The 142,506-nt window shown below is 45.4% G+C and overlaps 4 protein-coding genes and 1 long non-coding RNA gene across 16 annotated transcripts; 1 reads left to right on the top strand and 4 right to left on the bottom strand.

Moving 5' to 3' along the window:
* Nucleotides 1–13,081: 13,081 nt before the first annotated feature.
* On the bottom strand, nt 13,082–24,343 carry NME5 (NME/NM23 family member 5). Of its 4 annotated transcripts, none has more exons than XM_075164676.1 (6): nt 23,090–24,343; nt 20,136–20,302; nt 17,934–18,139; nt 17,460–17,560; nt 16,302–16,420; nt 13,082–13,284 (listed from the first exon to the last, which is right to left on the bottom strand). In XM_075164676.1, the coding sequence occupies exons 2-6, from the start codon at nt 20,262–20,264 to the stop codon at nt 13,198–13,200; spliced, it is 642 nt and encodes a 213-aa protein (XP_075020777.1). In that variant the 5' UTR covers nt 20,265–20,302; nt 23,090–24,343; the 3' UTR covers nt 13,082–13,197. The 4 variants fall into 4 exon arrangements, with proteins under 4 accessions (XP_075020777.1, XP_075020778.1, XP_075020779.1 ...); XM_075164677.1 differs by lacking the exon at nt 23,090–24,343 and adding an exon at nt 21,067–21,476; XM_075164678.1 differs by lacking the exon at nt 23,090–24,343 and adding an exon at nt 21,071–21,316.
* A 6,204-nt stretch (nt 24,344–30,547) lies between these two features.
* On the top strand, nt 30,548–61,629 carry HNRNPAB (heterogeneous nuclear ribonucleoprotein A/B). Of its 8 annotated transcripts, XR_012676044.1 has the most exons (10): nt 30,559–30,737; nt 30,864–31,164; nt 34,288–34,456; nt 34,541–34,699; nt 35,143–35,274; nt 37,093–37,201; nt 37,295–37,447; nt 37,526–37,610; nt 53,960–56,753; nt 57,061–57,502. XR_012676044.1 is itself a non-coding variant. In XM_075164670.1 (9 exons), exons 2-8 carry the CDS (start codon nt 30,902–30,904, stop codon nt 37,594–37,596), a joined length of 1,056 nt encoding a protein of 351 aa, XP_075020771.1. In that variant the 5' UTR covers nt 30,559–30,737; nt 30,864–30,901; the 3' UTR covers nt 37,597–37,610; nt 61,187–61,629. The 8 variants fall into 8 exon arrangements, 7 of the variants coding, with proteins under 7 accessions (XP_075020773.1, XP_075020771.1, XP_075020769.1 ...); XM_075164670.1 differs by lacking the exons at nt 53,960–56,753; nt 57,061–57,502 and adding an exon at nt 61,187–61,629; XM_075164668.1 differs by lacking the exon at nt 53,960–56,753 and having other exon boundaries at nt 56,794–57,502.
* On the bottom strand, nt 34,295–37,094 carry LOC142088870 (uncharacterized). Its single transcript, XR_012676051.1, has 2 exons — nt 36,275–37,094; nt 34,295–35,338 (listed from the first exon to the last, which is right to left on the bottom strand). It is a non-coding gene; the product is annotated as an uncharacterized LOC142088870 (long non-coding RNA).
* LOC142088865 (5-phosphohydroxy-L-lysine phospho-lyase-like) lies at nt 39,014–49,996 on the bottom strand. Of its 2 annotated transcripts, none has more exons than XM_075164667.1 (13): nt 49,809–49,996; nt 47,401–47,519; nt 46,420–46,579; nt 45,705–45,779; nt 44,807–44,894; nt 44,596–44,712; nt 44,289–44,371; nt 43,763–43,988; nt 43,313–43,467; nt 42,716–42,805; nt 42,366–42,496; nt 41,869–41,925; nt 39,014–40,423 (listed from the first exon to the last, which is right to left on the bottom strand). In XM_075164667.1, the coding sequence occupies exons 2-12, from the start codon at nt 47,453–47,455 to the stop codon at nt 41,873–41,875; spliced, it is 1,233 nt and encodes a 410-aa protein (XP_075020768.1). In that variant the 5' UTR covers nt 47,456–47,519; nt 49,809–49,996; the 3' UTR covers nt 39,014–40,423; nt 41,869–41,872. The 2 variants fall into 2 exon arrangements, with proteins under 2 accessions (XP_075020768.1, XP_075020766.1); XM_075164665.1 differs by lacking the exon at nt 49,809–49,996 and adding an exon at nt 49,371–49,462.
* On the bottom strand, nt 60,580–102,316 carry COL23A1 (collagen type XXIII alpha 1 chain). The gene is made up of 24 exons (XM_075164856.1): nt 102,297–102,316; nt 85,906–85,932; nt 83,938–83,964; nt 83,225–83,251; nt 77,227–77,343; nt 76,737–76,772; nt 76,201–76,227; nt 75,748–75,774; nt 74,606–74,650; nt 73,948–74,010; nt 72,524–72,568; nt 71,950–72,027; nt 70,393–70,446; nt 69,558–69,602; nt 68,973–69,062; nt 68,531–68,602; nt 67,763–67,804; nt 66,841–66,867; nt 66,333–66,404; nt 66,187–66,240; nt 65,888–65,914; nt 65,350–65,403; nt 64,588–64,674; nt 60,580–60,624 (listed from the first exon to the last, which is right to left on the bottom strand). Exons 6-24 carry the CDS (start codon nt 76,737–76,739, stop codon nt 60,580–60,582), a joined length of 957 nt encoding a protein of 318 aa, XP_075020957.1. The 5' UTR covers nt 76,740–76,772; nt 77,227–77,343; nt 83,225–83,251; nt 83,938–83,964; nt 85,906–85,932; nt 102,297–102,316.
* Between the last annotated feature and the right edge of the window lie 40,190 nt (nt 102,317–142,506).

Consider the following 142,506-nt stretch of genomic DNA (forward strand, 5'->3'; position numbering starts at 1 on the left):
AGAGAGGGAGGTCTGGAGTAGTATTTCAGCTTTTCTTTTCTTTCTTTCTCTAGTCTTTCTTCAGTGTCCTATGCAACATTAATCGAAGCCACTTGTGGGCATGTCCAGGAGAGAATAGCTCGTCAGGGGACATAGGACCACAGAAGCCTGGACAGTATAAGGCCCTTAATTTCCTCCTCTGATGCTTTCAATAGCTCATGGGATGCCATAAAAGATGATAATGACGAGGTCAGTGGAAAGACTGTAAAACAGTGGGGAGAGGCACAAGCGTTACCTCACTGGGCTCAAACTCGGGCCATGCACGGACCGAGTTTGCTGGTTGCAAGCCCTTCTGCTTGGGACAGCGGCTGCGCTCCACGTCCCACCACGCAGCCTGGCTGCCAGTGCTCAAAACTGCGCCGTGATGAGTTACGTGGTCTGAAACGTTGGGCTGTGAGGGCAGTGGGGCTCTTGTCATTGATTTAGATCAAGCCTGACAGTTTGGCCAGGCACAGATAGGGATGAGGGCAATGGTTCTCATGTTTCTTCCCAATTCCACAGACTTCTCTAACTCACACCATAGCTCCTGGCCTGACTCTTCTAAGGGTTCATCCATCAAGAATACAGCCGACAGCTTTAAACACAGTAATTTCGATTTCTCTCCCTTTTGCCCAGTGCCTTGAAGCTAAACCTGCTCTGACCCAGATCTCCATCCCCACTCCTGCCAGGCAGAGACTTCTGCTGGCCAGCTGCCATCAGCTACGATAGGGACAAGGCAGCTCCTCCCTATCGCTAAGTGGATTTCGAAGGCAATAAGCAAGGGAATAATTGAATTAACTCAGTCCCGAATACCTCCTGAGGTGCCGAGCATTCCCAGCGTTGCAGCAGCACCGCAGGTGTCTGGGGAGCAGGTAATTCCGGGCGGTGGCAGGCTGCAAACGTGGCTCCGGGGGACATCTCTGCTGGCGCGGGAGCACCGGCGGCAGCCGATCCTGGACAGGAGCGCCGGGAAGAGACTCTCGGGATGGCTTTGCTCGAGCCAGCTCAGGTCCAGGAGTAAATCAGCTGCATTTATACTTTGATGTGCTTAAGTTAATAAGCCTTATCCCACGGCAAACACAGTTGCACTTCCCAGCTTGGACTACTTTACCCTCTGTGTCTTGTCTCATGGGCTTTCCCCCGGCGGGGTGCGGGGCTATCATCTCAGGTAGCAGTCTCAGCTTCTGTTTTACCGAACAGTTACTATTTAAATCCCTTGTCAAACATCTATGGGCTTTTGACAGCAGCACATTCATTTTTTTCCCCATCTACTACAGGCTGCAAGACTTGAATCTGGATTTGAGACAGCCCACGATTTGGCAGCGATCAGGTCACAGCTCCAGCCCCAAGGTCTGCATGGGGAGCCTGGGCCAGGATTAGTGGCAGGGCAGAGGACATCCCCACTGCAGAGTTTTATCTCGCCGATCGCCAGAGAGGTCACAAATCACCGTCCCGTCCCTTTCAAGCAGTTGGGAGCACTAAATTGTACCTCTTGTATCCAGACAGCATCCCATCTCCCAGGGCCAGGTACATTGATAAGGAGATAGTGTAAATGGTCAAACAGGATGGAGCCCAAAATTCACAATTTCCTGTGCTTTAACCTAGCAAGTGCCGTGTCGGTGGGGGAGTCTTATTTAGATCATTTTAGATTATGTCCCTTTCCGAAGGGGGCTGTTGTGGCCAAGGATTTGCCACCGTTCTGCTTCAGTGAAGAGGATCTCAGATTTCACGTGAAACTGAGTACGGGGTGTTTTGTATGTTTTCAGCACAAATTTAGTTACAACCATGATCAAATAAATATTTGGGAAGAGTAACAAATACCGCTATGAAGAGAGCCGAGAGTGGCAATCAGCTCCTTCCAACTCCTTTGAGTTTTAAAGCCCAGATGGTCTTTGGGGCACTTCTATTCTCTCTGTTCTGTGAAGGTGTAATTAATTTCCACATCACCGTGATTTGTTCAGTATTGTATTAACCACCCTGCCTCGTAACCAAGCTAACCACTCTGCAACTCACTCCCTTGAAATTCGGCTGTAAGCGGACGCTGACCTCACCTCAGGGAACTATCTTCTGGAGACTTTTTCTAGCACTAAAAACGCAGTTACCTCTTGGTCAGCTATTAAATCCACATGAGAAAATAAACTCATCTGTCATCCTGTGCATGCAGTTCAGCTTCCTTTTAAGGAGACATAATGCATTACAGCATCCCGTTAAAGCAATTCATGTGTCTTGCTCTATTTTCCCAGGCCATTTCTTCCTTGGAGATCACCAGCTTTTAGGAAAATGTATCAGCTAAGGAGCCATGGAATAGCAGACCCCAGGACACTTCTTTTTCATGGCCACATGGCGATGGGGAAAAAAAAATTAAGGCCCAAAGCCTGGAAAAATGAAACCAGAAAGCAGCTGAGACAAGAGGTTGGTGCTTACAGGGTGCGAGGAGACTCGCCGCAGAGACGTGCCCTGCCGGAGCGATGCTCGGCAGCCGTTTGTCACCGGGGTCGCAGATGTCTGGGAAGCGAAGGGGCAAGAGCCACGGTGGCAGGTCCGCTCCCCGGGTTTAGCCCAGCATTGTCCTCTGCTCTGTCGAGTGAAGGTCCGTCGATCATCGGTCGGTGGCTAGCTAACGATCGAGGGGCTTCTCCGCAAGCACTCGGCTGCTAGAGACAGGCAGCGAGCGACGGGACATGAAATCTCCAGCTCGCCCATCTCACCAGTGCGTAGCTGGTTCTGCGATGGACCAAAGACATATCCTTATTTCCTGAGATACCAGGGAAGACACACACGCTCGTCTGCTTGCTGAAAGACAGCTAAATAAAACAAGCTAGAAAAGGACTAATAGTGGTAAAACCCAACAAAAATCCTTAAAAAAAGGTTTGCTAGTCTTCCTTCTTATCCCAACCGTGTCCCTACCGCCACGGACACAGAGGCCGTCAGCCCGTTCCTCAGAGGGCTGGCTGCTGATCCACCCACCAGCCCTCGAGGGAGAAACGCTCTGGAGATTTCATCTGGGTTGGAAATAGTCCCCACTTCCTAATGACAGCCCCGCGATAAGACAGCACTTTATGGTCCCAGCTGCTCTGCTATGCTGTGTTTTCCATTGCGAGTCACGCTGTGACAAATTACAAAGTGTTCTTTCGCTGAAATGGCTTCAGGAGTATTTATATTTAAGAAAAACTCCAGGTTGCCCAGATAAGGTAGCTGATGATGTGCAGTTTTTACATTTCAAGTTTTTTAATGTATTTTTTTCTAAACATCCAGCATTTCTTGACACTCATGAATAGTTTTTTAAAAGCCTCTTCGTAATAGAGGTAACTGTTTCCAGCAGAAAGCAATTTCTGACTAACTTCACCACAGGCCCGCAGCGCATGACTTGCAGATGGTACCCCTGCAGATATGCAAACAGCTGGGGAAAAAGGTGAGTAATGCAGTTGCTTGGCAAAGAATCGCAGCAGCCTGTATTCTCACTTAGAAAATTTAGAACGCACTTGCTGTGATGCAAGAAGAGATCACAGCGGGCCAAAGGCCTGGAGTCACCCGACGTTGGCTTCTCGCTCCTCTGCCCCACCAGCAATAAGGCTGTGGGAACACCGAGAGGTCACCTGGAAACACCTCCGGGCTGTGGGTAGGTTGGGCAGCCTCCTCAACTATAATTTTGTCCTTTTTAGGATGCCAGAAGAATCTGACGTCCTCAGATCTGGCCTCAATCTCCTGTTATCTCAAAACATCCCACGCAACGTGTTTGACTCTCTAGCTGATGGTCCGGAGGAGCAGACAATCTGCTTCCCAGGCTCTGTCACACGGGATGGTGGAAAAAACCAGATGTAATTTTGGCAGTGATATATGTTTTCATATTACTTTGCTGCTATATTTATTTCCATTGATTTTTTTTTTAAGTACTTGTTCAGGATCCTACACATAGCTAGTATACTTAAAAACAGTCCTTCCACATTAATCATGTAGGCGGAACACAATTTTTTGTGCTGATACTTGCACTAGAGAGCCCTTTTTTCTAGGGAGTTGTGCACTCCGTGACGCAGGACACCTGGACCAAGCCCGCTGGTGTGCCGGAGCAAGATAATCAAAGCAATATCATCACACCGGGCTCAGACACCTCAGGGAAGGTTGTACAAGAGAAGGTTGTAAGAAAGGGAGCAAATTTATGCTTCCTGCAATGGCAAAGACGAATGTATCGATTGGGCCTGAAGGGACATAAGAAAAAAAAGACGACTTTTCTGCAGGGCAAACCATTAGAATTAAGAGGTCTAAGCCAGAAGCAGAGCCTACGGGTAAGCGATGACTCAATTTAATTCATAAACCAAGTTTAACTACTTTAGCAGAAAACAACCCCAAACCAACAACAACAAAAAAACCAGCCCAGGCCTGGAATCAGTTTTGAAGTGTTTCAGCCAAGGAAAAACGCCCTATCCAGTGGGCAGTCAAGTAAACTAACAGTGTGGCCGGCAAATCAGATAGCTGTCAGAAGTCGGGAAAAGTCAAGCCAGGAATAAAACATGCCATCAGCTGTTCACATGGGCACAGCCCCCTTTACGTGGGGGGCACCACACGTCCTCCAAAGTGAAGGTCTAGATACCCTCTCAGGAAATTGCCTCTGTACTTTCCATCATTTGAGAAAGCAATAGCTCTTTGAAACTAGAGAGTGATGCCAAAAAGTCTTGATTTCCAAAGGAAATCCAGGTATACCAGCACCGATGGCAAGGACAGGACAGCCCAGCCTACGTGGAGACCAAGACTACCCCAAGGCAGCCTCTCTCCACTGCAGCCTTGCTTAAAAGACTCCCCATCTCTTCTCTCATCTCCAAGAGCCTTACTAATTTAGCTGAATGGGTTAATTGTGACTCATCTTATTATTTCTTCCAAAGAAAAGATCCAGAAGGTTACCACATTCCCCTTAGGTGTCTGCACCCCCTGCCGTGGCCTGAACTTAAGACACCAGAGGAGCTGCAATATTAGCTGCACTGGAATGTTTTGGTTTTCCCTTGCAAAACAGACCCATCTCTCCAAGTGTGAACGTGCTTCAGTTACCAAAACATACTTGAGAGAGGGGAAAAAAAAGGAAATTCCCGTTTTTTTGTATTTAAAGAATTCCCATTTTTGTTGAAAGCGAACAGAAAAGGGCATGCCTCAACATGTTCCCCTTGCACTATACACCAAGGTAGGAAGAAACTTTTGGAAGACCATTTTTTCTCTAAAGATTAAACAAATGCAGATTAATCAGCAATCTGTCATCTCCAGGCCGGTGTGCAAATCCCACAACCTCTGTGAGCAGAAACAATTTGGTGTTACACATGTGTGCACATAAAAGACACATTTTATTTCTGGAAAACCCACTTGGCACCAGGCACCGCTATTTCACACGCGCAGGTGGGTTGGCACATACGAACGGTGACTTCTGGAAATTCTTTTGTGTTTAAACTTTCTCAACCGTAAGGAAGAAAACCTGTAGCAGAACAGCCGATTAATACTAGGTGACAATGAAACAATTGGTTTTCATTGGAACTGGACAGATAAATAAAGATCCAATTTCTTGTCAGTACAAGGGAGCGAAATGCAAAAGCTGCCAGTTCATACTGTCAGGACGTCATACCCCAGCTGACATAACAGCACTCACCCCACTAGAATTACGCCAGATACAGTGCCTAAGGCCCAGCATCATCTTCTGCAGTAAATCTACAAAAACACACAAGAAACTGTTCATTTCATTTTAAAAATATACTTTACCTTACACCTTTTCCCTCACGTCAGCTGATGAAGGTCACATCAACTGTTTGTACCCAGAAAACAGCAGAGGGGAAAAAATAGCTAGAAAATGCAATTGTCCATCAGTCTTGGTGCTCCCTGTCCAGGTCCGTCCTGTAAACACACACCTGTGACTGTCACTGAGTGAGTTCAGTAAGAATATTAATATTTGCAAGGTGAAGGCATAGCGAAATATTTTATTTCAGCATTGCAGGAACAGAGGAAGACACAGGCAGCCGAAGCTGAGTTTGCAGAGAAGAGGAACACGGCTGTCCTCATCTGGCCTCTTCTCTACCTGCTCTCTTTGTTTCGCAGCTCCAAAAGATGGTGTAAGCAAACACACTGTGTGGTTTCTTCTTGGGTCTTTGCCTTCAGTGGCTGTAGACAGCAACACAGAACAGAAAAAACAGTCGGAGATGCCGCTAGAGCAGAGAGACACGGATCCTCCTGGTCACAAACTCATCTGTATCGCTGGAGCTGAATTACTCCAGCCTCGGAGCTGTGCTCCAAACCTGCTAATTCAACACAGGCAGACACGACATCAGAACCATGCCGGCTCTGCTCATTTTCGCTTCCACAGATGAAGCATGACTTCTCCCAGCTCTCCAGCTTCCCTCTCGCACAGCTGTGTCATATAAAAGTTTTCTATGACTATTTTCAGTTGAAATGGTTTTTTGGCTTCAATTCATTCCCACTAAACTGAATTTACATGCAGTTGTTACTGCAATGCCTTAGCAAGAGACATGCTAAAATACCACCTTTTCCTTTAATATAAGACATTCTTATAAGATGTTAGACCAACAGATTTTTAAGGTTATACTGCAATACATGTTATTTTTAAAAATAAGCCTTGGTTGGACTGAAAGCAAACTGGCCACTAATTTCTGACGGCTGATTTAGGAAGTCCAGAAGTCATTAACAGACTTGTAACAGGCATTACTTCAGTGATAGCAACTTCCGTCATTAAAACATCGTATCACACAGAGAGAAATTCTCTACACGTATTCAGGTAACAGTCACTGCTTCCAAAGAAACATTTCAAAACACGATGTGCCAAATGATCCAAGCCCCAAACAACTGGCAAACCTTGAGAACACAGGTGTTAAACCCCCCATTCCTACATACAAGTAGGTACTTAAACAGCATTTCCCAGCAGTGCATATGTAGTAACCCTCTGCCTGTGCAATTACCCGTATTTCCACTCCAAAGTCTAGTGCAGGCAATAGATGCACGAGCGCCAACGCTGTAAGAAATGGACTGTTCAACCTAGCAGTCCACGAGGTATTGGATGATCACGTGAATATTTGCCAACGTTCAGATGGGAAAATTGAGATGTTAGGCACACGGAAGACTGACGGACAAGCCTGAATTCAGTGTTCGGTAGCCTTGATTTGTATTCTGTTCCAAAAAAAGACAGTGAAGAGACTTCCTCCAATTTACTCAGAGGACATTAGATTGGGCTACAGATCCAGTACACAGTGCCGAATCTCCTTAACTACAAGCAGACGTTTTTTATTGAGGAGATATACTGATATACTGCTCAGCCAATATGACACAAAGCTGGAACTAAAGAGAGATGGGTTTTATTCTTGATCCTGCTGCTGCTCCAAAGGATGACCTGAGGAGAGTCATTTCACTTCTCTGTCCCTGACCTTCACACTTGTACCATTTGCGTACTGCTAGTTCCCTTGTACAGCACAGCCTCATCTACTGAGGAGAGATGTATAAAGAAGCTAGGTATTGTTACTAAAACTATGTTTACAGATTACTTAAAATTGTTCATTCCAGGAATCCCAGGAACATTTTGCAGAGAGAATGAGCAACTGGTAAAGAAACACATCATGGCTGCTTTGTAGTGTGGTGGCATTCTTTGCCACATGTAGCGATGAATTAATAGCAATTATAACACTAAGTTTGGAGAATGCCTCGACACTGAGTCAGCCCTCAGGTGAGGCAATGCTTTATTGCAGTTCATTAAAAAAAAGCAATAAACGGCTTAGGAACCATCACCGATCCTAACTACATGAAGCTAATAATCAGTATGATAAACTATCATTTACATGAATAGGAAATTGAACGGACATTTCATTTCCTACGCCTTTGTTGCTCCCATTCAGTTGCACTGACGGTGCTATTCAGGGAAGCCAGCATGGTGCCTGTTTACAAGAGAACTTTGCAAAACAAAGACAGTCACGGTCAAAACTTTGCTGGTCAATTCAGTATATTTACATGGAAGACCTCTCAAGAAAAAAAAAGTATTCTGAAGTAGCCTCATGGGATAGTTTAGTTGGAAGTGGTAAGTAGCAGGGAATGATCTCATGGCTATCTAGAGGTGTGGTGGCCACAGAAAGAAGTATCTGGTTTTCAAACAGAGGCTCGATCAAACTTTCCTTGTCCAGGCAAAAATACCATTGCACAACTCCCTTAGCAAAATGGCAAATGACAAAGTGTTCTGCATGCAGAAAACAGTATAGTCCAAGTCTGGCTCCAGAGAAACCTGGCACAAACTCTTAGCTTTCAATAGGAGCGGAGAATGTGCCGTGCCAGCTTCTGATAATACATTTCAGACGTATGTAAAACGTACCAGCTGAGCAGCTCCCAGAAATGATCCGATTTTCCTTCTTTCTTTTAACTAAGAGAATGGAATTGCTCCAGATTTACAATGAAGCAAACTGAAAGCACAGTTGGAACCACTGTTTTTAAAACGACCTTGCTATGCCATAACTTTTCATGGTTCAGTTGCTAAATTACACAGTATAAAAATAAGTAAGTGCAATTGAGAGACTGTGTTAATCTCAGAAGTTTAAACATCACCCTGTAATGACTGCTTTATATTGGCCCATAGTAAAGTACTTTATGGGGCATGCAGGAGACTTATCCACACGCGTACGTTAAATACTCCTGGGAATTTTCTCACATAGAGAGATGAGGCCTGACACAAAACTAAATACGACAAAACATTGCCGTCATTCACACTGCAACAGGAATGCCACCCAGTAAGAAAAAACTTTACAACACCTAAAAGAGATAAGAACCGATAGCCAGCATAGCAATAAGATGTTGCTTTTGGAAGTGCAGAATTTCCTAACCTGACAACCAGTGCAGATTCTGGAAACGTAACAAAAAACAACTGTCTCCTTGCAAGGAAATGAGAGCTTAGGCATTGACTATAAATAGATTATAAAGAAGCATGGGTGGTTTTGCAGTTTACTAAAGCCAAGAGTATTTAGAGCCAAATTAGGTTCTTGCACATAAAAATTCCCTGGAATTTAGGGTGAGTTCATATGTGATTGCTCGCCCAGGCAGTCTGGGGCTGGCAGACTGCACCCAACCACCTTTCGCAATTCTCTCTAGTAATACAGAAGACCCATTCAGGCTGACTCAGAGATGCCAGGTGAGAAGACTTGTAAATAAAGTAAATATGATGATAAAAAGTTGCATATACAGTACCAGTGTCGTCTTTTTTTTTTTTAAATAGTCATGCTTGAGAATAGTACCGCAGCTAAGCAAGAGTGAGTCAGTCAGGTGTTCTCAGGGGACAAATATGGTGCCGTACAAGACAAATGTAAGCATACCCAGCACGCCACGACATTAAGTACTTTGTATGAAAGCATCACCTCCCTCAGCTGTAAAACACTCACAAGCAGTAAACTGAAGAGAATTCTTAATCCTTCAGTGTTATCATTATTAGAGTATCATTCACCCACTTGTCTGCAAGCTGCCTTCTTCTCCCACCAACTGCTTCATCTTACAACAATGCCTCATTTCTGGCTCGAAGACCAACAATAGGCTCTCCCCTGAGCTTATGGCAGCGTCTCCATGATCACTTGGCAGGAGGCAGCACAGCAATAATTTGACAGGCATCCTCCCAAGGAGGCTCAACACATCAGTCATGCTGCTGACACACTCCACACCCAGAGGAGCTCATCCAGACGACGGAAGACTTCTAGGTATGGGCAGCTGCTCCTGATGGAGCATAGCTGGTTTTTCTGTTTCACTAGCAGCAGAAAAAGAAAGTACCTCTTTCCTGTGATGGTCCGTGCGACATTGCCATGCTGGTTTGAGCTAAGTCTGTTTGAGTAAAGCAAAGCAGCAGGTAATCTGTAGAGAGGACTGAAGTCCTATTTCTAGCCCAAGAATAAATCTACTGACTGGCATCTAAAAGGAAATAGCACTGCAAACACAATTGTAAGTTACCTTTTTATGATGTGTAAAGAGTCTCTCTTTCCAAAAAAATAAAATAATTACTCTTCAGGTTTTTTTTTAAAAGGAAATTGAAAATCCACAGTATTTTCAGAGGATGCACTGTTGTTAGGTAGTGCCAAAACCGACCAAAATTTACTGTCCAGAATAACACAAATTATCTTGATCTAACTGCTCCGACTTAACGAATTAAAATTAGCTAAGACCCTTGTGTCTTTAAATAGAATCTGTCATTCTAATATGGCACTGAAAAAAGTAAGAGTTTGAGTCACTCCTTCCCTTCATATAGTGCCATGAAACAAACATCCACCAGTGTATCACCAATGTACCGATTTTGCTTAGAAAACTGTTGTTTAAAGGACGGTCAAGATTAATAGCTTGGATGAAGACAGACAAATCCTTTCCTCTTTTCCTAGGTGAGAAAGACAAGGGCTTGCAAATCTCCATGTAACACTTTTTTTTGCTTAAAGTTGCTGAATTAAAGTCCTAAGCTCTGAACAGTGACTCATTTCTGAAGCTCGGCATGCTGGAATGCTCTGACTTATGTAGGCAATGGGGAACTGGCTTTCAGCCTGAGGTTTCTGCCATCTTTAAAGTATGTTCAAGGTTCCTGGCAGTTTAACTGCTCTTAAAGATAATAAATCCCTTATGAGACAGGAAGGCTGAACAATCATATACTTCAGACTAGCTCAATCTGTATAGTTCCAAGAATAACTTCCAGTGCAGGTGATAGCAAGCATATGATAAGCAAAGTTCCAGGAGAGAGTCTGTTGAAAAAAACAGAATTATGGGAAACAGACTGAACTGCTGGTTTTATGGACATAGGTCTATTCCAGCACTGAGGCAGTAAAACTAAAATGAACTCCCTCAAAGTTAAAAATACCCAATAAAACTCAATAGGCAAGGTAATTATTTTGGCTCGACAGAGGGAGAAGACGGGTCACTTGTTCCCACAGAGAGTAGCTTACCTTGCTGACACCAAACAGTAAGACATCTTTCAGTTCATCTGTTTTTTCCAAAGCTACGTTTTCTGTGACACGGATTTATAACACTGGCCAAGCCTATACCACTCGGGGCCAAATAAAAACCTGAAGACCAAAAGAAATGTAAGCAGCACGTCCTCCAACAGCCTCTCCTGTGGTGTCACAGCTCCCCCAGGGGACCAGGCTGCTTGTCCATTTTACATTCCCAGGACTGACCTGCCCACATCCTACTTATTAACGCAGGTTCCTCAAGATCTCAGCTTGCCCTAGGCGTACAGATACACTGAGTCAGGATGGCACCCAAGGGATGAAGGTATCTCCTCTCTTTCCACCTTCCCTTAGAAAAATGGAAGTGACACCAGTCAGCAATTGAAGGTGTTAGCTCTAATACTAGAGAGTAAATCCATGACAGACACACACTTGAATGACTGAAACTTCATACTGCATGGGTTATAAAGGCAACATTTGCAAGATCAGCTGCGTTTGCCCTTTCTCCTGGCAAGGACCCACATACTCTCTATGGAAGTTATGATCTTCCATAGGCACAACATCACACAGGTCTGTCACAAAAGCAAAACTGAGAACTCCAGCAGTAACATAGAGGAGATATTTATTGTCAAACAGTATCACATCAAGATGAGTTAGCAAATGCCATAGGTAACTAACAAAATACAGGAGAATATCTTGTGAATTCACTGGATTTTAGTTTCTGCTGTCTCCAAAAAATAAATCTTTTGGTTTGGCTGACAGGAAACCACAAAGCACAACTGTCCTGTAATTGGAGCAATCAGACACATATGGGGACAATAATTATAGGCAAAATAAATTAGTTGTAAACAGATCTGTTTACTGTATCTCTAACCACCTCTTTTTTTTATTTTCTTCATATTTGAGGGTTTGGGCTTGCTTTTTTTTTTCCCTTCTCCTAAAAGTCCCAAGATTTTTAGGTCTCAGTACTGTAGGGACCAGTTTTCTAAATGTTTATTCTCTGGGCTGGCAATAGTGGTTTATTCCACTGAGAAGATAAACAGTTAGCTTAAACAAAGTTTAATGTTACGGACAAATGACTTATGTTTCTGGTAATTGCTCAAGTTGGGGGAACAAGTTTTTTCATGAAACAAATTATGAAATTGCTTGTTTGTTTAGTATTAGTCAAGCATACTAATATTTCAGAGTTGTGAAAATTACATTGTTTTCTCCATCCTGGCCAGTCAAACCAGAAGATACAGAGCTTGAAGTTAACAGTGCAAGTACAGCTCTTTGAAGAAAATTAAAAAGCCCCACACCCCACCAAAAAACAGTTCAGTTACTTTAGAAAAGGTAGTAGTGCGGGATTAAACCATTGCCTCTTGAATAGCATGGCCCCTAACCTATTCTCTTGAAATTCTCAAATAGAACACATTCAAGTTCGAGGGTAAACAACAATACAAGGAAAACAACAGAAATCAGCATACCTTTTAAGAGCAGGAGAATACAGAAAACACCCTTAAGGTGACCTGTTCCAATTAAGCACCTTTCTTTCAAACAAATGTTGGGAGACAGCATTAGTCCTTGACTAAAATACACCTTCTTGTGTCTTCTAATGGAAATCAAAGACTGATTTATAATGACTGTGCCGTTCGCCACTGAGATGGGAAAGGTACATTGAATGTACCTTCAAATAAGTCCTTTAAACTACATTCTGACAAAATACTCAGGCTCAAGTGAATCATCTTCAAGAGTGACCTTAGCTCGGTGATGTAATCAGCAATTAAAATTCTAAAGTTGCTAATATGCCGCCAGTAATTGTTTTCTAAGTTACATCCAAGTACCTCCCTTCATAATGGAATTTATGTCTGCTAAAAAAATGCTGAAACACAACTCAGTTTCACAAAGCACAGGCCAGCTTATGTCCTTTGGGAATCTGCATTGGTGTAAATAATTTTGTTCTCCCCTGACAGCCAAACCAAGATAAATGGGGAAAATAGCAGTTAAGTCACACCTGTTGAGAATTTTGTCTTTTTCTAATCACCTGACACCATAAATTTATCCTGTAATTCTACATTCACTTTGTCAATAGAAAAGCTACTAGAACTACTACATCCTGGTTAAGTGTAAGGTTATTTACCCAATGAAGATGCAGGTAGTTATGACAGTAACATTTACTTCAGATAATAGTGATTACATAGGCAAGGGATACACTGAAAATGACAATATAAATCTGTAACTTGGAATCCTTGAGACGGTTTCCACTGAGCTCTCACCCCTGCTGCTCTTCCTCAGTGATCTGATGTTGTAGCCTAGGTTTATTAGGATTGTGTTCAATCAACCAGTCAGCAAGCCAAGTCTGTGGAACAAAAAAACCCAAACATTTTCAGTTTTCTGTTGTTTTCTCTTAAGTGTATGGGAGAATATTAAAAGCATTATTTGAAACCTCTGATACAGACACTCTCCTTCCGTGGTCTGAAATGAAGACCTTTCAGAAAACATAGACATACAAATAACATGTTTTTTTCTAAATGTTCTTTTAAACCTTCACAGCTTATATCGCTTTTGAACAATTCACACTGACCTTTAGAAGACAACTTTTCCTGGCAATGTCTATCTTTGTGTACGTATAAGAACATTTGAGCCATACTTCAAATAATCCGGTCAACTCTGTTTTGGAATGAGGCTGTACATATGCATGAAACTGCTTAGTGAAATATTACTGCTGACAACACTTACAGATACTTTATCTAGTAATCATTCATTAAAAGTGCCAGTCTTCTGCACTGAAATCACCTTATAGTACCTAAAATTTAAAACCTAAACATGGTTACTTTTTGAAATTCATCTTGTAAGTTTTCCAGCACATTGTACCTAAGGAAGAATGTGGGAGGTAGGAATGCCGTGAGTCCTATCTTCATCTGCCAATGTCTCAGCCTGGCCTTAGGCAAATTAACCCTTTGCCCTCGATTTCTCCACTTGTAAAGAGTAGTTTTTAACACATCCTTATTTACTTCACAAGGCTGTTAACGATTAGTTTCTGGAATGCTAAGTACAACAAACTTCATACTATACTGTGAAGTGAAAGAATTGATAGAATAGTAGTCCAGTAAGGTAAGCAACACTCTCCTTTTATTACCAGGTACAAAAAGATTGGTTTGCAAAGAAAGAGACAACAGAGCACTATGACAATCCTCACAGGTTAGTCAGCAATAGCAGAAGAGCGGTAAGAACTCAAGACAGAAATGGAAAACAAACAAACAATTCCCAAAACACAGAAGCCCCAAAGCACTTAGAAAGACTACTTGGGAAAAATAATTTTTTAAATCATTTGAGCCTGATTAAATTTATCCTGTGTTACTTAGGGAATTGGCTGAGACAACCTCTGTGCTGCTAGCAAGTATTTCTGAGTGGACAGATAGTTTCTGATGCCATCTTCAAAAAGAAAGAAAAAGAAAGGAGGGGGAAAAAAAAAAAAAAAGGAAGAGCCAAATCACCCCAACTTCAGTTCTTCAGTTTCTGGAAGGATACTAGAAAAAAAACCATTCCATCAATCTCCCTGTAAGCCACCTAGCAGATAACAAACTGAACTGAAAAGCAATAGCCCACGTATATTTCTGAAAAAAAGTAGTATCAAATCAACATTATTTTCCTTCTGTTACAAGGTCACAGACATTATGGACAGGGAAGAAGGAGCAAATATCATGTTTTCATTTTAGTAAGGCTATTGACACCGCTTCATATAGCTTTATAGCTTTCTTACAAGCAAGGAAGGAAAGCATGGTCCTGATAAAGTTACTATTAGTTACCACATAACTGGCTAGAAAGTTGTGCTCAGAATGCAGAGATTAATTGGAAGCAAAAATAAACAATTAGTTAGAGAAATGCGACTTATAAGGTAAGAGAAAAAAAAATCAATTTTTAATATAGTGAAGAGATGACTGAAGGGAAAAAAAAAAAAAGATGGTAACGCTCTTCAAATATGCAACAGGTTGCTGAAAAAAAAAAAAAGGAGATATTATTACATTGTCTCCAATGTCCTCTGGGGATGGTAAAAGGGAAAAAAAAAGTAATGGGCTAAAAATTGGAGCACAGGAGATTTAAGCTAACTTTTAGTGAAAGCTTTTCAACTAAGTATAATTAAGCACTGAAACAGATTGCCTAGGGAGACTGTAGATTCTCTGTCATTTGGACTGCTAAAGAACAGGCCAGACAAACACTTGTTAGGAATGGTTAGATACAATTGGTCTGGCCTTTGGGCAAAGGGATGGATGAAAAGACTTCTTCATCTCTGTTTTCTAGATTTCTGTGGTAACAGTGCTAGACACACAGATAAAGTGAACAGGTTATAAAGCTGGAATAATCACAGCACGTTTAATCTGACCCCACGTATACCACACAGCTCATAGAAACACCCCTCAATTATTTTTCAGGCTTTTTTTCTGAAATGTGTCTTTTAGAAAAATGCAATGTTGATTAAAAAAATGATAATGATGTAGAATCCACCACAACTGCCAGTAAGTTGTCACACTGATTAATTACCTGCATTCTTAAAGAAGTACTAGTGTGAATGACTTGAACTTTAAGAATACAAAAAACATTTACCATATTTTTCCAGATGAAAGAAAGCTAATTTTGTTTAGGGACTGAAAAAAAAACCAACAAAAAAACCAACAGGAAATTAAGTCTAGGCTTTCCACCAAGAACTGTAATTTGAATGACATCCATGGTTAAAAGGAATAATATGTGAGAGGGGGGCAAGATGCATCAGCTTGATAACTAGAAAGGGGTCACAAGAAGACAGAAGGATTTTCTATAGGTCAGTTTGACTATTGAAGATAGGTTTCACTCAAAAGAATCATAATTCATTTTCCTGGTGGACTGTGGAGCAACCCAAGTAAATGCTAATCAACGCTGTATAATCAAAATAATAGCTTATCCTAAAGAAGGATTGATACTATTAATTTAAATAAACATAACAATGACAAAATATAGACAGCCTTGCTAAGAACTCTACAGTATTTTACTCAACTGTGTAACTACTACCAGTGTGATTATCATCTAATCTCACTTAGTATCTATTGTATGAGAGCTATTTCATCTCAAACTCACCTCAGAAACAGTAAATAAAGTAAAAACTTATACTTGCCATCATTTCATCAAGGCTGATTTCATTTAGTCCTGGCCCTCATTTCATCTGTTAACAAACCAATCAACTTCTTGAAAGGCAAATGTTATTTGATTAGCTCACTAGCAGGTAGCTAAAACAGCACAGCTCTTTAACAAAAGAGTAGCTTTCCTATATACAGGGACTTTACTAATACAAAGTAAATGTATCACAAAGCATACAACACAATACCGATATACTGTACATACCATTGGATCTGCTGGCTTCTCTTTACACAGCGCAGTGAGCCCAGCTAGTAACGTAGGCTTTACATAAAGGTTCAAGTAATCCCTAGCTCTTTGTCCAGCCGGAATTGGCTCCAAGATTGCTATAAAGAGTAACCACAGGTGTTGGAAAGCAGCTTGTAGAGTGACTAAAAAAGGCATTCTTTCAAAGGTTGTTTATATCTGACCTGCTGTTTTCCGTAATAAGTTAATAATACAGAAAGGTTTTTATAGTTTCTCCCAAAACAAACTGCAAAGAAACTACCTGAACCCCTTTACAATGTCCCTGCAGTCATCTTACTAATTACAGACAATTATGAAAGGGGAAGAAACTGGATCATCTGGGGAAAACCTGTATCCTTGAAGATGCATTGGGGGCATGAAAAAAACAATATATCCCATGCTTAGTACTTCCTTCTTGCAGTGTGAAGCTGGTTTCTGAAGAACCTAAAAATCTCACCTCAAGTCCACCCAGTTGTTAGGGTGAGGAGAAGAGACATGGTTTACAACGGGTAAGGTTTGTAGGGAAGTGCAACATCTTTTACTAAACTAACTCATACAGTTGACAGAAACAGACAACTCCTTCTAGCAGAATTTCCCTTGCATCTTTCTGTCAAAGAGCAAAGTCATCTTTCAACTGTTACATTACAAACAAGAGATCCTCTCCCAGCCTTTCCAGGTTCTATGGCCCATTTCTCTGGCACTTAACTTTGGAATTGCACTATCATGTGAGCATCCAGCTGCTGCTGAACAGGAATTACTCAAGCTGAGCCCAAGAAGAGAGTCAGTCTTCTCAAGCCAATAGGAGTCCCCGGGGCTGACAGTGCCAGAAAGACATGCTGGAGCGTAATAGCTTCCCGTTTCCTCTCACTCACCAGCTTTGTCTCCTCCAATTCCCAGACCACAGAGTTTGAAAAGTAGAAGCAATCCCTGTAACTATAATGGCTCTTCAGATACATTTTGGTATGCCTTTCATAGCAAAAAATATCAGCTTATACATGAAGAGACTCACATTCTCATAAAGCAAACAAACCCAAACTCTTCTAAATCCAATTGTATCTAGAGACTGGACAGAGACAAGTAATAACAGGGAAGGACACTATCCTCCCAAAGATTGGTAATATATTATTTGCACCATTTTACCTTCTGGAAACATGAATCGAATTTCTCTTTCTCCTGAGGAAACGCTGAGACTGCCATGAAGTCCATTCCTCAGATCATCAGTCCCATAGATTGCTCTTAAGCTAAAAACAAGAGAAAAAACTGCTTGGTAGACAACTACAAATCCCTTCCAAGTCTCTATAGTCTGAGAGCATATGAAAGCAATATATATGGACTAATTAACAAGGCATTGGCTTGATTTCGTTTTAAAAAGAAATACATAGCTACCTAAAATTTGTGCTCATGCACTCAGCATTCTCCATAAAATGGGTGAACTTTACATACTAAAAAAACAAAGGTGAAACGCTATGTTACACAAAATTGGAGAGATAACAGGCCACTCCAAATCTGTATCTCTACTGTAAAAGAAAAAAAAAAAAAAGGAGAGAAATTCTGGTCTCAAATAAGAGAAAGACAAAATCCTACTGACTTCACCAAGGCCAATCAGTGAGTTACCTGTTAGGGTGAGTTCTCCTAGCTTTTATGCTGTTTGATGGTCCAAGCAATTCCTTCCAGTATGAGACTGCGCAATGTCTGGCAAGCACCATAGCAACTAAAGGTCCAGAACTCATATAGGCTGTTAAATTAGGAAAAAACACTTTTCCATATTGGTCTGCATAAAAGTTGCTACATTGCTCTGGGCTTAAGTGGAGCTTCCGTTTCTATAAAGTGTAAAAGAAAAAAAGAATGAAAAAAAGCTTGCCAAATTAAGATAGCTTGCTACCTCAGGTCGAATACAGTCCTCTGGCGCAGACATATCTTCAAGTGCAGGAGAACAGACACAGCCTAACATCCCAGCCTAATCTGATTCTCCCAGATCTGATCGTCTTTGAGATAGAGAGTAAAAAAGAGTGAGAGTTTTCCAAGTTAATTAAGCAGACAAACAGGCCATTTGAGGAAGATGTGATTTTAGCCTAAGCAAACTACAGCATTTTAAAACTGCTGGATAACTTAAAGTACAGTCAGGGCACAGCACAGAAAAAGTGAAGAGCATTACAAGGGCAGGATTTAATTACTCAGCTGTTCCAGCATAACGTTCTACTGTTAAACAATTTTCTTTTCAGCCCACACTGTTAATTATGTAACTGTTCTATTTTTCATTCAGTACTCGTGCTTTATGATTCTCACAACAGCCGCCTAGCCTGCAGGTGCCCAGGATTAGGACAAGTTTGGGAAGTTATCAGAAGGCATAGGGCAGTCACAAAAAGAAAAGTAAAGAAATATTTTTTAAAATGCATTCTTTGAGCCCAAACTTATGCAATGGAGTACTACAAATTCAGATTCCTAATAACTTTGGTGCCAAAAGTCATTGGAGACATCAGAAGATGCCATAAACATCTTGTCATTAAAAAAAAAAGAAAAAAGATCGAATTTCTCTCATCTTCTGATGCATTTCGTATAAACAAAACAACCAGAAAGGGAGGAATTTAAAAAAGAACAAATGTGGAAAAGGTGCCTTTACAAAAAAAAAGAGAAATTACTACATTTCCAAGGAAAAAAAAGTCTTAAAATGATATCTAGAAGCGCAGTCGTCGCTCACTCGGTGCCAGAGAGCCAGCTACCACGGCCAAGGCCGCTGCCGCGGGGCCGGCGGGAGGGGGAGAGGGAGAGGGAGGAGGAAGGAGGAGGAGGAGGAGGTGGTGGTGGAGGAGGAGGAGGAGGAGCCGCGGCGGGGAGGCCCGGGCCGCGCCCCGCCGCCGCTGGCAGGCGCGAGGGCACAGCGCCCCCCAGCGGCCGCCCCCCGCCGCCCCGGGCGCAGCGCCGTGCCGACCCGCCGGGTAAGCGGGGAGGGGCCCGGCCGTAGCGCGGTCCGGTATAACCGACAGTGAAACGCCAGAAGGAACGTCCTGCCAGGCACGGAGCAGCACTGCGGGCTCCTCGCCGAAGACCCTGACGTACCCCTCGCCCTCCTGGTTTACTTCCCCGATTCCGGCTTATTGTAATACATTATCTTCAAATGCTCTTACAGAGCGAGTGTATAAAGAGCCCCAGAGAAGAGGGCTGAGAGAATTCATTTCGCATTAGCTCACGGCAAATTTTCCCTTAACGCAACCTCTGCTGAAAATCGCACTCTAGAGGCTTTTCCAGCAGCACAGGGTCTGACGCGGGTGCTCAAGGCAACATTCCCATGGCCTCCGTGTCCAGTCCAAAACGTAGAAGGACAAGCTCAGTAAGGCCTATTTAAATTAAACATTTGTAATACATTTAAATATCCGTAAAGCCCATTTACATTAAAAACAGTGGAAACAAAAAATATGTCAGACTGCAACTGGCCAGCTATCTAATTCAATTAATTCTCTAAGCATCCACGTGGCAAACACGCTGTATGAAATGCTGCGATACCAGAACGATATACTCTCCGAAGAGTTGCTTCAGAGAGTCCACATATCTGCTACATATGTTTGCTAAATCCAGGTTTATTAACAAAGTCTGTGCTTTCCTGTGGTCAGCAGAATAGTCGCTCTGTTCTGTTGATCCCATGCACCAGCAAAATGTATCTCTACAGAATCTGGCAGCAGCAGTTGATGACATATGAAAAATACAAATTGATTTTTGGACACACTAGCTTTTAGTTACTGGCTTGGCTGCTGAAAGTTAAGATAAATATTGTTCTGACTTATAAATTGCAGTTACTTTCTCTGGAACACAGCCTATTACCTGAATGATCAGGAATCCTGATCGGAGAATGAGATCCTCTATTTCTTCTTCTTTATCAACGACATCTGGTTTGATGAGGGCCAGAGTTCTTTCCACAAAAATCTGAGGTTCAGGCATTAACATCTGCATCTTGGCTTCTAAACTGGAATTCACGTGCTCCTTTCGTACTGCAATGACACCAGTTCATGGTATTTGGAGTTTGTCTATCGCGCAGTCACCTGCAGCGACATTTACTGTGTACTCTAGGAACAGAGAGGGGCACCCCAATTTCACAACATCCACCTGAGATTTCCTCTGGATTAGTTAACGCTCTGTAGTTCACGCTCCCATTTTCAGTGCAGTAGCATTTTGTGGAAAATAAGCCAAACATTAAATGTTGTTAGCCAATAGTAAAATGGAAACTATTCTACTTCTAATAACCCATTAATTAACTCAGACAATGTATCAGAGAAAGAGAAGCGTTATCACACACTTTGCCCTGTGCCAGAGCCAGCCAGGCTCACTGTACTCCCACATCCTCCATCCACCAGCCGTGTGTTCCACCAAACCCAAAATCTGTATTCTCATGCACGAAGATTGTGGTGTGGGACCTACTGCTTGGATCTATTCCACCTGTAAGCCGCAGGGTATTTCTCAATTGTTATTTAATTCTTATATTTATGGACTCAAGACGAAGTGCCAGTTTTCTAACTGAGCGGATCAGGCCATTAGCAAGCTATTAGAATACAAAATTGTTCTGTGAACAGAGGAACTAGTGCAGACGGGTTTCCTACAGACTTGTGACCGCTTGTGACCTCCTTCTCCCCCTCTTCCCCCTGCCTCCACGCTCACAGCCCTAGGTCTCTCTCCACCTGCACTGGACAAGGCACAGGTACGCAGCCAACTGGCCAGCTCACTGCTGCAAAAATCACACAGAATTGCGCAGTTATACCTGCCTTCTCGGTTGGGATGATCTTTTCTGCACCTACACCTTGGAGACTCCTTGTTCGCTCTCAAATTTGATTGAACAGGCTGCGGCCTCCGCCAGGGAGGAAAGACGGAGAGCTGAGCACAGGACGGCCGGGGCTGCCTCTGCCTGGGAACCAGCCTGAAAGCACCGCACCCGGAGCGCTCGGAGCAGCCAGCCTGGAGCTGGGACACCCCGTCACAGACACCGGCGGCCCGGGGGGCCCAGGACTCGATGGAGACCCGAGGAAGCGCCTCCCTCCCCTCCACCGACCCCTCCCACCGCCCGGCCCGGAGAAAGGCTCAGCCCCGCCTACCCGGGGGGACCCGCCGCCACGCCACCAGCTCCGCCTGCTCTGCCCGCACAGCGGCTGCGACCGGCCCCCCGCCCTGCCCAGCCCAGCCCCGGCCCGGCCCCGGCCCGACCCAGCCCGCCGCCGCTGGGCCTTTCCCGCCGGCGGCGCCATGCCACCCACCTTCCCGCTCCGCCGCCGTTGCTAGGCGACCGCGGGGCCGGCTCCCCGGGCGGGCGCGGGCGGAGCGGCCACAAGATGGCCTCCGCGCCCCTCGGCTGTGTGCTGAGCCCGGGGGGGGGGGGGATCAAAAATGGCGGCTGGGGAGCGGCGGTGTGCTGGCAGCGAGAGACCGCCGCCCTCGGAACGCGCCTCGCAGCGCGGGACAGCCGCGGTCTCCGGGCGAATAACACATCTGGTGTTTATGGGCACCTCGTGTGATCGGAGAGTAAGGAAGGGAGCAGCGTGATCCGGGGGGGAGCTATCAAAAATCTCATTTCTCCTCGACAGTACAAGCTTTATGTCGGTTTTACCTCACACTCAGGACTGCTGAGGGAGGCATGACCTCACAGCAGACGTTGATAAACTGAGGTAACTGGAAAAAAAATAAGCACACAAGCTCTTAAATACCAATATTTATTGTGCGAGCATGCACAAGGTTTCCTGTTTACATGCCTGATCAACATCAGCAGGATCGGGAGCTTACAGTACGCGGCCATCCGGCATACCAGAAGTACTAACCTGAATCTACAGCTCTCTCATATTGTTTTTCAGCATTTTCGATGGAATTACAGTCTCTATCCAGTGCTACTTCACTTTTATCACAAAAACAAACATGTAATGAGTAAGAAACCATCAGTGTTTTCTGAGTTAAACCATAACAAGGTGAGCCATAAACAGAGCTGGGGAAGCCGCGTTCCCTGGGGGTTTTACCAGACTTTACCACCGTCGTGCCAATACTCTTGCCCCCTGCACACCCCCTGTTTCCCCGGCTCTCTGGGGCCGCTCCCGGAGCAATGACAGTACAGCCATCATCTGTCCGACGTGATCCTCCGTGCCGTAGCCTGGCCGCGACCTGGAAGCCGAAGCGTTGGGTGCTGTGGCCTCAGTCCCCGTCCGCCCTGTTTCCCCCGGGAGGGCTGCGCGTGCTGCGGCCGGCTCTCGGGGCTGAACGCCTGCCAGCTGGCCCGGCGCTATCGGGGTGTGGACCGGCAAACGGCGCCGATAACTACTGAGCTCGCCCTGCAGCCGTGCTCCTCTCATTTGGGCCTCATCCCCTCTCATGACCGATTTCTCAAAAATTGTGGGAGCTGAGGTGCCGTTAAGACCTCTGGCCCGCTGGCAAATGCAACTGAACCTGGCCATTGCACTTGAGTCCTTGAGGTGACACTGACAAAGGGACGGGGAGAAAACACAGATATATAGGCTTCAATTTTTTGATGAAATCAGACTGAAAGTAGATGCAAAGGAGAAAAGAAAAAAAAAAAACACTTTAAGAGCCATAGATGCTGACACTGTATATCCTGGTTAGCAGAGGAAATAGCAAATTTACTGCAAAAGCTGTTTTTAGTGTAAGAAAAATCCACTTTGCCTTAATCTTTTTTGTAATGTAAATAATGTAAACATAGAAACGAGAAGCAAAACTATGCAATTATTTCCCTGCAGCTGGTTTGAAATATGTGTAAAAATGAAAGACTGAAGGTTTTATTCACATACCTTAAAAAATAAAGGTTCCAAGTGCACAAGACTGGGTAATTCAGATACAGGCTTTCCTTCACTGACACAGGCACATGGCGTTTGTTTCTTTAACAGAGATACCTTATCCAATATTTAATTTGAAGACATTGTAAACGTTGCAACTACGCAGAGATAATGGATAAACATGTTTTATTTAAAAAAAAAAAAGCTGATGATAGAAAGAGTTCACCAGTTTTTTAGTTTAGTTGAGAGTTAATTAGGCAAGAGTCATTTCTTTTCAAAGTCAATGAGCACAAATCTAACAGCCCTAGCTTACATTTAGCAGTTCAAAGGCTTTCTCAGCCTGGACAAATACTTCAGAATTATTATTACATAAGAAATGTTGAATTTAATATCCATGTAAAACATTGCTAACATTAATCTTTTGCAATTTGTTTATTGTGTGCATTTTTTTTTTCAGCTAACCAAGTTAAAAAAAAAAGAAGTATCTTTCTGTGCATCCTTATACACTGCCATTTCACTGGGAGCAGGTTCCTGTGCACTTCACTCCCCCCACGGGCCCTTGGTCTGTGTCAGAATTTCGCCTCCTCGCTGTTTCCAGAAGCATTTCTGGAGGGCGGAGATTGTCTAATTTTAGTACCGCAGAGAATCCTCCGCTCTCCAATGAGCGGGCGGCTGCATCTGGAGCTGCAGCCAATTACCCCGGGTTTCCTCCTGCTACGCTTCCCACGATGGTTTAATAATGCAGACTTACAAATTTAAAGTGGCCCCACATGTTAAGAGAAAATAACATTATGTCTTCCCTAACAAAGACATATCTTTTTACAGTAGTAGAATTTCAAAGGTTTCTTCTAAAGCCTTGGAGTCCATAAATCTGCCCTTATAACCCTGTGTTGATATCATTATCTTATGTTTATTATCTTTATAGTGCTTGAAAAAATATATCTGATAACTAAAAGGCTGGTCTGAAGCGTCTTCCCTAACTTCTGTAGTCCAGGAATGTGGTTTTAAGAAAAGAAACAAAAAAAAGTAAAATTGTAATTACAACGTAATGAACTGTTACAGTTCTGAATACTTCTCTGGGCATAGCTTTGCTGCTCTATCTTATCTGTTAAGCGGTTTAACAAGCCTTAGTTGTCTCACTTATTTTTAGCTGGCATGGAATATAACAACACTGAAAGATTGTGGCTGCAGGTGCATTTGCATTCTAGTAACAACAGATAAGTAACTTTTTAAGAAAAAATATTATTTCAGAGTTTTGTACTCCAATACTGCAAGAAGGTGGAGAAACTAGTGTCTTGTAGACTAAGACGACTAAGACTTGGAAAGAAAAACAGAATGATGAAAATAACAGAGTGGAGAAAAGCTAAAGGAATAATACCGACTAGTTGTATTGATTAAAAATGAAGCTTGCACATCTTCTAGCTTTACTTGCATTTTGACGTTAAGCACAGAAAAATGTATTTGCTCTAGTAGTAATTTACTAGCTGTACATTTACCACATATACAACTTTCATCCACCACTGACTTTTTTTTGCTTCTGTCTCTCACGATAAACTGTCACACCTACCCACAGTACCGGCTTACCTTCAGCACTTGCTTCATCCATGCTTGCTTTTGCAGTGCAAAGTGCCTCTGACGGAAATCCTGTGATCAAGCTAACTTCCTCTCTTGCAAGCCTGCTCTCTCCTCCATTTCTGCCTTCTTACAGCTAAATGATTCTACTTCTGCAGCTTATCTGCACGCCTGTAATCCTAGCTAGCTTTTCATTGCTGCTGACTAACCCTTGCCAAGCCTTCCTTGCTGCTTTCCTCTATTCTCACCATTTTCTTTAAAAATAAAATTAACAAAATATTCTCTTGATGCTTCCTCTTTCTACAAGTCTCTAAGTGGCACTAACAAAAATCTTATCTGCACATCTCCTGTAACTCCATCTCTTGCCCTATTAACCTCACGCTATTTTATTTCCTAATCATCCTCACACCCACTCTTTCATTTATTCACAGCTTTAGTCATTCAGTCTGCTCTGACCCCCCAGCACCCACACAGATATGCTTGCCTCTTTCACATTAAAAAAAAAAAGCCTCTTGTCGTCTCACTTTTACAAGTCTTCCAATCACATCTTTTGTCCAGTTCTACCCTAAATCCCCTTCAAACTTGGTTTTGCTTCCTCTCGTCATCTGAAAGCTTCTCAACCCATCTTAAACCAATCTCTTCTTTGGCCTTCAGTCACGTTTAGCATAGCTAGCTAGTGTCCTATCTGAGCTTTTGCAATTATTCTCACCTATTGCTTCTCCAGTCACTGTTTCAGCTTGGCCTGTCAGTACCTTCCCTTGTGTTTCTTTCCCTTTTCCGCAAGAGCAGTGGTGAGTGCTGTTCTTGACTCTCCTCCCTCCTCTTCTAGCTCATAGCTCAACATCCCAATGGGCAAATATAGATGTGATTGCCTCTCATTACTGTCTCCTTTCAAACTTCAGGTGTCTCCATTACCAAAGTCTTGGTAATGAGCGTGTGTTAGACAAACCATCTGCCTGAAAACCAACCACTTTTCTACTGAGTTACTTTACAGCCGACTGTGCAAAGGAGTGGGTGGAACCTTACAGCTAGGAACGTGCAGTTTGGGCTCAGATTGTGAGCTGTGGAGATGTCAATCAAGTCGTGATCTTTGTTATTTATTGACATGGCTGGGAATCTTGCTCAAGCTCTCTTCATCTCACTTACTGTTGACATCCTTTTCTCTGGCCTCAACAAATAAAGCATTCGCTTCCATTCAGAAAGCTCTGCAACACCATTCTTTTAGTTCTTCAGTTTAACTGTGTTAGTTCTCCACATCTTTCCAAAGAGTCTTCTCTATCACACACAAAACTGTTAGCCTTCAATTGCAAGCCCATTCACACCCTCATCTGGTCCTATGTACCTTTTGGTACTGAAAGGATATCTTCTATTTCCTGCCAGCCAGTACAACTGAACTCCACTACTGCACTTTCAAATAAAGACCTTCCTGCTTTATCCCATGGTGAGCTCCCGTTGAACATCTGTAGAGGTTGGCATTGACAACTTATTTTCTGTAACGCTCCTCCTCATCTGTATATAGACATTGTGTATAGATACTGCATATAGATATCAGGCTTTTACCTAACCTTTTGGGGCAGAAACACTTGCACGCCTTCGCTCTTTCATTGTTCTACAAAATGTTTAACATAATACTGGCTTGGATTATCCCTGAGGCCACTGAGCTCAGAGATAAGTATTCAGTGTGATACTATCCACAATGAATAAATGGATATATGAATAAAGCAATAAAAATCTTTTATCTGGCAAATTACAAGAGGCAATCAGTTAAATAAGGCTTTTTTTGAAGTTATATTGTCAATGCTTCCTTAAATGCATCTTCTCTTCAACTTAATACCATGTAGCATAAGGCATCCTTTTTGCCGTTCTTACTTTGAGCACTTACTGTCAGCTATACTATTAAAATCAATGGGATTACTTGCATAGTTATTATTACTAAATGTATTTATTTATACTGTGCATAAAGACTAACTCAGACAGAAGCTTCCTATAGCATTGTATTTTGTATATAGCAGGCAGTCTGTGACCTGAGATGCTTACAATCAATTTAGACAAGACAGACACAGGGTGTGGGAAAGAGATAAATTACATCAACAATTTCAAGATAGTGAATGATATGTTGGTTCTCTTTTTTTTTAGAAGAGGGGAATTAGAAAAATCAACACAATGGAAATAACGAGGAAATAGAGAGGATAAAGAAGAAAGGGAAGGAGGCAATGAAGACAGGTATGGCACAAAACTGGTATTAACAGAGAGCAGGGCAGGGCTTGGAGTAAAGAAGTTTGATGGAACAGCAAAATTAGGTCCAAAATCAGAAAGTCCATACACAAGTAAAATTCAATTGAATTTCAGTCAACACCATGAATAATCATAGTAATTACAGGATTTAAAAAAATGACAAACAGAAAGATTTTTTTTTCTCAGCAGTAAATGTGTCATGTAAGGAGGATTACCACCCGGGAAGGTATGTATGTATTTTTCTTTAATTAACCACAGGCTTTGAGTGGGGAGTGAATTGCAAGACCAAAACCCAAGTCACAACCCCGAGGAATTCTTTAAAATTACCTATGGCATGATGGGGCCTGGTGAGACAAACAATAATCATAACAACCCATATTCTCAAGTTTCTCAGTCTTCGATGTCTAGATATGTAAACAGTGAGTTTGTTAGTCATGCCAGTCACAGTTTTCAAACCAAGCTGCTTAGCCAGTCTACAACCACATTGTTATCCTGCTGTTGGATATGGGACATACAAGGCATCAAACAGCTATTAAAATGGGGCAACCGGGAATCACGGAGAGCCTTGGCAGTTGGGAACTGCTATTTGGAATTGCCAAGATGAGAGATTGAGATGGACCTGACCTAGAGACATGAACAGTTAGAAAAGAGTACAGCTTTAAAGAAAGCACTGTTAAACAGGAAAAGGGTAACACATGCTAAAGTAGCAGTGCAAGGGCTATGAAAGGAAAGACGAGACAGGTTCAGCAAAGCAAGAAAGAGAACTGGAAATAAAAAAAGAGAAAAGAGAGAAAAGGGAAATGTACGTAGACGTCCAAATGAAATGACAATCATTCAAGTCCTTAGCAAGGCTTCATGAAATACAAAGGAGCTGTTTGGGGCAGTGAATCTTGCAATTAAGTAATAAATATATCATCAAAAGCACTCAGGTTACATCCGTCAGCTGAGCCTAAACTTACATGACAGACTCATATAAACTGCTGCTAATTTCAGTTTACTCTCAGGTGCTGGTCTATAAACTTGTAACTTCAGCACAGATGTGTTTCTGCCACAGCTGCATACATAAAAACCTGCAAAAAGAAGGTGGACAGGGCACAAGGATGGTAGCATTTACCACTTCAGTCATCCCAGTTAGATCAACCTGCAAATATCAGTTTGGCCTTAGTCCCTCGCCGTGACTTAAGCAAATGCATAATATTTTCCAATTGAAGCAGGCTAACAGCATTGTATAAATGAATGCAGTCTGCTGACAGACAGTGGTTTAGTTGTTTTTAATCATAAACCATGCCTTCTCGGTACAGACCTAATAGGTTTACAATCTAAGCCAAAGCTGCCTAAAAAGTCAAAAGACGTTTTCTTGCTGGATGTGGGGAAAGTTCCTCTGAGATGGTATAAATTAGGATAAAGAATATCTTACAAAAAATTTCTTTGCTTCTAACATTTTATTTAAAGTTCGATACAAGAAAAATAATTAAAAAATATATTCTCCTAAAGATGAGTATCTTTATCAGATAACATATACAACCTGTCCTGCGGACATTATAATTTTCAAGGGTACTGGTTAGGTACTCTTTGTACTGTCTTTACTAGACCTGACCTCGTGTAACATTGTTTCACAAACTTTAGGCTAAAGAGCTGGTTGTAGAGTTGTCCATAGTGCGCCCTACCCTGTCAGCAGAGTAGGTTGAGATAAACATCTCTAAAGATAAAGTTCTGAGCTATCGTATCTTAGGCTGAAAGTGTGGCAGAATACTCACAAATTAATATCCTTCATGGATAGAGCACCTGGCTGACACATCACATATATTACACTATGCTCGTGTATTCTTGAAATTACTTATGTTGGGCACTTATTTTGAGATTGCTTTAATACTTTTCCATTTGTGAGCAGCAAAAATGTGTGTGTGAAAAGATTTACAAAAGCAAATAGCCACTATGGCTGAGGATTTAAAATCCAGAAATTGTAGGAAAATCAGTTGCAATTCCAGCAACAAATATGAGGCAGTCTTGCTGCACGTGTGCATGGGTATCGAAGCAGAAAGCTCAGCTTGGACCAGTTAAAATGATGCCCATGGTAAGTACCACAAGCACCAAAGCAAAAGACTGGCTTGAAATTCTTGGCTGTAGTGAGGGGCTATTTTTCATACAATCTCACAGTACTAAGCACAATTTCCTTTTGTTTCCTCTTCCCCTTAAGAGGTCTGGCTTATAGCCTGAAGCAATGGAATGTTTTTAATTAAAAAAAAAAAAAGGGCGGATCAGGCCCTTAGTCTGAACATACCATGTTGATTTTATTTCATGTTCATCTTTAACGCTCTGCCTGTTGTACTGCTACAAAGCTTACAAAACCAACCTAATTTTACCAAGTTCCTGCTTCAGCAAATGAATCCTGTAGAAGATAAAAAGTGCTCTAAAAGCAGTTCACTGAAGGACAGCCTGGATCCTAGACTACATTACTTAACAACAAATGTATCACCACCATTTATTTTTATTAACAAGTAGCTATGTGCACTCCTTCTGAATTGTAATAGCAGATGAAAATATGCAAGCTGAGCCAGAGGAGATATTTGACAGAGGGTGGAGCAAGCAAGTAATAATGTATGCATTCGTTACTACAGAAAGTTAGGTAATAATTGTTACTTTTTGCCCACAAGCAAAGGGCTTAAGTTCCCTCCCCCGCCCCCCAGATGTGGCAGTAAGCTTTGGCTGTCTATCCAAAAGCCAAACTCTGTCCCTTTGACATGGGCAAATGGGATATTAGGAATGGTATACTGTACAAGGATTTGAAATATGATTACAAGGAGTAGTTGTCTTCTGCGCTTTTCGCACACAACTTTGTCAACAAGGTTGATATATCCTCGGGCAAAAGGCATTAAGGCCTAGGCACATGCTCAGGGCTCCAGCTCCTGGAGTTATGTAATACCCAAATCTAAGTTTCCATTAAAAACAACAAATTCCGGCCCTCTCGGTTGCAAAACCAGCGGAGCTGGAAACATTAAATAAACCTCAGGTACTGGAGTAACTGACTCAGTGTACATACCGCACCTTAAGTTACGCCAGTGCAGCACCGTAAGTCAATACCGCGCTCAGCTCACAGGCGCGTTTCCACAACTTCACCGTGCGGGACCCGAGGGCCGCGGCTACCACAGCAGGGCCCCGGCGGGCCGGCCTGCCCGGTGCGGCGGCAGGGCTCCTCGCGGCGCCGCCGTCCGGGTCCCGCCGTGACTGAACAACGGAAGGGCGTGAGGAGAGCGCGGGCTCTGACTGCCTCGCCCGGGCCCTGCACCCTCAGGGGCTGGGCTTCCTGCCTCTCACGCTTTCGTGGAGCGCCTGGCGAGGACGGTAACGTTCGCCGGCGCGATGGGGCGGCCGACGGAGCGCGCCCTTCCCCGCCCGCCACAACGCGCCGGACCCGCGGCACGACGGCCGCCCTCCCACCCCCGCAGGCGGGCCGGGGCCGCCCCGCGGCGGGGAGAGCCGCACTCAGGCGCGAGGCCTCCCCGCGCCTTGCCTTGCCTCCCCTCCCAGCCCAATCCAGTCCCGCGGGCCGCCATTCGTCTCAGCTCGCCCGCCCCCCGCGGCAGAACCAACAGGAACCGTCGAACGGCGTGAATGACAGGCGGCGGCGGCCAACGAGGAAGCCCCTTATTGCTGTGTGGCTGAGGCTCCGGCGGTATAAAGGCGGCCACGCGTTAAGGCTCCGGGCCGGAGAGTACGTGTCTCAGGGGGAGGAGAAGGTGGCGGCGGGGCCGGTGCGGAGCAGCCGAGCGCCGCGGGGAGGGGTGTCAGCTCCAGCGCCTGGGGGATTTTAATCCGATTCCGGCCGGCCCGGATTTTATTGGGAGCGGGTTTTAAAGTGAGTATGAGCGGCGGCGGGATGGCGGCGGCGGAAAAGGGGGGAGGGGCGGGACCGGACCGGATCAGACCGGCCCGGCGGGGGGAGCCGCCTCGCTGACCCGCGGGCCGCGCTCGTCTCTTGCAGGCGCCTGTCGTCCCTTTCGCCTCTGCGGACGGGGCAGCATGTCCGAAGCGGAGCAGCAGTTGGCGGCCGCCGCCGGCGCCACCCAGAACGGACACGAAGCCGCCGAGAGCGCCGGAGAGCAGCAGGCCGAAACCGGCGGGGCTCCGGCGGCGGCGGGCGCAGCAGCAGCGGCGGTGGCGGCGACGGCGGGAACGGCGGCGGCAGGAGCCGGCCCGGCGGCGGGAACAGCGGGCGCGGCTGCCAGCCAGAACGGAGCCGAAGGCGACCAGATCAACGCCAGCAAGAACGAGGAGGACGCGGGGTAAGCGCCGCGCCTCCCTCGGCGGGCTGAGGCGGGAGCAGGCCGCGCCCCCCCCACCACCCCCGGGCGCCATGTGCGGCGGCGGAGCGCGGCCGCTAGGCCTCGGCGCGGCCCTTCGGCGGCAGCGGAAGCGAGGCGGGCGGCGGGCGCGCCCCGGGCCCCGCTCCGCCCGGCGGGGGAGGGCGGCGGGCGGCCCCGCTGCGGAGGGATCGGGCGGGCGGTGAGCCGGCGGCCTGCAGCACCAGCGCTTCCTTTGTTCTGGAGCTGCCTTTTGTTGGCGCCATGTGGTGGCTGGGGGAGGGGCGGGAGCGGGTTTGTTGCCTTCTCACGCTGTAAAATGGAAGGGGATTTACCGCGGCTCGCTTCGCATCCCGCGTTTTCCTCATCCTTTCCCTTTTTAACGGAAGGAGCGGATGGAAGGAGTTGTTTTCTGTCGGGGGGTGGGCTGCTTCAAACTTTATGGGGATTGCATGACCGATCGGCACCGGTGTAAATGCGAACATATTTGTGTAACGCATATTAAAAAAAAAAAATCCTGGCTTTGGAAGCTAGTTGGGGTAAGCGAAGTAGTTTTGGAGGGATAAAGGAAAAACAGCGTGATTGAGACGATGTGCAGTGTGTTTAAACCGGTAAGAGCGATTTTGGTGAACTTCTCGGCAGCATTGTCAGAAAACGGCTTATTTCTTGCGAACGATTTCAGGAGGAGTCTCTAGTTTTGCTGTATTTTGGTAGTGGCATCCTTGTGTACAAAAGAGTAATTTCTTTCGTATCATAGTTGGTCTCTTTATGAATGTATACCCTTGACTTGAAAATTACCTGCCTGTTTCTCAAGCGGGCCTTTGTGATTCAAGCTACCCTGTGTATTCAATTGGCACTCCCTTTGTTATCCCTGGGCGCTGAACCAGAGGGTCAGTTCCTTCAGGTTGAACAGAGAGCTGAAGCCTCAATAGCGTAGTAGATAGATTTTGGTTGTAAGGGAAGGATTAAGACTCGCACAAGTTTCCTTTAAGCTAGGGCCTGATGGACCTTTTGCAGACTCTAGAAGGATTGAGAACCAGGCCTTCTAGCTGTGTGTGAATTTTCTTTTTACTTTTCTAGCATTCTGCCCTGAAAAGTGGGTGATACTCTTTCCCTTTCTTGCATAGGAGGTGACAAGTTTCAACCCCAAATCCGTGTGAAATGAAACTTTTAAGAAAAGCAGTTATTTAGAGGGATTGACCTATGTGGAAAATTTAGCGCTGTGCTAAAACCAGAGCTGTCCAAGGCAGAGTTCAGGGTGCTGACATTAGAGTATTTTGGTGAGAGCTGAAACATACTTTGATTTAGCTGCACTAATACACTCAGGAGGAAAAAAAGAGGTTATATGTTAAGAGTGCAGTTGTCCAGTTGGTGTGGCCTCTGAAGGCAAAGCCTAATACTAGGAATTTGATCTTAACTTCAAAGGCTCTATATTGTGTTATTTAAATATACGTAGGTATCAATCATTGAATTACAAAACAAAGGACTGTAAGTTACAAAGTGTATTATCTACTGCTGTGGTAAGAGGTGAATTTAATATGTGGCAATATCTGTGTGTGTACCACAGCCCCAACCCGATGGCATAAAGCAGCCAAAGCAGCCTCCAGACAAATTCCTGTCATCCCCCAACCACGGAATGTCTCTTGATCATTCTGTAGTGTAGTCAATGATGACAGGGTATGCGATGGACAGCACTTTCAGTCTGTACAGATTATAGCAGTCATGCTTGGTCAGTAAGCTGTTGTGATAAGAAAGAATCCATTAAGTTACCTTTCTTTCACCTGTTATTGAAAGGCTTAGTAAACTTGGTAAGGCCTTTTCTGTAAGGCTCTTGTACTGGCTGCAAGCACACAGACTTAACTTGGATCCTGTGTATCATGCTGCACTTCTCAGTTAAGAGTGCACAGCTTGATCTCCTGAAAAAAAACAAGGGTTTAGCCTACAAAGGATATGGTTTCATCCAGTTTAAGGAAAAAAGCAAAAAAAACCCCACGTAGCACATACAGTTTTTTCCTCATGTTGCCTTTTGAACATAAATGGATGCTAGTTCTAGTGAATCAAAGTTACACATAAACACCAAAAGCCAATTTTATTTAAACATAGTCTAGTTTCTAAAGTGCTGCTAGCTTCTAGTGCCAAGTCTAGGTTGCCTCTAAACAGAGTAATGACAACTTAAACTGCTTTAGTCTATAGTTAAATAAAAAGGCCCAAATGCTTTCAAAAGCTTAGTTTGTTACCTTGGAAACTCTGAAAATAGAAAATACAGCCACGTTATTAATGTTTTCATTTGAAGTGAGGCATTTGAAAAGTGCTTTATTGACTGATCTAAGTTTTATTTGTTGGCCTCACTTCTGTATTGCGCTTCACTAGTATTTAGTTATTTGAGATGCTTCAGAGGATATTTTGTGGGGGAAAGTGGTCAGGGAAGTATTGGCCTTTCATGAAAGTAAAGACTAATAGTGGAGATACTCCTGTAGTACTGATGAAGATAGAACTAGATTCAGTAACTAAGCAGGAAGAAGTGCACAACATAGTAGTTAAGGCAGGTGCAAAGTCCCATCTGTTGTATATGACTGTTCTTGGAGGTCATAGATACCTGGTTTAAATTTTGCAGACCCTTCTTAAGACTAAAATTTTTACAGCCATTTGTCCAAATCCTAAAAGAGCTCAAGTATTTTGCTTTTGATGCCTGATTCTATCCTGAATGCTTTCAAAGCAGTAGGAATGATCCTAGGCTCTTTCCAAAAACTGAGTTGGCAGTCTTTGATAATCAATACTGCTTTGCTGCAAATAACAGAATACTGTTGAAAGAACGTAAGTTACTGGAAGGAATATTTTGGGCAACTTCTACTGTTTCTTATAGCCTGTAATAAACTTCAGGGTGCATTGTGCCATTCCTTCAGAAAGAGGCGGGGGGAAGCCCACCCTTTTGCACTCCTATAGTATCACTAGCTTTTGACAAGATGCAGAAGTGTTTAACTTTCAATAATTGGTCCTGTTTCTGACAATGCTGCTGAGGTGTGTACCACTGTGAGCATCTTGCTGCATGTGCTTTTCTGTAGTACTTCCTGAATCTAAACAGCTCTTATCTCTTTGAAATTTCAGGAAGATGTTTGTTGGCGGCCTCAGTTGGGATACAAGCAAAAAAGACTTGAAAGATTACTTCACCAAATTTGGTGAGGTAACCGACTGTACGATAAAGATGGACCCTAACACAGGAAGATCCAGAGGCTTTGGATTTATTCTCTTCAAAGAACCGGGGAGTGTTGAAAAGGTAAATTTAAGCTTCATATTTCAGATTCTTCACTTTTCGGAGAAACTTTTCAGCTTGAGTTAATCCTATCAAACTATCTTTCAGGTTCTGGAACAGAAAGAACACAGGCTAGATGGACGACTAATTGACCCCAAGAAGGCCATGGCAATGAAAAAGGATCCAGTGAAGAAAATATTTGTTGGTGGACTAAACCCAGAAGCCACAGAAGAGAAAATCAGGGAATACTTCGGAGAATTTGGAGAGGTGTGTAATATTATCTTAGTAAACACTGAAACATACAGTCTCCAGTTGCTGTTTAGTTTACTAATAATTTGCAATTTGCAAATTAAATTAACTTCAGATGTGAAATTAACTGCCTTCTGTAACTGATCCAGAGGTTTCCCATCTTGAGAGCAAGGAAGGCACATACTGCACTAGATCACACTGCACTAGATGCTTCTGTTGCTAGTTGGATACCCTTGTCTTTACCTCAAACCATTTTATCTGATCTTAAAATTGTTTTTAAGAGTTGTAAAATTGAAACCTCTGGTCTGAAAACCAATGTTAGTATAGAAAGAATATTGCAACTTTGGTGTTGCATAATATGCATAGATAGGAAACTTACTTGCTGTTTTACTATCCCAAATGCTGTGCACTTAACTGTTCTGCTAAAATACAAGTCTGAAAATAGTATTTCATGTCTTCAGATTGAAGCAATTGAACTTCCAATGGATCCAAAGACCAACAAAAGGAGGGGGTTTGTGTTCATCACTTTCAAGGAAGAGGATCCGGTGAAGAAGGTTTTGGAGAAGAAATTCCACAACGTCAGTGGAAGCAAGGTAGAAACTTTGACTTGTAAATTTTTGTCCAAGTTAGTAAGTGTAATACCACTACATCTATAATCTGAAAAGGATTTTGTTAGACCTTTGATTTCAAGGTACCCAAATTACAATAAGGACAGCTTGCAATTTACCACAGTTTTTTTTTTTTTTACCGTAAGTTCAGTCGCAGAGGCTACCAAGGTTCTTTGCCAATACCTGTGGCTTTAATACTTGCTATGTTCTAGAGGATTTTGTGTATGAAGTACCTAACTGCATTCATTAAATACATGTGGAAAAACTGGCTTATTTATCTATGAGTCTAGCAACATAAGCCATTTCAACAGATACATACCTATTTTCAGCATAGAGCACTTGCATAAATTCAAGGCTTACAGCCACTAACTTTGTAAGCAGCTGGCTGAAACTGGCTCTGTCTGACATCGGGGCAGCTTCTGGTGTCTTCTTTCAGAAGCCCCCCCTGCAGCCCTCCCTGCTACCAAAACCTTGTCATGTAAACCCAATACAGGGATCCAGAGAGTAAACATATGCTTATGGCAACTTGTACCTGGTCAGCTGGTTATGTGAACTACTATAAAAGTGGTGTGAGATGCTCTGAACAGCTGACAGCTCATCTGTGGGAATAGCTAATAGAGGCTCATCTGTCAAGCTAATGAGAAGAGAACTGGAGGCAAATGATGTGTGCTGGCTGGAGGTGACCCTCTTCCCTTGCTCCATGGCCATTGCTGACCATACACTAACTTCAAAGCCCTATTAGATCTGGTCATACTGTCTGATGCTGACCTAGATTGCACTTAGTTTAAGACTGGTCTTGACGCAGCACAGGATAAACTTTGGCAAACCTAATGCACTGGTAGTTGGCAAGACACTGCAGTTAGTGATAAAGTTTGTTTTCAGGAGAAATGAATGCTTATGTGCCAAGGGAGCTGAGAAATCGTATCTGTATCTTGTAACTATGGCTTGTTTTTGTGTCATAGTGATAATAAAAAGAGGAGGTTACCTTATAGCTCCTCTGGTGAAGAATTCCAAGCCAGGCTTGCTCAGGTGCTGCTATCACTGGGAGTTGTTCATTTCACAGCAGCAGTAGCTTTCACCTCGGACTGTGCACAGAGCCAGGAACTAGGAAGCTGGCTGACAGCTCGAACTGCAGCTTGAGAACCTGTCTTAAAAATGTCAATTCTGGTTTGCTTTAGTTGTTCTCAGTATTTGATAAGCGATGACTTCAAGTGTTGGTAGGTGTACTGTACAGTCCAACACAGATGCTCAGTGTATAGAGTGTACGAAGGCTGCCAGGAAGACTCGTTCCGGTGCATTTCTCAGAGCCATGGTCATTCAGTGCAGCTCTGGTGAAGCGGTCCAATAGCAACAGCCTTGTCTTGGAGGTTGTGCCAGGGCAGGGGACAGCCTCGTGGCTCCTACAGGAGTGGTGGCTATGCTGAGGTGGCCTCAGCACCTCCTCCGCGGGGGAGTTGGTAGTAGGGAATAGGCAGCATAAGTACTCTGAAAGCAGTGGCCTGCTTTGAATAGCCAATAATGACTAACCTTCCTCTTCCATGGGGAAGTTGGTGGTAGGGAATAGGCAGTATAAAGTACTCTGAAAGCAGTGGCCTGCTTTGAAAGGCCCACAGTGCCTTACCTTTGCCCAGGCGGCACAATAAATCAGATGCTTCTGGATATGCATTAGTCCTGGTCACATGACGGAGCACAGCCCGTATACCTCCTTTGCCTCTAGAGTAACCTCTGGCTTTCCTAGGTGGTTAGGTTGGGTGCTGCTGCTATGAGACAGTATACACACTCTTCCTTGTTTTTTATTTTCAGTGCGAGATTAAGGTAGCACAGCCAAAAGAAGTATACCAGCAGCAACAGTTCAGTAGTGGTGGAGGAAGAGGTAGCTATGGAGGAAGAGGCAGAGGTGGAAGAGGCGGCGGTAAGTACTACACGCACTACTTTAGTATGGACACATTCTAAATAAGTTGTGTGTACTAAAATGGGATTTTGTGGATGGTTTTCCCTTCTATAGCTCAAAGTCAAAATTGGAATCAAGGTTATGGCAATTACTGGAACCAGGGTTATGGGAATCAAGGATACGGCTATCAGCAAGGTTATGGTGGCTATGGAGGCTATGATTATTCAGGATATGGGTATTATGGATATGGACCAGGCTATGATTACAGTAAGTAAAGAGAACTGTATTGGGTATAAGCAAGCGTAACTAATTAGCAGTTTAATGCATTTGTTTTCTTGTTCATAGGTCAAGGCAGTGCAAATTATGGGAAGACACCAAGACGTGGTGGTCATCAGAATAACTACAAGCCATATTGATCAAACTTATTCAGGTATGCAGTGGCATGGTCTCTTTTGGAAAATGACTGCATAGGTTTTGTATACAATGCTGTAGATGGATATTTCAGTTCTGTACCAAATTTAACTTTACAATAAATTTCTATGGCCTGTTAAATGTGCATCTTACTTGGAAGAGCTCCCTGGAAATGTTTTACATGTTTAATACTTACAGATAACTAGTTGTCTAGACAGTGTGGTGTGTAAATTTCAGCCTTGCTGAAGATATTAATTAATGATTTTATTAATAGGTTAAACTGAAACTGATTTTGAGGGTCTGCTTAAAGCTGCAGCTCTGCATCTAGGGACTGCCTCTTGGAGTTAACTATGGACTCTGCATTACTCCAGTTGTACAGAATGAGATGCATCTTAGGGAACCTAAGTGTCACTTTCCACCTTTTTATTTTGTATTGTTTTTGTGTCATACATTTCCTGTAATGGAAGTGTTAATTTTACTGTACTTTTTGGTACCTTTTTGGAATCTAATGTATTGTAAGGTATTTTACATGTGTTCTGATTCACCATGACATGGATATTGAAGCTATCCTAGCTTTTGAAATAAAAAAGGCGTAATCTAGTGTCTTGTGCCATTCTTCAGCTTATGTATTAGTAAAATGCCAGTATACTGTTCCCAGAAATTAGTTCATGGCAGTACCTCAGTAGATGAAGAGTTGTGATAAAATGTTTGTAACCCTAAAACTAGAAGGCGGTGTTGGTAGTTGTGCTCACTTGCAGTTAAGTGGCAGGTAAAAACTGTCACTTCTGCCTGGAGGTTATGGAAGAGTGGAAAGCCCCAGCTGTTGGGGAGGCTGTGCTGGCATGCTGGTGACAAGTACAGAGGCTCAGTGTAACTGTGTTGGTGTCTGCATTGTAGGGCTCTGCTAGGAGGAGCCAGAGGCGTAGGTTTCAGGTAGGGCTTGGGAGTCTAGACAGCATTGCAGGAGGAAGCTAAGAGGTGTACAAGCAGCTAGCTGCTCTTCCTTCATGTTTCACTGTCTTGAGCCTGAGACTTTTCTACAAGTTCTTTATAGTATGTATACCTGCCTTGAAAGACAGGTTAGACAGACATTAAATTACCAATGCAAAGTGAATTTTTGCAGCCTCTTTGTGTATCAAAAAAGGCTAAAGAACTTCCACTAAAGTTGTGGGAGGAAAAACAAAGCTGCCTCTAAAGAGGCAGCACTTTCTCTAGAAATATGCTCTCCTTTTTTGACTAGTCTACCACTATTTTAAGGCAGTAACTATCATGTGATTTGCCTGTCTTGCTGCAGAATAGTCCCAATCTCAGATTTATAAATAAGTAGCAAGGGCTGCTGCACAAAGTAAACTTCTATTCTTTGTTGCAGTTGTCAGTTTGATTTTTTTTTTTTACTCTCCTTTTAAAGCTAAAATCTGACAGTTTTTTCCTTGTAATGAATTTTATTTGAACAAATGGGAGCCAGAAGTGGAATCAAACCAAGTAACTAAGAGAAGACATAAACAGATGTTACTAGTGACCTTTTCACTTTTTTAACAAGGGATGCAGCTATTCCTGCAGGGACTGTAATATGCTGCTCCCTGCTGGCTGCCCTTGAAAAGAAAAACTTGCTGTAAAGTTAGAAGTCTGTAAGACTTTTCTGGGGTTAAGTGGAAATCCTGAGTATAAAAAAGATGCAGCAGATTTTAAATCTGATAGTTGATAACTTTACAGCTAGAGTATATAATCTAATGCCCAACTTGCAAATTAAAAAATTGCAGACCACTGAAACATGAGTACAGTATTTAAAAGTATTACTGCCTCAAGATTTAAAATTGAAATGCTTTATTGCATCCTTTTCCTCCTTTTCTTATGAAGTAAGGGGTAGCAGAATATTTTTCTAGCAAACAGTTTGCCCTCCAACAGGGAATTTGCATAGTATCAGGACCATACTGCTGCAGTATTTCCGGCTACTGTATTAGCAATAGTTTGTCAGCTGGCTGTTATATTGGTTCTTTTTGGAAGTAGGTTCTGAGGTAATGCTTCCTTGACAGGTGACAGATGCGGCCTTAAGCAGAAATTGAGGATACTGGTACTTAAATGCAGAGCTGGCTTTCCCTTTCTTCTTTGCATGAAAAGTTTGTGATACAAAGAACATGTAATTGCCTGGTGGAAGCAAGGGCTTGTAGGCAAGGTTGTTGCTTATGGCTGTAATGTACTCTTAATTTACTAATCCTACTTGGATATTTCTTGAGGACAGAATATTTTGTAAGAACCGGTTTGGGAGCCATGGCCCTCAGCTGTCTGTTCCTCATGCATTTGTTGTTACGAATTTGGGGCTGAAGTTTTTGACTGTATCTGGTCACTGAGACTGTTTGTTGGATATAGTGCTAATAGGGACCTTGTTATGAAACTGGCTACTGAAACTGGTCAGAGGAGCCTGGGAAGGACTGAGTGTACTGGCAGCTAAAATGGCGTTTGCATAGGTAGCAGCAGATACTAAAAAAAAAAAACCCACCATTGGCTCATCTTAATTTTTTTCAAAAAGTCATAACCTGAAAGAGCATGAATTTAGAAAATGTAGTTTATAGTGGCTACTAGAAATACATTCCTTTATAATCAGTTTTAGATACGCTGTTTTAAATAAAAGCCAATTCCACAGTTCTGCCAGAGTTGAAACAAGCTCTTGTAAAATTTATTGCTCCTAAAGCTTTTACTAGTAACAAGGTAACTGAAAATAACAAAATCAAAGGTAACTTATCTGGTCTAAGGCATGCTAGGATGAAGATTAAATGTGCATTATTATAGTAGAATAATGTTTCTTAGTAGTAGATCTTCAACATTGTTTGAAACCTATGGAAAGAAAATAATGTTATGTTTTTTTGTAAAAGCATCATTAAAAGGAATCTACTTCATTGCCTCATTTTGACTTACATTATATGTAAGTGTCATACTAGTACTGTACTTATTAAGAGGCTTTTTGCATTCTTGGTTTCCTGTAGAAAATAAAGGCATTTTTCTTGCTTAGTTTAGATTGCAGACAAGCACATTAAGTCATTAGGCCTCTAAGTTAAACTGGCACTGTTGAGTAATCTTTCTGTTCTCAAGAATAAGTAGTATGAACAGCTGTATGTTTTTCCATTAACTTGCTAAATAAAATATTAACACATTTTTCTCATGCCTGCTATACTAATATTGCACTGAACTAAAAGCATGTTTCTCCTTAGCTCAGGGCCATAGCACTGTGAATCTAGTATGGTTGAGGCCACCAATGATTACATTGATTACAATGATGATGTTAGGTACATTCCTGTCCAGGTACTGAGAGTTTTACTGGCCACTTGGTTAAAAAACACTTGGTTGTCTTTTAGTCAGAGTAGGTTAAAGAAGGACTAAGTGTACCAAAGGGTGTTGTTACCGAGGTGTTAACTGTAAGTGTATGCTGTGCTCGTGAGTGTGTGGCAAAATGAGTTGCAGCTAGATGTTCTCTGTAAGCAAGCCACAGAGGGACCTCAACAGATACCAAGATTTACAAGGCTTGGAAGACTTAACAGGACTCAGTCTTATTGATGCCCACAAACTTCTGAGTATAGGGGTAAATTGATGCTTAAGCATGAGATAACAGCCATGAACCTGAAATGATACCACGAAGAAGTCAAAAATGCTTAAGAGAATAGAAGGCAGTACTACTTCAAAGTCAGATGTTAAGTAAAACAGGAGCTATAGTAGTAAATATAGTAGTAAAAGTACTGTTTATAGCTCTTCATAAAGCTGTTAGTATAAGTAGAGGTTCCCAAATTGTAGCATGCAGAATGTACAGTGTTCTTGCCCTTAAGGGCAGTTAAGGGGAGATTGCTGAGAAGTAATTATGCAGCTGGAACAGCTTCTGTCTGGAGACTTACGGCACTGAGCAGCTAGCATAAAAACTATGTTTTTGTCTTGATGTGTGTGTCATCTGCATGCAAAGGGTTAAACTTAGTCACTCTTAAAGCTTCCCAGACAAGCATAGCATGCTCTAGTGGTAGGCATTTCTGGGACATGTTGGACCTAGCTCGCAAACGGATGAATGCATACAGTGTTACTAGAAGTGTCAGACTCTGATAGAAGGTAGCTGTGAATGCCAGATGTACACAAGTCTGGCCCGCGCTTCTAAATTGCTAGAAACTCCTGCAAACTAACTTCAGGTAAAAGCATCTCTGAGGAAGCTTGGTCCTGCTCTACTGCCAGTGACAATGCTTGTGAAGTTATGTTTAGGAACCTTGGCCTTTAAATACTAAAGGGTGAATGTAGATAAATACCTGCTCAGGTAGAACAAGTGGATGTTTTCTGTTGGTTCAGACATTCTTTTTCCATATCTGGAGAGAGAATAAGCAACAATTTAGCAAACTTGTGACTTTGAGACAAGTGTTTGCACTAACTCGGTTAATACGGAGCATGCAGAAGTTGTACAAAAAGCTAAGTGGCACAGATTATGGCTTTCAAGAATGAAATTTGGACAGCTTTTACCAGTTGCCCTTGTTCAGATAAGTAAACGCTTCAGCCTCTGCCACAGCGAAGTTATTTTAAAAAAGGCATGTGCATCTGTGGAGTAAATAGTTTTGTTAGAGAACTTTAAACAGAATAATTTATAAGTGAAGACTAAACTTGCATTGACTAAGACTAATTTTCCTATGTGCTCAACATCTACCTTCTTAGCTCTATTTTAGCACTTCTGAAAAGCAGGCTCAGTGGTTCAGCATTGACTTTAAGGCAGTCCAACAGCAACCCTATATAAGGCAGTTTTGATCTGTACTACCTGTTAGTAGTTTGTCAATTGTGTCCACAACAAATTTTGCATCCTCCATACTGAAGCACATTGGAGGCTTGAATTTAAGCACATTTCTTCCTGGCCCATCTGTACTCAGTAGAATATATTCTTCCTTAAGTCTGGAAAGAGCAATAACAACGAATTATGTTTACCTTTGCATGTAGTTCAGAAAAACTTGCAAGTACCAGCATGCAGGCTGTCCAGACAATGCCTTTCTGCACTGACTGGTTTCTTTTTCTGCCAATTGGCTATATTTTAACAACTATTGAGTGGCAAGGTTACTCTGTAATTGTGTGCTTGCCTTGCACATTGAGGAACTACATGATTGTCCCTTGTACCTTGTTACTAGATACTCTGCTTCTGCTGTGGCCGGGGTCCTTTCTGCTTGATCCCTGATTAAGTCCACTCCAATGAATAAACCAGAGCCCCTTTAAAAGAAATAAAAATAGTCAATCTGTGTCAGAGGAAGGAACTGCAAGTGAACTAAAAAATTGAGAAAGGTTTTTGTGAGACCAAACCTTTACTGCATGAGAATTACCTGATGTTTGGCTAGTGATAGAAAAGCTATTGCTGTTCTGAAGAAATGTAGTAATACAGTACAGACTTTTATCTGCTCAGAATGCCAGCACAGGACATAATGCTAAACATATTTTCCTTCCAGCCCATTAATTCTGTTCTTTGTGCACTTGAAGTAAGAGTTCAAACAGGAAAGTGAATTTTCTTTAGCAACTAATAAATCAATAAAGCAGTACTGGCCTACAGTGGCAAAGTGTATCAGACTTGATAAGCTCAAGTTTGTTTTAATCTAATATACAGCAGGCTGTTGATTTTTGCTGAAAACACAGGTTTAATGAATCTCTTGAAACTACATCAGTTGGATTGAGTTGTTTGCACCAAGCAAAAAGCAGCTAAAAATGTAAATAAGGCACTGATACCTGACATCACCAATGATGGGATGTTTGATTTTCTGCTCCTTGAGTAGCTTCATCAAGAAGTTTCCTACTTCTGTGGCATGAGCCTGAAGGTGTTCCTTCTCAATCACATCTAACACAGCTAATCCAATCGCACATGAAACAGGGTTTCCTCCAAACTGAGTTCAGGAAAAGAAGACACGTAGCCAGGGAAAGGGAAGAAAAATGCAATCTTGTCATTGAAAGTGTAGCCTCAGTGATATAAAGAGCATACTGCCATTTATAGCAGATGGAGCCACTAAATAGAAAGTTATATAGATAGATACAAATAATGTATAAAGTTATAAAGAAAGATACAAATAATGTAAACAGTAACTGTGGGTGATAAAGATTAATAAAAATGCTGCATGATTATCTAATTTTAATACTTAGACTCCTGTAGAGAAGGAGAGTTTGATCAACTTTTTTACTTACCGTATTAAAATACTCTACTCCTGTGGCTGCAAATGCTTCTGCGATTTCTTTTGTTGTTGCTACACAGGCAATAGGGTGCCCATTTCCTATTGGTTTCCCCATAGTGACAATATCGGGTATAAAATCTTCTCCTTGAAGCTGGAATGCCCAAAAGTGCTTGCCAACCCTGCCAAAGCCAACTTGAATTTCATCAGCAATAAATACACCTCCTGCCTTGTGCATGTGCCTGTAACATAACAGATTTTATTGTCTCTTAAGAGGAAACAGAACATAATATTTACTGTTTAAGAACATGCAGAAAGTATTACTTTGCAAACTTCCAGGAAACAAACTTGTACAAGCTTATATTCTATATCATGTGTTTAAAACCAGGTCTTCGCCTTAAAAAGTTTACATTCTAACATGAAGGCACAGGCCATTTCCTGCCTATCAAGCTATATGCTACAGCAGGCAGAGAAATTCTCTATCATCTATATTTAGGAAGTATGTTAAATTTAAAAAGTTAAGATAATGAATGACCACTTACTCTGCAACCTTCTGAAAATAGCCTGCTGGTGGAATGATTTGACCACCCACGCTCGGCAGAGATTCGACAAAAAATGCAGCAATCTGAAACATATGTAGCATATAATGTTTTGAAGCCAATACAGAAAGTTGTGGAAATCGTGTTAACAGTTAGGAAGTTCTTTGTTATTAGATGGTTCTTGCATGATTATGTGATCTTTGCGTTTTGACAAATCCATACCATTTAGCTCAGTAATCGTAAACGGCATTGACAGTCAGCCATGCTCATTTCTAAGGCAAGACAAATGGGTAAGGAAACAGCTTTTTACCTTTCTGCCTCTCTTATGTGCTTGTTCAATAATATTTTTCACTTCATTAGCATAGGCTGTTACTGAATCTTCATGGTCTTCTCTATAAAGTCCTCTGTATGTGTCTGGAACAGGAGCCTATGCAAAGGAACAGTATCCTATATTCAGTATATATTAAATAAGACTTCATTAAATTGACAAGTAGTTGATAGTTACAGGCTGAAGTACATACCACGTGGACCCATTCCTTTTGTCCTTCTAGATTTCTGAATTTATATGGGCTTATGTCAATCAAGGATGTCAGATGTCCATGGTAAGCACTTAAAAAACAATTAGCAGAACTAAACAGTAATTTCCTCAGTGTCAAGAGTTCTTTAGGATTAGCATTACTGACAGCTAAAGAGTAGCTAGGCTTTGTCGCTTGATGCGAATACAGTCACACTTAAGCTGAGAGAAGCTCAGTAGTACTTGGATTTTTTTGCACATCTGAATATAGGGCATGCAGAGGGACAGTACTCCTTGTCACTGGTTTGCCAGGGCCCGCAACTAGAATTACAGTAGTGTAAGTGGTGAGCAGTATTATGAGATTGCAGAACAACTGGAAGGGACATGTCTGGCCTGCTTCCGAATATCCTCCAACAATGGAGTTTCCAGTCTCTCTGGGCATCCAATATTTGACCACCTTCATGGTAAAAGAGTTTCTCTATGTCTCATCAGAATTCCTCAGGTTTCAACTTATGTCCATTGTCTTTTTTCCTGTCACCATACATCTTCAGGCCTGGCTTTATCTTTTCTGCTCCTTCCCATTAGACAGTTGTAGTTACAGTAAGATCTCCCTCTAGCTGTCTCTCACAGCTAAACAAATCCAATTTTCCTAACCTCTTATGGCTCCCTACCCATCGTGGCAGGCCACTGCTGGCCTCCCTCCTTAACGTCTGTTGGGTACTGGAGAGCCCAACCTGGACACAGTTCTCGGCTGGTCTCACAAATACTGAACAGAGGGAAAAAATTGCTTCCCTCAACTTCCTGGTTACAATCTTTCTACTACAACAGGTTTTCAGAAATGCTCTGACCACAGACCAAAACTGAGCCTTGTACCCCACAGTAGATAAAATTGCCAATATACTTACTGGTCTAGAACTATAACATCTTCATGTTTTGTATACTGTCGTGCCAATCTTAGGGCAAGATCATTAGCTTCAGATCTACAATAGAAAAAATCGATAAGTTTCCTTGTGGATGTCTTGAGTTTTGAAATTCTGACCTCCCTTGCAATGCTGTTTGCGTCTGCAGAGAACAGACGGAACTTGATGCATGTTACTCGCAGATCCCTTAGTAATCAGCACTCGTTAGGTAGGACTGTTCACCAGAACATCTTAAAAAGCTGGAGTACAGAAACTACTTTGGAAACAGTTCTTTTTTTTTCAGCTATAGTTTGCTTGGGAACACAACCCCTGCCCCACGCAGAAATATGCATTGTTACATTTAATTTTGATAACAGAAGTAATTCCCAGTTCAGAAGACAAGTCAGACCAGAAACTAATACAGTAAATATTTACGTTTATGTTTTGTAGTCCAAGGCCTTATAAACAGAATAAAACGCTTCTTAAATAAAGTGCTACTTTATTTTCCTGATAGAGAGCTTGCTAAACGTGAACTTCAGAGTCACTGAAGTTCTAAAAAGGACCACAGTTTCTTCAAAAACAAAACCCCCAAACCATGTTTTTTGTCAGTATCTAGTCATCCACACCAGATCATGCAGTTGGCTGTTGATAATGAAGTATTTTACTGGTCTGTATATAACTAGTGAAAACAAGAGTATCATTTCCAATATACCTTACTTACCCTGAATTCAAAAAATAAAAGACGCATAACTTCTCAGGTAGCGTTTTTGAAAGTCTCTCTGCATAATCGACCAAGTTGTCATGAAGATAACGAGAATTTGTATTTAACAATTGGTTTTGTTCATGGGCTGCTTTTACTATATCAGGATGACAATGTCCAACTGCAAGAGAGCGTGGAGAGTGATTTGGGAGTTCTTCCATATTACACATGGTGTTAATTAACAAATGCATACTGACTTAACACTTAGATTTCTCTGTTAGTACAGAGCTGTCATCACTGATGATCGTATTTCATCAGTGGGGCATTAACGATACTGTCAGCAGAAGACAATGTCGGTATGCCTTGAAAGCTTTCACTTAAAACTTTCTTTTTTTTGCTCAGAAAGTTTGAAATTGCCTGTTACTGTATTTTATGGTTGGTAGTTGAATACTGGAAATTGATATGCTAAAAGAAATTGATATGTCTAATTTAGTATTTGGATTTAGACATTTGAATAATTTAGGTAGGGGTTTGGGTATGAGCCCTGCTAGGGTGCTAATGACAGCACTGACGGTTTAGAGATTTCAAATACTGTGAGAAAGAAGGAGCTACTTCATAATATACAAATAAGGCATCACACTGAGCAGCGGTCCTGTGACAGCACCCTTAGCAGTAACGTTTACAAATACAACAAACTGTCAAGCCATTTGTTAGTCTTACAGTTAGGTGCTTTACTTGAGCTTTCATGGAAAAAAATCTGTACATTTTAGATAAGTATGTTTCTAGGAAGGCAGAACAGGGAGCAAGTCTGGAAAGCACATTCACACACACAGAAATTCAAATATGAACTGTAATTTCCCGAACTATAGGCTCAAGAGGTTTCTTCCACTTTTCCAATTAAAGAACCCCTCCCCCAACACAATGCAACAGTGGTGAAAAGCACTGATTGTTCCTTGTTCTGCTTAGAAAACATGGTATCAAGTAACGTGACTTTTAACTTACCGTGAGCAACATTGTTTATGCAGTCAAGGTACCGTCTTCCATTCTCATCATACATATACTGGCCTTTTGCCTTTATGATCTTCACTGGATCATTAGAAAAAAACAGCTTGCAAGAAGAGCTATGGCAAGCAGCAGAAAGCAAAATAAATCTTAGTGAATTTTAAAAGTCACATAGTTTGTTCTGCTGGTAGTGTTTTCAGTTCAGTCAGTTAATCAAGAGAAAGACTTCTCCCCAGTTTGCTAGCACAAGCTGTCATCCTACTTCTGGCCCCTAAAACAAAGCCTGGGATGGGGAAAAGAATAGGCCTTGTGCTCTAAATCAAGTCAAGTTTTGTTAGACTTGCAGGGAAAAAAAAAACCCCATGCTCCAGAACTGAAAATCCTTCACTAAGAATCTAACCACAGCACGCAGATAGGATTTCATTAGTTTCATCCAATCTTAACTACAGTTCCTTACTGTCTACGCTGTCTGCCCTTTGTGTTCTTGAAACCCTCTTTGTTGCGATCGGTTTTATTATGTTCTTGCTATTCTCGGTAAGATCACGATTTTCCAGATGGCACGGTGTGGGTGATTGTTACGTCCGTATAGAGCTTCCCTAACGTTAGCTGAAACCTTGAGTGATTTTATGAGGCTGGGTCTACTTAAGTGCATTTGTTTTGTTTCACATTTTAAATAAATTGCCAAACAAGTAAAACTGAAACACATGTCTGCCTAAGTAGGAGTTGCAGAGATTTGACTCTGAAGGGCAATGCCAAACTTTCATGCTTCATTTAGGAAAAGATTACTTACACAAAAAATAAAATAATTTGACCATAAATACAAAATCATTGTCAAACGAACAACAAAAGACAATGATAAAATGAGAAACTGCTTCAGTATCCCTTCCTAACAGGAATCCTATACTTTCTGTGTGAGCTGGCAGTAGAATGGTAAAACAGTTTTTTGGTAAGCTTATCCTGACTGTTCAACAGATGCTAAGAAAGCACTTACGGAGGCTGGGTCTTTGTTCCCAGTGACAGGGCAAATCAGTTACAAAAAGATTAAATACAGAGAGTGGTATTCTTTAGGTTTGTGTAACTGGCACAATTCTAATTCCAGCATTTACTTTCAGCCCAACTTCTGGATTCATAAAACATACAAAGATTAAAGTAGCCTTGTTTTTGAATATACACAAGGTACAATATGAAAGCATTCCCAGAGTTAAATACAACAGTTCCGCTGCCTTTCCTGGTAGCAGTCTACAGAATTTTTTAGGTCCGTTGAAGCAACACAAGGAATCAGAAGTTTGGAACTGAGTCTCGTACTTAATTCTGTCAAACTGGGCAGATGTATGTTGTTAATTCTATCATCAATCACCTTTTTGGTGTAATAAAAAGTTTTCTGGACGACAGGCTATAACACTAGCTCAGCCAGAACTCTGCCTAGCCCGGCGTCCTCTGGCAGTACCTGTGAGCCTGCAGCAGGTCTGCAGGTGGGTTCGGCTCCATGTCGTGCTCTCAGCTAAGCTGACAGAAAATGCTTTCTAAGCAGTTTAAAGTTTAAACAGGCATGCTAGATATCATACAGGTTTTATACTTCAGTTTCGTAACCCCTCTCTGTAAGAAATGGTAATTACTGTTAATTACAGCAGTAAATGGGGCTTTGCGCCCGACCTTCCCCGCGATGTTGCTGGTTTAGACCTCGCATTCTGGCGAGGCAGGAATGCCTCAGCCGCGGCAGCAGTCGCGGTGTCCGAGGGCCGGGCTCGGCGCCGCTGCCGACGTGCCGGGGGACGCGTGCGGCAGGCCGCGCTGGCTGCCCCGGGGGGCGAGAGCAGCCGGCGGGCAGGGCCGGCAGCGGGGCCCCGCGGCGCCCGCTCCCAGCCCGGGGCCGAGGGCCGGGGCGGGCGGGACGCGGCCCTGCAGCCGCGTCAGGCGCCCCGCGGCGGGACGGGCCCGGCCGTGGCGGTCTCCCTCGCCGCAGCACTCACCCGATGAGCTGCCGCCGCAGGGCCAGGGTCTCCTGCCGGGAGCGCTGCGCCGGCCTCATGGCCGCTCTCGCCGCCTCGGAGGGGCGCGGGGAGGTGCCGCCTCCCCCGGAGGGCGGCCCGGGCCGGGGAGGGGCCCGGCCCGCCCCGCCCCGCCGCCGCGGCGCCCCCTGCCGGCCGCGCCGGGCTGCTGGCGCTGCCCGCGGTGGGGGGCAGGGGGTGACCCGCTGCACGCCCAGCGGCGGGGAAGGGGCCGTACCGTGACATTTAGCAGGAGCTGCACAAGGACACAGGCATCGCACGAGTGTCTGCGCTAGCAGCGCTGTAACTGCACCGCCCTTACCGTAGAGCCCAGTCCCTGACCTCCCAGCCGCTCCCAAATGAAGTCCAGAACATAGCTTTAGGCAAGCTGGTTTCACAAGGAGTAGAACAGTAACTCACCAGTGCCTTCGGGCTCCTCCGGCTGCGAGGCTGGACTCTTTTCACTTAGCATCAGGAGCGGTGACTTCATCTCTGAGGTCCCATAGCACAAGTAGGGGAGAGGCTGCATCCGCTGGGGTCCTGCAAGGCTGCTGGCAGTGCATGTGGAAACTGTACCTTGTGGTGTTACACCGCAGCTGGTGGCATACGGCCCCACATCCCACTCGCTTACCAGGCACCTCAGAGGCAATAACATGTTTTTGAGGGCTCTTCAGGATCATTATTACAGCTATACCATAACGCTCTCTTTTGCAATACTTACTCATCGAGGAAGTTTCTTTTGCAGTTGAAAATAATCTGAGGTGGTAGTCTAGGTGTTACAACTGTATTAATTGTTCAGTGCATACTTCACTGTTTAAGCAAAAGTAAAACCGAACCATTTATATTGTTGTACTCTTGTGTTTGGTCGGTGACAGGTAGACCTGACCGACTACTTAAGAGCCAATCCTAGGATAGGCAATAGTTAGGATTAAAAGAGGAAATAATGTCATTCCTCCATTCCTGTTTGACTGGAGTTACTTAAAGAAAAACAGGAAGATAAAGAACCAGAAAGGACGTTCTGGGATGGGTTGAGTCCTCTGCCACTGAAGGTGGTGTATCCCATAACTGAGTTCATAAACTTACCAAGCTTCATTCTAAAAGGTGCCAGATTGTTTTTCGTTCCAAGTACATGTTCACGTTCTTGTGTGTTAAGCTGACAACATCTGTTAAGAAGACTCTAGAAAATGGAGCAGACCCTTTTAAAACTACACACTTGGCAGACTTTGTTGCTGACTAGATATAGCCACCAATAATTATCTCTAGTTGCAGTTACTTGATAAACACAGGAGCAATTTAAATTTTGCGTAATATTGAGAATCCAAAACCAAACTGCTACGCACTTAAAGTTAGATTGAACTTAGGAAGTCAAACTCAGTTGTTGCATAAAAGTCAGGTGTTAAGTCACAAAAGACAGTGGAGGAAAAGTTAATAATGGCTGTTAATCTTTATTTGAACTCTTGTCTGGTTAAGATATTTAGTAGCTATTTATAATAACAACCTGAACATGTACAATTTGGAAAGTTTATTCTTGGTTACAAATGCAGAGTTCATTATACATATTCACACAATTGTAAAAGCAATCTGTACAGAGAGACCATTTTTTAAAATCTAGTCTTCACTTTTATTATAGAAAGCACAAGAAAAAATATTTTTGGCGGTCTCAAGCTAGTGTACTGTCCGTTACAGCTTTAAACTAGAAATACATGATGCAGTACTAATTAATACCATTTTATCACATTAAAACAATGGATAAGAAATACTGTTATTAATGCCTTCATTTTTAAAGTAGTTGTTCCCCAAAGAAATGAGTAAATAGAATACTTTTCATGGCACATACATGATTAAAAATCACAAAGAGTTTGCAAATAGAGATGTTAAGTACATTTTCTGTATTTTTAATATCTATATATATTTCTTTTTAAAGGAGATACATTTTACAGAGCTTTAGTCAGCTTTGTATAAAATACCATGTAAATACATTCAAAACAGAACTAATTTTTGCAAGGTGTCCAAACTGCACACAGATGCGAATAGCCCTTTCTCCTCTGAACAGCCTTACTGGAGTGATGCAACCACTTACATAAATAAGGGACACTTGCATAACATGGTAGAGGATTAAGCCCTATCGGCATAATTTCAAAACAAATACGGACAGATAAAGCACACATTGCATGTATTTTTCTAAACTGTATACAAATAAATGAGATTTTCATTTAGGTACAGTTTCTCAAATTAAGTTGTTTCAGAAATGCTCGTGTACATGCGAGTTTTAAAATATTTCTATGTCCAAAGTAATTTAATGCAACAGAGCAGGTGGCTTTCGGTTTTGACTGTGGTATCTTGTGCTGAACATTCACAATATTGAATATTTTTGATTGTTTTTTAAGATACCAGGAAAAAGAACCCCAAATGGTAGCACAAACAGTTGCTACGTTATGAAATTGTCTATAAAATTGCACTCCGTCTATGAAACTACCCAGCAAACACAACAGGACTCCAACTCTCATTCTGGCTGATGGCAATTTACTACCTCTTCTCCTTAATTTGGAAATTCAGTGGGTAATGTGGGTGCTTTTGCTTTGCAAAACTAGGTCCTGTTTTTTTTATGTAATTGCAGAAAGAAGTTTGATATGCACCTACCTACACTTAATAACATCATGTAAAATGCACTTTTCAAAGTTAAGCATACAACGCAGTGTTTAACAGCATATGAAAAAGCAAGTGCTATTAGTGTCATTTACAGATACTTGGGACATCTCCGTTTTAAGTTTCTGTTCATTAATATCTGCATTATATAAGAAGCCACACACAGACACACAAGTGAGCTGACTGTTCTATGAAACTGCGCAAGTATGAGGCAACTTCTACCAGAACTTCACAAACAGGGATTGATTGTTGTCCTAAGACGTAGGAAAACCGCAACTGTTAATAATGTATTTCTTATTCCACTCTGTTGTCAATAATGCCACTTATGCATTGAAAACTCATGTTTCCCAGCTTTCCTGTGGTTTTCCCCCAGGCTCTCTACAGTGGTATAGAGTCATACAATCTATTAAGTCCTCCTTCCATTCATTTCTAAGTGACAGGTTTTCGGCACTTACTTTAGCTGCAGATTACACAACAGTTAGACTTCCCTTTTGTTGTGCCGTCTAATGGTACACAAGCATATGGAAAAGTTGCAGTAGTTCACCTGGGGATGTGAAAATACTAGAAGTAATTTTTAGCTTACGAATGTAAATGATAATCAAGGAAAACAAAGTTTAGGAAATGGATTTTTTACTCACTGGTTTGCTTCAGTCTGCAACAGATTCCCCAAAGTGGAGCTGTGAAGTATTTCAAACTACTAATTACGGTCAGGCTCACTGCAGTGCCAGGGACAATTAAAAGGCAGGTGACTCCAGTAAATGACAGTGAGACTGGACTAACTAGAGTGACCAGATGTTTTCTTCCCCCCCCCCCCCCCCCTTTTTTTTTTTAAATCACTATTGCAAAAGGGTCCAAGAAATATTCGTACATAAATGCTGTCCTGTAAGGTTGCCAAGGTCACTATACGCCACAGTGATTGCCTTGGCAAGCTAAAGTGACTTAGGCCTCTTAAAATCTATCCAAATACTTCACCTCTCACTTCAAAGTCTTCCTGGTTAAACTGGAAGGCTGGCTGTGCTACACGTCAGCAGATACTTAAAGGTAAAACTTAGGAGCTTCAAATGAAATAAAGTAGTACCAAGGTTTTACTCCACCCTTGGACAGCTACTGAGGGCGCTCCTAGCTACGCTAGTGCAAGTTGGAACCAAACTCACTGCTCTGAATTCAGCCAGATACCTGCAGTATTTGTCTGGGATAAGTGGTTTGGGGACATTCCAATTTTTACATTTTTATCATTTGTGGTTATTAATATTTTCGCATATCTTAAATATAAATCTGTTGTCTGTAAAGAAAATAATTCAAAGCTTCCGTGCGCTAAAATTTAAAAATGGAAACTTGACAGGTAACCTCCTACAGCTAGATTTTATTTGTATAACACTTTAAATTGTCTGGGCAACAATGGGACTAAAAAAAACCCAAAGAAGTGAGAATACGATGGTATTTCCCAAGAAAGAAATACCAGATTTGGAAAAAAGATTAAAGTTTCTATCTATATGCTCCTGCTTTACAAATATCAATTCAAACCATATAGTTATGTAAAAGGTGTGCCCATCCCTATGTGTGCTGTCAATTAAGGGACCGTGTCACTGCATAAAATTTGCATAAAATTTGTCCTAGCATAAAATTAGTTTCTCTCCATTAAAAAAAGATCTCCTCTAGAGGGCAGCATTAAATCAGTATTCAAAGACCAGGAAACCTAAGCTCTAATACTCCTTTATAATGCGTACTAAGTTTACAGGCTAATAAGGCACAGTTATATTGACCAAGGATGGTTATTTACCATTATGATAAAGCTGGAAATTCCTGGCATCTTAACATTTTAATTAAGCTACACATTACAAATGGGTGAGTTCGTTCATTCTGGCTCAAGAGTCCGCTCTATTTGGCTGATTGCAAACCCATGTGCTATGTACAACAATTCACAGATTCATTCCGAGCTGTGGGCTGGCGAGATAGTAAAGACTGCAGCCTGAAACCTTTGCTGGTGTAATCTAGTGCAGCACTGGTGCAGCAGCTGAAATGGGACCCTGAGCTTGCAAGCGGGGGGCAGAGCGGAAAGCAGCCGAACTAAACACGGGCTTTCTGGCATGAGAGCCTTGGTCGTCACAAACGTGCTTCCTGGGTCGTGGGTTACTATAACAATCGTAAAACCACGGGTAATGACCTGTGTCATTCTCCATGGATTACTTTTCATCATTGCATGGGATGTCTTGAACTGCTGAAACCTCAGACATGTTTTGCTGGTTTGCTTAAGGATTTCGAATGCTGAATTTATGAAATTACAGAAGACAAAAGCTCACCTAAATATTTCATCTATTGGTTTCCTAAAAAGAAGACACATCAGAAAGTCTCTTGTCATTAGAAGGAACATTCTTATTTTTAAATACACAGGAGAAAAGTCCATACGGAAATAAATTCATCACCATTATATATACAGCAAGTGTTAGAAGCAGTGTATACAAGAAAGGCGACTCCCCCCATGTCTTGATTTAAAAAAAACCAAAACCCAAACCAAAAAACTAAAATCCCAGTGCACTAAGGCTTGGAAGCAGTTCAGTTTGGAGCCAGGCTGGGTTTTCTCTGCCACCTGTTTCATAACCCAGAGAAATATTCCTGAACTCACTGGCCAAGCCCACAATTCAGCTGCAAAACTAATTAATCTCACCTGCCCCATCAGCCCAGGCCAAATCATCAGGTTCAGGCTCCGGCAAGGGGCCTCTCAAGCTGCCAGCACGCTTTCAGCACTGAACTGGAGTTACAGACATGGGGGTTACTTGGCCATGTTCCCTCGCCCCCAAAATCCATTCCCCCCAGAGCGCTCCCCATGCTTACAGTGGGGCGCAGCATCTCCGCTCCCGGAGCACCAGGGGCCGGGGCCGACACAACCGCAGCCAGCAGCAGCTCTAGCGTCAGTCACGCAATGCATTTGCCATGTCTTCGGGCAAGGCAGCCCTGCCTGCAGAGCTTTGTGGCTGGAAACATTTTTAGGGGTTTCAAGTGAGTTCTTGTGCCCTTAGGACTCACTTTGGGAACTTTGCTTCCAAAATTGATCAGGCTGTAGCCTAATGTGTGTTAGAGAGAGATGTTGGTAGTAACTGGAAAGATGGTCGTTAGCTACAATTTTAAATAGAACAAGCCGTAAGGAAAGCTGCTTGCCCTCTGCTCCACGGCAGCAGGCAGACGTGGTTATCTTAACGTAATGGAAATCACCATGCTTTCATGGTCAGTTAAATTAGACTAAGGAACTTTTTGTTTTGTAAACTAGAAAACAAAGATAAAACATAAATTTGGCGAGGCTTCAGATTTCCCCAAGATCAGTAACTTAAGTGTGTTATCCAAAATGTCTGTTGATGAATCCATGAAGCTAACACGTACTAAATATTTTAGTGATCAAGATAAATCAATTGCTCAGTCTCAGATTGACCTACATTTCATAAGCATTAGCAGCCTCCCTGTCAATCATCTTTATTGCTAATGACATCTAGTGGTAACATTTAGCTGCATTTCTGAATTCCTGTAAAACAATCTTACATTCTCTCAAACCAGAAAAAAAGAGAGCGGTTTCCTAGGGGAAAAAATGCACTACGCTTTGTGAGAGGCTGAGATAATTACTGAGTTTTGAGCGAGACTGCCAGTACTACCTAAAAGTAAAATTCATCTTTATGAGCTATTTGCAAACTCAAAGCATTCAAAAAGACCCACGTAAACATTTTCATATGGAAGGAGAAAATAATCAACTGATCTGGCATGAATTTGCTGAGCAAAGCACATCTTTTTTTAACTCTTCCCAGTAAGATCATGACTGCTCTGAAACAATTTAGCAGTTAACAACCTACTCTTCTAACTATGTGCGTGTGGAAAGCACATAGAAGTCTGAACAGATTTCCTCTTAGACCCTGTGCAGTCGATACAAAAATCAACAGTACCTCTAATACAGTCTGTCGATCTGCATGATACGATCGATAATGAACACTGAGTTCAGAATGTAAAGGCCAAATGCACTGATCTCAGCTGAGGACCGCAGCCCCCCGCCGCAGCCTTGCCCGGGGATCTGTACCTCGCTCTGCTCCTGGGAGCTCTGCTTTCCGCAGGTCTCGGCTGCTTTGGCGACGGAGGGGGTTGGTAGAGTTAGATGTACCACCCGCAGATCCTTGGAGATCTACTCGTTAGTTCCTCGTAGCCGAAGTGGCAATGGGTGCTGTATACAGCAGGGTCCACACCTGCCAGCATTTCCAGTGGAAATGAGGAAGGCAGAAGTCCAGAGAAGCTACTGCTGCCGATCTGTACGTGTGCAGTGAATCAGACGTCCTGGACGTACCAGACCTGCTGCAGGGGCATAGATGGATCTCCTGTGTCTGTGCTGGACTCACCATATTCAGGATGCAGAACAAACCTATGCAGAGAGGGCATTTGCCTGGAAATTTTCGAAGATGGTCACTAAAAGGTTTGGCAGCTGCAGCAGCAGCACTGATGGGTATGGATACCAGCAGCGGTCCTGTGCCAGGAAGATAATTCTAGCCTTCCTCCTTGACTGGCATGGAAATGCCATGAGTGGTTAGGCTGTGCCTCGGGGACGGGGAAGAGCAACCCCGGTTAAGAGATTTAGTCGACTCAAAGTGAGCTCTCTTCCTCCGTTACGAGCAAATGTCTTGGGTTCTGTGGCAGCAGAGGCTCTGTCGGGAGGGGGAAGGCTGCCATGCAGAGCCATTAGAGCAATAGGTAAAGCACTATTCTGGTATTCTGTATCAATGTTTTGCAGGCCTGGCAGTGGTCACAGTTGATGCCTACAAGCACTGGATATTCCACAAGTTGAAGACGGAATACTGACTTGTTTACCTGAAGATAATAGGACTTCGGGGTATTTCCTCAGAGAAAATATAAATTTTAATATAATTTCATAAGCTTTGGAGGTTAGCTTGTCTTGTAGCTTCAGTGATATCAAAACTTCTTCAAGTAGGAGCTAGATAGAAAGCTGTTTAGTTTTTGCCAGCGTATGTAAAACAAGACTTTTCTATCTGCATTGTAGATTGTTTGTGGACACTTCCAGATTCTTGTGCTTTCTGCAGTCATTCTGGGGACTGAACTCTCATTGATACCAGTAGAGGTTCCATGAACAGGACACGTGCAGGATTTGAGTGTAGAAGCCCACGGCGTGGTTTGGAGTAGTGAATTGCTTTTAGTTTGGAGATGACTGGGGGAGATGGGAAGAGCAACTGTACATTAAGGGAACAATTACAGATCTTCTTCCCAGTGACATCAATGAGAGATTTGCCTTCAACCTTCCACAGAAGAAGATTTTTAGCTTTAATTTGGGACAGTAAAGGGGTTTTTCAAAAGCACTAAAAGCCAGTGGGAGCTTGTTCAACTGCTCCTTATGCCTTTAAAAACCCCTACACCAAAAGTGATAGCTAACAACATGAAATGGAAGTAAATAAAATGCATTTTCATTGCTGTTTTGAGTTACATAATTCTTGTTTCTTGATTTGTTAGTTGATCTGAATTTACATGGATTTAATCTATATGGTGACCAAGAAAACGGTCAGTAACTGGTAAAGGTGCAAAGTATAGCCACAAAGCAAGCAATGTGTGTGTGTAGACCCTAAGCAGCTAACGAAGACAGGTAACAAAAGTTCACTGCCTACAGCCATAAGTCTTTTGTGTCCACATCTACCAAGCTAGATGGCCATGTCAGCATTTACCAGCAGATAACAAATGCTCCCAGCTGACTAAAAGGATAAGCTCAAGGACAACTAGGACCCAGTCACGGATAAGGACTCACAGACATCAGTTGAACGTCACCCTCCCTGCGCGGAGCACTGAGCATGTTCCTACTGTTCGTCAGAGTATCGGAGCAAGAACTACCTTAGCGCCAGGGCAGATGGCTGCTGGATGGTCACATCCCTCTCTCAGGTCCTCTCTGGCAGTAGCTGCCATAAGAAATGCAGTGGGACAAGGATCCAACGCAGGGTTCAGATCTACTAAATACACCAAAAATTACTCCCTTCTGTATTCTCTGAGATCAAGGCCACCAAAGAGCCCTTACATCATCTGGTTTGATGTCGTGGTCAGGCTCTTAGTTTCACCTAAGAGTCCTATACAGAGCCTAGCAACTTGGGCTAAAGTATTTCCTCCAGAAATGATCTGTTAAATCAAAAAGGCATTAAAGTGATGGGGATTACGTGACTGGTCTGCTTAGAATTAACCAGTCTAACCATTAAAAATCCATGGCTTACTTGATTTGATTTTGTGTAGCTTCAGCTTCCGCCCATTGGATGGATATTTGTACATCTTTCCCTGTCCAATTTAAGAACTTGTTAATATAAAGCATCTCCTCCCTGTAAAGGAATCCGATTGCCTCTTGATCTTCATTGTAAGCTGAACAGACTTGGCTGTAAGCCATTTTCTTCCTCCCTGAAATAATTTTTTATGGCTTTTTACTGCACAATCTCAATTTTTTCCAACATCTTTGAAAATGTGAACAGTGGAATAGTTTGCAAATTTTTAATTGATCTCACTTAGTGCCATATGCAGATCTCAAAATCATAATCCTCCTTTTATTCATTACCCTGCTCTGCATGGGATGTGCCTGAGATGAGATAATTTAAAGAAAGAGACCGGAAGAGGGGAGAGAAGGAAGAGGACAAGAAGAGTGTGCAGAGTTACAGAGTTTACAATTAAAACCACGTAAACCAAGAAAAATCAAACGCAAACGAACCCTACAAACCAAGACAATTAAAAACTCCAAACTCCCAAGTTTTGGGAACCCCAAAAGCAACTTTATGTGCTCTGTTGTTTAAGAAGAGACTTCAGCAGAGCCCTCCCTGTCCTGCAACTCTCTACACTGAAAGTATTACTAGGTTTTTGTTTTGAAATTCTCCAGTGGAATTTGCGTTCCACAGTAACAAAGCGCTTGCCCATCTTCAGCCACGGACCCCAGAACAGGACCCAGAGGTGCTTCCTCTTGAGAAAAAAAAGCTTTTCTTGATAGTAGCAGAAATAACCACAGGTAGTCAAGGCTGTTCTGTTTAGCCAAAGAATTGCTGTTTCCATCATATCAACAGCAGGTAGCAATGAATGGAGCTTGGCTTTGTTTCCTCTGCAGGTTGCAAGTCCTTCTCGTGTTTGACCAGATGGTATACAGCAGCTGCTTTCATTTCTAGGGCTGCATCCTTTTTTTCTTCTTTGTTTTCAGCCAGTTTTTTTCACCCTTTTAAATGTGCATGTGCAATGCAAATACAGAGCCAAATTAGGATAGGGATTTCTCCCTCCTTCATGCGATAAGGCACACTAGGCAACGCGCTGTCTCAGTACTGTTAGTTCACGCAGCAGCATTAGCAGTGAATACTGTTCATTCCCAGCTACTGTCATCGGTACCTTTATCAAATCCTGATGTTATCATGCGTATCTTACAGGTTTGGGAACTTTACAATATTTTCAAAGTCCATAAATGACAGAATCCAGTATAAAAAAAGGTCAATATATTACTGTTGAAAGTTTTTTTTTTTCCTTTTTTTATACAAAAATTAAAAAGATCAAAATATGTCACATTATTTACATATTGTGCTTCATGCTTAGAGATCACTGAAAAAGAACACACAGACAAACATTTTAATCAGAGAAATGCTCCATTCATTACACTTACTAATCTTATTGTTAATATTATAAGGATTGGCATTCAGGTTTCTTTTAATAGTAACAGTACATCCAAATGACTTACTACAGAATTAAAAACTTTTATATGCTAAGGGCGTGCTCTTATTCTAACCGAGGGTTTGCAACCAGTCAGTAACGTGCTTGCTATTAACTCGAACTGTGTCCACGTACCACGTGTTTGAAACTGGGTTAGCAATTCCGCTCAGCTTCAGTGTCATAGCCTCGCCGGAGAACGAGGTGGCAGCACCCTCCTACGTCTGGAGCAGGTGCTCATCTTAGGGGGGGACGGGCCTCTCCGCGTTCCCCCGGGCTGCCTTTAGCACTTGCAACCCCTGGCTGCTCTGGGTGCCCGAGACAGTGCGAGCTGCCTGACCACGTGCACCCGGATTTACCGATTCGAGCACCGAAGCAGCGTAGTGGTTGTGGGTTATAATTACAGTGGCAGAAAAGGCTTTGTTTGGAAATAAACGTTGCGTAACTCTGCGACAAAGAGGTAACCCGCTGTAAAAGTCTCGGCTAGAGGGTACGGTCCAAGTCGCACCAGCACGTTTTGCCGAGCGGTGCAGTCTTTGCATGAGTGGTTCCTGAACTGCCTGGGCCATAATAGAAGCCTAGCGTGAGCAAGCCTGAAAAAAAGGCATTGCTACCGACAATATTAACGAGCATGACTTTTCACACTTAGCAAGTTTTTGGGGCGGTGTTCCTAGCACCAGTCTGCGGCTGTGGGGAACAAGACACGAAGCTAGATGGAATCCTGCTCTCCCAAGGCCTGGCTTTACGTCTGCCAGGCATATAGCCTGTTGCTTAAAGGAAGTGCAGCGGTACAATCAATCACCATGCAGCAAACAAAATCACTCAGGACCTGCTCAAGGATATACAATTATTATTATTACTATACCTTATGCCAACATCCTGCTACTGGCAGTCCGTCTGGTCCCTGCAAAATTGAATTTACAGATTTAATTTCTGTTGACAGTGACTTAAGTGTCAGACCCAAAAATCTGAAGCTCAATCTTCACAACAATGAAAGGTTTAGTAGCGCTGTTAATTACCATGCAAACCCCATTTATGCAAAAATAAATATGCAGGCAACGTAATCCGTGTGTCACGCACAACACAAAATTGAATACACCCCAGGGTTAAAAAAAAAAATCTACACTTTCTTTTTCCTTTAAACAAAAAAGAAAATGTGAACAAATATAAAAATTTGGAACCACAGTTAATTAACTTTATAATTCACTTTATAAGGTAGTGTTTTTTGCAATCGGACATATATATGGAAAGCATGATATGGAAATGTATTTTTTGTTAATATATGCTTTTCAGTTTGGGGGCAGTGATGTAACTTTTTTTTCCCCCGGATGATATCCTAATTGTGTTAAATTCGATCCTGCAGTACTTAGTTTCTTTAAGAAATCCTGAGTTGCTGAACTGATTGAAATAGGAGGAGTTGTGGACTATGCAAAGGGAGTGAAAATATTTGTCTTTTTCTGATGGAGACACAAGAAACATACAGAAATTGGAAGGCCAGAAGAGCTTGCTTACCAGGAGGAACACACTGAAAAGGAAGGAGCCCCTCAGAAGAGGAATGGACTTTGTATGACCAACTCTTTCAAGATACTTTAGAAGAAATAGCTGACTTAAGCTGCCTTTTCTGATGCTGGATTTTTTTAAGGCTCATGGATCTCTGATCGCATGAATTTCTGCACGTAGAGCTACAGGGAGCACACATGCGCTGACCCTTCCCTCAGAGCTACCTCCAAATTAACCAGGGGTGGGAAGCCACGAGGATGCGTACGCAGCGGGGATAACTGCTCGTGCAAATACAGGTCAAAATGCATTTTTACATTTTTTACTGTAAATGTCAGTCATCACATTTTTTGTATTCTGTATTGATTTTATATGTAAAATAGCCTATGCCCAATAAAACAGATGCAGTGAAGTAAGGTTACCCTCTCCAGCTACTCGTAATGTAACAGGTCAAGTTATTTTCACAAGCTTTCCAATAACGTTAGTTAGAAAACATACACATTTTTCTGCTGACACCAGTAAATATTTTGGTCCGTAACTATTCATAAGAAAAAGAAAAGTGCAACTTGTACACTTGCCAGAGTTGTCTGGGGGTGAAGGGTAAAGGGGACAAGGCGCAGAGCAGTTGTTTGACCTAGAAAGATCCTGACCTGCCGCATCCTAACACTGACGGTCGCGGCGTTGATCTCCTCTCCCTGGGCTTTTTCTCCTTCCCGTGCACTCCGAATACTTACTTTGGCCATCATAAAACTCCACGCCTTTCCACCATATTTCACTTAAGTGATTCCAAAATGTCAGCTTAAAAAGAGCTTTGCAACCTGCGCGAACGGCTCATGCTCATGCTCCTGGACTGAAAGCCGCGCCGAGAACCCAGCCAGCCTCCACCGCACGGTGGGGTGGAGAACGAAGACGACGCTCGCAGCCAACATGCAACTAACCTCACGTACATCAGCAGGAAGACGTGCAAGTGCTTTACTAACTAGTCGCGTAGTAGTTACGTATTGGAGACATCGCCTACTGCGGTTTACAATGCCTTCAATACACGTAGGTCTTGTGTCTTCTATATAGTTAAGATGGGAAATAGTTGGTAAATATAACATCTCTAGGGAGTAAATATGAAGAGCTGAAGCGGGCCTGCTGCTAGTAATTGGTTTCTTTGACACATATGAAAGTAATTTAACTTTTTGAAAGAGAGACAGCTTACTGCCCTTTTGTTTCTCTGAAGACAACTGCAAATCATCTAGCATGCAGCATTTTCTATGGTTAAAAAAATGAAAATAAAACAATGCCTTTTTTAGCTAGTCGTGCAGTGCCCTGCCGGGGAGCGGAGCACGAACCTTCCTGCGTTGCCGCTGGACTTCAACCTGAGCTCTGCGGGGCAGAGCTACGCGCTGACACAGCAAACGCCCTCCTAATGCCCGGAGTGCCGGTGCCCCCTCCAGCCACCGCTCTGCAGAACTGGCCCTTCATCTGCGGAAAGCTGCTCAAAACCCGGGCTCAAAGGGCTGCAGCAGCACGGGCACAAGGGGAACCAAACTGGGCCTCAGGTGCCGAGAGAACTGATTTTTAGCATCCGTTACCGTAAAGGGACAAGCATCCCCTGCGTGACCTCCCATTGCTTCGCTCCTTATCTAAAGTCCTTTTAACTGTGGGAGGAAGGCACAACGCACTGGCGTCCTGCCCCGAGTGCCAAAGTGAAACATCTTGTTCAGCTCTGCTGCCTTCTGTCCTTCCTCTCCCTGGAGGGATTCGCTCCTCGGGACAGGGCTTGGCCACAGCAGAAACACACACAAGCCATGCAAGAAAGAGAGCGAGCTGATACCGTACCAAAGGGCAGGGCACGCTCACCCCGTCCAGGCCTGGTAAACCTGGGTCCCTTTTGCTGCCTGCAATGCTACGATCTCCCTGTTTGAGAAAATAACTGCTTGTTGAGAATGATAAAGGACATGGGAGTTCCTCAGACACCCGTGTTTCAGCAGAGGAGGACGGGTCCAGAACTTTACACCTCCGTTTCTGATGATACGGCAAGTCAGCAGAGTGGTTTTATGGTAAGGAATTCACAGACACGTAGAGTGTCATCTGGGAAAGATCTTCTATACACAAACCAGAGATTCACGTTTGTAACAGCACGGTGAAAAAGATGAGGGTTAAATCATCCAGCATGTTGCGGGAGGAAAGGTGATCATCAGAAACAAAAAAATTAATTGTAGTTCACATTCAATCTCCAAGCAAAATAAAGCATATTGGCCAAAGGAGCTTTTTGCTGGTATAGTGGAGCTATACAACAGCTTTGATTGCCATAGCTGTGCTGGCGGGGTCAGAAAAAGTCACACGTTTAGAAAAGAAATGGGTTTTTTGGAGCATGTTGGAGCAGGTACCTGGCACTACTAGTTAGGTGCAGCTGAACTAGGGGCTAACAGCTACATTTAAGCAGTTTTAGTTCAGTAGTTGATATGAATCACGCTTTCATCCTGCAGCCTCAAAACATTTTAGGGACAGGCTCTCTCTGGTTTTAGTCATTACATGAAAAACAGCAACGAAAAGGAGGTATATTTTACCAGGCCAGATAACTTCTTATAAACCAGTATAGATTCTCTTTTTCTGGGCCGTATCAAAGAAGTGAGAGGTTCTGCAAGTGGACTTAGGAGATCCACCTTCCTCGGGCTCAAACAGCCGGAGGTTTCCTGGAATGCCTCTTTGTGCGGACGCTGCACGGCAGTGGCCCGGCACGTGTCCGAGAAGGGACAGATCTGAGCCGCGAGCTGCTATCTCAGGCGGAGAAACACGGGGAGGTCTCTTCTCCCAGAGGCACTCCTTGGCAGCCTGGGGAGCTCCAGCCCATACACCCCTTGTCTTTGGCAGTGCTAAGGTGCTATCAATTCCGACCCGCTTCCCCAGGCGGAGAGCTACAGCCGGGCTCATCCCTCGCTGGGTTTGCGGAGATGAAGGGATGGAGCTGACCTTGTTTTCAAATCGCCTCCCATCCACTGCATCGACTTACTCCCCAGTTTCAAACGTACTCAAAAAGCCAGGCCGGCAGCTTCACCAGGGCACGCTATCTCCCAAAGAGCGTTACTGAAGCCCATTGTTCCCGACTACAATAAGAAGGTCTTTACACAAAGATTCTTTATTTTTACTGCTGTGGCTTGCTCCCATCTGGCCAGAGAGGAGCCCTTACAGCAAGCAGTGAACTTCCAGCAGTGCAGATAAAACAAACCATTAAGAAAAGTGAGAAAACAATAACCATCTGCTCTGATTTACTGCGAAATAAAGAACTACCAAATCCTCCCTCCCTTTCCCTGGCTGCAAAGCCGCGTCCCCTTTCAGCCCCGGCAACGCATGCTTCGGATGAGTGAAATAAAAGACGTACCACGGGACAAGGCTGATCCAGTCCGGGAGGGCCTGGTTCCCCCTTCTGCCCTTTGGCTCCTTTTCTCCCCGGTATTCCTCGCTCACCCTGTTGATGCACCAGGAACAGATCAGGAGCAGGCGGGGTGACACCTCGGCTTTAGCAGCACTTGCGGAGCCCCACACCTCACTCAGAGAAGGGACGTTTGCACTAGTGTAACCTCAACTGAGTAATTAAATCACTGTGAAAATCTTCAGTTAAAGCTGGGTGGAGATATTTGAATAGATAATTTTATAACAGAATGACTAAATGACCGGTTTCTGCTAGAAACCGGGTTGGTATCTGACAGTAAGAGGGAGCACCAGCTTACAGCCACTGCCCTGCGCTCAGCTGGGCTCCTGCCTCTGGCTGGGCACCCCTTTATTTAAGGATCCCTTAACAAAACCTTTGACTTGGATCCATTTTCAAGGTCTATAAACCAAAACTAGCGATTCTTTGCAACCTGGAGCTGTCAGGCTGCTCCATTTCCCCACAATGGTTGTGCCGGCGGGGGACAGCCTTGCAGAAAGCACTTCCAAGTGGGCAGGAATTAACTGCATGTCCTGCCTTGTACTGGGACCACGCAAATACTTGTGCCATAGAAAAGGCCTTATAGCAACGACCCGAGAGGCTGGAGAGGGACCCGGCACCCAGGGCCAGCATCGCTGCCCGCCGAGAAGAGTGGCCAGTCCTGCCCCCACCCCGCTCGCCCCACGAGCATCTCTACAGCCATAACCCACTCACCTTCTCCCCTCTTTCACTTCTCTCTCCTTTCTCTCCTCTCAGACCTGGGAAACCCTAACATGACAATTTTTAGGTGGGAAAAAAAAGGTTTGTAAGTGCAGTATGTGAACATCCCGGCATCTCAGTTCAACATAAGCAAAATCTCAGCGATCAACCTGCCTCCCATGGTGAAGAACATGATGTTTTTTTCCTCGTTCACTTAGTATCTCAGCAATTTCTTGGGAAAGCTAGTGCTTTACCTACCCCAGTAACATTACATCTATTGGAGATTTTTGTTTCACTGAATCCAATAGAAATATTCTCAATTGGAAAGGGAAACCCCCACGGCACCTCTAGCCGAGCAGCGACGCACAGTGTGGCACAGTCACTGCCGTGCGGTGCAAGTGGTCCCGCAACCGGCCTTTCCTACAGACATGGTTCCACGGGCACCGTGTTCAAGGGAGGGTCGTCTATACAGTGTTAGCTACATACTTTTCCGACAATCTCAAGCAATTTGATGGCCTTTACATACATGTTGTTCATGTTTCTACATACTCACATCCAATCCTGGCTCCCCTGGCTTTCCCTGCAGTTGTAAAAATAAAAATTAAGACATGCCATATAGAGTTTGCTGTAGCAGGCAAACTTATATCCAATTTGGTGAAATATACGGTAGTGACAGCACGGGCTCGCCCAACAGCCCCTGGGGCTCAAGGGAGCTCCTCGCCACGCATCGGGATAGTGCCGGTAAGCCCGGCTCTGCAGTTCTGGCTGGACCCACCGCAGCAGGGATTTTATCAGCCCCTATTTCAGGATTACACCACAACGTCAGCGCTCCTTTCCCACACCGATGATTACCTTCTCTCCTTTGGTACCGGGTAAACCGATGAGCCCTGGAGCACCGGGGAGACCCTTAAGGAAAAAAGAAACAAGGCATTGGGAGAGTAGCTGTAAGGCAGGTTTTCTGTCGACGGCCAGAAATGAGATACGGGAAAACAACTCACAGCGGGTCCAGCGTCGCCGTGGTCCCCCTTCTCGCCGCTGTCGCCTTTTTCTCCCTTTGCACCGTCCAAGCCCTGCATAAATGAAACGGCATCAACCAAGAAGACCTGGCAGCTCTGCCCGGGACAGCCACCCTGCGCATCCACCGCCCCCTCCCACACCTCTGGGATGCTTACACCCGCACTGACATTAACGTTTTCCTCTTGACCAGATCACGTAAGAAATAGTTGAAAATAAAGGTTTAATCCTATGGGTTTGGAAACCCTGACTCGCATGTGCCGCCGGCCCTCAGGACTCCGTGCTGGAGGAGGATTTAAGATCGTAAATATGTTTGGAAGGAAAAATGGCTTGTTTTCCAAAACACCAACTGCTGAACAGCACAACCAAGGGATGTGTTGTCACAAACAGTGACAAAAAAATCAGTCCTCAGAGCTGACAGGCCTTTGTGAGCCTGTAAATAATGCACTGGCAGCCTGGAAACAGTGGGTGACATTTAATTTATTGACTTACTTTAGGCCCCTGGATTCCTGGAGGACCCTGCGGGAAAGACAATGGTGCATTTGAAAAAACAGAATTTAAAAACAAACCCCAAAGTTTGCTTCCCAAACCATTTCTTGCTCAAATTATGGGCTGACAATGGCAAAATATTTCTTTCCAAGACAGGTGGCAGTTCATTTGGTTCTCCGACATCAAATCAGGGGGAAGAGGAACTGAAAAGGACCGCTTTGCGTAACATGCAACAATAAAGCTCTGCAACACGAGCTTTGAGGAGCGAGAGCCCCGCAAGAGCTTTGCTGGGGCAAGTGACAGCAAAAGCTCTGGAGGGTGGCACTCAGCCACCACGGCTCTCGGAGCCCGGGCAGGGCTGGGGACGCTTCCCGGGCTATAAACGCCACCTGGAAAGCCGCCTGGTTTTGAAGTGTGGTCTTTCAAGGTGTGTCTTGGACACAGCAGAGGCATCCTGACCTTCCTGATGCCCTTGACAGCTCCTCAGCCTTTTGGAGCATCGGAGGTACCAAACACCTTAGATATCTGCATCAAAAATGCTCCGTGTTCATCACTGCCCGCACCCTGCCCCACTGCAGCGGATGGCAAAAAACTTACCGACTTGGGCAAATTTGTGGGAATACAGGCATTGTCACGGGGGAAACAGGTTTTCCCATCCCACAAGGTTTTATCTTTTCCCCATCCCAAGGAACAACTTGATGATTTGCAAAATGTGCCACAAACGCTGATGTACGTTCCTAAATCAGGTGTTTCCATCTCTCCAAAGACAGCACCCAACGCTGTAGCTCTTCCCTGATTTTTTTCCCAGATTCACAGCAGCCCACAATAATTAAACAGAGCAAACCACCCTCGTCCTTAACTAACCACAAGTGATAACAAATCTGCAGCAATGCTCAATTGCACGAACCACTTTCCAGAGTCCTACCATAGGGCCAGGTAATCCGGGGGGTCCGGGCTCGGGTATGATCTGCAGAAGGGAATTAAACGGCACGTTAATGGGCACAGAGAGAAGACAGTTCGGGAATGGAAACCTCACATGGCCCAGAATCATGATTTAATGCCCTCTAATTTAATGGCTTTAATCAAAATATCTGCTAATCAAAGAGTTGCTTGTAGGATTTATAAATAAATGAATCTTAATAAGCACATGGATCAAGCTGGCCTCTGAAATGAGAGGCGTGACCCACGCTACTCAGTGTATTTGCCAGTCGCAAAATGGATGTATTGGAAAACGATGCAATTTTCTGCATGGACCGCAGATTAAAAAAAAAAAAAACAAACAAACAAACCAGAACAAAATTAGGGCTCTCGTGTCATTAATAAAAAAATATCAAAACCCACCACTTCTTCTTTTAAGCAAAAGGCATGAATAAGGAAAAAAGGATGCAGAAATCCTATAAAACTGCAAGGAGCCCACTATGTTTTTAGAACAAAATATGATTATAATAGCAGCATCCAATATCTCAACCATCAATGCAAAATCTAAAGTAACTTTGTCGTGCTGGGTGTGCAAAATGTTCTTCCCTAACGAACAAACCCCATTTAGATGCATCTGAAAGTTCTTGTAGGAAACTATCGGGTCTTGCTCCCCTCCGTTACGCTGATGGATACAGAACCGGCAGCTCCAGCCTGCACACCCCGATGTCGCCTGACCCCGCGTCGCGGAAGAGGCTTTACGGTGCCAGGATCTTACATGATTGTTCTGCAAACACGGTGACCCGGTGTCTCCTTTTTCTCCTTTGTCTCCTTTTGGCCCTTCTGCTCCCTAAAAGATAAAAGTAACGCTGATGTGGTGCATCTTCCAGGAAAGCAAAAACAAGAGAGAAAAATACAAGTGTCTTCTTCTAAACTCCAGCCTGGGCTCAAGCAAAGCTCTTGTTCATCCCCGCAGGACTGCTTGAAAAAAGGAGATTTTCTCCTCCTTGCTACCGGCTTAGACCACCTTCTGAATAAGCCCTTATCATCATCATTAGCAAAGAAAACTCAAAGCTCCCGCATCCTCCAGCTCCGCAGTAACGTGGTGTGGACAGGACATTGCTTAGATCAGCAAACCTGGCCATATACCAAGCATCTGCAGAGATCAATGCATTAAAGAACCAAGCAGCAGATGTACAGGGACAGAAAGAGGGACGTACCGGTGGACCCGATAAGCCCATTTCTCCTGTCTCTCCTTTCTGGCCCGTGATCCCTGCGCTGCCCTGGTCACCCTTCGCCCCTTTGGGACCCTGGAAATTTACAGAAAACAACTTGGTTAGGAGAAAACTGTTAAAAGCCCCCCACCAGCCCTTTCTGCCTTGCTGTTTTTTCTCTCCACATCGCAGCACAAGCTCACGAAAACATGTTTTAATGTTAAAACTTACACACGCCAATGTTGCAGGCACAGCAGAATTTGGCTGGGCCATAGCAGGGATTGCAGCCATTTAGGGTTGGGAAGGTTTACAACAGAATTTGAGAGAGTGTCTGATGAACCACTCGTAAAAGGAGCCCCTTTAGCTCGGCAGATGTGGCCACCAGCAGCATCTGCATGCTCACGGCTGAGCGTGGGGCTGTAAGCAATGGGCAATTAACTCAAAGAGATGCAGCTGAACATTATGGGGCAGAGCTTGCTCCTGGCAGAACGAGATTTGCTTTTCACAGCAGCAGCTCTCACGGACACACAGTAAACTCCCTTTTGACTCGGCTCCTGCAAGGTCTCGCTCGATCAGCCATGCCCCACGCACCTTTTCACCGTCCAGTCCAGGCGGACCCGGCAAGCCCAGCTCTCCCTGAAGCGACACAAAGAAAGGGGAGCCCAAGGTAAGTTAAATCAAGAAATCATCTCGGGAAAGCATTTTGCAAGGAGACGAGCTATTCATGTGCATCAACCGTTGTGGTTATGGGTTTGGCATTGCCAGGCTCAGGAGCAGCAGCAAGGAGGCTTCAGTGATGTGCCAGCATTACTGGCTCATCCGAATTTGGGTGACACGGAAACCTCGAGAGGCACCGAAATCCTGCCCCATCCCGTTCTTTCAAGAGATGCTTTCCTGCAAGTTAAATTCTTCTTTTAAAGAAACTACAGCTGACTGTGGGTTACTGGCTATTGCTTGTGAAGCGGGAGGACAGTGCGGTCCTGCTTGGACACGGTGCCGGGGCAGCAAAAAGCGCATTGGGAGGGCGGGATGGAGGGTGGCTTGACACGGCTTTTGGGACCGCCGGCCCCTCCTCACAACTGCTTCTCCCATTTACTCCTGCCTCCCGCCGCGTGCAATGAGGACATCTCGGGGGGGCTGGGATTTCACCCGTCAGGTGTCGGACTGGGACTGGATTCATTTCTAGGGCAGCGTCCTCTGGAAGAGGCTGGAGACCAAAGAAAGGCCAACAAAACTTTGGCTTTTGTGCAAAAACCTCCTTTCTCAGCCCGAGGAAGTGTTAAATAGCATTTCCTTACCACGCGTAGTCTCAAGCCAGCATCGCCTGCCTTATTTTGGCTTGGGAGACACTTGCTACATGGAGAGCCACTCACAACCACGTCGCTCGCTAGGAAACACCCATCTGCATGGCAGAGGTCGGGCTTACCTTGGGACCTGGAGCGCCTTGGGGGCCCGGTGGCCCTGGGGGACCCGGCGAACCCTGAAACACAGCAAACAAACCAGGCACGAGCATGACCAATATGAATATGGCACACTATCCTCGTGCTGCTGGGGATGAGCTGGAGCAGCTCCCAGCCGCCAACAGGCACTCGTGTGACCGGGGTTGCCCAAACACCACGATGAGCTCGGCTGACACAAAGTGACCCGAGGGCCCCTCCGGCACAGGTTTTTTGTTCATGCAAAAAACCCCACAACCGGAGCTAGCCGGGCGTACAGGTGCAGGTGTACAATAAGAGGCAAAATGCTTTTAGCCAGAGAGGTGGCCCCAAATCTGGCGGTCTCTTTTTGCATTCTCCCCGCTCCAGCCAGCCTGGCTGGGGAGAAGCATCCTGCTGAAAGCAGCGACAACCGGCCGGGGAGGTGCAATTAAAGAGGGGAAACGAAGGAGTTTGTGTGAGCACTAGCAGCAGGAAAACCTTGCACACTTAAGGAAGCTGTTTTTCCTGGGCACTGCTGGGTGCAGAGACCATGAACCACCTTGAGATGAACAAGCATTTTGGAACTTGCAAATTACCTCAAACAGGAAAACTCATGGTCTCGCTCAGCTGAAAAACAAAACCGTATCACATCCCCAAGCACCTTCTTCCATGACTGCATACTCAAATACTGTTACATTTAACCACACTGGAAGCCGTGTAAAGCCACCCCTTTCCAAAGCTCTGTCCACAAGACAGGTCAGTGTGCAAACGCCGAAAACATCCAATAAGCAGGAAACCAGCAAAGTTAGCGAGGTTCAAGGACATGCCCCACGCAGCACAGGGGAGAGGGTCTGGGCCCAGCAGATGAAGTCTCCAGACATTGCATGGAGCCTCTCCAACCACCGCACTCCACAAACTCCACTCACAAAGCTGCATGCCGTGCAGACATCTGGCAAACGGTAATTACCATCACTTTGTGTATCCCTGCAGCCTGTCATAAAACAATTAGGATGGTTCTCAAATATGTCTGTAATTAAGTATTTATTCTATTCAGCTTCTTTCACCTTAATGAAAATGGCAGGGTGCTGCTTGGTCGGGCAGGTTAGGGCTTGGGCACCGTTTCCCTTCCTCCCGCATCCCAACCGCTGCTTGCAGAGAAAACCGCTCCAGAGGATGCGCAGTGAAAACCGCAGCTCCCATGCCGTGGGAATAGCACCCCGCAGCTGGCAGCGGTTAAGCTGTAATTTGGCTGCTCGCACCCGTTGCGTCAGGTGTTTATATGTCACAGGCTGCGTCGGGTTGCTTTTACCTGCAGAATATGAACTTGTATCCCACAGCCGGATCCCATGAGCCTGGTACCCAGCCTGAGTTCACAGCCTCGAGTTTTGCCAGCGTTTTTGCTGGTACGTCCTAAATATCCTCAACCCCGAGATGCAATAAGCTCTTCCCTCCTGGCCAGCTCTGTCCTGAGACTGAGACCTCGGGACAGAGAAGTAGAGAGCAGCAGTTTTTCGGTCCTTCCCCATTAACCCGCAGGAATCGGCATGGCCTTGGTCGGGGCTTACCTTGAGCGCATCCAGGATTCGGCCGTCGTAGTCGATCACTACAGTGTCGCCCTGTTCCCCTTTCAGGCCGGGGGGACCCTGCAACCGGGGAGGAATCCTAGTTAGTTTTTGCAGCATCTGAGAAGCAGGTGGTATGAAAGCAAAGACCTGACACCCAGGTGTTTGGGGATTATCACCTTACAAACACCATTGATGTAATCAGTCCCTGGTCTGACAGCTGTAACTGTCATCCAACCAAACCTCAGAAGGGCGTAGATTTGTGTAACGGAGAAGTGCACAGAAATCCTCACTTGATTACCCCTATCCACAGCTTCCCTCTTGCAAAAAACGGGTCACAGGATGGTCACGTTGATAAGAAAATTGGACTTGACCGCATTTCCCAGAGCTATCTCCCGTGGCAGCGTTCGGTGCCTACATGGTGATTTGCTTAAATGTGCACCACTATTTTCTAGCACTGAACTGAAGCTGAAGAGATTCAACCACATCCTAAGCAGAAGGAGGTGGTGGGGAACAGCTCAGGTTGAGGCAAATACGTGACTCCAAACTGAAAAAGCAAAACCCTGAACATCCATACCCGGGGTCCGATGGAGCCAATTCCTCCCTTCTCACCAGGTTCACCCTGAAAATAAAAAATCACATTTTTGGTTCAAAGAGACCACAGAAAATATAGGATATTTGTCTTAAAAATACTGTAACTACATGAGATGCCAAGATGTGTTTTAGATTAAGAAAAAGTATGGCACCAACAAGGAACTGCTGCTCCTAGCAAAAAAGATAGATTTGACTTCAGAGCAAATATATTTTGCAAAAAATAATATTGGTGTGAGCTAGTTGACAGTAAGAAAACTTCTCATCGCAGAGCGAGCCGAGTGGCCACTCGGGCTGAGCTCCCCGTAACGGCAATGTGCCGTGCCGCTCCCCGGCTCCGCTGCCTGCTCCGAGCGTGCCAAGCTCCGGCTCTTTGTGCTGAAGTTTCACATGGCTCTCTTTGCTTTAGGCTGAATTTTGCGTGTGGAAAGTTTCAGCCGACACGTTTAAACCATTTTTGAGGGTGAGTTTAAGGAAAAGGGCTGTGCCAAATTTTTTTTTTCTTTTTTTTTTTTCTTTTTTTTTCCCCTTCCGTTTTTTTTTTTCTTTTTCCCCCCCCTTCCTTTTTTTTTTTCTTTTTTTTTGCCCCTTTTTTTTTTGAAAGTTGGGAAGTTTTGGAAAGCGTAGCACTCCCACAGCAGTGACTGAAATTCAGTTCAGGGTTCAAAAAAAATGTACCTTTTGCCAGACCCATGGAAATCCATTTGCTGGCAAATTAAAGCCCTCCAAAAAGTAAAAAATAGTATAAATGCAAAGACTCTTCATAGGAAAACTCAATTCAGCAGATCCCAGGGGGAGCAAACCAGCACTGCTACTATGGTTTTAGAAAAAAAAACGGCTAAGGGTCACCTGAGCCCACGTTTCCCCATCATATAGGGTTTCTTGCCCAACAAGGAGCCACGCTGTTTGATACAGAAAACACAACTGGATACAGATCCTACTAAATAAGAAGCAGCTGAGCGGGGAAATAACAGCCCACAAACGCTGTCCGGGTCTCATCATCACCACTTAACATATCAAGACTGTCTTATTGCATTTCTTGGCAGTTATGAAGGTCAGCAGAACAGGACGGCACGCAAGTGCTCTGGGCTTTGAAGCGATACCGCAGCCATCAATACACCGGATCAAAACGTGATCAGAGGTTTAGCTCTCTTGGGGAAAAAGAGGCAATTCAATGAAAAACATGCAAGGAGACAATTTTAAAAACTCTTGTCCTGATCTCTGCTTGAATCCAGCTTTCATTAAATCACCAGGAAAAGGTAAAATACTCCTTAACATCCCCCCGTTTTGTTTCAGTTTGGGCATTTTATGAGCCTTTTAGAAGGCAAAGGCCTGGAGCCCCTACTCAGCGGAAACCCTCTGCCTCAGCAGCGCTGTGCCCGGCTTCCCGGCTAACGGACTTTGCTTTACCTTGGGTCCTGGCACGCCATCTGTGCCGTTCTCTCCCTTGGGACCCGCGCTTCCTTTTTCTCCCTGAAAACAAGACAATTTCGACAAACGCTATTCGGGTAGGATGGAGAACAGACTTCTTCAGGTTATGATTTTCTTGCTTTATCTTTACTTTTGCACACATGAGTGAGCAAAGCTCTGCTTTTAGCCTGAAATACGTCACATTGCCTAGGTGCAAAAGGGGAGTTCTTGAGCTAAAAATGAAGCTTTCAGGCTTAACAGTTTGGCTGGGGGTGGTATGTTCAGCCCCAAAACCGCAGCATCTGGAGAAGGCTCCCGTGGACAGCCCGCTGCACCCTGACCTGGGCAGTGCAAACCCGCGACCCGAACCCCAGCTCCAGGCCACCCCCAGCAACACTCCCCAATTTACTTCTGCAAGAGGAGCCCCTGAACGGCAATTCTCTGCCATAGTCAACAAGTTGCGTTTGCAAACTTCTTCTGGGCAGAGCTACCGTGGCAGAGGGGAGGGTTATGCTTCTCTTTCTCTTTTTTTGTTCTTTTCCCATGTCAGGGGAGAAATGTGCTTCTCAGCCTGGCCCAACTGATACTGTGCCAAGAAACCAGATAGCAAAAGACACTGCCAAGCACATACATTAGATGGATACAGAGCAGAAGATACCTTAGGGCCCATAAGTCCTGGTTCCCCAGGGATCCCATCATCACCCTGATGAAATAAAATATAAAAAGTGAAACACAAAGAGCTTGTACGCACTTAGCGTTAGGATCCAACACGTCATTTGACCCCACTGAGCGTTGCACAGACCCGAGACCCACTCAGGTTTGCAGGAGGCTGGGGGAAAGCTGCAGCAAGGAGCCCAGGAGGCTCCAGCATGGTCCCACCCAGCTCTGCCTCTGCCTCCCCTGCTCCCGGGGCAGGATATGGGCATCTCCCAGAATTTGCTCACAGCAGGCCCTTGGGAAGGTGCTCTCCCACCTTTAATAGAAATGAGATATTTAATCCTTTTAGGCTTTTTGGGTCCCCTCCTGCAAGCAGCCACCCATCCTCACGGACTTCACCACACGTCATCAGTACGCCCATCTGCCGGGAGGAGATTTTCTTGTTTCACTTGTCATGCTTCATTGTTCTGGAGTAAAAGCACTTCGTAGGTGCTGAAGATGTCAATTTTACTGGCCAGTTATGAAATTTTTAAGCCAAATTCTGCCTGAAAAACACCCATGGCCACGTCTGTTTTGGGGCAAAGCAGTAAGAGGGAAAGGCTGGGCCCTGTCAGCGCTTTGGCTTCAGCTGAGGGCAGCGATTTATCCACTACTTGATGGCACCACGAGAAGAAAACGTGGAGAGCTCGGACACATGAATCTGCCCGACCCAAGCAGCGTGCCGGTCCTTAAGAGAGCTGGCAATCCCCAGGAGACCGAGGTGCTGTGCGGCGATGCCCACCCCAGGAACCTCAAACCCATCATGGGGGCCCGTGGGCAGACAACAGCCTCCGGGTGCTTCTTGGTTCAGCTTGAATTATTGGAGCGAAAGGGCTCAAGACCTACTGCTTTGTTTGGCATTTGCGATTTTATTCTTTGTCTACTGGGCAGATGTGATTGCAGCTTCTGGCTTGCTTGTGGTAATGAAAACCAGGCTGCAGGCAGAGCCATGCCCGTGCTTTGGGGTCGCATGTGCGAGAAACCCCGGGGAACCCAGAAAGGGCTCGGTACGGATACCACGGCCACGGCTTCTCCATCAGTCTCTGGCAATGGTTTCCCTAGTCGAGCACCAAGCAAAGCAAAGCAAAAGAATCACTGTTTTACCTTTTTCCCTTGGATGCCGGGCTCACCCTTCAACAGCATCATGCACAGAGAAGAAAGAAGTTTAAGGACACAACAGAAAATAAGATCAATTGTACAGATACTCAAAATTAATTGTAAAGTTAAAATACTCAGCTTGTGTTGATCTTCTTTATCCCCCCCGCAATGCAACGAGTACAGTCCCACAGCACACCAGCTTCCAGCCCCCTGTGGCTCCCTCCACCCCTGTTTAACATGGGCAGTGGTTGTGCTTTTTGTGTAGGTGACACATTCAGACAGACATTTGCAGCTCCAAGTCAATGGCTAATTTGATACCTTAGAAATTCTGTATCTGACCAACACAGATGAGTACAAGGCCAGTGCGAAATATGTATGTTCATCTCCACCCCCCTTATGTAGCAATATTTCAAGAATTTGTGTTAAAATTGGATAGGTAAGAAATTACTTATTACCCACCTTTGGTCCTGGAGGTCCCCTGGCACCCTGTTGAATGTAAGAGTAGCTGGTATACTTGTTTGACAATAGAGTGTAACAGGATAAAAAACATTTCTAAGAGTACTTTAATTCCCATGAAGAACAATGACGCAGATGCCAACTTCTCATCTTCCCTTACAAATTCTCTGTGCTCCCAGTAAATAATAAATATTCTTTTACGGCTTGTGTATTTTATGCATAATAAGCACCTTTTTATCCAACCCAGACCTTAGTGAATTGGAGTTACAATGCCAGCATGCTTCAGAGGGACGGAAGTAGGGATACAGGAGCAGCACATCCCTCCAGAGGAGCCGAGGGGACAAAGACTGGCCTCTGTTCTCCAGGGCCCAGGCAGCCCTGGACAAACATCCATGTTAGGGCATCTATAATCTCCCATGGGCTTTTTTTGGCCTCTGTAAGCAACGACACAAAACCACTTGCTGCAGAGAGCTGAAGGGCAATGTAAAGCGAGGGGGGCAAGGGCCACGCACGCACGGATGCTTCTGGGCAGTACTAACCATGAGGCCGTCCTCTCCCGGCTCGCCTTTGAAACCCTGCAAAAATAAAAAGGCCAACATTGAAACTATTATCCCTCATTCTCCAAAACGTTCAGCGATAATTAGGGCATTCAGTAGCATTGCCTTGCAGCCTATTTTTTTATTAAATGAATTGCCAGTGATCTGGAGATTTGCAACAGGTCATCTGAAGGCTACAGATCAGGGAAGAGATCTCCTCCGGGCTCTTCGAGTTACAACCAGCACCCGCAAATATGTGCTTCCGGTCTAACTCTTTGCTCCAAAACTGAAGATGGAAGGTCCCCTCCTGCTCCCTGCCCCATGCCCCAAAGCTCTGCTGTACGAGCGGCCATCAGAGCCCAACCGCTGGCCCAGGCTGGGGACCCAGCGGTTGGGGTGGCAGCACCGGGGAAGGAGACACCCTTCACCCTCCTCTCCCTCGCTGGGCTGAGGACTGCCCGGCACGTGCTCGCTGCGCATCTCCCGTCCTTACAGGGGGGCCTGGAGGTCCTCTTGGGCCATCTTTTCCCGTGTCACCAGGAGGCCCCCGGGCACCTGGGGGTCCTGGCGGACCAGGGGGGCCAGTGGCTCCATCTTGACCTTGATCGCCCTGGAAGAAGTTCACACAGACATGGTGAGATGAAGCGGCGTTGGCAAGTGGTGGCCGCGGGGTGCCCGTGACACATGCACTGCATCCCTGGGCCATCAGCACCCTGGCCTCCGCTGTCCCGGAGGAATTTAATTACAGCTGCCATTGGGAATGCTGGGAGTTCATGGCCGCTTCACGGCCTTTGGGTCTAGTTCCTTAACCAGGATTTTGCTCAATGCCTTCCAATGAGGTTTTATCTCATTAGGCCCTTGCCCAGCGACTGTCTGCATGGAAACCACCAATTCCACAGCACCCAGAAATAACCCAGACCCAACAACATGCTGGCACGGAGCATGCACACACTTCCGAAGCTTAGTGGACCACACCAAAAAACCCACAAAAAAAAAAAAAGTAGCACTTAGTAGTATCCTTTAAATACAGGTCATATATTAACATCCAGCGTAGCTCAAACCCTGCATTGCTTGGATGCAAAGAAAAAAGCAGCAGCTGTATCTCCGTGTGATTGTGAAGGTTTGGTAGGTGCCCGCTCGGAGGGGAGCACCTCGCGGGGCTCCGCCGCCCCGTTATCGGCTCCCGACCCCCCGCCGTCTGCCGCAGCCCAGCCCCGGGGCCGTGGCCGGGCACATCCATGTGGCTGCACAATGGAAAGCCTCACGGAAAGGCAGTCTCGTAAATCTTTTAGCAACATCTGGAAGGGTTACCACCGAGGCAGTATGAGGACTGTATTTAATATGTGGTCCACCCTCAAATCAGGGACAAGTGTGGGATTTTCAGAAGTCCTTAAGTGACTTAGCAGCACAAACCCCACGGTCTTTCAACAAGATCTGTGCTCCTAAATCACTTGCATAGTTTTAAAAAAAAATCCTATTGCAAATACTGAACACTGCATCCAATTATGTCAGGTCAAGAGTCTCCCACTGAATTTTGCCTAATTAAAACATCACGTTTAGAGTACGAGGATTTAGACAACTCTAGTTTTAATGCATTTTACTTTACAATACCAGCACTGTTCATATGAGCTTTTAGAGGACTTTGCTGCTTGATTCCCAAGTCTCACAAAGGACCAAATGCTAAACCCCATCGCTTTTATGTCTCTCCACTTTGACAAAACTCCCCCTAAATTCCAATGGGGTTTCACTCAAGCGCGCTCCCAACAAGCACCTCTGTAGTGGCAATTTAAAATAGCAATAGTGCACTTTCAGCCAGAAAGAAGAAACAAAAGCAACTCAAAGAATCACAGCAAACCAGTGGCAGCAGATCCGGTATGTCTACCTTGAGCACTCGCCGGCTAAAGACAAGCTGATCGTTAGCCAGAAATCCGTGATTGAGCCGGGGAAAAACCATCTAGCCAGGTAAAGTGGGAGGCAGAGGAGGAAAGAGCAAGAATTTAAGATGAAAGCACAGCAGAAGAATGAGTTTTAAAGGCTGTAACAATATATAATAATTTTTCTTTGATAATTAATTGATGCACGAGGAAATAATCTAGGTAGCCAACAGTGGTTGTTTTAACATTCTGGATACACTGGAGCTTGGTAGGCAGTAAACAGACACAGGGAAACAAGTATCTTTTCATTAGTTTACTGCACAATAGGACATTCAAAGCAGCTGGGGCACAGAGGATTCCCCTACTGCAGGGCTTTCTGCAGAATAAAGAGCATTATTCCAGTAAACCCCACAGGGGATATATCCCAGCATTTCTCCTGAGACCAAATATTTTTTTTTTTTTCAGAGGCTAAAATGAATACTGATGTATTCCCCAGCCTGCAAAATGCAGATAAATCTCTCAGATTTATATGATGCAAAAACAATGTATTCAGACCATGTCAGTAGTCATTGCTATTGTCTTTTAGCCTTTCCACTTATCTATCTAGGGAGAAGCAGTAAGACATTTCCTTTCTCAGGACACTGCTTGCGTCTCCCTCTCCCCCGTCCGTCCCTGCCACATCCGTGGGAGGACCGAAGGGATGGAGCAAAGCCACGAGAAGCCCCGTGGGAACACATAGCTCATCCTTGTGAGGATTTTGGAAGGTTTCTAAGAAACAAACCTCTTGTCCAAATTGCCCAGGGAGCTTTTAAAACTTTCACACAAATAACAGATAACCCCAAAACTCAATTTTGGGATAAATATTTCATAGGCAAGCCTACCTCCTGCCCAGCCTCCCAGGATGGGCTTAGCAGCAAGTGTGCACAAGTACATCGAGCACAGATGTTTTAACACAGTTATCTCAGAAAAGGAGGGGAAAAGTAGTCAGATAGAAAAAACTAATCAACTCTGGAAAATAAACCCCTCCCAAGAATTTTTTTCAAGCTGTAGAGAGAGGCTTTAGCTCAGCCCTCACTTAAATACAGCCATTTTGGGGAGGAACAATGCTGAAATCCGGAGATTTTCAAAAACCAAGATGATGCCACATCGAAATTAATGGGGACACAAAGCCCTTGTGTTCGGCCAGGCCCTCCAGATACTACAGAAACCACCAGAAAGGCTCTCCTGCGAGCAGAGGGGTTTGTGGGAGACCCAAAGGACCTAGTTTTATGGCTTCTTGTGTGCATGAAGATACACAAGAGCATTAAGTGGGATTTTCAGAAGAGCCCAAGGAGCAGACAGGAACTGAAACTTTTTTCTTATCCCTCAGATTGCTGAGCACCATCCAAGTAAACACCTCCCAAGCCCAGCCCTATCTGCTTCCGTGTGAAATGACAATCTGCATTTGCTCCGAGGCCAAACACACCATGTCCCACCAAGTCCAGCGATCGCACATTCAATTTTAAACAATCCCTGTTACAGATGGGCCCATGAAAAATGAACAGCCCTGAGGGCTATTAAATACAGAGGCACCATCTCTGGCCCAAGAAACATCCGGGCCATGGATAACCAGGCTCCAGGAAAGCAGTTCAGCGTGTCGGAGTTACACATTCCTGCTCCATGTTGACACTCTCCCGATGCATCTGGTCACGGGACACTGGGCTAACTGGCCTTTGGGTCTGACCCTGTGCAGCAGCGGGGTCTTAGAGCACAGAAACCTTGAACATCGGCAATTTCCAGCTTTAGAGTACTCGATTTAGCCATTTCAACATAATGTTCCAAAATAAGAAATAAAGTAAAGCAAAGCAAAGCAAAAGTAAAGCAAAGCAAAAGTAAAATAAAATATCCATACATCTCTCTGTTAACTGTGAGCTCTGCAGGACGCTTTCCGTGCTGAGCTTTTATCTGCAACGTGAGCTTGGCAAGCACTTATCTTCTTGCAAAAAGTAAGAGAGAAAAAAAGCTACTTTTCTATCTAAACGCCAGGCTGTAGCTCTAGAGCCAGTTCAGCCACGTGGCCGGCCAGCATTTAGTCCCACAGCAGCTCGGGATACAGGTGCAGACATTACTGGTGCCATCTCCATCGGCGCTGGCCGTGGAGCAGGAGCACGCTGCATGGGCCACTGGAGAGAAGAGCATTTCTCTCACAAGTTGAAGCCCCTTTTCTCCCTCTTGAGAGGAGAGAAGAGCATTTCTCTCACAAGTTGAAGCCCCTTTTCTCCCTCTCGAGAGCAAATCCGGCGCTGCTGCCACAGGCACTGTGCATCCGCTAGCCCAGACGTGCAAAAATTCATCAATCCCATCATCTGTCTAACCATCTGAACTGTCAGTAAGAACACGATCACCCAAGCTAAGGTAAGAAATCCAGAGCGGTCATCCCAGTGACGGCTCAGGGAGCGAGTCTGGCTTATAAAAACAGTCCTTTTCAGAGGTGTAGCAATATGTTTGGTTTTAAGAGAGAAATACAAGCACAAATATCAGGGCACAGCAGTCCCATCCGCAGCAGCATCCTGCTTCGACTCTCTCTTTCCTCCCCAAAGCAAAGGGAATCTTTTCTTGGTTTCTCCCTGTAAATACACTTACATGCATTTTGTCAGTATATTTGAGTATGTTTATTCTCCACCTTGGTTAGGTGAGGCTGTGCAACAGCCTCCCTGATGCCATTTGCAAGCATTAGCTTCGGTGCCTAAGACAACCCGATGTGAACCCCTTCCTCAGCTCTCCAAAATCACCCTCCAGCATCTGTGTAAGGCACACTCACATGTGCAATAATCTCTTTTTGTGGTTGGTGTTTTTTTTTTTTGTCCACGCTGGCGGCAGGTGTTTATTGGAGACAGAAAGAGAAGCAGCGCAGACACAAACATATTCAGTAGCTAATCCCTCACTGCCTTCATCTCACTTCCACTGCAGACAGTCCCTCCAAAGCCGCCCCAAGCATTATTCTCTTTTAATCTATCATTCCTAATGATAATATTTTTGTGTTCACTGACACACGCTATCCCCACTCCACCACCCATGGACGTGCACATTTACGAGGGAGGTGGCACTGGATATATTCCTAGTTATTTATCCTCCCGTTGATGCGATGACTTGCTGCGACACATCTTTCAAAATCAGCTAAACAAAGCCACCACTGAAACTGGAGGAGGAAGATAGATGAAATTAAGAAAATAAAATTAATCTGGCCCAGATGGTATTAAGAAGTCTCACATCCAATCCACAACCCTGAGTGTCTGGAGACATAAAGGAAGCTCTTTTCAAAGCCAGGCACCAGTTAGACCTACTTGTGGCATGGCTCTGCCAGACTTTTCTCTCCCTTTCCTCCCAAATTGTTTGTGAGCCTTTTTCTTACTCTTGTGCAACAAGACATAAATAAATGGAAAAGTAAAGCAAAATTTGGACAAATGCAGGTCAGAAGGAAAAAAAAAAGCATGCATTTTTATCGGTAGATTAAACCATAGGACAAGTTTTACCTTGGAGCGGGCACCCGCCCCTGCGAGTCCAGACGGAGCCCGTCCCCAGAGCATCTCCCGCAGCGCAAACAGGAGCTGCGGCAGGAGGTGGGTTCCCGCGTTATCTGGCAGCACAGACCTCAGGGGCTTCGGAGCCTGAGCATCTCCTCCGGCATCGCCCGAGTCGCCAGCCCCGAAGTCATCCACAGCCCCGGCCAAGGAGTGAATGTGCCCATGTGCCGCTGAACCACCTCTTAAAGCCTTTGCTGAGTATGTGGGTGGGCACTTGGACAAGGTTGAGACCTTACGCCGAGCCCCTCCTCAGCCATGCAGGGCATAAATCTATCAGAGAAATTTTTGGAGCCCGAGGGTGACATTTCCAAAGGCACCCAAGGCGATTGGGAGCTGCTTCAGAAAATGACACCAACTTCAAAAAGTGACTTAATAGTGTCCAGGGGAAAAAAGAAAAATGGCTCTGAGGCATCTCTGCCTGACGTTAACCACTGAGGTCCTGGCTACCTTTCCAGCAACCGCATCTAAGCCTACCAGCCGGCTCTTGGGTGCCAGCTCCGAATCCAGCCTCTGCGCGGGGCCCACATGCCAGCATCCCAGACTTCGTGTTACCGCTGCCACCGCCAAAACAGTTTTTCTTCATTATACAGTTACTTTAAACCCATTCTTTTCAATCAAAGGCAGCCTATGCTCCCAGGCAGGTAGCTCAGCAGGAGAGGAGGAACTTTCCATCCAGCTCAACACCATGCCGGGCCTTTCCTTGGGACACCGGGTCTTACCACCGCGTACTGGTGCTCTAATGCCAACAAATAAGGAGCACAGCTTCAAGAGAAACATGGAGTCTGTCTCTGACACTAGAGAGGGAATCGGGGATAGAAAAGCCCAGTAAAATGAAACCCTTCATGAGGTACCTCAAGGTCTTCAACTCTTGTTTCCCCATGGTCAAAGTTAGGAAAACCACCACCACAAAGCGCTCCAATGGCAAAATTAAACGTTTCCAGAACTGTTACCACACCTCAGTTCGTAGCGAAAAAGCTGCACGAAGCCTTGTTTTGTGCAGTGACCAAACCCAACCAGATTTTAAAATAAATCAACATGCCGTGTCACTACTTACCCTTGGGCCAATGTCCCCTGCTTCACCCTGCATGTCAGGCAAAAAAGCAAGGGTCAGCGATTAGAGATCAAATCTCAACCACGAAGGACCGAGCGCGGGGTCAGCTGGACGCGGGAACGGCACACAAGGGAAGCGGCAAGAGTCCTATTGCTTAACGTATTCAAAACCAGTGAGGAGAAGGGCTTGAGACAACACAATAGGGAAAGATTCTGCCCTGGCAGGCGATGAAACAGATAATAAATCAGAAATAGCGGATTGTTTCCAACTCTAAGGCTCCCCTAGCAACTGCTTATGTCCTACACATGCGAGGATTAACATCACTTTCAGTACAGTAATGACCTTCGTTGGCTGCTCTAATTTCATGGGAGGATGTCATGCAAACACAGAGCCCACAGCCTTGCTCTTGGAGGCAAGCAAGAAGAGAGTTGTATGCCACTCTCCTAACCCTTAAGGGGTTAGCAGGAGCCCTGCAGCATGGATGAGCTTTAAGGCCATGGTTATTCCTCCTCCATCTTTGCAAATTCTTTCTGCCCTCCCCTTCCCAGGGCTCATCCAAAAGCAACCCGAGAACCTGCTATCACGGCTCCACGTCCCAACAAAACCCAGTGGTAATGTCATGCTGGCGTGTTGGGGTAACCTGAACGGAGAGAATTACAGCAGGAGGAGCACATACAGCTGCTTCCCCCAAAGCCACATGTTACTGCAGTCCTTACCTTTTCCCCTTTTGGTCCTGGAGGTCCCTGGAAATACAGGAAAAGGATCCGAGTTAAGAAACGGCAGAATTGCCAATACACACAATATCAAAACCAAGGAGAATGCACTCATCAATTCACAAACCTGAGCCACGTTTGCTATTATTTTAAGTTATATGCTATTATTTTAAGTTATACTGCTTCACATGAGCAGCACGCTACTGAAAAGCCCCAGCGAGGTCCTGCCTGCTCTTGCCAGGACAGAGGATGGGAGAAGGACCAGGGCAGGGCAGGCAGCATGACATCCGCTCGCAAACACGTGACTCTAAATAGATGCAAGAGATTTCTTGAAGTATTAAATCACTTCTAGAAAAACACATGCTCAGCATATCATTACAACAATTATACATCTGTTTGAAATAAACAAGGAGGATGGGCTGCTTTCTTTGGCCTATTTGCTGAAGACATAAGTCATCTTCCCTCTAAGCAGCTTTCTGTAAGACAGGCAGGCAGAGACACGCTGCAGCCCCAAAGAGAAGCCGCAGAGCCACGCTTTGATGTGCCTGCTCTGCATCCTCCTTCTGGCACAGAAAAATACTGAATCTTGGGGTTCAGCCCAATTCAGGGTGTTTGCCGAAGCGGGACCCGGTGGGATGCAGTGGGGGAAGGTCAGCAGAGAGGCCGACAGCAGCAGCATCTGCACCCCCACGCAGCAGCCCTCCTGCTGTTAATTTGGCTCTAAGCAAGGCTGCTGGCCCCTTGCTCTCATAGAAGAGATCATGAACAGTCTGGTTTGAGTTTGGCCGTTTGGTAAGTTTGCTTTTTCATTGAGATTTTCCCTGCCTCTCACCCAGAGGTCTCGCTCCTGCCTGGTGCACATGCACAGCTCGCAGCCGTTTGCATCCACGTGCATGCCAAGGGCAGCGGGCGCAGGAGCGTGCTGCTGGGGTTTGCGCTGCTCTTCCATCACGGGGTTTTGCTAATTCAAAGCCAAGCCCTGAACACAGCAGCGTGAGCTGGCCTTCCACAGTTTCTTGGGATTTTTTCTTTTCTAATGCGTTATTTCTAGATTTCTTTTCATTCACATTTGTTATCTTCACGGGTAGGATAAAAACCAACCACAGCAACAAACAGTTATTACAAAATACTCCTCAACTGGCTAGAAATAAGTATCTGGAGTAACTTTTTGATTGCAAAGATTGAATGACTTCTGCCCACTTTGAAAATCACAGTTGGTTTAGGACCAGAGCTTGAAAAGATTTCCGATGATGCCCTCTAGTGAAAGTGGTGGAATAGAGTGGGATTTGGACACAACGTAGAGAGCTGTGACCTCCTGCAGCAACCATCCAGCCAAAGGAATTGGAGCTGGCTAGTGTTCAGCTAGCATAAAAATAAAAAAGTCTGTGTTTCTGTAAAGTAAGTAAGAAAAGGATGGAGCACCTGAGTATCCAAAGGGCTTCTAAGCAAAAATGAAGTCAAGCAAACAGCTCATAAAATGAAGTCTAGGCTGTTCCACAAAGTATTGCATGGGCACAGGGCGCTCTCAAGCACTTCCCACCTGGGCTCCTCTGGAGGCAAATGAACCCAGTTTGGGAATAATTATTTTTACAATACCACTTTGTAGTGCCAGGAGCACTCAAGCAAGATTACTGATTTTGCTTCTTCCAAGGTGCTACTGGAGTTTATTTCCCAAATTCGGTCTGCAGCCCATCTGCAAAGTCTCCGAGCTGAGCTGGCGCAGGAGGGGGAGAAGCAGCCGAGATGAGCTGACAGGTAAAGAAAAGCTCACCTCTAGCTGTGCCGGCCAGCTCTGGCTCAGAGTTTAAACTTGCATGTGTTACAGACCACAGAATATTTTTTCTAAATACAATTTTGTCTCCTAAACAGTTATATATGTAGTAATAGATGAATAATATTGGAGATTCTGCCTATCTATTGCAAAGCAGTGTGAATAAAGACATGTTACATTTGGCACTCAGTGCTACTTACTGGTTTGCCATCCAAACCAAGAGGCCCCTGAAAAGGGAAGGAAAAGACAGTATTATTAAAAAAGAAATAATAATTAAAAAAAAAAATCAATTTACAAACATAGCAATATCAGTCATGCTCTGAAAGAGGCTCTACTTATGTACAGTACAATCTTTGGCTATGTTACTTATACACCTAATCCTTCATCCATGCAATCCAGCAGGAAGGTTTCACAGAAGGACAGTAAGAGGCGTCAAAAATTTGCAGAGTATAAAGGAGCGTGAGAGGAAGCGACAGGATTAGTGACAGGGACAAGGTGACACTGCTCTGGCACAGCGCTCGGGACTCCCTGAGGTTTTTAAAGACTCTAAAAGAGCAGCAGTCAAACATGTCTGATTTGGTTAAACTGAGCAGGTCTCGGGAGCGATTCACATCTATCTCAGACCTGAACCATTTGTTTTATCAAAAGGACTTGCTGAAACTCTACCATTTTACCCAAGATGTGGGGATCAGCCATCACCCTCAGTCCATAACGGTAAATCTCATTGATGGGAAGGGGTGTCTTGCCATGGAGGAAGGAAGGGCGCGTCTGCCCCGTGGGCCGATACCCACGTGCTTTGCTCATCTATAGTGATTTAAAGCTGGAAATGCGCTTTTATTTGCAGGACCAAGCACTTAGTCACCCCAGTTCTTCCCCAGGTCTCCCCTTTCTGGGGTTGCTGCAGAAGCGCACAGTAAATCGACATGATAAATGGTTATTTCCCCATCGTTTCTGGCATGCAGCCCTTAATTAACACGAAGCCACTGAATGTATTGGGCCATAGGAAACCTTGCTTTTGAGAAAGGATGCACGTGGGGAGAGGAACCACAGATGCTCTAAGGCCCACGGACAAAGCCAGCTGGAGCTGGCACACAGGTACAAACAGAAGCAGTTCAAAACTCAACAGTTACAGTAAATCCCAGAACAACTGCATTTCCATCCACGACCTGCTGCCTGAGAACTTAAAACCTTTCCTCATTTAAACCCAACGAAGGCTCAGCCCTGCAAACCATTCCTGAGGAGACACGGCACGATGGTTGTGAGTCAGCAAAGCTCTCGGACACCTGCTTCCACCCCCAGATTTCCAACACGTGCTCACGTGCGGCGCTGGGCGAGGATCCGCTCCGGAGGGAGCCGTGGGCTGTGCCGAACAGCGGGCACTACGTCCCTGCCCCGTCCCCGTGGCAAAGCCTGACCCAGTGCTGCAGCACGGCCGGCAGCTCCTGCGGTCTCAAACACGACCCAGCCTTGCTCTCCTCGCTGCCTGCTGCAAATTCCAGGGCTACGCTTACAAAACGGTACCTTGGGATCAGCACCCGCTCCCTCCTACGTCTGCCCAGCGTGGCCACGTGCATGCGGCACACGCACGTCCTCCTGGCTCCTTCTGCAGACGTGCTGGGCTGAAACATCTTCCCGCGTTACAGCCCTGTAAACCTACCAAACCAAACGTAGTTTGGACTATTATATAACACAACGATAATGCATCCAAGTTCTCTGCATTTCTTAGGGAACCGATTAGGGTGAACTTTTTTTAGTTCAGCTTAAATCTGTGATGGTGAAATTGAGCAAGAGTGTAAGAGAAGCCCAATGGCTACATTAGAAATAGCATCCTTCCAGCTCACAGCTCTGGCCATCAATAAGGAATAAATCAGGCTGCAGTGGCTGTGGTGATGGGGCTTGGGATATGAGACCGTGGGACACACACAGCTCTATTAGGAAAAAGAGGTAAATCCAGGTGGCTGAATCCTGAGCAGGGCATCGGTAGCTCTGTTATAAAGACTACGGGACCTGAACAAGATATGTTCACCTGAAAATAAATGGGGATTTCTTTACACACAAGATTTCTGAAGTGACCAAACGTAGGTTACACTGTTCACATGATGTGTATTGTTTCTCATAAGGAACTACCAGTACACAACCGCTATGTAGCAGTAATGAAAAATATAAATGAATGCAGTTGCGTTTGTTAATGCAAAGCTTGCAGGTCACAACCAAACTACTACTTCTTCCCCTAACACCCCCTCCACACTTTATCTCACCTCGATTCCTTACATTATAACACCTGGGAAAGGCGTCAGGTCCATGGAGCATCTTTCCTGAAACTATGATTGTTTGAGATGGTTCCCCTGAAGCTCCTGATGCAGTGCTCTGACCTCCAGAGGACAAGATGTGGGACCTGAGCAGAGACCTTGCAGCACATTCAACTTCTCAAAGGAGTAGAAGTCCCAAGGATTTTTTTTTTTAAATTTACAATACCAATTCATCAGCTTTTAGCTATTCTTGTATCAATCCACAAAGGGACATCCAGAAGGAAAAACAATGGCCTATTCAAAGGATGTTTGTTTGAGGGAAAGCATTTAACGCTTGAGAGAAACAATATCCATCAGGCTTTCAAAGGGGCTCTCGGCCAGCCACACCACTGAATGGACAAGACTAAGTCAGACTTTTAAATGTTTTGTTAGTCTGGCCTGGAGATTTAATTGACTCTGCTCTACCTGCCCAGCCAAACGTCTGCGCGAGCAAAGGCAGGGTTTCCGAGAGCAGCCAGAGGATTGCATGTGTAAAGTAGGAGAGAGCATCCGAAATCTGGCCTTGCTTACTTGATCGCCTGCAACTTTCAGGAACCCATATGTTGACATCATCACTGTCTTTTATTTGAATTCTGATGAAGGAACCTTTAGTTTATTTGATAACTAAGGAACAGGAAAACAAGTAGTAGTGCCCTATTCCCCCAGTCAAAAACCACCTCTATAGAAGTTTTCATTTTGGGAGGACAAAAATCACTTCCACTTAAATGGCCAGCACAAAGCGTAAGAAATAGGTGAGTTTTCTGGACACACCATTACAGGGCCCAAGTAAGAGAAAGCATCGCAGTGGCTTCATGCTGTGCTTTTTGTCCAGGGATAAATTTCACTTATGCCTTTGACCACTCTCGATTACAAGCCTTTCGCTCCGAATCACACACACAGTGATCACACTTCACATAATTAAATGCTCACTACATCGAGAGGGGATGAACTTTCTGCCTAACACAAACCCGATGCTTTAAGACAAGGTAGACAGAAAATTCAATCAACTTCCCCTGAAACATGGCTCTGACCAAAACCATCACCGCACCGGCCAAGCGGGACAAAACCCATCGATCCCAGGTGCTTTGAGGAAGACGACACTGATGTGGTTCCAGCCAACATGGTTCGGTGGATGTCAGAGCCCACTTCTAGCTGTAATGAACTCAGATCTCATTTTCTGACCACGCACCACTAAGGACCGCCTGCGTTCGGCGCCGGGCCAACGTGGCTCTGCAGGGCACCCTCCACGTTTGAAGAGAAAAGAGGAAACATTGCTGTCAGTTTGATAAAGAAAATATATCCAGAACATCTGGAGCCCTCAGGTTGCCAGGCCGGGAGAAGCTGGCAACACAGAGCAGGGGTGAGTGGTAACTGCAATTACTCGCCTTGGTTTTAGCCCTCACAAACAGTAACGTAAGCAGTCGGTGTTCCTGCGGGCATCGTGACCCAAACCATGGTGCATCCCCGCTGCCATCGCCTGGGTGAGAACGTTATTTATACAATGATATATGTTTTACGGTATACATTAACAATTATTTAACAAGTATTATTTAATGACATATATTTATACAATGATGCTGAGAATGCAGACACAAGTCAGATAAAACACTGGGGCTAGAACAGAGCTTGTTACTACGTCATGCACTCTTGCTGCATGCCTTGGTTTGGCCATGCAACGTTTCAGCTTCAGAGGAAGGGGCTACATTTAGATACATTTTAAAACAAGTTTTGATTTTTTTTTTGTTTTGTTTCGCAGTAGAAGCTCAGAAGTTTTGAGATGTAGCACCAAAATGTCACCCCTCATTGCAAAAGGGAAATTCACCCAGGGCTGAGAGCAGCTGGAGGCTTGGGAACGGTTTTAGGTTCACCGAAGTGGGAAGACGTGGAGCTTGCAAGCTCCGATTCACATGCAAAAGCTCATCCAATAAATAATAAGCATTTCCCCTGTACATCCCTTACCCCTGCTCAGAGCAAGCCTAGGTGCCAGCCTGGCTAACTGGCCCTCTGCCTTCCTCCTCTGGTGCCATTACTGCTGCTGGCAGGGATGTACTTGCCCTAGCAGCGTTACAGGAATTTTAGGGGGGAAAATATCTAGTGAAAACAAAGCCAGAGATTATTAAGAGGACAATCCTTCTGAGTTGGGAAATCTTCTCTCATGGTTATTTTTAATGTTTCCTGCTCTGCTAAAAATTAGCACAGGGGTCGGAAGGAACCCTGCAGTCAAATTTTAACAAATTCAAAGGGCTGCCTTCAATCTCTGTCTCTGTGGTTTCGAAAAATGGTAAAAACTTACATTTTAAAAGGAGGAAAGTGTCAGAACAAAAGAGCACGGCAATATTTTAGTATCCCTGCGAAGGGCCCTGGGTCATTAGGCGGCGTGGTTTGCAGTGCAGCCAGGGAGCAGGGACCCTCCTTTCCTATAGGCTACGCTGTAAATCTTCGCAAGCGGGACAGTGTCTGCTGGCGATGCGGTTCCTCAGCACATTTTTGTATGAGAAGAAAGCTCTGGCAAAAGCTGTGGCCAAGCACGCCCTGCCAGACCCGTCACAAGGAAAGTGGAGAAAGGCAGCCAGGTTGCTGTGGCTCCTCCGAGCCTCCCAGCTGAAGGAAAAGGGGAGAAGAGGGACTGAGAAACAAAATGTGAGTCCTCTAAATAGCAGCTGAGGACCACCGGCGCTAACTGCAAATGAATTGAGTACAAGAAGTGCTCTGGGACAAGAAGTCACCTCGTCCTTATCCCCAATTACTGCTACCCCCTCCTTCTCCCCTAAAGTCCAGTGCAGAAGGACCAGAAGCCCTTATAAAAAAGCAAGCTTCTACTCCATCCAATACCACCTCTGCTACAGTAATCATTTGACCTTCCAAATAACAGCATTTAAATACCTGTGAAGAGATAGACTCTACGTATGAAATCGGTCATGCGAGGAACCATCCCGCGCGCACACCGACTGCAATGGCTGTGAGCCTGGACGAGCCCTTGGCTGGAGGAGACGCCTCCTGCATCTGCCCTGACCTCTGGGGTCCCGGTGTGAGACCTCGACATCGTGTCAGCCTGCGGCACGACACAGCGTGGGAAACGTTCCTACCAGGAGCTGTCGTATTTAAGCATTAAGATCATTAAAATCACGATAGCTTCATGTTTAACTAAATATCACGTGGATGGTCTGACTGGAAGGGGATGGGATTGCTGCAGAGGGGAACAGCCCTGCACTTAAAAATAAATAAATACAAGTTTTTCAACATGAACATGATTATTAACAATCCTTTGCTAATAACTTTCTCTGTTTCTTTCTTTGAAAAAAGCTATTTCAGTATTGTCCAACACAAATTCCCCTTTGGTGCATGACCACATGCAAACCCCAAAACTACTTTTTCATTACTAGTTGGTAGTTTTTTCTTCATTTTTTAAAAGCAAATAGCTTCTGCAGTTCTCTTACATGCACAAAACAGCGACGTTGATCAGGCATGATTTTTTTAATGTTTGTAAGACTAATTGTTTTAATTTGGAAAATAATTTACACTTGTTATTCCACACATCAGTATATTTGTTTAAAAAATGGAAGCAAAGAATATTTGAAATGAGGGGAGCTTAACTAGCTTGGCTGCCCCACAAGGAATACAGGTCTTTTAAACATATTTTCTAGGTAAATCAATAAAATGCTTTTTTTTTTTTCCCCCTCTTATTTTCAAAACCACTAAAAAGTGCAGAGCTCCAAAGCAAGTCCTGATAAATACCCTGTTGCCAGATTTAACAAGGAAACCACTTACGCATGACATTCACTGAGGTCCCAGCTTTGCATGAGTTAAGCTTTAAATACATCCAACGCTTGTGATTTAGCTAACACCTTTTTGCAAACACAAGCACCTCCGGCAGGGCAGGTCCCCCCGGCCGCGGTGGGGAGGAGCCCGGGGGCTGCTCCAACCTCCCCAGGGCTGCTGCCAGCCCCAAATCAGTCTTGATGGCACCTTCATCCTAACGCAGGCTGACAGCAGGGCACTGAGACAACAGCCGCCTTCCGCCTACTTCTACACAAGTATCAGCTGATTTATAGTCTTCTCCAAGAAGGTGGCAAGATGTCATAGAAGTAAAAGATAAGCCATATAAGCCAAATACCCATAAATGGGTATTTATTTAGCCATTAAGTTGTATTCCTGAATCAAAAATGACTTAATGTCAGGCTTCACTAGCATATTTATCAGGAGAGCAGCAAGTAAGAGAATTACTATTACCAGTGGCAGCTCCCATTTTGGGCAGCTCTGGATTTAAAGCACTGCAGGAAGCACGTGTGTAACAAAAGATGTCGCACAGCATTTTCATTCGACTTCCCTCGATAGACCAAACCCTACACGTGGTATACCACAAGATGCAAGAGGACTCAAACCCAGGCACGGCCGCTTCTGCCTATACGTTACCCCCTGTCTGGAGACAGCTGGGTGTACAAAATTTTGGGGCACAATTTGCTGCCACTGAGTTTTTGAGGGTTTAATGGGAAACCATCTTGTGGTTTGGTTCTCTCCCTCCTCTCTTGCATTTGCTGCCACTGTCCTGCGCGGCCTCAGAGCCAGGCTCTCCCTTGTTCGGCTAGAAAACCCTATTTCATTTTACAGGGGAGGGTAATTAGGGGTTCCCCAAAATCCACCTCCCTGCAAAGCGCAGTCCTGCATGTAACATCTGACCCCAGTCTTGGGGGGGGATCCCAACGGGGCTGCTCCAGGCCATGGGGCGAGCTGATCCCCCCTTCCCCGCAGAGCCCCCCGAGCTGCGGCAGCTCTCACCCCTCTCCCAAATTTCCTTCCAAAAAGGCCACCTGAGTGCACCCCAGACGTTGCCCACAGCATCTGGTGGGGCTCAGCATCACCAAACCCCCAAAAGCTCCTCTGAAACCCTTCTTGGGTGGAACCGCGTCCCAAGCTGACAGCAGTAAATCCCCCAACAGAGGTGCCAGGCAAACGATGCAGAGCAGCAGCCTGATAAGGGCCAAGCGTGTGTTAACAAACCAACCAAAACCACACAAATCTGTGCTCTATTCAAAAAAAAAGATCTGTCCTCAGACTGCTGGGCGGCCTCTGCCCATTCTTTGATGGAAACGGAGCAGAAAGGAGCAGTAATTTGCTAAAAACTTCACCCATAATGCAAACCAGACTGCAGGGCTCTGCAAGGGAGCAGCCACCTCGGAGGCTGGGCTGGTCCATGCAGGGCATCCGGTGGCCGCGCACAGCCCGCCTCTGCGACAAGAGCCCAGCACAGGGCATGAATAATGGCAAGGGTTTCTGAAATCCCTGGGAAACAAAAAAAACAGAAAAAAACCCAAACCCTACCCTGAGAATGTTTTTGGGACAGCGCCGGGCCCTGCCTGTTGTTCAGCCTCTCCTTTGCATCGCCAGCGTGGACTCACCGGAGCGCTTCGGTTCCCAGCTCTCTTCCCAGACATGCCAACCACGTTCATCAGGGCTTCATTGTGGAGATAAGGCACCTTTTCTCCCTTTCCTTAAACACAAGATGCACCTCCTTCCATCTGTTCGCAGAGCTCCCTCCTTGTTTTACTGGATGTCTTCTCAAAGATGCTCAAGAAAACGCCTGGAAGCAAATCTAACGCTGACTGGTCCAAAGGGGCAGGAAGCAAATGCTGGGCTGGAGCTGGGTTGGGTTTGTGAGCAAGGTTACTCGGATAAAACACAAAGAAAGGCCACAACAGAGCTGGTTCGTTCGCTCCTCCCGCTGCAAAGGGAAGGGAAGGAGTCACCGCAGCCAACTGCCTCGATTCTCGGGCCAGCAGCGCTCTGCAAGGAGCGCCCCAGCATGTCAGATCAGCTTATCTGCTGCTCAGCACCATTTCAGAAGCAAGAGCTCACTCATCTGTGCATCACATTGCACCAGTTTTCTTCCAAAACAACAAAGTACTTTTATGGAAGAAAGAGTCCCCCGACTTCCCCCAAATTTCTGAGGCTTAAATGAGTTCCATGTGTTCTGTGCAACTGCTTGTTTCAAGCATTTGGTGCCCGATTGGGTTTTGGATATTTTTTGTTTAATGTCCAACTATGAGAGAGGAGACGGCCTCTGTGGTGGGGATGCAGTTTTGAAGTTGGCAAGCAATTGTTTTGGAGGAATATTAACATTTCAAGTGAACACTTCAGCCTCCTTTATATTCTTCCCCCACCAGTGCCATCCCTGGTTGACAGCTGCTGTTTGGATTACCTCTCTTTTTTGGGTAATAAGCAAACTTCTTGGTTTTTCTCAGTTTTCCTCTGCCTACAAGCCAAGCCTCGGTACCATGCGGCTGTGCCCAAATGCCCTGGAAACCGAGATGCAGGTGCACCAGCTGCGCTCGCGCTCAAAGCGGGGAACCAGAGGAAAAGCAGCACGAGAAGCCAGAAACCAAAGCACTGCTTCAACCAGGCATTGGGTGGTGAAGGACCTTTTCCACCATCCATCCTCGCAGCCATCCTCATCACCAAACAACCCCCTGCATGAGCCAGCTTGGGATAAGGCAGCTAGCTGGGTCCAAGCCATCACCCGAAGAGCCGTGCATGTCCTGTATCCGAAATTTGCCTGTGCAGAAAAGTTCTCCTTGACATTTTCGTCAGCACCTTCACCAGGCCCTCTCCTCTCCCTGGCCAGAAACACTGGAAGTGCAGAAGATAAACAAATGCATCTGCAATTCCTCTACTGGGTGGGATACGAGACAACTTTTTATTTTCCCTGTGGAAGAATTACCTCTAAATCAAAAGAAAAATAAACTGCTGCCATGAAGAGCTGGTCTTTACAAAATCATTGTTGTCTCCACATCAGAGAGCCAGCAAACGGACATAGCAGGAAAATACGCTGGATCTGCTTTCCCTGCTTGAAGAGGTTTTCCCCTCTAGGCAAATAATTACGTGAATTGGCCACAAAACTGATATTAAAATAAAATGAAAAAGACTAGAACTACAAAGTTTGCCTTGTAAAATATTTGTAATTTCTGTCTTTTGGGCTTTTACTGGGAGAAGTATGTGTGCAAATGACTTCATTCACAGGAGACGCTCCTTGAAGTCTGAATATTTATGAGTAAAGATACTCAAGAGAACAAACACAGGACCGAACCCTAAATTACAGTTATGACCTTGATGAACCTAGCTAAGAAAACTAAATAGCCAGCTTACCAACAGAAGCCTTCATTTTGGGGATGGATACCGATCACACAACACGGTATTTGAAAATATCTAAGTCTAGCGATGCCAGATGTTAAATATGAAATTTTTTAATTCCGTGCATGCACAACCAACCAAAACACCCATGCAATGTACAGGCACTCCGTGTCTGTGCATGAGCTACCACCCAGGGTCTGGAAAGCATCCGCCTACTGCAAAAAAACAGTAAAAGTCTGAGATCCACATGCTCTTCCCTACAGCCCAGGAGATCTGACCACGTAGCGTGGTCTCCCATATCTCACATGGGGTTTCTGGCAGCCCTCCTGAAGAGTTAAACCACTGCCTGTTGCTCTGGTTTGGGCACGGAGCAATCTCAAGCTACGCGCAGCTCCTTCCGCGACTATCCCTGAGCGTGCCCAGGCAGGACTTGGAGATACTTGCATAGATGGAGGCAACTCATCAAGTCATCAGGCAGTCCAATTCCAAGTTACTTCTACAGTTCTCCTGTAAAAGCAGTTTATTATTAATGTCACATCTGGTTTTCTGGTGTTGCCGTTTCCAAAACGCCTGGCTAAGTGCATGTCTTGGAGCTTTCTGGTAAACTATAAGGGACCACAACGGGACGGAGGAACTGCCACCAGGAACGGGCTTGGGCACGTGTTCCTTATTTCCCACACATCAGCCTGTCTGCATTCATAATGCATTTATGGGTCGCACACAAACAGCTTGCACAGACTTTCCCTTGCTAAGTTATCTACACTAATTGAAATTCTTAATTGCTGAAGGGAGAAAACCTCAACCTCCGTTGGTTACGGCCAATACCTAGAGCTGCCACCAAAGCCCCTGTCACACTGCTCCACCGCGCTGGGGTCGTGCAAGTCAAGGAAGCAACTTCTCTTCTGCATGTGCTCCTCCAACCCCTCTCCCAGACATCAGCTCAGAAAAAACATTTGGCTTCACTTTATGTCTTGAAAATTAATTAAAAACAGAGTTTATCATCCTTACAAGTCGATTTCCGGCTACAGGCGTTACAGCTGACTTCAGTGGATAACTCTGGATTTACAACACTGTAGCCAAAGGAAGATATTAGCTCACTGTGCAGGGCTCCCAAAATGAAGTTTCTGAAGATGCTGAGCTGCGTAGCTCCAACAGCTCCTTAGCATGAGGTGGACTTTAGATACATGAGAACGGCCTGTACAAGAGTATTTCAATTTTCATTGATCAATTATTTCCCGAAAGGTGTGCCAGCTTTGAGCAATGCCTGTGTTGTGTCTCTCCTTTACCATAAGTCCATTAATTGATTATATTGGTGTAGTTACCTGTCATTAGAAAAGGATGCTACTACTCAATATTGCATTACTGTGAGTAACAAGCTGCATTACTTCTAAACAGGCAGAACGTGAAGCCCTTTTCTCCCGGCCTTCCCAAAAAGTTCCCACCGTTAAGAGAGATGAGCAGGACGATGCCTGGGCTCTTTCAGGCAACACGAGTGATTTACAAAATTCAGAAGGCAAACATTATACGCCAGAGGAACAAAATGAATAACACTCTGCTCAACTAAAAATAGATGCTAATATTCTAAGGAAAACGTATAAAATAGGAGACAACTCTGTTTCATATCATACTTTTTTTTCTGCAAAGCCTCTTCCCTGCTCTGCTTTTTATTAATGAAGACATGCACATGAAGTAATTCCCCTCATTAATCAACTTCATTCTTTTGGTTTCTTCCCACTTGAAGTGACAACCCTCCATTCGGGATGTCACGTAGCGGCATAGCAGAGACCGATTTTAGGGAGGGACGAGTAGCAAAGGCAGATGAAACCCTCAAGAAACAGGGACTTTGGCTTCAAAAGGCCTCTCCGGTAGATGGGCAGAGGGAAGGGAACGGGTTCTGGTGAACCACAAATGCAGCATGTCGTTGGAAATGAGGAGAAACATCATGTCGGACAGCTGAGTAGCTTGAAGGCAAGTATAAAACCATCCCTGCGTGGGGCAGGGGAAAGGACGGGCGCAAGGCTGCTAAAAGCATCACCCACGCATTGCTTCTCCCCTCCATACGTTATTTGACTCCATTAAACAGCTACATAATGGGAAAATCTGCCTGCACTGAAAGGTCAGCTGCAAAGCCTACTTGCAGTTCGGCTCTTCCATCTGCTCCTCATTTTCTCTTTTTTCCTCCTGCCCAGATGCAGCTGCCCGCCCTGCTAACGTAAGCAGCCGCAGGCCCCGCTGCACCAGCCCTCTGCACAGCCAATCCCTCTGCTCCTCTCCCAGCTTTACGAGGGCAAATGCCCCCCGACACGCTGACGCACTGACAGCACATCAAGTCGAGGGGAGCCACGCCGCAGCGCGGATGCTCCTTGCCTCAGAAAGCATGGCTCGGGACAAGTCCCAGGGGACCCCGGTCCCAGCGCCTAGTTCTGCCCAACAAGAAACACATTTCCATCGTCGCGGCGGCCGCACATCTGCTTTTCCTCTGCTCCAGCACGCCCTCGTGCAAACCCGAGCTCAAACTTCGGGGCTGTGCTTCGGTTTGGGGATGGGCCAGGTGATCTTTTGGCAAAGGCTAAAGGTGTCATCCAAATTTTCCTCGTCAATCTGATCTAAAGGCTGCCGTCATCTCTTCAGAAAAGCTGGCAATGGGAAGCACCAGAGCAAAACAATGCAGTTAAACCAGCAGTGGCTGGTGGCTCTCCTGCAGCAACGGCAGCAGGGAGAGCTCAGCATGCACTTGGACCTCTGCAAGCCCAGAGCAAGGACAACCGGGGCTCCACCACCATATCCACAGCACTGGGCAGGTCCCTGAGCAGGGCGCTCCAGACACAGCGACACCACCAGGCAGGGCTAACCAAAGGTAGATCAGGTTGCTTAGGACCTTCCCTAGAAAACTGTCATTTTCTCTCCTGAACCGCTCATTTTGCCGCATTTATCACTGTTTTTTCCTTAGAGACGACTGCATCTCTAATGAATCAATGGAGCCCTGTAATCAATCTGTAATTACCAATTATGCTGGGATTTTTGTAGAAAGGCAATCTGCTGGTTCACCCAGGACACCATCCACTACACACCTACGTGTTACTGCAGCCCACCACCACCAGCACAAAGAGCCAGAGGAACATCACGGTGTCCTGCAAGAAGGACCACGCAGATGTCAGATGAGAAAAGCGACCTGCCGGTTCTCTTCCACCTTTGGGGTAAAGCACTCTGCTTCCCCCCTCAGAAGTTGTTTTAGGTAATTTTCTCTAAAAAAGACTTCCAAGATTAGTGTTTTGGCATCAAAAAGAGTAAAAGCCTCCCCACTCCCTGGTGCCTTCATTTGCGTTCTTGCAAGCTCAGGAGGTGCAAGGCAGGCTCTTAGACTAAGCAGATTTACACCCCAAAATCCAGGAGTTCATGACAATCACTGCCACCATTACTATGTGCAAATTACACAGCCAAGATGAGGAAAAAAAATGAAAAAATTGCAGGTATTTTGGACACTAAATAGATCTTCTGCCTTTCTCTGCCCTCAGCTCTCCAGAGAGCACACACGCACGACCCACATTCAAGCCCCTGCAGAACCCGAATGATGTCCAATGTAACGGCTCTTAAATTGGCTCTCAGAGACCCTTCTGCTCTTCAAGAGCTGGTTCTCTCGGCAGCTAAAGCGAGATGCACAGTGACTCGTGGGCTTCTGCCTTGTTCACCAGTCACCGGGGGCTGGGCGAGTCCCTGGGAGCCGCCTCTGCCCGACCTGGGCTGAACGCAATTTCCACTGCATGTCACTGGATTACCTGCAGAGGAGAGTTTTTATGTTGCAATTTCGTCAGTTGTTAAATGCGGTTACAAAATCTGGCAGTGCAAGTTTCACCCTTCCAACATCAGCTTTCCTCATCTGTTAGAAAGCCCCCGAAATGGATTAGATTATTGGCGTGGGGGACAAAAACATTTTAAAAGCCTCCCCAGCACTGCAATTAAAAAAGAAACAGAAAATCTTAGAAAGGACAATCTTCAGGCAACCTCTGAAGCAGCTGATACAGCAAAGGCACGTGTATGGCAGCGTGAGCTCGTGCCTCACCATGGATATCAAAAAGGCTCTTTTTCCCCTAGCCCCCCCGATATCAAAAGTTTGCATTAAACTAATTATTTGTCCTTCTGTCAAATTTGGCTGAAATGGGCCAAGTTCAAAAGTTACTGGGGAAAGAGGAGAGAAGACAGACCCCAACAGCCCTTAGCTCATAGGAACCTACACTGAAATTCAGGCTGAGGTATACCCTGCGATCCATGTTCAATGGGATGTCAAAACCAAGTCAAACAAGACCAGAAAAGCAACAAAACCCAACGTTCCTCATAACTGTTATGGTAATGCTAGTAGGATATGCCATAAGCCTAAAAATAGAAACTAAATCCTGGAGTTTAAAAAATAATAATGAACCTATAGAATTTCATAAAGAAGAAACTGTTTCTGCTGTAAAGTTTTATTGTAGGGCACAAACCCTCCCCTTAAGATGTTAACTATCAAAATATTGAAAGCATCTTATAAAAGCTGTTTTCTCTTTGGGCCCCATCTCCAGAGCTCTGGTTCACTCACCCCTTTAAAGCCTCCACTGCTTGCAGCTCAGTTATACACTAGCAGCTCACAAATAAACTCAAAGCACCGCTAGCCAAGGGATGCACGTGTTGCCACACCTCTCTCTGACACCAAACACTGTTTAATATCCACTTGCTGCTTCTGCATTTGCACCACATCTACCTCCTGAAACAGCTTAGAGTTTATTTGATCACCCTGAAGGGAACTAAATAATTAAATCTGTTTGACTACGCAACTGGATGTAATAAAGCCTGTCCATATGCTTCTGCTGAACAGGACTCTCAAGCCTGCTTTACGTTTAGTTTTCTCCTTCTTCAGGTATACCTGTTGCTTTGGAAATGCAATTATTGTCACCCCCTTATTAGATAAAGCTAATTAGCGCAGCCACAGCCATGTGGATGCAATAATTCAATGTTTTCTGGGTTTGGCTCAGTCAGTTTTGCAAAGTCAGGAATAAGACCAGCCGCACAGCTCGCCTGGACTGCAGGTCCTGGGGGGGAAGGAGAGAGGAGGAAAAACCTTTCGCCGGCATTAACGCCGTTTACCCAGTGCAGATGCGGAGGCAGAGCTGGAGGTCGCTGCCAGTCCCCGACACCATCCAGGAGAGCCGGAGCAGCACCGAGATCCCTCACCAGGAGCTGGACGGGCACGGTGCTGGGGCTGCCCGCCGGGCCCGGCTGGGGTGACGCTCCGTCCTGGGGAAAAGCCACTATTTCCTCCCAGCCCTTCTGGCTTTCGGGGCTCTGCAGCTGAACCACACGCACAGGCTTTGCCAGAACAGGACTGACACAGAGAAGAAGGGGGCAAACCTGCCACGGGCCCCGCTAATCCAGCAGTGGTTAGCCACATCCCGCAAGAGCAAAAAGCCACCTAAAACTGCCGTTAACAGCCCAATTACAGCAAAGTCTCCCAACTTAATTTCTGATAAATTAAAACTTTTCATTTCCAACAAGCCACTCGTGCATTTGTATCACCGTCTTGCTCCAGCACCTCTGCCGGGGCCGCCGCAGCCGCCTCCGGGCAGCGGGCCGGGGCCGTGCCCAGGTGGCGGGGCTGGGGCCGGGCGGTGAGGCCGAGGCCGGGGCCGGGCGGCAGGGCCAGGGCCTGGCGGCGGGGCCGAGGCCGGGGCCGGGCGGTAGGGCGAGGGCCTGGCGGCGGGGCCGAGGCCGGGGCCGGGCGGCAGGGCCGAGGCTGCTCCCGCCGCGGGCAGGTACCGCCTGAGGGAGACAAACCACCGCGCTGCGCCCGCCCCGGCCCTCCTTCCCCGGGAAACCAGCAGCCCTGCTCGCTCACAGGCTTCCCCGCCGTTCCCCTCACACTAAACTTAATTTATTCACATCGATTAGCGGAGCCCCGAGTACCTCCGTGTGACGGATGCCGTGGCAGCACGGGCTTGTTCTGCAAAATGAACCCGCCGCACACCTCTCCCCGCCTGGGGCTGGTGCCGCTGGGGAAAGGCTGCTGTCTGCCCCAGGGGTGCTCAGAGGGGTCCACGGGAAGTGGAAACTGGGAACAGCTCTGCATTTCCCTTCCAATCCTCCTCCTTCAGCTCCCAGTCCATCACACAGGGAAAACCCAACAGATGTGTCCGTGGTTTGCGGGAGTTCAGGGGGAACCGGGCCAGGGCAGGAGGTGGCACAGACAAGGAGTGAGTTTTCCTAACACGCTCCTTCAGGGGAAAAAAAAAGAAAAAAAGGGCATCAACCACAGGAAGGAGAAGGCTAACTGCTCCTCTTTACCTTATAAATGGAACAGCAGGACAAATAGCCAAGAAGCCCTTTCCGGAGCATCAGGCGGTGCAGGACTCACTGCATCCATTCAAAAAGCAGGAGCAGAGCTGGAAACGTGCCGTGAACATGGAGGATCTACACAGTGATTTTTACCAACCCACTACCCCGAGTGCATGCATGGGAGTCGCTCCCTGACGAGCCATTGAGCCCTTCGGAGCTGGAGCACCACAGCCGTCCAGGTGCATTAACGTGGACGAAGGGAGCCAGCCGGCAGGCTGCAGTTTGGGAGCTGGCGAGAACAAGGTCTCCCTCCTCCTGCAGAAAGCAGCTCAAGAGCCTTTAACAGCTTTATTTCTCCCCCAGAAGACACTTCCCTCTAACACAGAGACATTTCAGTGGTGCCCATGGGCATAGGAAGGGCAGTGCATCCCGAATTACCCTTCCCAGCCTCTGCAAAATCTCAGCAGGACACCTCTGCTCCCAGGGGAACGTTTTTGGAGATGGGTGAATGAGGACCCATCTCAACACCTGAAGCTCGCTCACCAATGTCCCCAAATTTGGCCACCTACAGCTGCGAGGGGGCAAAGCCCAAAGCCTTCACTAACTTTGCAGTCCAGTGAACTCTTAGGCAAGAGTGTGAATAATACCATGAAAGCGCTCAAGGATTTCACCCCTATAAACATTAATGGATATTGCACAGGCTCCTGAGTTTTCAGGCTAAATCCCTCAAAAGCTATCACTGATGAAGAGGGAGGAAAGAAGGAAAAAAAAAGAGACCAAGACAGGCAAAGAAAATAAAGTGTCATGGAAAAGACAGAGAGGACTACAGAGTGCAGATTAGAAGAGAATAAAAATAAAAGGAATAACAGAGTTACCGGGTAACCATCGCGTCCTGACTGCCCCTGTGGTGGGGGAACAAGTGAGATAAAAGTCAGTCAATGCACCCGTAGCAGCGTGACAACACATAGCAGCAGGCAGGGGACGGGGCCATCGGCTCCCCAGCCAGCCCCGGGACTAAATTCTCTCCAGAGAAACCTCTCGGGGCAATTTTCCTATCAGAAAGGTCACACCTACGGCGTATTTTCCCCAGATTTTGATCTCCCTTTAGCTACTTACCGAGGCTTCTGCCAACTCACCCCCATCCCTGCTGCCCGTGCTCAGTCCCTGCCGCCCCTGAAGCCATGGATGTGCAGGATACACACTGGATCCTGCGCCGGGACGCGGGTACCAAGAGGTACGGGAACACCCGGGCGCCGGGGAGAGGCCGGGGAGGCTGCGGCACTGCCGAGCCAGCAGCCGGGACAGCCTGTCTGCCCAGGAGCAATCGCTGAGCTTCAAACTCCTATTCCAGCACTTGATTCAATGAAGGTTTCCCCCTCTTAGATCCATTAACTTCCTCGCAGGATGCAGCTCTCCCAGCTCACCTCTAAGCTCCGCTTTGGTTTGCAATGAAGTGGAAAGAAAAGTTGATGCTACGGGGAAAGACTTTACTTAGTCCCTAATAACACCTGCAAGATCAGTGGAATAAAACACAACCCATTCAGGTTATTTCACCTTTCCTGCTCTCCTCGGGGGGTTCCCAAAGGCGTTTACAGCTCGAGCTGCCGTTAAACACGCCGTGAGCTGCAGCAGAGGAGCCTGCTGCAAGCCAGACGTAAGGCAGATTCCTCGGGAAGGAGCTGTTAAGGATTAGCTGGTACACAAGTAGGCAGTAAAGCGTGTATCTGGTACAGCAATGTCATCTGCTACCATAAACATAGGTTATGTCAGCATGCTGCGGATACACAGTCAGATTCATACATTTCTTATGGCATGAAACAGCTCTGGCAGCCCCCTTCATACCACATACAGGGGTTCTCCCTTCCTGCGAAGTGCCCCTGCAGCTTTTAATGCCTCCTGCAGCACTATTGATTCATCCAGAAACAACATTGACTTCAACAACCACCTATTTAACAAATTACAGTCTTGGGATAAAATGTACAGTGAGATTTTTATGGAGACGTATGGCACTGGAGCACACACAGATAAATAGGAAACACTTGTAACTCCCAGCCCTCGCTCGCTGGTGAGTTCCCCAGCCAGCATGCTAATACATAAAGTGTTTGTTAATATCTGGGACTGTAAATGTTTAATTACAGTCTGTGGTAAGTCTATCCTTCAATTGTAGAAATTTCCTACCCAGCATGTGATTTTAATACCCTCCGAAACAGAGGTTTTGTAGCACATCTGAGCAGAATACCCCTTACTCACAGACAGGACGATCAATCATCCAACAGCCACAAATCCTGTACCACAAATTCTAATAATTTCATATACACAACTAGCTTATGACAGCCAAAAAATAAAATACCAGAACAACTGCTACTAGGGAACAACAGAATTGAGGATGCAGTTTTAGCAGAGTGCGATGCTGTACATGTAAGATGTAATCGATTCCTTATGGCCAAAATCAAGAAACAGAAGAAACTAATAGAGTTAAATACAGTACTGTTGAAATAAAATAATATTGTGGTTCTGTGGGTTCTAGGACTTTTATTCTATATTATGTTTAAAGAAGTCTCTGGCAAATGCTGCTTATGCTAAAAATGCAGGATTTTTTTTTTTTTTTAAATGAACTAAACCAGGAGTTGTCTTTTAAAGAAGGGCAAGGGGAGAGAAGGGGGGGGAAAAAAAAAAAAAGTCTTGTTTGTGTTAAATCTCCCCTGTGCTCCATTTGCAATTCAATAGTGCCGTGGGAACCAGGAAATGAAACCAACTAGAGACAAAGAAAAATTAATAGTGCACCATATGTTGCCTATGTCGAATCGCATACAATAAAAGTGAACAGACAGCACACGTGAGGAAGCGTAACCCAGCCGGTTGCGTGTGGGCTGATAACAGCCTCTGAGCAGGAGCAGAGCCGAAACGGTTAAATAAATCCATTTTAAATAAGCCAAAGTACTTTAATCAAGAGGAAAACATCCCTTAAAAGATGTATATATGGAGTTTTAAATAGGCAGTATCCTCTTCATTTATAACCTGCCATTGAGCGAGAAATTTTTTATGTTCTTATTTTTAATAATTAAGCCAAATTGCATGAATTCCAGAGAGGAAAAAAAAAAAATCACCAGGCAGAAGCCCTGTGGAGCTTCCAAAAGCACCCAAAGGGGCTCCCCAGCTGCACACGCCTGCGCTCAGCCTCAGCGGATGCTCTCCACGACCTCGGGATCGTGCCCGATGACGTGACCGCGATGCAGGATTCGGTGGCGCAGGCGAGCAGCCGTGCTGCCGGGGAGCAGTGCCGAGCTCTGGGCCAGGCACGTGGGAATCCACCTCCCAACGGTGCTCCCGCAGCCAATACCCTAGTCACTAATATTTCAAAAACCCACGGAGTCACTTTTATTGTGTGGGTTGGAGAGGCTGCGTTGCAGTTTTTAATTACAGAATATTCACAGGAAAATGAATTTATCGACAGACTACATTTCTGAACACAAACTAACAAGGAAAATTCATTTGTTTGCATTTCTCGAGCCAGAGCCTTGGATTTATTGCTAATTCTGGGCACAACTTTTAGAGCAAAAGCATTCAGATTTCCTCCAAGAATGGTTAAGCCAAAGCTGTTAAGTCTTAAATTTTCCTGATTTGCTCGCTCAAAACTTAGCCAAATAATAATTTAGCTCAAACCCCTCTTAAGTCTTTACATCAAAAAATGAACTTGAAATAGAAGCAAACATTCAAAGGGGAAAAGCCATTAACTAAAAAAACCCACAGGCAGCACCGTCAATCCCAGGAGAACCAAAGCCATGGCGCCGTGGCAGCCCCCACGCCCCACGTGCATTTCCTTGTCACCCTTCAGCTTTTAAACGGATTTACAGAACTGGAAATTAATTAGCCCAGGAATAGCAAATTTATTTCTCCTGAAATGATCCCTTTTCAACCCAGTGAGGCTCTATAGGAAGAGAACGACGTGAAGAAACGTCTCTATGAGTGCAACGATGGAGAAGGAAATATGAGGCTGCAAACAGCCTGTGCCTCTCCTCCTCCTCCTCCCTTGGGGGAAGAAAGGTAGAAAACCAGAAGCCCCTAATGCCCATAATTTCTTTTTTAACAATCCCTCAGCAACTTGGAGGGCGCAAATGAAACGCTGTTTTCTCACTCCAAAACCAGCGGGAGAACATCAGATTTGGATGTGGTGGTGGCACAGCCAAAGGCACGTCTGAACATTTGGAAGGAGGAGTTGACACATTTTCAACTATTACCCCTTCAAACAACAAATTCCCCATAAATTTTCTGGTTGCATTGGTAGGAATGCTCGTTATTCTCCCCAAGACTTCAAAGAGAGAAGCAAGCAAGCTACGGCTTTCCCTCTAGCCCCCCTTGTGAGGCTACAAACCCGTATTAAATGATGGAAACACAACAGATAAGAAAAGCAAGACAGAGTTTTAGAACTAAAAAACCCACTAAAACGTTAAAATATTAGTACAGCACTCTTTCTGCTAAATGGAAGTGGACTAAAGAACACTTTAAAGAGAAAACTCTTTTTTACTGAATATTTTCTGGGTTTAAAAGTACTGGAAGTCCCTCGGGGCAGCAAGTTAAACATTTTAAAACTTTTTCCCCCTCTCTATTTGTCTACAATCGTGGAAAAAAAAAAATAAACCCAAACCCAGCAGCATCTGGTACCAATTTTGCTTCCAGACACACCTCTACCAAAAAATGCTGTGCTTTTGCAACGACATCGCAAGGCAGGGGAGGGGGGAAGGGGCAGCCTTAACTTTGTTGATCCAACAGTAAAATCCACGATACTTACTGCAGGTCCTGGAAAACAAAAGAAAAACAAAGAAAAAAAGTCACTTAATTACAAAGAAAAAGTATAATCTGATAAAACAGCGCATAGCAGGAACCAAAATCAGAACGATTCAGTACTTTTCAGTTCGATACACTTAATGCCATCCGCATCCTCCCGTTATGGGACCATCTCACCCGTGCTGCCGGCACAGCAGTACTTACAGGGTGTGTGAAACCCCCCTCGTCCTCCCTTTTCCCCAGCGTGAGTGTTCCCTCTCCTCCCGTGAGACCCGAGACGCCAGGGCACGTCGCAAGGCACCACGCGCGTGTTCAGGGCCTGGGGCATCACGTGCAACCGCAGAGCATCGCCAGCAAAAAGCAGATGGACACAGCTGGAATTTTATCAGCAAGAAGTGCGTTTTCACCATGGAGCTTATTTTTCTTCACGTTGTGCAAGAGGAGCTGCAGATGCACTTGCAAAAGCCAAAGGAGCAGCGCAGTGCCGGGGGCACCTGGCGAGGGTGTTGCTACAGCTGCCACAGATCCCAAACACTGTCATTTGGTCCCCATCCCTCCCCGACCTCAAAACACGTCACACAACCCCGCGGTCCTGCGTCACCTCCGCGGCCCCTGCTCCAGGGCTTTGCTGTGCTCAGAGGCAGCCACGGGCTGACGCACGGTGCCTTAGATCCAGGAGAAAAACCCATCACATCTACAATAGGCTTTGGCACCACTGCCACAGTCTGAACCTGTGATTAATGGCAGTAGCAAAAAAAATCCTCCTATATTCCCCCGCGGTGCAGGGGTCTTCACTGCCTGCCACACCGATTTCTGCAGCTTTCCTACCGCTCGCCCAGGCTGGTGCTGTGCTGCGCCCCTGACCTAATGCAATCCACATCTCGCTCCCTTCGCAAGGCAGCCTATAGCTCTCTGTTTGGGGCTTCTTCATGCTCCATTTCCTGCCTGATCAAAACCAGAAACTAATCACAATTAAAAAAGAAAAAATGTGGGAAAAATTAAAATGGGGGGGTGGGGGGGGCACGGGGAAATCGGCTTTGTTAATCTTATATTATTCAATAATATAAAACAAGAAGCATATTTCAAGCTAACGCATTTTCAAGATTTTTAAAATGTGTTTAGAAATTTAAATGTTGAAAAGTTGAATAACAAAACCCAAGAAAAGCCTAAGAACGAGGACCGAAAGCAAGTAACGACAGGCAGTGCCTGCTGCCAAGAATTAGCCCATTAACCTGCGTTCGTCAGCTTAACGTGGCCAGCTCCGCACACAACCGCAGCCAGGCGCCCAGCCGGCGTGCAGAGGAGGCGACAACCTCCAAATCTCCCTCCATGCCCAGAAGCCTATTTTCTTTAGCGCTAAAATTCACACAGGCTCTTAGTTCGCTTTCCTTTAATTTCTTATGAATACAGAAGTCGATGGCTCTAAGCCAATTTATTAACTGAGAATCATAAACCTGATTTATTAACTCACTTATGCCAAGTACCCACAAAAGCCCTTTTGTAGAAAAGTCAAAACTAAGTCTCGAATAAGAAGCAGTCAGGAAATTATTTTAATATGGGATTTCAATCATGTACCAATTATAATCTCCTTGGAATTCGTTGCCTTTTTCCTTTTCTCAGCTACTGTTTTCTCCCAGCACGTGCAGGCAAGTGCTCTTTGAAAATACAAGAATCAAAGTTGGATGGGGGGGTCTGCGTATGCGACATGGGATGCTCTCCCTCCGCATCAGTGGAGTTACACTAATCTTGACCGGCGCTGTTGGCCAAACAGGGCTGGATAAATCTTCATTAAGGCATAAAGTTAAACTTATTAAACTGATCTTTTCTCCTCCTAAGAACAACATAACTTTCTGGCTTGCTGAACGCGTTTTTTAAAAGCCTAACCGCAAGACACTTGTTTCCTATGGAAGCCAGCAATGAATACAGAAGTTAATCGCGTGCCGAGGGGTGCCCCCCGCCCGGCCATCTCCTCGATGCGCGCACATTGCAGAGGAGACACGCTCTTCTCAGAGAAATTTGCCAGAATTTACTGCTAATAATGTTGACTAGTGAGAATCAGTTTGAGAGCTTGAAAGGAAGAATGAAACCAGTCGGAAATTCTTATTATAATGAATAAAGGTTGGAAACAGCCTTTGTGTATTTAAAACTCCGTAAGAAATTAACTTGGGGGCTCTTTTCAGAAGGAAGAGGAGGAAAACAAAATAACCTGCAAATGCAGAGGTTTTGGTCTATGATTTGCTATAGAGAAGGGAAACCTGCCATGCTTGTCCATGATCTGCAGCACACGTTACTGCTATACTGCCGGAGTGAACACCTAGTTCCTGAGCCTGCAAGGGCATGGAGATACTTGGAAACGCCAAGAGATTACTTAAGAATATGAACAGTTCTGCTAGAGGGAGGTGAAAATAGAAACTCATTAAAAATAAATGACCCAGATTTCCTGATCGACTAACATTAATGTTATTTTGTATATCCAAAGACCTAGCAGGTCATGATGGTATCATCCCCAGCAGTATACAAACATACGGGAAAGGACAGGTCACAGTCATTTCTTTCCAAGTATTTTTGCAGCTTGGGAATTTTGGGATAAGCTACCATTTCTGTTTAATCTATAAATCATTTACCAAGCAAGCCTTCCTGCCATGATGGGAGAGAGCGCTGCCAGGCAGGGGAAACAAAACCAGCCAGACCTTTCCAACAGCCCAGGAAGAGTCAGAGGGGACTTTGCTGCTGCCCTTAATGGGCAAAGGACCCGTCCCCAAGGCAGCACACACACATCTGTGGCCACCTGAAGACATAAAAACCCAATAATTTAAAAAACATATGTATATATACACATAAATAGCTATATAAAAGCATGTCTGTGTACTTTTACACACACACAATATGTATATACATACACACAGAGTTATTAATCCAGGATGCTGTAAGGGGAGTAATTAAGTCATGGGCAACAAGGAAGGAAGACGACTGCTACGGTCGTAAGAAGTCGCAGAGCTCGGCTCTACATCAATCTGAAAAAGAGTATTTGTCACTGTCTGTTGACCTCAATAATTGCTACCTTTGTCTCAGTGCTGGTGCGCACGGGGAATATGCTCTCCTAACAGGGAGGCTCGTTATTGAGAGCAAATGTGGGATAGATTAGATTTTTCCTAAAGTTCAGTAGAAGCCAAAGAAGTCCTCGCGTAGGAGGCTATATGTATGCAACTCATGATGAGAAATACAGGGAGCAATGAAAATCCCCAAATAAACACAAAGTTCTGCATGATTTACCCACATGCACGCACGCACCCGCTGACTGAATACCAACAACTGTATATTTACACTTGTCCACTCAATCACATGGCCAAGGGCTTTGAAAGGGTCTTAATGTGTAAAATATGGGGTTTAAGTACGTGTAGGGCTGGGAGAGAAATAACGTTTCCCTGCTTTGCTTTTGTTCCTTAAAAAGAGCTTTAGATTCTTCCCTGTTCCGAATCAGAGTATTTCTGTAAACAGAAGAGCTGTAAGTAAAAAATATAAAAATACTTCGAATCAAAACTTCGTTAGAAGTTCAAATTAAAGAAACAGTTGTAGCATAATGTAAATTTAGAAACAAAAAGTCATGGGGAGTGGGGCAGAAGACTGTTTTATCCCATTTCAACAATTTCAAAACACGGTCTCTACAAGTGTTTTTGAAATGGAAAAAATCTGTAAACAAAACTTTTACTGCCAAAACCAGCAATTTTGCCAAGTCGACATTTTCCAATGAAATAACACTTCATCAGAAAATACCCTGCCAGGCTTACCTGCAAGGGCAATTTTGTAAAATGGCCAGTGTTTATTCCCTTCTGCTGAAGCTGCGCACGGTTGATGCCAACAGGCGTTACCCAACGCCGCAGCGATCAGCTTTGGGTGTTTATCTCCAGAACCAGCTCTTGCTTCATGTGAGGAGAGCAGAGATGTACTCAGATTCCCAGACTTAACATTCCAGGTGTATTTTCTCCTGTTTTTTCTTGAAGGATTTTGAGGTTCAGGTCAGTTTTTGGATCCATCTTCAAGCCAGGAGAAGAAAGCAGCATGCCGTTACGAGAGACACGAGCATCATCTCCCACCATCTTGTTGTACAGACTTTGAACCAACTAAATTCCCAAATCCTGGATCCGATTCATCCACCCTTCAGGAACACCCCGGTATGGATCGATCTTTACAAAAATAAACGTAAGGCCCCGGGAGGGCTGCGCGGCCGTACCCCATCCCGCTCACGCAGCACCAGCTGGCAGCGAGGGGGCAAGCAAAGCCTGCCAGGTCCCCTGCTAAAATCCATGTTATTTCACAAATGCTCACTGCAACAGTTGAACTGCGTCCTCACTGGGACATATCACGTTAAAAAAATAAGCTAACATGACATTAAACATGATTTTGCCTTTGGCATGGAAAGGGAACTGTATCTGAGACGTGCAGGCTGGCTGTCGGGACAAACCACAACAGCTAGTGCTGCAAAACCTTCCCTCCACCTCACCTCGGAGAAGGCTGCAAATCTCACGCGAGGGTGTGTTACAATGTGGTTTTCTTTTTATACACCAGCTGTTTCCACGGGTGCGTGTACGTGGGTCTTCAAGGCTTGCTTTCCAGAAACCGCTGGTGCTCGTGTGCGGGAAGAAGGACGATGTGATCTGTGCATTGGTCCTGGCAGGGTGGGATGGAGCTTGGGAGACGCTGGAGTGGAGGTGGGTGCAGGCACGGCCACGCTGGGGGACAGCCGAAGGGCCACGCTGGGAAGGACACCTCCCCAAGGAGGCTGCTGGTGTGAATTTCCCGGCCCCGTGGTAGCAACAGCAGAATAAATTGGTTTTTAGCAGTCACCTCTTCCGCACCGGTAGCACCCAGGTGACTGTCACTGCAGCGACTCCATCCCCGGGACCAGCTCGAGGACACGCGTGCTGTTCCCTGGCCGCAGCCGCGATTCCCGCGGGGCCAGATGACGGCGAGACTAAATAAAATGGGTGGGATGGAGCCGCCTGACTCCATTACTCCTTGGTTTGTTTAGCTGGGCTGACAGCAGCTGAAACGCTCCCCCAGGAACCTGGTCTTCGTGTTTGAGGTCAGGGAGGAGATGACAGCGGGGACGACCGTGCCGCCACGGGAAGCTCGAGCCCTCGCCGGAGATGCGAAGCGCGAGGAAAGGCTGGGGTTTAGTGCAGGCTCCCCGGGGGGGAAACTTCTTGCATTTATGCTTCTCTACCACAACATACACTAAGCCAAGCCCAGGACCCACCGCCGGCCCTCGGCAGCTCCCCGGGGGGGAATCAGGAGGCGGCAATGGTGGTTCACCCGCACATTTTGGCAAATGCTTTCTGAAGCACGTGCAGCCAGGCTTGCCCCGCTTCCAAACAGTCTAAACAGTTAATTTTTTTCCTAGAAATGGTTTAAGATGAATCTTTCATGGTACGGTGTCTTTCTACGGTAGAGAGCGATTGTTTCGGCATGTGTTCAGGATGATGAGTTCTTAGTTCAGAGAAACAGAGCTGTTGAATTTTTTTTTATTTTTTTTTTTAATTATATGAATCCATCACGGCGAAAGAAAAAAAGTAAAATTCAGTCTTGGTTTAAATCAACAAGAGAGTGCGATTGAAAAGGGACAGAATGATCTCTTAAAAGTTTCTCTGCTTCTTTCTAGGAGATATTATTGAAAGTTTCAATATAAATCAGAAAAAGTTTTTCAATGTGACCATTTCAACGATTGCCAGAAAAAACGTTCCCCTTGGCAGGGCTGAGACCAGCGCTGAGCCTTCTGGCTCTACGACAGCATTTGTCTGGAGGCTCTAAAGCTATAACCACGCAGGGTCCCCGGGGATGGACACTATCATGCTACACAAACAAAGTTTTATTCACGTTTATCAGCTGTAGCGAAGGAACAAGGACCTGGTTTATGTGTGGTCAGGTTCTCAAACAAATATAGGAATATATATTCAAGCTATCTATGAAAACAAGCATCTGGCAGCTCGGCCAAAACCAATATACAGAGGGACGTCTGCTCTCTGCTTTTCTATCTGCAATACAGCGGAGCGATCCGCGGGCGCTGCATTGCATTAAACGGATCCAAGTGGCGTGCCCCGTGGAGGGGTGGGTGCGTGCGTTTGTGTGCACCTGGGTGCCTGCTGCTGCTGTCCTTCTGCCTAAGAGGAAGAAATCCATTTGAGCATCCACTGCCATCGCATGCCCTATGGATCTCCCTTCCCCAATGGTATCTCACTCTCCTTGATTTTCCTCCACAATTGCGGAAAAGTTCAAAGAAGGTCATAAGTTGTAATTAATGACTGACTTTTTTTTATTTTATAATGCTTGTTTTCCTGCTGGCCCTGCATTGGTTCCCTGGCAGCTTTCCGCTTCGTCAGAGGGATGCTCAAGCGGCACTTGCGGACGTGCCGCAGCACAAGGGGAAACGTCACTTTTCAGAAGCTTTTGTGTGAAACAGGGAGAAGGGGAGTGAAGGGCAAGGGCATGCTCAAGCTCAGCGCTACCTCCCAGATTTTTGTATGGGCTAGAGAGACACCTTGGACAACGTTTACATAAATACCTGCATATAAAACGCAAATGCATTGGCTGACCTCACCAGCTGCTCTTGGCTGAATGCTGCACTCCGCTAAGGGCTTTAAGGAGCACAGCGATATTTAAAAAACAACAAAAGAATCAAAGCTACCTGGTAGCTATTCCTACAGCCCAACTGCTAGGAAAAGGAGGGTTAACGAAGCTGCCTGGGATCCATCACCACCCCCATGAGTGCAGTATCCGCTCCTTGGCCATGAGTAATCCCTGATGCTTCAGGAGCAAAAATATCTCAGAAAACACATGACCGTGAAATACCATCGATGGAAGAGAGAAGGGAAATGCCTGCCTGCCTTCCATGGAGATCGGTCCACGGTCTGCCGCACAAAAACTCTGATTCCCTTTCCCCAGAGTTAAAAAATTGTTTAAAATATTGGTAAGTTATGCTGCTCTTTTTGAAAGCCCAGCCGTGTATTTGCTATGGGCAACACAGAACAGCCTCCTCACTAAATAAAAACCTAGCCGGTCCCCATTCATTCTCTCAACATTCAAGAACCTAAGAGCCGAGGAGCATAAAACTTCATCTGCTGCTTTCCGACATGCAGAGGCAGTTGCAATCTCCATGGGGCTTTCTAGGTACATTCCTGTCTGACTGTTCTCCTTAGAAAGAGCAATGCCAACCGCATCTCTCCCCTCTCCGACTGCACTGCAGACCTAACAGCAGAAGGTGAACAGCACTCCTCCCCAGCTGAAACGGGAGCTTTCCCATTTCACAAGACAGGAAAAAAAACCCCACCAGATACCAAAATGACAGAGGCATATAATTAAAGCAAACAGTTAGCTCAAATAAAAATTCCCAGCGAGGCCGGTCTGCGGTTTCACCCGGTCCCAGGGCACAGTGAGCACCCAGGGGATGTGCCCAAGGCTGGTGGCTGAGGTTTGGTTATCCCCGACCCTGAAACGCAGACACCATCCATCACGCGTGTGGGACCACAACGTATGGACACGTCCACATGCAGGGAACAAGCCAGTGCCCACCTCCCATCTAGCACGGCTGCGGGGTTTCTATATTTTTGTGCTAATTCACAGACCCACTTCGCTGTTGGACAGGATAATAATGGGTCTGAATGCCACAAGGGAGAAATGGAGGGACTGACAAAATATGCAACGTCAGTGGGTGTTTTGAGGGTTTGTTTGTTTGTTTGTTTTCTGGGTTTTGTTTTTGTCCAGGTTTTTGTTTGTTTGTTTGGGGGGTTTTTGTTCGGGTTTTTTTTAGGGTTTTCGTTTCTTCTTTGGTTTTTATAAAAACCTTCATATCCAGCACGCAGGGATGCGGGAAGCCCCCGTTCCGCAGCCCATTAGATGAAGGTGACTGGCGTTGTTATCGAAATGCTCCCACCCGGCCCAATGACACCCGCGGGACGCCCAGCGACGTCGCTGGGGAAAGGCGATGCTTACCGGGTTCTCCGCGCCGGCCGGGCTTCCCCCGCCTCCCCGGAGGGCCTGCGGAAAGCAGAGAGCAGAGGGTTAGCGACGCCCCGAGCAGCGGATTCAGAGGGGACCCGCCACATGTCCTTCCCTTCGGATCCAGACCGCCTTGTGTCTTCTCCCCTGTCCCAACTACCAAGAAAATAGTAGACTGCACATCTCAAATACCACTTCTTTCACAAAAGATACCATTTTGGTGAAAAAGCTGACGCCAGGCTCCAAGGCAAGCTGGGAAGCAGCTTTGAAGTTATTGGTGTTGCCCATGTAGTAGAGAAAGCCAGGTCTTAAACGCTCCAGAATTCTGGAAAAAACTTTGCAGAGCAGCTGGCAGCCCTGCGCACGGCTGCACGCTGCACACTGCTGTTACAGTCTTGCAAATCACAATATTTAAAGTATTAAAACGAGGAACAGAAATCTTTTGCTACTAATCATTATCTGAGTCAGAAGAAGTTCCCGCGCAGACTGCTGAAACAGCCTAGATCTGATCATACAGCTACAATTTCAGGCCCAGGTTTCAGATATAAACCACTCGCTTGTCATCTTACCCTTCTGGGTAGCAAGGGCTAAGTGATCGATAAAATACCATAAATGACAGAATACTCTTAATCCAGAAAAAAAGGCACTTGAACGATAAACGCGGATGCAGAACACTGCTCCAGCACACGTCCAGCACCCAGCTCCCCGACAAAGCCGTGTCCTTCGTGCTGTTGGCTGTGGCAGCCCTCTGCTGCAGCAAGGCTTCCCTGCCCAGGAGCCGGCAGCATCCACGCTCCCGCAACACGCGCGTTGCCAAATGGGGACAAAAAGCCACTTTTTGGAGCCTGCTGCAGCAGGTCAGCCAGCTCCGGGGGAGCACTTGCTGGGTGACAGCAATGTTAACAACGAAAAGCAAGACCTCACTTCTTATCTGTGAAACTACGCTGTTCCCTCTCCTTTCTGCCGCTTTTTCTTAGCTTTAAGAGAAAAGGACGATAAACAAAAATCATTAAATATTTCTTCCCTCCTATCAAGATTTCCTTCTGCATAAACATCTCTGTGCCCAAATGTGTAATTGCGCCTCCAGCCATGGCCCGGAGTCTTCCTCTTTCAAGTCAGGATGAACCGTACAGCGCCCGGTCGCCCCAGCCCGCCTGCCCGTCTCCAGCAGACACCCCGGCCCTCGCCGGTGGGCTACGGCAGGAGCTCCGCGCCCCGCGCGCTCCTCTCACCGCGGGGGTGGCAACCAGCTCTGGGGGTAGCACCCAGCTCGGGGGGTAACCTTGCAAGGGCTTGGTACAAACGTCTGCCGGAGCCCCCTAAGCAACTTGCTTGCAATTTTCTATGGGGGAGGAGAACAAACCAAAAAGGCGCGTATTTTCAGCCTCCTTAATTCCTGAAATCAGGAAGATGATTACACCCCATTACACCCAGAAGGAATGTTACTCCTTCTAGCTTGAAGTCAAGCTGCTCTGGAGGGCAACCACAACTGACGAAGCACCTTTACCAACCTCGGAGAGCAGACACGACCGAGCGATTAAAGCTCAGCTCCCCGCACCACTCCCTTGGCTAATCGTGGCAGTCGACCTGCGGGCAGAGCCCGAGCCTCCTCAGAGGCTGCAGCCTCCCTGGGCACCCACCGCTCCCCCGGGGCGCGGGGGCTGCTTTGAACACCAGCCTTGCTTAATCCGTCGGTGTCTTTTGATAGACTCCTCCTGGATGCGTTTAATCTAGAGCGACTCGCTCGGAAACGATTTTGCTTTACCTCTTCTGCTAGCGGTGAGACAGCACAGGGTTCCGTAGGGAGGAGGAAACGTCCTAACGAAGGTGTAGGAGAGGGAGGCCAAGCTTTTAAACAAGTGACTAATGAGTTGGTAGCGATGCTTTTAGGCAATTTAGAGGAGGGCTGACATTGAAGGGCGAATGCACAGAGCTCCCACATAAAACTCAGGCTGGAGCCTTTCAACTGAGAACGTGAGAAACCTGTGAGAAACCAAAGATTCTGTTTAAAAAGTAACTTAATACTGATTTTTGTATTTTTAAAAATTTAAGGGATTTCTTAATACTTTATGCCAAAAGGGAAAAATTGACTATTGCCTACGCTGGAACAGGTTGCAGATGCCCCATCCCTGGAAACCCTCAAGGTCAGGTTGGACGGGGCTCTGAGCAACCTGATCTAGTTGAAGATGTCCCTGCTCATTGCAGGGGGGCTGGACTAGATGACCCTTAAAGGTCCCTTCTAATCCAAAACATTCTATGATTCTGTGATCCTGTAATCCCTTCCCTACAGTCTTCAAGGAAATCTGTAAGATGGGTGCAGCACATGGAATTACAAGCATGGCATACTTGTGGCAACCTGAGATAAAACAAAGTTGAGAGAGGGGAAAAAAGAAAAAAAAAAAAAAATCCATTCTCATCTGGTTTACTTGCTGTTTTTATCTGAAAGCAATTTGGTCCAAAAAAAAAAAAAAAAAGGTAGTATTTTGGAAACAACATCTAGAATCCTGCTGCCATTCAATAGCTGAATATGGAAACATCTCTGCGGAGAGAAATTGTAGCGGGGATTAAAAGGAAGAACATCGCACCCAGTATCCACTTTGGGCAAGACTTGCAAGTCGCAGTGCTGCGATGCAGATGTGGGGGAGCGGAAGGACAGAGACCTCCCGGCTCCCGCAGCGAGAGGACAGCACGCAGGGGTACCCCAGGAGTCGTTAACGCCGTCTGCAACCTCGTCCTGTGCAGATGTGATTAAGTCCACACTGCATGACTGGAAATTATTATTTTAGCAATTTCTAGCCTATGCTGGGGGGTCAACTTTGGATACTGCTAAAAGAGCCGGGCATAAAGTGAATCCACATTACACCTCTCGTTTCCAACCCCTTTAAGAGACCACAAAGGAAATTAAGGGGGCCTGGGAATTTGTTTGAAGATAAATGTTCACTGTAAACTGTTACCTAATGACTCCATCTCCTAAGACCTTGCAGTTTGATGCTTGTTCAATATAATTAAGATTTATGTTGCATTAATGTCCATTGGGCAATAGCTGAGCCTTTTCTTCTAACCATGCCAGCTCCGCTGTATCAGTTCTGGGAGTTCTTTATTTACATTGTTATGAGAGACAGCTTTGGAGAGGAGAATGAGTACAAAGCATAAACCAGGCTATTTTTAAACAGCTTGTCACGTTCAAGCTAAACAGCCTTAATCCAGGGCATAATATGCAATTTCTGACAACACCGTAAGCTTTCCAGTGAGATAATAGATTTAGTAACCCAAAGACAAAGGAAGAGAATGAAATATATTGCTATTTGGAAGCATTATGAGGAAGAGCTGATAGGTGCATCTAAAGAACAGCTACTCAGAAACAAGGTAAAAAGTTCACAGTAAATAGACTCAATTGACTTAGCTGTTCTGCTGGGTAGCAGCCACTTAGTGTCATCTACTGTGGGCGAGTAAATGAAATAGTAAAAATCAACATCACCTCATAGTTCACGTAAAATATTGTTTAGAGCCAAAACCACGTACTTGTTCACAGTGCAGTAAGTTACCCCTGTTTGAACTAATTTACCCATTGCAAACTGGGTAACTGCAAATCGGGCTGCTCAATGAACTCCATAATCCATCAATACCAGGAAAACAGGTCTATGGCACTACGTGTGCTTAACATCTTTTTACCCCTCGTAATTAAATCAGATCTGGTCCTTGACCCACGTTCCCAGGCTTGGGAGGCTGTACCGCTGCCTCCTGTCCCTCCCGCTTGATGGGCAAACTGCTGCCTGCCCTGCTGTTGGGCATGGTAAGGTAAAGCCAAGGTCATCAGGAATAAGGCGAGTTTAAAATGCCAGCAAGAAAAAGAGCCACAGCCCAGCAAAACCTCACCGAAGGGAAATGATAGCTGATGCTTTTCGAATTTAAGCCAGTGAAGCGATTTTTACCCAAGAACTTGTGGCACCAGGCTTGTGCTATCTTTTCACTTACACTTCTCCTACACGTCACCCTTTTCCACTGAGGACGTACTCACAGACATATGAACCGTAAATCTGTGCCCATCTCTTCCTTCAAGCCATGTGCTGCTGCGGCTCTCGGGGACTTTTTTTTGGGTACATTGATACAAAGAAGTAGTTGGGAACAAGTGAAAACCCTGGCCAAGTGAAATGAAGACCTATCTTACCGGATGTCTTTAAATCAGAGGATTTTTTTCCCTTGCAAGCATGACACAGTGAGCTGATGACATTGTGACTCTTAATCACGACTGTTGAGCTTACTTTTAGGGCCTTATTTTCTAGATGAATTCATGTCTAACTCATGGTGCTCTTACATGGGATTAAGTTTTACACCGTTTTGGAGGGTCCACCCACTCGCGTGCTCGCGCTTAATTTTTTTTTTTTTTGAGAGCTTGAAACGGTTTCAATTCTGTTTCCCCTTCTTCCCTTTCGGCATTTTTCAAGTTGCCTTCAATATATCAGTGTTTTTTCAGTTAAAAGTGAGTCAACCAGAAGAATAGCTTGAACAAATTGGTTGGTTCAGCCACTCGCAGAAAAGTGGATTTTTTTTTTTTTTCATATGGCTTTACTTAGAAGGAAGGAGAACTTCACAGCAGCGTACCGCGGGGTCTGGTATTGAGCACGAGGAAACCGCAGCCCCGGTCTAGCTGGCTGTTCCCGCACAAAGGCCAATTTACTTTCTTGTTCCCTGGGGAAAAGCTTTATGGTTCATGGGCAGAAGTCAGATTTTGCGATGCTTGCTCAGCTGATACTCATCAGGTATTTAAGTCGGGCTGCGGGCTCCGAGACCACAGATCTAAGATTAAACAGTTTTGGGTCACAACACTTTGCGTGAACCTTTTTGGCTTTGGATTCCAACGGACCCAAAGATTCAAAGCAAATACCAGACGTTAGATTGGAAACATGCAGCACCTACAGTCTACAGAAGTTTTCCAAATAAAACAAAAAAATAGTATCTAGATTCATTTCAAATTTGGCCCAAGTGCCCCAAAGGCTCTCTGAAATCCTGGGCTACGTTATATGTTAGCAGAAAAGCCACCCAGAAAGCAACCTCTGGTTGCTAGCTGAGGAAAGCTCCTTGCAGGTCGACACATGACCCACTTGCTTTCCAGCTGCAGAACAAACAACAAACTGTTTTCCTCCTCATACCTCCACGCCTTTCCGAGCGAGGATGCACACGAGCACCCTCCTCGCAACGTGTCGGGGAGCTGCGCTCAACTTGGGGAAGAAAACTCCTGCTCCGGGAACCAAACTGGAATATTGCTGTTATTATTGGAATAATAAAGGGGCAACATCTAAGGTATGTTTTGGCTAAAGCACCTCAGGACCTCAGCACTAAAGGTTTACGGGCACAAACTCTCCTTCACCTACAGCTGAGCTAAAATGAGGGACATCCAGTGGGGGGACGGATGGGGCGCACAGTCTTAGCCCCCCCAACAAGATGGGGCAGAGCAAATCCAAGTCCCAAATCCAACATTCACCAGCCTCGATGAAACCCACGCACAAGGTATATTAGCTCGAAGCAGCACAACTCTTCAAGATCAGAGGCAAATTTGGGGTGTTTAAGTGTTTTTCTTAATTGTAGCCAACGGAGGCCCCCCTTCCCTTGGGTGGATGCTCGTTGCAAAAGTAAATAAAATATTCAAGCACATTCGAAGAGTGCAATGATATATACACGCATACTGAAACCACTCAAAGTGCTGATTATGCTCCATTTAAAACAACTGCGATGGTGCCGCTCGCTCAGTACTCTGCGTCCCCCCCCAGTCCTTAAATCATTTTTTTCTTTTTTTTTTCCCCACACCCAGAGACAGTTCCTTCAAACAGTCAAGTGCATACAGCTCTTTTGTTTAGTCACCAGGGCTCGAAGATAAACTGAATTTGAGATATAAATTAAGAAGTGACTGGAATAAAGCCACAATTGCACTTACATCAAACATGGGATTTTTCCCCCCGTTACGGCTGCTCTCACTCCGGCCACTTCCAGATAATGCGCTGGCACAGTGCAGGGCAGGAGCAGATGGAGGGAGTATGCCCCCCTCTGTTTTTAAAACAAGAGGATGCATATTTTGGCAGCTGTGGGCGCTGCTATATGCAAGGTAGAAAGGTTTTCATGGCAGATTTCGGTTTCCCACATCTGCACCGAGACAGCTGCTTGAGTACGAGCCCTGGACTGAGACGGTAACTTTGAAAGTCTCTCAGAAAGCAAGCGCCTAGGCACAAACACGCACACGTATTCGGGTTGGCGTTTCTTTATGAGAACCGTGACCATCCCTCTGCATCGCAGCCGTCTGCTCCCACATGCTCAAAACACCTCGAAAGCCTAAGAACACATAAGCAGGTCAGCGCCCCTGCATTTCAGAGACTTGCTGGTTAGGCAAGTCAGGCAGAGTTTCCTCCATATGAATCTGGAAAATGAACACAGACTCCCTTTTCCGCCATGGATACAAGCTCGAAAATCGTGTAGTGATAGAGCTGGGGAACAGAAGAGATGCCAAACTCGCACTGGAGTCCTCCGGGAGCATTTGTCTGAAATTCATCACCCTTACAGTATCTTCAGCACTAGGTAACTTAGAGCATGGCTGCCTGGAACAGACGAGCAGATGGATACCCTCAAGGTCTGCTTTCTCAGAAAGCACTTGTAAATTAGGCTTTTTCCTGCTCAAATTGCACACACAAAGCCACCTCCGGGAAGAGGCAAGAAGTCACCGGCGGCCAAGTTGCACAGAGTCCTGCAGATGGAGGTGAGCGTTGCTCCACCTGAGTCACTGAATTTGCCCCTGTGAAACCCCAGCCTGTTCACAAGCAGAAGGAGCCCATGCACGCACTGGGAGTGCCTCTAGAGCGTGAGATAGTTGTGCATTTCTTGCAGAAATGAGATAATTTTCTTTTTTCCAAGAACTGCAAGACACTGCTATAAGGTAAGCAAGATAACGAAGCACTTATTGCTTCCTTTGGTTTTCAGTTACAATCTCACATTTAAACAAGTTTGACATGTTGGATTACAAAATCTCTCGTGAAACATTCAGATCTGACACAAAGTACTTGGGTTTTGATGAATTGCATTTTTGGAGCATGGAAGTACTCAAAGCTAATGCGTATTATCTACAATCAGAATTAGGCATCCCAAAGCCAGGATCCCACAGCAAAAAAAAAAGAAAATATTCTTTGTAATTTTCACTATTATTCAATATGCAAAAATTGCAAGAGCAGAGAAACCAGCAAGTCAAGACTTTGAGAGCAGCTGAATAATGCATTCTCATACACCCAGAAAAGATCCCAGCAACTATAGAGAAGTGTATACATTAGAGACTTTAAGCAAACAATCACATACTTTGTATTTAAATGTTATTCTTAGACAAACACTTTTGTGGACATAGTCTATGGTTAATGCCCATTTTGGCAGGACTCTCCACCCCCGTTGTTTCTCAGCTTCTAAAAAGGAGAGCGCAAGCTGCCATGTGCAAACCATAAAGCATCCGAGGGCCGGGGCCAAGCCCATCCGAAGAGCAAGCCCACAGCCATCACGCTAATATCACCAACAGATTTCGCTTCCATGTTACAAATCAAGTTTAACACAAAAAATCAAAGTTTTCCTGTTTCGAAACTCATCCAACACTGCACTATTACCTGTCACAATTTCAGCATCTTTAAAAAAGCTGTTGAATTCTTCCTCCTGTGGTCTTCAAAAGAAACATTTCTCTCCTGTTTAATCCTCTCTCCCCCCCAAGTTTTCTGCATGCAGAAGGCATTTCCTCCACCTCTTTAAGAACTACCTTGTTTTCTACACGTTGCCCACAAGCAACATCATCTTTATAAAAGAGAGGATCGGGAATAGCCTGTCAAAAATATGAAGTCAGCTTCTGGAGCTGTTTCTGTTCCCCCTACCTGCATGAACCCTGACCAGAGCTCCATGATGCCGCACGCATCAGGAGACAGCAAAAGCACATCCCGGTGACACAAAACCCAGAACAACACCCGCACAGCAAAATCCCTTCCCTGTGAGAGACATCGGAGAGAAAGTGCCACCGCTAGGGATATTTTCTTCCACACGATGGTGCCAGCAAGGTACCACAGCACACGCACGTCCCAGCAGATGCTGCAGATCAAGGGACACCAGAGAATACAACATCGGGGATTTCAGTTTTGCTCCGAACCGACTACAGCAGCCATTTGGTGTCTGTGTGCTCCTGGCCAAGTTCAGCATAAACAAACGACGACGACTCATTTTGAAAACCTAATGGTATTATGTTGGTTTAGCTTCCAAAAAGCCTGCAGTCTCCAGTAACCCAAGCCACAAGCTAGCATTGGTGAAGCCTTGTAAAATGTAAGTAAAGGTTGTACAAACCAAAAAAAATTAATCATATAATTTTATCACAGTGACAGCAGCGTCACACAAATAAATGTCCATGAACTGTGGATATTACCAAGGTTGGCTGTTTCAAAATAATTTTACCCAATATAAAATATCCAGTGAAACGACCACACTGCCTTCAACAGAGTTAAGGGATGGAAGATGGACACAGGTGATCCTCCTCCCAAACACCCCAAACGAGATTGATGTGTGAATTCATACACAGTTACCCAACAAGAGGTCCATCTAAGAGAGCAGACCATCTGCATGCAGCCAGCTGCTGACGCAAGGAAGAAGAAAAAAAAAGAGAAAATAAAGTCCTCTCTTGCACACGGCGTGGGCCTTCCCTTGGCACAGCCATTTAAGGGGCTCCTCGAGCAGGGATGGGGCGCAGGGCTTCAGGACACTGCGTCTCCCCGCCACCCTGCCGGATCGGGAAGCAGGCGTCTCTGAAGCCAGGCAACCACGGCTGGTGGTCTCAGGAGAGGATTTTGCAAGATGAACGACGTTGCAGCACGGACTAGTACGTTCCGTGATTACGGACTGCAGGTTGAATATCAATGTACTGTTTGTGCCAGCCATAACACACACAAGATGAAGGATCTTTTTGACAATGTAATTTAAAGGAGCTGTGATTCAGCCATCAGGAACTCCGCTCTCCCAGTAAATATGTCACTGGAACAATGCCGGGAGAGCTACTCTGAGCAGTCCTGTTCAAATGCCACTCAGCACTATTATTAACATTATTGTGACCTTGCAGAGATTGGGATTTGTCTGAGGGCGGTGGCAACAGATGCAAAAAGATGCTGTCCACTGCCAGGAAAACGTCTTCCAACTGGCCATTGGCGGGATGGAGGAGGAACCAGAAGAAACACAGGCAACAGCACCACGTGAATTGAGCAGATGGTTTAACATATTCAGGAGACAGACCAGGTGACTTCAGGGATTCTTCCCATTTTATGTGCACACAAATTTTTATACTGTGCTTATCACATCAATGCACCTCAACTCTTAAAAACTGTGGTTATTTTTTTAGATAGAAAAAAGCCCAATAAAAATGTAAACTTCTAAATGCAATACATACATGCTTCAGACGTCCTCATTTGTAGTTTCCGTGAACATAAACAATTTTTAGAACAAGCATGTAAATGCTCTGTTTTGCCCTGTGATGAATAAAGCCGGGGTCACTCCGGGATTTCTCTGGCTACCAGCTAAGGCAGTCACCATCACGGGAGAGGACATGGCATTTCTTGGCCAATGGGTTTTTCTCCTCCCTTCTGCTAACGCATCGGCAATAAAACTTACAGGAACTTAAGCTCTAACTGTACACTTACAGCGCAATTCAAATTCTTTGGAAATTAAAACCTTTTGTGAAAGGGCAAGGGCACAACAGTGTATTTGAGAGATACAGCCCGTGCCTGACAAGGCTGTAGGAAATATTCTGCCTTCTTCATAGCTAAGGAAGTTCCCTTCTTGGTAATTTGACCTGTTTTTCCTAAAGCGTGAAAATCATTGGTCTAAGTTTAAACACCACTGGGCCACAATGTTTTTTAGTTATTTCAAACATTCCCTCCATCCTCCCAATAATGTGCAAGTGTGGTTGTAGGAGGAGGAGTAGGACAACTGAAAATCAACTGCCCCGTGTATACCAGCTTCTGGTTGTCTCCTGTATCCAGGAACACCCAAAGTCCTTAGAAACCTTTACTTAAGTCATTTGGGAGAGCTGCCTTCTCCCAAACTAAGCTCTTCCCTGAGGACTGGGGAAGCTTCGATGCCAAAAGGCTCGATCTCGGCTAATGCTCCGCACCAAGGCTCAGCTCTGGAGGGGGGTCTCCAGTTCAGGCTGTGGGGGTCTCGCAGTCAGCCCTCGGGAGGGGGTTTCACGCGGCGGGAGGGCGGCCCGGGGAAAGCCTGGGAAGCAGCTGATGAAGAGCAGAGCAAAAGGAGGGGAAAAAGAACGAGAATAGAAGATCTGAGGGAAAAGGAGCAAAATAAATCAAAAGCCAATTACACTAATGGCCAAAAAGAGTCTTCAAGCGTAATAAAATACACCCGTACATCATGCTGGACTAGCTTTGCAAGGAGGTATTTTCCTACTTGAGATATATCCTGGAGGACTGGAGGTGAGAAGTAGTCTCAACCTCGTGGAGGCTTCCCACATCAGGGCTGAAATTATAATGGAAAAAAATGTCAAATAAAATTATTTCACTCCCAGAGCAGCAGAAACAATGTACTTTGTTCTCACAAATTGGGACCAGGTAGGTTGGCACAAGGTCTTTGGCAAAGAAACAATTTAGCCTCAAATTTGAGACCAGCGCAATAGCATTAGATCACTTACTCAGACTTAAGTTGTGAGCAGCTGTTTGGCTTTTATTTCACACAAAAGCTTATACTGTAACAGGAATTCCTGGCCCGTATTCAAATGCTATATTTGCTCATAAGCAGTGTTTCTCATTTTAGTCCTGATAATGCAATGAAATCAGTGATGAAAAATTTTTACAGAAGAGATGCAGAGGAAAAAAAGTATTTCTTTTTTGAAGACTTCGGGTTTGTTGTGTGTTGAAATGCAATATTTAGACCTTGAGTTTTCACCATGCGGAAGATTTAATCACCAAGCTTCTCCTCATTTTAACTGAGCATATAATTAAAGGTACAATGGTCTTCTCTCCCCGACAACCAGATTTGCTGTGTGTAAACAGTTTGCTTTCCCACCCACCCAAGATCCTTCCAACAAAGAAATATATGAACTTTTATGGAAAACATAGTTTCCATTATATAGACAGAACCAGCACGTGCTACCGTCATATTCACTCCATAGAAAGAATATGGTGTTTCCTGTAGCAAGTGTGACTGATCAAAACAATATAATCCTTTTTACTGCTGTGTATCGGACCTGCACCGCACAGCTTCCAGCAGAAATACACTCAGGCAGTTGCAGTTAAAATCGCTAGCTGAGCTCTAAACGGCCACACTTAAGAGCTCTGATAAATAAAAGCAATTAATGACTAACTTAAGAGCAGCATTTGTGTCTCTGCTTGAAGAATTAGGCTTCCAGCCATAACACTAATCCATGTCAAGTCTGAATCCAATTACAAGCAGGAGCACGACGACTAATGCAAAAGCATTGATTAAAAAAAAAAAAAAAATCAGAGAGCACCAGCACTTTCAGGCTGGACACGGGCAACAACTGCACAAGCCTCTGGGCAACCCCATGAAATATAAAAGTTCACCCCAGAGATTAATTACAACTGCCACAGAAGGCAAGACAATGCAATTCTAAGATACCTGGCCACAGAGGTACGACCTCTCCCCTTGGTCGTGCCCAGCCCCAGGTGACCGGGCTGCAGAGATCAGAGCCGGGGTGAAGGAGAGCTCGCCCCACACCGGGAACGTGGATGCTAACTGTACAGTTTGCGATGAGACGGCGTATAAAGCAGCTGTAGGAAGACCGGGGAGGGGGGGGGAAGTTATATCGGCATGTATAAAAACATAGTTGAGATACCAGAAAGCATGCTGACATTTCTTTGGCACATGCCGTGCCTCGGAGGTGGTTGGCACGAGGTGGGGAACAGGCGCAATTAATGAAACGGCACGAGCCAACACGCACGAGAGTTGCAAAGGCAAACTCTGTTATAGCCCTTTTCTACCATGTTTTGGGCCCACTCTGGCCCAGAATTCAGTGGCAATGGTGGTTTTTATTCAAGTGCAAAGAGGGGATGATATATTGCTCACACATCTGGGGAATGTTTCGGTAACAACTTCATTTTAGACCAAAGTCTTCTCCTGGGCCAACGCACCGCACCAAGCTGCTTCCAAGCGCGCGGCTCAGCCGACGGCTTTCCAAGATGCGACGTATACTGCGAAGCTCTGCAAGTGCACATTAAACTTATGAATTACCGAAATTACCACCATAATTTGTTTAACTATGTTCATTTGCTTACTTGATGCATCTTATTTGATGAATAGTTTGTTTTATTTGGCTGCGTCAGGATCACCAGTCTTGCAAACGGCTCAAAAAGCCACAATGAAGTGACTGACTTTGCTCAGCTGCTTCTTCCAGATGCTCAATTCGTTACCAAACAGCCAAAGGCATCTTTCAGAGGTACTTAGACCATTTTCAGCTCCAAAGTTTTGGTTGTCTATAAAGCAATAGGTCTATAAATCTTTTGACATGACGCATTCTTTCCCATTTTCAAGTAAAAAAAGCAGGATCGATAGGATAGAAAGGCAGCAGTGTGGGAGATGCACAATGTTTTTTGTTGGTGTTTTTTTTTTTAATAGTGAAAAGCATCCCAGAGATCAAACAGGAAATTTAAATTATTTCTGACAATCCCGAAGGTGCAGCTTTTTACCTCCAGATACTTGAATTCCTATCATCTGTGTATTTTAGAGATCAGCTAAACAAATGCTGGATTGCCCATTTAACTTACCAAACGATATCCAGGAAAGGTTCAAAGGTTTAGCGGAGATGAGGTATTGTTGTTCTTTAAACATTGAGATAAGATGAAAAGAAAGAGGCAATTATTCTGAGCAAAGCTATCCAATATGTTACTAAGTTTGGATACTACCATCAGTTTCCACTTGTATTTTACAGTGTCCAAGTTTGAGAAAAACAGTGCAAAATATGGTGGAAGCAGGAGACAAGGCCAGAGAAACACGCAAGGGAAACGCACAAATCCTGCGCCCTCCTTGTGTTGGTGTTAGGGACCAGCGCGGTGGCGGGATCGCACGGATGTATGGGCGCGGGAGAGAGGGCGCATCCTTTTGTCACAGCAAGGGACAAAAGATTTGCAAAACAGAATCAACATGCAAGATCTCACTTCCCAATTATGTCAATTTGAGGCTTGATTGAACAGTTTTGTCATTTTATGAGCCGTTTTGTCCACAGACCGCTATTTTCCCAACCATATGCTCCAAGTACTGCACGAAGACTTTTGCTAACTCTCCAAATCTACCTTGTTCTTGAAAGACAGTAAAAAAAGGCAGGTCTCTCCCCAAAGCAGGGCAGTGGGGTTGGCCTTCATCTTTCATTGATTAATATACGATGCCTATTGCCGCATTGTGCCAAGTTTTTAACTAAAATCAGATCTGGATTTAAGACGCAACACAATAAGCCGAATCCTGCTTTCAATTTTGCTTTCTGGATTCCAGGATACGCTTTTAAACTGTTGATATACTGGATGTAATTTCACCTGAGGATCTAAGAGTACTTCAAGAGTACTTGAGAGTCCTGCATGAATATAGATATATCGCTGCCTAATTCTGAAATGGAGATAAATGAAGCCTTTGGAAGGGTAGTTAACCACGTATGAAAGTGTAACAGATGGAAATTAACACGGAAAGCAGGAAAAGAAAAGAAAAGAAAAAAAAAAAAATCTATATTCCGTTTCCATCTCTGGGCCACCACCCTCCAAACCGTGATGCACAAAGCCACAATGAACATACAGGGTCATAGCCTTTCCAACCCACTGCTTCAGACAGTATTTTTCTCACCACAGATGAACATTTTCTAGCATATCTGACTCATTCCTCCAAGAATTGGGTTGGTGTCATTTGATTATTAATCAACATTCATAATCAGCCTTTCAGCATTTACTTTACCCACAGCTGAATAACGTACAGCCAGTTTGTGTTACAGGGTGGGGCTTTGAGGGATTTAGGCAGTGCTGCGCAATGAAGCCCAATCTGAAAGTAGTAAACCCAAACCCCAACTTTTCTACTCATTGTAACCTTTAGAAAACATGCAAAAAATCTTGCCAAAGAGCAGAAATACCTATAGATCCAACAGGGTATTGTAGAAACTACATATGGGTCTGTAGCACTAAACTAAGAACTCATGCAAAGTAACAAAAAACGGTATTTTTTCCTCCCCTCTAAATTTTTCTAGAGTCTCAGAATTCAGTAAAGATCACTTCTGGGTTTGGATTTTCCAGACAATCAAGAAAGACCACAAAGCCAGAGTAAGTCCCCAAACTATATTTTGTTTTGCAACCACACCATCTCCACGTTATCTTAGCGCTACGCGTCAGCCAGCTCCGCACGCGGCTGGGCATCCCCTGCAAAACACACCGTGTCTTGGAGCAACGCTGCCGTACAGCAGAGAGCAGGTATTTCACACCGCACCGTTCTCTGCCATTGAAAAACCGACCCTAAATTAACCTGATACAGAGCAATGACATTTACTGAACTGGGGAGCAGAAAACCTCGTCCCCAGGGATGCTGCTGGGGAGCCCGTGCCCCTGGGAAGTGCCTCCTCCCGCAGGGAACCTCCCGGGAGTCTCCGGTCACGTCTGTACCCCAGTGCCGCACACTCACGAGTGGCTGTACGGACCCGTAACCAGGACGCCCGCTGCAACCACAGCTACAATTTGTCCCAAACCAGACTTTTGGTTGGGAGGGAGGCGTTCCCTTACCCAGAGGCAGAGGTGCAATAACCCGCGTTACCCGGGTGAAAGAAAAATATGAAGAATGACATCTGGTTTCTGCGCAACTTGGCTGTCAAACCTCTCTCTTGCTGATGTTTCTGTTTCTTATCTTTTTGCTTGCGTTTGGAGCTAAAACAAGTTCCATCTGAGCGAAGGAGCTGGCTGCTGCGGGGGTCAGCCCCCACGGGCCCCCGCACCCCGGCTCCCAGGCAGGGAAGCCCACCGCGGCACCTTCTCCAGGTTCCATCTGGTGCCGGGCACCATCCCAGGTGGCATGGGCCTCCCCTACCCCTTGGCATCGCTTCGCCTCTGTTTTCCTCGAAAGTGGCCCATAGTCTTCCTCTTGGAGATGGAAAGAATCTCACTGTCGGTCACAACTCTGTCTCCTCTCCTTTTCACGGCTCTCTCTAAACCCCTCCTGCTGCTGACAAAGGCCATCTTCCACCTTCATTTTCTTCTGGCGCTGTTGAATTATACGTGTTTACATTTGCTGTAACACCATAAAGTAGAGTAAATCTTGCAAACACTCTGCCTGAATCCATATAATAATAAATCAGGTCCTCCAAGAAACTATGTGTCACTTGTATAAAATGGGAAAGTCTAAAAAAACCCAAATGGCCGCAGCTGCTCCCCACCTCCCTCCAGCAACTCCTCAGCCACCTCGGAAAGCTGCTATTGCTCTGATTGACGGGGGGACATGAACAGCCCAACGCAAGCCGGCTGATTGACAAGCCCCTTTCCTTTTGTGTCTGATTTTGCTCGGTAAGCCATTTAAAACATGTCAAACAAATACTGCAGTTCAACAGTTCCCTGTGAAACTTCTGCCAACTCCGCTCCCTCTGGAGTAGGCAATTACCTTATTTATAGGGGTTGGGGAACAAATGCTGCATTTCTTTTCCATAATCATTTATTAATTGTTCTCATATTGAAAAAATGACTTTGGTAAAATAAATAAGATCCAGCCCTCGCTCGTATTGCTGCAAGAAAAATTAATTTTGCAAGAGTAGGGCATCCCAGGGCCAGCCCATCCTGAGTCGGCTCTCACGATGCCTTTGCCCACTTGCTCAGCGTCTGAATGGGAAACTGGAGAAAGCAATTTAGGAAAAGGAGTACCTGTACAATGGAAAAACAAGAATAAAGTCCCGGCTTACATATATTCAGCATGGTTCAACTCTGAGCATTTATTGTGCTATTACTGTTATAGCAACCAGGAGACTTTTATATATTTTGCAAGACGCACGCATACAAGACTCCCGTTCCAAGACACTGCTATTCGATATACATACACGACAACAAAAATGAGTTTGAATAGGAAACGGATGGGATAAAGAGGAGGATAAACAAGAACTAGGGTATGACCATAAATTTCCCATGGTCACTTAACTCCAGCAGCAGTGACTCACTCGAGTTTTATTGTACCAATTTATAACCATGGAGGAGAATTCACTTCAATCCTGTAGATGCCACCCCTTTTCTTCAGTTCTCAAATCACGAAAAGGTGCCTTTGAAATTTCAGAGGTATGCGTTTTGCCTGAAAAAGCACAGTTTGATGCTTACAGGAAGGGCGATTTTTCTGCCCTTTTTTAAAATTTTTTTTTTTAAATTACAGCAGGAAATTGCAAGAAACTAAAGTAAACTGGACACTTGACAATCACTAGAAAATATTTACACTAATATAACTATAACTGCCCAAAGCAAACAAACAGTTGCCAGAAACACAACTTAAGTTGATGGAATGAGAAATAAACACAAGAATAACGGATGGGTTCAGCCCAAAACCTTCGTGCACGTATGTCGAGCAATGCCTTCTCCTCCAGCACCGCTCCTGCATCACCGCCTCCCTGGTCCTGCCCGACGGGCTCCGCCGCAGACGTGGCCCGGGCCGACTGTCAGTGCCTTCGTTTAACCCACTGAAAACCTCAACCTCTAAAGCATTTGCTCCTTCTTCCACTGGTTAGAGGAAGCGGCGATGGAGCCCAGGAGAGAGAGAAGCAGCTCGGGGGGACACTGGAGGAGATTTGCTCCCCTGGACAACACTATGGAAAAGATAAGCATTTCTAACTCCACAGAATTCTCCATTTCGAGCAACTGCAAAACCAGCGCCGCTTTGCCGTTTCCACGCGGCTGCACCAACGGCGCTGGGGAAATTGCACCTTCCGTAGGGGCACGATGACCTGCAGCACATACCACCGCTCAACCAACCCGCACAAAGCCCGAGGGGTTCGTTTACACCCCACAAACAAGCCTGAATCTGTTTTAATGGATGTTTTAGTGGAACCACCGTCACCACCTGAGAAATGGCCGAGACACTTTATTCTTGAAGTGCTGCTGCGCCGTCGGCAGCGGCTCCCGCCCAGCAGTTAAAGAGGGCGAATAACACCCGCGCCGAGCGCAGCGCAGACCAGCACCGTCTCTGGTTTTAGCTCTTGTTGACAGTGGATGAAATCCAAATTTGTGGCTACGCATCCAAAAACTCCAGTTTGCATTTGCAGCCTGGGTGATTGCACCCTGCATTTAGGTTTAAACCCTGTTATTGGCACGTACGGCAGCATGGCAAGAGGGACACGAGCACCGAGCCACCGCTCCGGATCCATCCCATATCCCGGCACCGAGCCTCCTGGCACAGTCCGACCGGCAAACTGGAGAAACCCAAACACGAGGCCGAGGCCAGCTTTTTTTTGCTTGTGGTAGCTTCATACCACAAACTGTTTAATTTTACTTTTTGGTTTTGGTCTGTCCTGGAAGCCGTGCAGAAGCGGTTACATCTCAGATACGCACTTTGCAAAGCAGAGGAGTTGCCACCTTGTTCAGTGAGAAAGCAGAGCCCCTTCAGCAAGTCACCGGGACACTACCACCACGTGCGCTGAGCAAGAGCCGGCAGAAGAAACTAATTCAGCACATAAGGAACAAAGGATATTGGAACCGCCAAGAGAAATATTAACTTTTCTCAAACGTAAGCCTGTTTGACATTGTTTTAACCGTATTAATTTGCATACAATGCACATATTGCACAAAACCAGGCGAAGTAATGACGAAGTGGGTAATTTCGCAAAGCAAAGAACATCAGGGCACAAAAGTCAGTTTTTCATTGTGGGACTTCAGGTATTTGAGTCCCCCCAAAGCAAATAAAACAGGATCAAACAAGCCTAACCCCGGGCAGAAACCCACGCCAAGCACAGACAGCAGCTTTGCCATCTCCCCGCTCCACAGGCTCAAAGCTCCCGAAAATACCACAGCCCATTTGGAAAAGCCTAGGATGAAAGATGCTTGACATATTTTCATTTGCATCCTCATTTACAGCAGCCCCAGCCTCTCCGCAGTGCCGCACTAATCCCCGGCTCAGCCATCCCCAACCTCTGCCTCTGCCATTACCCCAGCCCCGACCCGCCGAGCAGCGAGATTTAATCCTCCCCTGAAACGCTTCCAAGCCGGATTCGAGCTGCCAAGAAAGAATCCACATTCCTCAATTTCTATCACCCTTAGCTATATGTTTTGTTGGCTGAATTATCTTAATAGAAATACGTAAGTATTCAAATGCGAGTGCACGTATATCCCCCCTCCGGAGAGAAACCTGCTTTGCCCTGCAGCCCTCGCCCCGCGGAGCCCTGTCCTCACCGGGCAATTGAGGTCTGCAGATTAACCCACCAAACCGGACTGGAAGTACAGACCATCCAAAGCAGTTTTCCTGCATAAAAACAAAGATCCATTGCTAGAACTGGTTCACCACTTCCACACAGGTCACTCAAAGTTTGCGCCGCATTTTTCTAGAAGGGAGGGAGTTTTTTTTTCAGCCCAGCTGGACTTCGGACGCACCGAGTGTCCCAGTTCATGCCCACAAAAAACTCTTCGGTAGCTCAAGGCCGAATGGGTCCTTGTTTTGATCAAACATTGGCACATTCCTCTGTCCCTCCTCCTTCAAACTCCTTGGACAAAGATGCCAAAGGAGAAGAGTCCAACTTTTCAGTGAGGGATGCACAGAAACCCTCCGTGCCTCCTAACAAGGATGGTTTCCAAGAAAAAGTCACGTACAAACAACATCTGCAAAACTACTGTAAGATTTAGACTTCCACAGCATCCTAAACAGCTGTCTGCAGCACAATAAACAAATATTTTTCTTGTTTTATGTCTAGCAACACATTTTATCCAAGAGATCTACAGTGGCGCCTCATGGGAGGGAGGGGTGGTGTTGGGGGAGACGGGGAGGGAGCTGGGACCATGTCCTACTAAGAAAAGCAGGGATGCATCTGTGCCCCAAATCGTGCATTTGGGCCTAAATAAAAGTTAGCTTTTTAAAGGTGGAGAAAGCTAGTCTATTCATTTTCCAAAAAAAGACTGGTGATCGTCATGTGGATTTAAAGTAACTGGGGAGTACTGGGCTGCCTAGTGAAGAAAGGTGCCCTTTCCAAATCCTGGCCTTAAAATTTCACTCCCTCCGAAAGAAACTCTTTTTTTCTCAACCATGCAAACCCTCCAAATAAAGATCCCAACTCCACTAAACTGAGGCAGCACAGGTCGCTGCAGCCGTGGCTGCTCAGCACCACAGGAATTTCTTGACGCCCCGGAGAAGGGGTTCATACCGAACGAACTGGCAGCATCTCCGCTCACCATTAAAATGAAATGTGCTCCTTCCTTTCCTGTGCCACACGCAACCTCCCCCACTAAGTTTCAAACTGTTTTTTAATCTAGTTATTAAATGAAATGTCTTTTTTTATCTTTGAAAAGAAGTTTTATTTGTTTATTTGTTTATGATTTCTTTTAGAGCCAATGTAAGAGGTCAAATAAATTCCAGATGACATCCAGACTGTTTTGTATTTGAATTTTTGTAGTCTTCTCTTTTGAAATTAATTGAAAGGAACACACAAGAAAAACGTAAAGATCTTTAAATCTCTGAAAGAAGTGGCATTGGTTTCAGCTTCCACTTGCAGCAGCAGCATTGTCATGGCAGGATCCATGCTACGAGATACCAACTGCTGTCGCTCAGCGGAGCGAGCATCTGAAGTATGAGATTTAATACTGGTTTTATCTTTATTTTTTCAACATGTCTCCTAATACTCGCTGGTTCTTACAAAGCCACAGACTGGAAATCAGATGGTAGCAGGAATTGCATCCGTCATATCCAAAGGTATTTCCAGTTTAGCAGTTGTGGACATGAGGTTGAGAACTCAAACACGGACAAGCCACAACACACCAAGGGCAATCACGAAGAGCACACATTTTATTGCTTAGCCTTCACGCTCACGATTCCTGACGTCTGAACTCCAAGTCAGTCAATGGAAGCGCTGCATACGTTTTAACCAAGGCTCGATTTCCTGACATTAGCCACAGTCCTAATTAACCAGTGCAGTGCCCAGAAGAGGCAATATGTTGCATCTCGAAGCCAGTCAAGTTTCAGCCCATGACTGGTTATCCTTAACCTGAACCATTTGGCAATACAGGAGTGCGGGGGGAAACACGCTCCCCCTCAGGTCTCCTTGACCAGGAAGCTCTTTGCTCGGCAGCCGACTGGCCTTTAAGATTGCACCATGCATTTTAATGCAACCAGGCTGAAGCTGAGGGCCAAACGCTGCAGGCTTGGAAATAAAATATTAATAAAAAAAAAAAAAGAAAAATCTTTGCCTACTCTGTTTCTCTGTCTGTGAACAGACTACAAAGGTTTTCCTTGCTCAGAACTGCTGGTTTCCCAGCATTCACAAATTTTGGCCTCAGCTGTAGCTACTTCAAAGGCAATAGATATGGCTCAGAGAGAAAACAAAATTGGAAAGAAAAAAGATGCTGGCATTTCAGCACTGGTCACTTAGTGGGATCTCCTTGGGATCTCCGAATTAATTTCAGATTGCTTGAAATTTATCTCCTTGCATCTTTTTGATGCATCCCATTATCTGCTGTGAATCTCTCCGCATGATAGTTCTGTCTCCACAACCCTTGAAAATTCAAAAAACCAAATCAAACTGCCTTTTCCTAGTCACGCATATTAGAAGCCAAGTAACTTGAATTTACAAGCTTTCATTTTGCGCAAAGGGTGGGCACAAAACTAACGCTAGCTCTAACCGTCTATCGGAGATTCAGAGTGGACTCCTTCCAGCGCGAGGACACAGGTAGGTCCCGAGAGTCCCCGCGAGGCTTTGGCAGGGCCCCCTCCCGACCCCGCTGGGCTGCACGCAGGGCTTGCTTTCACCTCCATTGTGCAATGGGGGGTTCTGCCTCAGCGGGGCTTGGGCACAGACCTGGCTTTGTGCCAGTCTTGCCACGCTCTTTATTAAGGGAAATTTGAACTGAATTTCCTTTCCAGTTCCTATTCGCTTTTTCATCTCTTGAGAGCGACAACTGCGACAGCACAGCGCAATCAACGCATGAGCTTTGGATTTGTCTTTGTACAGCACCTGTATGAACACGCAGGTAAAAGTACGCATTTTGGCTAATGCCTCCTCTGCGATTTCTCTCTTGACCCTGCTGAAGTTTCAGCTTAATTGCATCCATGCCCATATCTTAAACCAGGATATAACCAAGGAGCTAAGTTGGTACCAAGTTTTCCATATCTTTAATAGGTCCAAGCTATTAAAGCCAACGGTACAAGATTTAAAATGAGTCTTCAGATCGCCCCCGTCACGTATTTACGGTCTACTCATGAGACGGGTCTCAGCAACCTCAGAGACTCCCTCCTGGGTTGTACAAATGACACAGCCAAACCCTCTCCCCTGGGCTCTGGGTGTTCTGGTTCCACCCAGCTGGGTGGGAGAAGAGATGATGCCCTGGGGCACATGGTCCACGACAGGGAGGGGAGCATTACTGGGAGCTATCGGGAACACAGTTTGAGGACATAGCTCCTACAGAAAGTTTGCCAAATTCCTCCACAATTGCATGCAGCAGGTAGGAAAGCTGATGGAGTCAAATATCTGCAAAGATTAATTTCCTGCTCTGTGGCAGAGACGGCGCTGACTGGCCAGGTTTAGTGAAACAATGAGCACGTCAGCTAGATCATAAATTGGTTTAAATGCTAGAAAAATTATCTGTTGGCTGGCAGGGCTTAATGCACAGCAAGCTGTCTGGTGTGGACACAAATTAATCATGCTCAAAAACGGATAGAGAGCTCAAAGCTTTGCAGCATGTCTGCGTACACGCAGCCATAAGGAAAAATGGAGATTTCATCAAACTGGATGAATAGCCTGGAGCACACGGCATCATTCTTGAGCATTTCCCTGCTGAGCATTTTAAATAGGTAAATGGTATTTTCATTGCCGTTATGATGAAAGCCGTTAACTTCAGCTTGCAGTTCCTAAGGAGAAGACTGATGGCAGGGAATCAAGAAGCCCTTGCGCATCAGTTCAAATGAGACACGATTAGGTGTCAAAGCCTGAATTGCAGTATCCTTCTTGACTTACATTTTATGCCTGTTAAACCAGCAATAACCAGTCAATTCCCTGTTTGACTTGAAAAGTACCACCATTTCAACTCCTTTCACATGTTGTGATAACTCTCTTCCAGTGCTATGCACTCACAGCCACAATTCTTGCCTCAGAGCTACCTCAGATAATTCACAAAGCCCATTTTTAATCTGCCTCTGAACGTACTGTAGATGCAGATGTTAAATTGTTTAATCACTGCTACTACAGAACTTATTTTATTGTTAGCCACTTGTATTTGACTACAGTAAAAAGCATTAACTGTGCCAAGTGAATATTTTACTTAACATTTATAAATAACTTAACAGTCTCAATTTTCAACGGAGGTTAAATCCAGCATTTAATATTGAATTCTTGGAATTTCCATAGAGCTTTTCATGGGAAGAGATCAAAGAACATTTATACAATATTGTTATTCATATTTTACAGACGGGGAACACAACTCCTCAGCATTTCAGATGTTTACCTAATAATAGCAGCTATGGCCAGGGATAATGTCAAGTTTTCTGGTTTCCAGTTCAAAAGGTGACACTTGTTCCAGGTACCAGCTGCTGCCTTCACCCATGTACGCTATTGCTGGCTAACTTTAAGAATCACTTACGTATTCCCTACCAATTAAATTCTAGATACAAAAAAAAGCTTGAAAGCAAGCAAATTACTCCTTTGGGTTTAAATTTCTGCAACTACCTTTGCTTTTTATACTCTAATCTGATTGCTGAAAACTAAAGGGCAATAGTTTATGAAAAAAAAAAAAAAAACAAAACCCAAAACCAACCACGTTGTCTTTTTAGATGTCACTCCTGTCCATGTGAAATAACTCCCTATCATCCTGCTGATTTGCCAGCGTCATGATGCTGCTTCTGAAATTCAGAGCATCTATAAAAGGCCAACGTTGTTTCAGGCTGCACTTCTGCCATAGGAAACCCAGACCAGACAACCATCACCTTGTCCAAAGTACAAGGCCCAGATACCGGATAGAAAGTGGGGGTGTTTTGCAGGGAATATTTTGACTTAAAAAGTAAATAGCCAAGAATTCAACACAACCATTTAACATTTTCCAGTCAAAAAGTTGAAAATGTTCTGAATTTTGTAAAAATTGTTTTCACTCTTTTCTTTCAACATAGGAAGTTCGAGGCAGAGAACATTTTTATACAGACATCCTGCTCTAGTGACTTCACTATGTGGATGTCAAAGATCCCAGCAAATACCAACAACATTCCAGGTGTCCCAGCGAGACACGAGGCACGAGCGACCACGGTTCAACGTCCTACCGGCAGAGACCAGCCAGGTCCTCGCGCGTGGCCATGCATCACGTCAGATGGGACAGGTCCCTTTTCCCACCACCACGGGACTTCCCTCCTCCGGCAAACCTAAGGTACTTTACCAAAAAATCTCCTAAGTCCATTGAACACCCCTACAAAAAGCAGTCTTCAGAGAGAGAACTGAACTTTCTGTATCCCATCTTACAGTACTGATTATGAAGGAAATTTATCCTTTTCAACTAAAAATCAGAGCAGCACATGGGCTGTTTAGAGCATTTTCGTAAGATGACCACATTGAATTGATTTCTAACGTTAAGGCCCCAAACGCCCGAGCAGCAACATGCTTCCACATTTTTTTCTCCCTAGTAACGAAGATGGACGGTGACAAACATCCATTCTGCATAAGGTGCACATTAAAAAAAAAGAATTTATCTGGACTTAATCGAAACTTGTCTTCATACCAACGTGAAGCGATGCCTTGAGAACAGGACTCTTTACTAGGAACATTTTTCTTTTTACCTTCAAGTGATTATGGTTTCTTTGCTTTTTAAACACTAGCTTCAAGCCATATGTGTCTCCACATCAGCTTATCTGCTGCTTTCAACTTCTATCAGCCCCTGTTTTTACTCAAACAGGAAAGAATACAGAATGTTCTAGTTAAAGTCTATTTTTGAATATAATAAAGCTATGCAAGCCCATTTCCATCTTCTGGTGTCTCCAACAAACAGACTATCCGAGTTCATTAGGACGACAGTTTCTTGGCAACCAAATCATTTTTCATCGTGTCTATAGGAACTTATTTCATTAATCCTTTGGCTTGCCTACAGAACCCCGTGCTTAGCACCAAACAAAAGGCCCTGTGCTCTGTCACCAGGTCCACACCTTGGGCATCTTATTTTCGCATGTGTTGCTGGGGATGGTGGGGCGAGGAAAGAAACCAAGCAAGGGAAGATCTAAAAGTCAGCCTAAGCAGGTCTTCAGCCTCACCTTCCCTCTGTGCTTTCCCAGATATTGATCTAATGAGGGTTGGTTCCCCCCATTCCCCCTTCTTGTTTTTTTTTTTTCCTTCAGTATTTGGGAGTAAATAGCACACATGCTTTTAAATTCACCCCTCTCTTTAATCGTCTATCTTGGAAGCTACTTCAGAAAATGAAGCTGTAATCTGCTCCTAAATGACAAGGAAAATTTTCCGGAGCCATCTCAGACAATTTAGTCCATGAGCCGCTCTCCATAGTTGCACAACTACACGTCTTGACGCTGTTGTGCCGCCCTACGGTTTATCTTGGTGTGGGTCGGGAAAGGCTCGGTGCAAAGCCAGCGCGGGCGATGCTGGGCTGCTGGCAGCCACGGCGTGCAGCGGGGCTGGGCTCTCCCTGGCTGCGCCGGCAGCTCCTTCTGTTGAGCCGAGTACCAAACGGCGTCCGGCGCTCGGCTGAAGCTTGGAGGCATGAGAATAGCGCAAATGACAACTGCTTAATATTAAATAGTAATAAAAATGCTCATATTAACAATAGTCAGAGATATTAATGCGTACATATGCTCACCGTACAACCAAGCCTGACGAACGGGAGCACTCCCCTCCCAGCACCCAAAGCACCGACTGGCTCCAAGGCTCACGCCGCCTCCGGCACCCTCGCTGGAGACTTGCCACTCAGCAGGATTTTGTAATGTGCCCCTCCGCTGTTCCTGGGGTTTTACACTTAAACTGAAAAAATCAAATACTCTCGATCCCTCCATCCTTCTGAAGCACACCCCGTCCTGGCCAGCAGCACGGCTATCCCCCCCAGCAGGACCCCCCAGCCCAGCCCGCCCTGCTCGCCTCGCTGGCGACCAGCGCGGTGGAGTCACCTCTCTATTATTGTTTTGAGCTACTTAATTCATTTCCAGCCACAAAGAGTACAAAATTCAATAAATGCATTTAACTTCTGGTTTCTTTTGGCACCCTTCAAGAACCACCAAGGCGGCACTGCCAGCTGAGGACAGACCTGAAGAGCGCAGGTCCAGGCTCTGAGACACTCTGAAGCTGTTTTGCTCTAGCCGCTGGCTCAGCCTCATTACTCCTTACCACTAAGCAAGCTCTAGCCGCTGGCTCAGCCTCATTACTCCTTACCACTAACCAGTAGGATATGTTGCCTTTGGAAATACCTTTAAGCAGAACATTCAACTTTAGTATGGGATCTAAATAACTTCTCAACCTAATCTCCAGAGTGCAAGCTCTTCTTATATACGTAGGAATTCCTCCTTTCAGAAGAAAGGACCAAAAAACCGCCAAAACCAGGTAAAACACTGAAAACTGATCTTGCTTTCACATCAGTGCCCATTCCCATCTGAACAGGGAACACTGCACACAGGAAAACCTGGTCTTAATGTCAACTGTCAACCACCACTCTCTGACACACCATGCCAGGAATGAACTAATCCAACACAGAAGGACAGCAAAAAACAAGGTCCTGCTACACGTTTGCTCAACAGAACACATGCCAGGAGCGACTTCAAAGTAAAACCCTCCTTGCATGACACAGGCAGAGCCCAGCCAACATCGCAATGACTCAGAAAACCCCAAGTGACACCATCCCAGTGCTGCGAGGCTGCCCGGGACGCGGTGCCCAGCACGCATGGTGCAGGACGGGCAGGCCATGGCTGGCAGCACCAGGGGCTGACAATGAAAATAAACGAGGATTTTGCGCATACCCCCATGATCAATATGGAGCAGAGAAGCTCAGTGCTTTTTTCATCAGCTGGTATGAATTCATCTCCAATTTATAATTTCATAAGCTAGGGGATCTCTGGGAAAAACTATTCTTAAACAAGTTTATTGTAGTATAAATACGTTACCTGCTGCTCCTTACTAGAGCGTGTATGAGCACAGAATCAGGCAGCAGAAATCTCTTCGGATTTCTTGGAAGAAAGCCTTTATGCTCACAAGTAACCTTTCACATTGAGCAAAATACACTCATAAAGGTGGTCTTTGCAAAGGATACCTGCTGAGAGACGTGTGCTGTCCTCTCCCGTACCACGAGGCATGGGCACAGGCAACGAACCCTTTCAGATGAGGTCTGAACGCATCAGTTTTAGTCCCGTGGCCGTAAGACAACGGAGAAGGGATTCAATTTTCTTCCCTCGAGCTGGGAGGGAAACATCCCTTTCAAAATGTTATTGAAATAATAAAACATTTCAATAACCATACAGCTGCAGAGCAGCAGCGCTAGAAGTACACACTGCGTTAAAGACCCTGGTAGAATTTTACGAGTCTGCTAAAAAACAGAACCCAAAATCCTCTGCAATTCCAAAACATGCAGGCACGCACGCAAAGCCCCCCAGCAACAGCTGGCTTAAAAAAAAGAAAATCATACTGGTGGAAAACCTCCAGCCGATACCACCAGCACAGCGGAACACCCCTTCGGCTGATGTGCGACTAATGTACGGCAACAGGCATCAGCGGACAGGGATGTCCTCGGCCACCCTCAACACGAGAAAGAGGCACAAAATTGCAAAATCTCTCAGCTGGTGCACAGGGATGGCTTTTTTTCTTTTGGTGGGTGCATGCTAAGAGCAACAGCTACAGCTCTGAGCATGGGGACGCCTGGTGCTGTAGGAACCCCGAATGAAGACACAGTCTTTGTCCCAAAAGCCTTACAGCTCCTCGTCCCACATGCGACCCGTGCAAAGAGGGGGGAGCAGCCCTTCCTCCTCTATTCTAAAGACGTGCAAAACCAAATTCTCCCTCGGACCAAGCGAGAGTGGATTATTTACGCCGGCAACTGCCAGTGCCCTGGGATGCCTGTTGTGGGGAAGAGCTTTTCCAGCAGCTTCGCTTGGCCGTGATTTCTGCCACAGTTACTGTGGCAGGTCCTGACGCCTGCTGTGCCTCCCCCCGGGAGCCTGCCCAGGAAGCGAGGAGCTGCAGATGCCACCGCATTCATCTACCAACTCGAAGATTTTAAACAAAAGAGAACGGGTGGTCTCACCCTGGGGATTAACTGCAGCAGGGAGGTCTCCTCTCCCCTGGCGTCGGAGGCGAGTGAAAGCGGAGTAGATAACATTAACTTAATTGCCACGATTTCTCAAATCATTACTGCCAAGTATTTGCAAAATAAGAGCTGAATCATCCTGGCGTGGAGCAGGAGGGCGGCCAGGGCCTTGCACTTCATTTTTGCACTGTACCTACGCAAAGAAATCCCTCCCCGTACACACGGTCAATCAGCCGAGAAACTCTGCCTCTAACTTCGTTATATTGGGGAGCAAGGAGAAACGGAGCAGAGTGGAGAAAAGAGAGGCTTCGGGCCAGGACCAGGAGCTGATGAAGCTGTTTTCATCACTTCCAGCCTGGATTCGAGAATTCTGCTTTTTGCAAATGCATGGAGATGCCGCACCAGAGGAGGAGGAGGAGGAGGAGGAGGAGGAGGAGGAGGAGGAGGTGTAGGAGCAGGCTGGGGAATTGCTGGTACCCCCTGAACAAGGACACACACCCTCACCCCACCTTTGATCTGGAAATCCTCTGGCTTTGCACTTGCCTCATGTATTTTAGAAAAGCAAGAGGAGCCCGTGTCTCCAGTTGCACTACAAGTGTGTCCTTCAGTGCTGGTTTCATAGAAAAAGGTTGGATACCTCCTCCGCCATCTCCTGCATTGATCCAGCACAGCTGAGGTGCAGGCAGGAGTGCTGCAGAGACCTGGCGTGCTGGGAAGGAAATGAAAGAAAACCAGAAAAAACAGATCATGCTTTTATTTTTTTTTTTAAAAAAAAGGTTACATACACAAACACACCACACACACGCCCGTATTTTGTTGCAAGAAGTTGTATACTTGATGCCAGTCAGAGTTTGTAGCTACAACAGTATAGTGCGCCGGACTAAGACTTCCATAT

The sequence above is a fragment of the Calonectris borealis genome, chromosome 15 (genome assembly GCF_964195595.1).
Source record: "Calonectris borealis chromosome 15, bCalBor7.hap1.2, whole genome shotgun sequence".
Lineage (NCBI taxonomy): Eukaryota > Metazoa > Chordata > Aves > Procellariiformes > Procellariidae > Calonectris > Calonectris borealis.

Excerpts from the sequence above, each read along its gene's own strand:
- NME5 (XM_075164675.1), bottom strand. Across the intron at positions 18,140-20,135 it reads CAGGATTCCTGATCATTCAG|AAACGGAAGCTCCACTTAAG; the intron begins GTAATAGGCTGT and ends TACACTTTATAG. Across the intron at positions 17,561-17,933 it reads AGGAGAACTCACCCTAACAG|CTTAAGAGCAATCTATGGGA; the intron begins GTAACTCACTGA and ends TCTTGTTTTTAG.
- HNRNPAB (XM_075164670.1), top strand. The coding sequence starts at position 30,902 with ATGTCCGAAGCGGAGCAGCAGTTGGCGGCCGCCGCCGGCGCCACCCAG. Across the intron at positions 31,165-34,287 it reads AAGAACGAGGAGGACGCGGG|GAAGATGTTTGTTGGCGGCC; the intron begins GTAAGCGCCGCG and ends TTGAAATTTCAG. Across the intron at positions 34,700-35,142 it reads ACTTCGGAGAATTTGGAGAG|ATTGAAGCAATTGAACTTCC; the intron begins GTGTGTAATATT and ends TCATGTCTTCAG.
- LOC142088865 (XM_075164665.1), bottom strand. The coding sequence starts at position 49,429 with ATGAGGCCGGCGCAGCGCTCCCGGCAGGAGACCCTGGCCCTGCGGCGG. Across the intron at positions 46,580-47,400 it reads CATAAACAATGTTGCTCACG|TTGGACATTGTCATCCTGAT; the intron begins GTAAGTTAAAAG and ends GCTCTCTTGCAG. Across the intron at positions 44,372-44,595 it reads CACATAAGAGAGGCAGAAAG|ATTGCTGCATTTTTTGTCGA; the intron begins GTAAAAAGCTGT and ends CATATGTTTCAG.
- COL23A1 (XM_075164856.1), bottom strand. Across the intron at positions 68,603-68,972 it reads TGGGCTTATCGGGTCCACCG|GGAGCAGAAGGGCCAAAAGG; the intron begins GTACGTCCCTCT and ends TTTATCTTTTAG. Across the intron at positions 66,405-66,840 it reads CAGGAATCCAGGGGCCTAAA|GGCTTGGACGGTGCAAAGGG; the intron begins GTAAGTCAATAA and ends TCATTTATGCAG.